At 37.4% G+C, this 144179-nt stretch overlaps 2 protein-coding genes across 7 annotated transcripts; one reads left to right on the top strand and one right to left on the bottom strand.

Annotated features, from left to right (window-relative positions):
- Window positions 1–24442: 24442 nt before the first annotated feature.
- PITRM1 (pitrilysin metallopeptidase 1) lies at window positions 24443–54759 on the top strand. 2 transcript variants are annotated; one of them, XM_074832092.1, is made up of 27 exons: window positions 24443–24566; window positions 24930–25032; window positions 25885–25991; window positions 26928–27079; window positions 27512–27626; window positions 27741–27837; window positions 28242–28402; window positions 29644–29770; window positions 30507–30595; window positions 31143–31271; window positions 32986–33099; window positions 33529–33625; window positions 40004–40138; window positions 42101–42239; window positions 43356–43472; window positions 44614–44746; window positions 45433–45553; window positions 46327–46403; window positions 46723–46888; window positions 47013–47113; window positions 48060–48180; window positions 48981–49052; window positions 49847–49959; window positions 50509–50634; window positions 51877–52022; window positions 53616–53718; window positions 54328–54759. In XM_074832092.1, exons 1-27 carry the CDS (start codon window positions 24520–24522, stop codon window positions 54419–54421), a joined length of 3102 nt encoding a protein of 1033 aa, XP_074688193.1. In that variant the 5' UTR covers window positions 24443–24519; the 3' UTR covers window positions 54422–54759. The 2 variants fall into 2 exon arrangements, 1 of the variants encoding a protein (XP_074688193.1); XR_012624119.1 differs by lacking the exon at window positions 51877–52022.
- A 621-nt stretch (window positions 54760–55380) lies between these two features.
- On the bottom strand, window positions 55381–104843 carry PFKP (phosphofructokinase, platelet). 5 transcript variants are annotated; one of them, XM_074832140.1, is made up of 23 exons: window positions 104423–104843; window positions 95562–95635; window positions 88612–88689; window positions 86156–86345; window positions 83478–83643; window positions 82690–82734; window positions 82481–82589; window positions 81954–82049; window positions 80436–80528; window positions 79956–80081; window positions 79307–79371; window positions 77072–77141; window positions 73452–73598; window positions 72511–72581; window positions 71972–72059; window positions 70891–71043; window positions 65051–65203; window positions 61175–61339; window positions 59962–60023; window positions 58834–58945; window positions 57253–57352; window positions 56494–56599; window positions 55381–55914 (listed from the first exon to the last, which is right to left on the bottom strand). In XM_074832140.1, exons 1-23 carry the CDS (start codon window positions 104505–104507, stop codon window positions 55761–55763), a joined length of 2508 nt encoding a protein of 835 aa, XP_074688241.1. In that variant the 5' UTR covers window positions 104508–104843; the 3' UTR covers window positions 55381–55760. The 5 variants fall into 5 exon arrangements, 4 of the variants coding, with proteins under 4 accessions (XP_074688241.1, XP_074688219.1, XP_074688208.1 ...); XM_074832118.1 differs by lacking the exon at window positions 70891–71043; XM_074832107.1 differs by lacking the exon at window positions 65051–65203 and having other exon boundaries at window positions 104423–104840.
- Window positions 104844–144179: the final 39336 nt, after the last annotated feature.

The raw sequence follows: 144179 nt of genomic DNA, 5'->3' as shown, positions 1-144179 counted from the left end.
CTCCCTCCTGACCGGGGCAGACAGATGACCATTAGAGATGAGAGCCTCCATGCCTATCCCACTCCTGGTCTCCGTCTGCTGACATTGCCAGAGGGTCGTTTTCAGATAGAGACAAGAGTGCGTCACAAATGCATAAACATGTCAAAACGAGACTGTTTAAAACTCTGTTTTATTACACTGGAGCTTGCAGCAGTGATCAGGAATGAGTGATGAGTCTGGGTTTCGGGTTTGAGGATGGCCAAGTTTTCATTAATTTACATCATTTTTGGCCTTGACCATTCACTGTTATGTTTTTTAACTTTTTTGCTGGCACAGTGCTGATTGATCCCCATCCAACTACCCATGGCAAAATAGGTTTACCTCATGCTTTTCAAGAGAGGTTTTATTAGCATTGTCTAGTGGTGAGAGGAAAGCTCAAAGAGCCCAGTTTAGCTTTTAGTCAGAAAATGCCATGCCACTGATGTATTAAAAACCACTGCAGTAAGTCAGTGGAACAAAAAGGAACGAAAATAAGAAATAATAGTGATAAAAATAAGAAATGAAAGGGGAGATTCTTCTGTAATTAATAGATTACAGAGATCTTTCAGGTACATCTGTGTTCTGGACCTTCTTATTTTGTGTATGTAACTGTTTTTCATTATGAGCTGTTCCACTGTGTCTTTATATAAATGCTTTCTGTCATAGACTCATCTTACTCTGTGCCCTATATGAAACACTTGCTCATTCTAGGTGCTGAATGGATAATGAAGGCATCCATTACAGGCTTCTGGTCTACTCTGTCATAGAGTTACTCAGTTTATTTAGCAGACAAGTGGCTCATGGACATAGACGTAACACTCTTGCAGACCTTCCAGTAGGAGATACAGTCCTGGCTGTCTACATTTTTGACGATAAACTGCACAAACCACGTTGCTGTGGGTGCCTCTCCACACTGCCTGCAGGCTGCTCTTGCCACCTGCCAGCTCAGGCAAAGAATTACTCAGGCACTCCAATAACCAGTCACCAATACAGAAACCTGTTTATTTCCCCAGGCTGGATGGCAGTGCTCCCCAGGTAGTTCAGAGTTGAGGGTCCTGTTCTGCCCATACTTTTGGAAGGTATTTTTCCAGAGTGCCATGCCCCTAAAGCTTTCCCCTGCTCCTTGACTGGATCCTATTTAAGCTAATAGCTGGAAATTTTGTTTTCTCACAGAGGAGAGTCAGTTACTCTCCAGAGTCCTTAAAAATTACATATTCTATGTTACAAAATCTAGATGGGAAGTCCAACTATGGAGGAAAATCAGAAAAAGACATTCCAAAAATCGTATAAAATACTGTCCCTTCTCTGGCAGATGCAGTTTAATGCTTGGGCATATCAAGAATGTCTATTTAGAAACTTCTTATTCTGTACGAAATCTTTACTATAATAATGGCCAAAAATTCAGATTTTAAAAAAAGGTTGAATTGCCAGAGCTTCCCAGAAGGAAGATCTAATTTTCATTTTGTTCTAATTTCAAAATTCACAAATAAATCTCAAGAGATTCCTATCTGTTATAAAAGTCTCCACAAAGTCTTACTAAAGGATGATGTATCATTGATTTTTAACTACTCACAAGAATTAAAAATAGCTGACAAATTCAAAGAGCTTCATAACAGAAACAGTTTCTATCACTGTAGGTTGAGAACATGATTGAAGAAAGCAAGTAAATGCATTTAGAATTTCAATTCATGTTCAGAAAAACACTTAAGTACGTGTTTAGCTTTCAGCCAAGCACGAGTGTTAAGTTAAATTTGGTTAATATGCTTTCCTGAACAGAGATAATTTTCTGCATCAGGTTGTTAATGAACAAATGGTAAGTGAGACTTTTTTTTTCCCCTACACGTACAAATGTATCATGGTAATTTCAGACCAGCAAGTAATAAAACTATGTTGTGAGGAATACCTTACTAAGAAAATCTACTATGAAATATTACATAAAAATAACAGATTGTTCTGCATTTGATTTCTCTAAATGATCTCATTTAAATGTAAATTTTAACTAAGTTATGCTTCCCTTGGTGGTATTACTGTTTAAACTAATTGCTGGCTGTTAGAACTCAAAACCATGTGTATGCAGCTGTGAATAATGAATTTCTATCGTCTCACTAAAGACCACAGGTTTTTCTCGATATCTCTTTGTCTTCATGGTATTATCAGAACTAGTTTTTACACCAAATGAAGTTCAAGAGAAGAAATCTTAAAAATAGATTTTGCAAGAGATTAGGTGGATCTCTTCTGAGGGAAACACCAGTCAACTTGCACAATTTGACGTAAAAGTCACTATAAGATCATGTACTTCTCTCAGCACAAAATGATCTCTTGTAAATCTTTGCTGCCTTGCTTTTAATTTCTGTATACCTTTTTCTTCTCTCATTGGAGCAGTTCATTTTTGGCAAAATTTACAATATGAGGAGTCAAATCAACTCTACAGATTATGGATAAATGGTATTACTATGCTACATCTCATGACTGTAATTTTTTTCTCACAGATTCCCTTCAATTTTTAGTTGGGAATGCTGCACGCTCATGGCCTTGTTCAGATCCCCAGACCTGTTTGTGCCTTACAGGTGTGACCGTGTGCAAAGACCAGGATTTGCTCCAGACAAATACACATGTAAGCACATTCCCTTCTGAGGCTTTGCAGAGATATGCATGTTCCACCTGTCCCCAGGGCTTAGCTTTCCCTCCCGAAGAACTATACAGCAATTCAGTGGCTACAGTTTATGACTCCTCTCTTCCTCCTTAGACATCAATATGGTCAGATGAGTGCGGCCTCAACCCAGCACCAGATTCACCTGCTCACTACATATCAATGCATGAGATTAACCGGATGCCTTGCGGGCTGCAGAAGGGGAAAGCAGGAATATACATGGTGCAGAATGTTTCCCCCAGGCAGTCTAAAAGAATCAGGCAGAGATGGCGCTAAACATGCTGGAGAAATTGGAGAATAGCACAGTGATTTGTTCGCAAAGGAGAACAGCATCTACTACCAGTATGTAGATTTGACAGAAGAGGGCGTATATTCATAACAGCAGTTTGGATCCACTCCTGGGATCCAAAGTACAGGTCTTCAGCCCATACTTACCCTCTATACACCAGAAGCACACTGCCATCTAGGCAGACCTTGGAAGCTCTGCTGAACATCTGGGCATGAAGTTGATTCCCCATTGTCTGCCTCCAGTCTTTTCATTTTTACAGTGCATCTGAAACCTGCCTTGATCTTCCACTCCTGTGAACTTAGAAAATTTGCCAGGAGTTTTCCTCGTTCTGGTATTTGGCTCTTCTGCCCTCTTCTTCTCTTTTCTGCTTATAAGTAAATAGAGCAGGAAAGAGAAGCTGTTGGTCCATCACTAATTTCTAAAAGGTTTTTAATGTTTCACAGGAGAAAGAAAAAAAGAATAATCACAATCAATAAATTATTTGATGCAGGAATGACATAGGCAGGGAGTGGCAGGTGATATAATCTCTTAGAAATTTATGTTTTCACAACATGTGTGACCTTGGAGAATTTTTATTCTGTATTGAAACAATATATTTGCAAAATTCTGGAAAAAAAAATGTAATAAGAGTGCTCAAAGTGTAAAATTAAATCTTTTGAGGTGTTCAGATAGTATGGTCACAAAAAAACGTAAAAACTGGTATAGATATGTAGACATAAAAAGCTTCAGTGAGAGTACAGGCAGAAGACAAAGTGTGAATTCTGGCTACTTCTGAGAAATAGGAGATTTTGCAAAAAATCTTGTCACTTGAAAAACCAGGTGAACTGACTGGAATGCAATGTACAGTTTACATGCATTATTTAAAAGCCAGACTACTTAAAAAGTCTTCCTTTATGAATTTCTTGCCAGGGAAGCTGAAATACTTTACTTTGTCCAGTTTCCATTTTTCTGCCAGCGCTACAAAATAAATTAATTCATTCATCCTGCTGCCACTTTGCTTTAAATTAAGTTTCCAAATATTCATTTAACTTAAAATACAAGCTGCTGATGATAAGTTTAGCCCAGAGGTGGGAGTTTTAATGATTTAGGAAACTAGCAACTGGGCAGAATCTTTCAAGTCTGATTACCGGTTAAAACCTAATCAAAGTGCAACCTCTCGCAGGCTGGTTATGAAATTCATTGACACCTTGCACCTCATTCCTTGAACAGGAAACCACTTTGTAACTGGCACCTACTGGCTGACTTGTTGGCAATCTAAGCAGAACAAGTTAAGATTTAAGAGGTTTGGAAATTGAATCTTTTCCAAGTGTCAAAGAGTGCAGAAGGTCCTTCTGCTGCTGTAGATGATGGGCTCAGTTCCCAAGCTGGAATCACTGGGAGCCCTTCCACTTCCCACATGGGCTTCAGTTCACAAGTTAAAGCTTAACTAACTTTTCTTGGCAGTTGTTAGCAACAATAGTGTAATTACTTTTCGCTGTAGTTCATTAGCTGGCAGTAGGCTCCTGTACATAGTGTTAGGAAAACACTAGCATGTAGTAAAGAAATGGATCCTCCCTCAAATGGTTTAAGCTTTATGGTTGCCAAATTTAACACACTGTAGATAGTCAAACTACACTGCAATAGTTACCAGGTCACCATATAGCAATAACAAACTTAAAGTACTGCAGTCTTTTTTATATAAGTTCATGATCCCCCCAAATTTAGAGAAAAAAAGGACAGCATTCTGCAGTAAAATTTGGAAAATGTTGATTTCTCATAGTTACCACTAGAACATAAACTGTGATCATTGCAATCAATAAAGTTACATTTTAGTTAAAGAATGTTTCTATACTCAAAATAAATGGGAACACTTCAATAACCATACATTTTGCTCTGTTTTCCAGTCTCCTAAAACAAATGAAAATTACATGAAAGTATATCACAAGGATATAATAAGAGTTTGTAAATTAATCAGGAAACATAAAACTATGGTTCTGACCACAGCCATTATATACTCCACATTGCATAATGTAGTTGCAACATAACTTACTCACTTGAAATCAGGGTTAAGGCAGATTAGATTGAAATTCTATTAATGTTAACTTAAAAGATACACACTGAATCCTGAATAGCTTGGGACAAACCTAAAAGATATTTTTCTTTTATTTGTTCTTTCGAAGTGAAAATACATAGTTCTGACAAAAAACATGGGCTTTGTCAAAAAAGATAGATAGCATTTGTCACTTTGCAATATCGTCCCCATTGAATCAGATTTATCAGGACAGTTAGTAATTGTTATATTAAAAAATTAGAAAAACAATGTAGAAAATCTCTTGAACAGCGTAAAGCAGGATCTATAGTAGGGAAACTGTAAACCTCAGACCTCCTTTTGGAGAGTCGCTTGAACATTCTCCACAAGTTCTAGTTGAATATCTTTTTATTTGCTTTCATGGACTGCCTATGCAACTATGGAACATTAGTTAAATTGAACCAATATAGATATATCATTTTGTACTATTGAAGGCAATTTTCTTTAATTAGCATAATAAGAGGAAAATTGCATATCTTAGTAAGGGCCACTTGTGTCATTTCCCTGTGTATGCAGGTCTTTACAGCTGATTGTTTTCAATCAACCTAGAAAGCACTGTGAACAAAGCTGTTGGAGTGTAGCAGTCTTACTTCCAACATTATTCATTTCATACATGACATATTTTCAAACATGCTTTCTGAGATCCAGACCACATGAAAAGATTTCTTTTGACTGTTTCAAAAAGTTTGTGGTCTATCTGTTCACTTACAGTCATCATGGAAAGACTTATTCAATGACTGTATGTTTTTAGTGGTTTGGATTTTTTTTTCCCTTTTCCATCTTGTGAGTGAAGATGAAAGAAGAATCTAATTACTCTAGGATTAAACTTCTTTATATGAAGGACATTTTGCTGTGACTTTGAACATTAATATCGCTAGAAAACACAGAGACAATAATTCTCATTTACCATGCAGGTTCAGATGATGCAATGCATTGAATGAAAGGATGTAAAACTATAATTATATACATATGGCTTGTCAGAAAGTAAAAGGAATGTTATAATAGCTGCTAATTAACTTTTACAGAATGAGCAAAGTTGGTTAGGTATTTAAAATTATGTGAAGGTAAAAAACCGTACTATTTCTGAACTGTGAAAAATAGTAATATGAGCACTTTTCCCCCAGAAAGATCATGGCATGTCAGTAATGATTAGTGATCATGTTCTTTGACGCACTGTAAAAGATTTGGTTGTCAAATAATACTGGGCAAGTAGCAGCTACAGAGGCATAGCTCTGAACTTCTAAAAATGTGTTGTCATATATGCACATTAAAAGTAAATCTAAGGATCTGTCACTGAAAATGTCTTTTGGCAGTATTGCTTTTCATTTATTATGGAGTTTTTTTCATTTTCAAGAGAAAACTTAATTTTTGTTGAACGTGAGAAAGGGAGCAATTTAAAGAAAATAAAATTTGTTTTTAAAAGATTCCAGAAATTATAAAATGTAAGTTTTTGTTGATATTTTATCATAAGACTATAAGAAAAACAAAGTGATTTTTTTTCATTTTCATAGTTCCTCTCTTCTTGTGTAGATGAAAATAAGTTACATTTCTCAAACAATTACAGTAGAAAATAAAGGAACTTCTGACTTATATATTTTTTATATACACCCACTGTCGAGCAGCCATGATTCACAAGCTTACGATAGTAGAAAACTAGGACACACACACTAGGACATATAGCTAAACTCTATCCTTGGCTAAATGTTCTCATGTAAATAAATCCTAATTACTTACCTAGAGCCAGCCTGATAAATTTATCTATAGTGAGCAACACCCAGCTTGTCCAGAAATCTTATGAAGACACTGGAGGAATGCTGACTGAAAATAAAAATATGAAAAACTGCCTTGCAATATGAATTCAATCATAATCTGTATGTACCACAGTCTGCATTCATTTTGAGGAATCTAAATTAGTAGAAAAATGAAAGAAAGTCCTATCCGTGTCACAAAGTATTGCCCAGTGCTTCTGAGCAAAATACTGATTTTTATTTTTAAAATGACCTTCCTATAAAAAGTCAGACTGTCATTTAAAAAAAAAAAATCACCCAGTGAAAATTCCATTTGCAGAGAATTTTTGCAGCTGAAGTTTTCTTCTATTCAAGCCAAATTTTCAAATCTCTCAAATCCTTTTCTGATTTTTTGATCCTTCCTGCCTTCACATGAAGGACATCACTCATTGACAGTGGGTTCATCTAATTTTTCACACTTCAAGCAAATCAGTTTTCTCCTTGGCATAAAAACATGCAGGATTATCACAGCTTTGCCCTGTACCAAAGCAGTCATGATGTAAAGCCCAGCATACCATGCGTCAACCATATTGCTTACATGCCTGTAATTCTGAGGTATGATGTTTACATTGCAGTTCACAAGCCTTTGAGCCAAACCTTTCTGTTATTCATAACCTGGCATTTCATTCTTCCCAGTACATGTGCAAGACTGTAGCATTTGAGGAGACATGTTATTTGCTTTTCATAATAACCGATATCAATATCCCCTTCAGGTTGCATCCTTCTCATTTAAGGGACTTATAAAGAACAAATAAATACCACTTTATGCTCCATTAATTAGCAATACTTTTGCAATGACCAAAGGCAAGGTCACAGGGAGCTGGAAGGAAGCTCTTTTTGTAAACCTGTGCAAATTCAGTGCCCATGCTTCTCTGAGCAAATCAAACTCAAACTGCTTTTTTCCTAGAATTTTTAAATGTGAATTACCCACAAAAAGCTTCTCCAGCTTTGATTCTCCATTTGGATTACCTGCAATTGCTTGGAAGTACTTAGATGCAAATAAGCACCATTTCCTTTCAAGATCAAAGATTTATTGGATGTCAGATTTTATCTCTGACAATCACAACACTATATGCATAAGCCTAATGCTGTATGTTCGTACATTCAGAGTCCCCTGTTCACTGTGTTAAACAGAAAGTAGGTCATTGCCACATAGTAAGTGAATGAGCATAACAGTATAAGAAATCTATAATTCTCTCTTGAGGGTTCAACAAGGGAAGTAGGGACAGAGATTGGATTAATTCTACTGAAACAGTGTGGTTGGTCATTATTCTTTATGTGGATCAATATGAATTGAGTCTGGGCTATTCTAAAACGTACTGTTACTTTCCAGAAGGCAGGGAGCTATTTTGGTGGTGTGCTCAAACCATAATAGTTACATTTGTCAGATTATCCATTACACCTCACATCTCCATAAAAATTCTCAGTGCTCCGACATGCTGTTGGAATCATCTTGGGTACTTTTACTTGGACGTGAGATAATATAGCTGGACCTATTTTGGGCAATTTTTTAATGAACAACCATTCTTAAAAAAAAAAAAAAACAAAACCAAAACTGAGGACAATTTGGTTGCAATTATGCCTAGCCATCTTGACTATTTTAAAAATTAATTACTGTCTAATCTGAGAACATCAGAATGTGACAGGATTAGACCTTCAAATATCAGATGCCAAATTATTAGTACTAACAAATTAGTTACTGCTCAGGTTTTTCTCCCTCTTAGAATTATGCAGCTTGCTTTCTTAGCACAGAATTCCTACAGATGCCCAAGATGTATGAAATGCCAGTTGTCCCTTGGGAATACGTTTCATGGTACTGTTGATGTCTGCTGATCTGATCCTCTAAAGGGCTGAACAACTTCTGGAATTGTTAAATTCTTTCTTCTAAGGACTAGTATTTTTGCTGGTGTAAACTGTTACTGAAATAAGGAGAAAGACTTCAACTGATCTATGACAATTTAAATCAACTAATATTTTGTCACCACTTTCATGATTTCAGAAGGAGTTGCAGCCTTTCAACACCACATTGCAGGATGGAGCCCTGAGGAATAAAAGTTAAAAATCCCCTTACAACCTCTATCGTAAGGACAATGTGCTCAGAATATATATTCAGGAAAGTGTTTAGAGCTGCATAATGTATGCTGTGCAAATGTCCTTCCTCCTTTTGACATTGACACAGATTGCCTCAACTCATCGCAGAATTCTTTCTGCTTATAGCTAACTTCTTTTTCATTTATTATCTTCACTGTACCTAATGATAGCGGCTGCAATGTGCAGTCATTTGGACCAAAGCAGTGTGCTTATATGCATTCCCAGTAAATGGGAATGAAACAAGGATGTCCAGAAGCAAAGAAGGACTGCAAGAAAGATATGGAGGGCACTGAAAAGTCAGCTTTTTGAAGGGAACGTGTAAGGAGATTATTGTAATCATCTTTATACTAAGATAAAGCACTTGACCTTTATCTTCACTGCAGCATTTAAAGGATGGGTGAAGTGTTTTGTTTTTTCATTCAAAAGACAAGAAATAAAATGTATAAAAAAGCACCTATTTTCAGTCTTAGCTATATCAAGAAAGTAAAACCTATGTTCTCATATAATGTTTAGTAGACACTGCTGCTCAGTAGATGTCAGTCAAAACAAGTGAAAAGAGTTGTGAACAGCGGCTAAAAATCCTTTTTTCTCTCATTTGTTCAGATTTCAGCCTCTTTTCTCTTGAGATGTCATAATTTCATTGTATCTCCTGTTACCATAGAGTCTTTCAGGATGGACAAGAGCTGAATGCATACAAAAGAAGAACAAATGACTAAGCGAATGAAAGAAACACACACCTCCCCCTTTTTTTTTGCTTTTTCAAGCTTACTATTAAATGAGATTTTTGTTCCTGAGAAAATAAATACAACGGGTTAAATTAAAGCAACGCTGGCATTGTGACAAGAAAATGCAAGGTCATTATTCATTTATTACACCCCACTGAGACAGAGAATTTAGAGAACGTGCACTATCTCACTACCTCACCTAAGCTCCTTGATCCTGCTAACATGCACTTTAAACGTGGAAGTAATTTCATGTGACTCTAATGGAAAAACTGGCATGCTTAAAGTTAAGAAGACACATAAACCTTTGTGGGATGGAAACCCAGATGCACAAGGCAGTGGGTCTTATAAACCCAAATTTCTGTATGCTAGCTATGGAGAAATAAATATTAGGTTTATTTCTGCTGGAAATGATACCTTAATTTTATCTTGTGGATATCATCACACAACAGGAATACAAGGAGATTAAAACAATATACTAAATTTGCAAACTGAAACCCATTAAAGTATAGAAATTCCAGTAATAATGTTGCCTAAAGGTAACATTACACACTTCCTCAACATATTTGCATTAAATCAACAGGGGGTGCAAACATGTAAAACCCCTATGAACCAGGTCAGTTAGGCAAAGTGACTGAATATGGATTTGGGACTAGGATTTACAAACAATTTAGATGACCCCTCTGCAACACTGTCTTCAAACATAAGTGACTAAATGTTTTAAATGCCTGAATGTTACTGTTCTTTCCTTTGATCTCCTGAAAAACCTAGCCTAGTATTGAAATCCAAGTCCCATTAAAATCAGTAACAAACCAGTCATTTGACTTCAACAATGTCATGATTTCACCTGGGATGCCTAACTTTACCCACTCCAGAACAAGCATTCTCTAGGAGCATGTTTCTTCACCCGCTAGAGCGAGCCATAGGAAATTAGTTTGACTTCAATCCAATTTAAGGTGAACGACCTTTAAGGAAAAAGACCATATGGTGACAATAAGGCATGAACAAAATAGCCCCAATAAAAATCACAAATTTCTGCAAGGAGGACACGGGGGGTTTATTATCCTTTCAATGGACAGAAGTCAGTACTGCTGATCTGTGCTGCCACCCTGTGTCATTCCACACTTTGCCTTGCGATTTCAGTTGCTCACACATGGGAGTATTTTCCGTGCAGCTCAAATTCCCTTATAATATTAGCGCCCTTTCCCTTTCCTTTGTATTGAACTTCGCCCACAGAAAACAGTCCACAACAGATTTTCTTCAGTTAGACGCATTTGATATCAGCTTGGTTCCAAACATGTGAGTGCCGCAACAGTTAAAAAATAAAAGCTTTCATCATACTAAAGTCAAACTGATATTTATTTACCACTAGGGACAGACATCACTGCATGTTAATTGTCAAATAGGTTATGCCCTGATTTAATTGGAAAACCACAATTGAAAATGATGGATAATGTTTTCATTATGTTTATTTCAAGGCATTGCTTAATCATACTTATAGTTCATGATGGGGAAATATTTTAATTGGATTTCACTCGGCCAGTCTGGGGACAAAGACTGTCCTTTCATTTTCATGTGAAGTCCTTCAGGCAAGATGATTTTGATCTTTAATCATGGCTTCTAAACACAACTACAATTAATAAATAGTTTACATACATTTATATATTTAGCTGTAGACTATAACTTTTAATTCTGTACAGATGTGCAAGAGCTTGAATAGACATGGGAAAACCTAGCTGGATGTTGCCCCATAGAACTAGTGTTTCCTTCTGTTGAAGGGTGCAAAGGGCAGAAACATTCATTCTTTTCAACCACAATGTTACAGTTCTTTAAGAAAATATTGTATATAGAGAATCCTACAATCTACTTGTTAAAGTTATCTGCCAGCTCAACCACATGGTGCCCTCTCATTTGGCAGACAGGAAGAGTTTTAATTAAAAAATTATTTTTTGCACTGGGCAGTATTCACTGATAGTGAGCACCCAAATTTTGTTTTCTTACAGCTGAAGTTGAGAGATCTCTGCTCTCTTCTGGTTTGTCATTCCCTTCAGATCTGTAAGAGCCAGGAAGCTTCACAGAGTCTCTTCACCCTTGGCTTTGACTCTTGAGGTTGTTTCTTCATAATTCAGTCATTTTCCTTCTGAATTACCTATTTCCCAGGCTGCCAAGAAGGGCATTTCTCATAGGTCCTGTCTCCTTTAGAGAAATACTCACTAGATACCCATCTTTGCATTATATTTCACAAAACTAAATGAAGATATTTTTAACTGGTATACAAAACCAAGCACACAGAAAATATGAGACTGAAGATAGTTAGCTAACTCTTAATTAATACTGTCTTTGATCACATACTATTTTTTCCACAGTGTTGTTTAGTGCCAAGAATGGATAATACGCAGTAAATGGTATTCCTAGTAATCTTCACGACACTCAACATTGTGATTTTATTTACTGTGTAACATTTAAAGCCATAAGTGTACATATGATGCTTCATCTCTTCATGGGCCTTTGCATGATATTATTCATAGTCATAGCTTAGTTTTTCACAAACATTCATTAACTCTAGGTATGTCCACATCAAACAGTGGAGTGCTGGACAGGCTAGTCACAAAACTAGAAGCATTATAAATACATCAGTGTCACACTGCATCTTGTTTTTGCCATCATAGGAGAATCACGCTATTTCTGTAACTCAGGCATGGGAATGCACTTTGCTGTTTAGCCACACCAAACTACTTGAAACTATCAGAGGAATCTGGAACACAGTGTTGTATCACACAAACATGGCCTTCTCTTCACTATGCTGTGAAAAAGTAGATATTGTTCTTCCTGTTTTAGGAAAAAGACTATCCATTTTTGTTCCTATCCTGAAATAGCTTCAGCTATTCAGATTTTTCAGAGCAGTCAGCGTTTTTATGGCATTTTAAAGTATAGTTCCTTTTGGCTCCATTTGCAAACCCACCAGATTTTGCTTTCAGTTTCAAGTTAAAATAATCTCATTTCGAAGCTCTGTCATGGCATGGCCAGTTTTGTAGAAAGGTAAACAATAAAAACCCAGTCTAGACCACATATTACAAATTTTGCATGATTTTAGTGGAAATCCACATCTCAACCCAGACTGTTTAAAAAGCAAATTATAAATTGCACATGCAATTATTGCACTCAATTTTCAGAGAAGATAGTGAATAGCGTTGGAGGAGTTTTATCATTTTTCTGCAGTGTCAGATTTTACCTTTAGAATATAATCCCAGCGATCTAATGAGCTCTAAGTGCACGGGCTTGTCCCAATGCCAACTGTGTCAACAGAAAGCTCCTTTGGCCAGCAGCACAATCAATATAAGGCGATCTGAGTAGTAAAAGGAAGGAAGCTAAAACCAGCAGTGTGACCAGCAAGAAAGCAAGGGTTAAGCTGAGGCTTTGCCATAAGAAAGGGTGATAACATCAGTTTTAAATGAGACAAGGGTAGAAGCAATACTGTAACACAGGACAAAATCCTGCTTCGAGGAGGTTTTAAGATACAACAGGGAGCACTCGCCCTCTAGAGCATTAGCGACCAACAGCCAGCTCTTGCTCTTTCAAAACCACAGATCCTTTACTGCAGCTCGTAAATGCTGTGAAACGGTTCAAGTTACCGAAATTCCCTCTGCAGCCCTTCCTCCTCCCTGGCATCAGCCCTGCTGTGCTCCCCGGGCTGTGGAGAAGCCAGAGAGGAGGTGGCTAAACACGATGCATTTTCCAAGAAGCTGTCATAGGAGAAACTACAATCAGTCTAAACACTAAAGCTATCTGGAAGATGATTCACACATTTCTGAAGCTATAAACTCACAGATTGTGACTTTCCTGGAACAAATCAGAGCAGGTGTCACTGTCCAATACCATTTCTTGAGCAACAACTCTGCCATGCTCCTCAATCTCACTTAAAACTGATGCTATCACCCTTCCCATCACATAGCCTCAGCTTACCTCTTCTCTTTTGCCCCTTCCCTGGCCAGCTTTAACTTCCTCATGGTGCCACAAGTCTCCACCTGCTTTCTGCTGCACCCTATGATTTTCCTGCTACCTTCTTCACAGTCTCAAAAACCCTGGAAGATGTCAGAGTTTTTTAATTTTTCACTAATCTAACACCTACCATCATGGTGACCTAAAATTCTCCACTGCCAATATTGGTTCCCTAAAAACTGAGCCATTAATACATGTGAAGAAAGCAAAATTTGCCATCCAAGGAATGCACTAAGTATAATAAAACCTAAGTCTGATCATGGAGGACAAAGCATTTTTTGATAGTTCCAAAGTCAGTAATCTAAAACAGTATTCCCAAGATCCTTTAAGCAAGGTTAAATGGATCGTTTAAGAGAAAACTCTTAAATATGCATGGCATGTAATGTCACTTTGGAAGCAGTTTGTATTTTTATTTTTGAAATATGTGTAAATTCGACCAGGGTTCCCTAAGGCCTAAATTTTAAGACTCAGCTGAATTTTAATTGCTTACTAACAACATTATGTAATTCTCAAATTAATCTTTTCTCAAAACAAGCTTACCCATGAGATATTATTCCAAAGCCTATTTGTGTAAAATTGTTGTTTTTGAAAATGAAAATATATTCAATTTCCTAGTTGGAGTTAATATCTTCTATTTTGAACAATGTGTTAAGCAGGGTCAGAAAATGTAGCTGTCCAATTCTGCAAATGCAGCCCTTTTTGTGATTTAATTACATCGTGTCCCTCTGAAAACTGTCAATGTACCAGAAGAAGGTTTGGGGACAACATTAGGACAGCAGAATCTATAATCTAGAACTGGATGTGTTCTTTGCATGTTTGGAATTTTATTTAAAATTGTTTGCACATGTATGATAAATCCATGGGTACTTGATACATTACACAGCACACAGGTAAATATTTTATCTTAGCCAAACACGGTTATCTGAAGGCGAAACGTGTGTTCAGTGAGCTCTATTATCAATAGGTAATCTATTGAAAGAAAGATATCTGTAAGCAGGCCAATGATTTTTACATGTACAGTGATTTTTCTAATGATTGATGTTGTATCTGACATACAGCGTACACATTATTCCATTTACTGAAAGCTTTGTTGGTTCTGTATTGAATGGCAAACTGCATATGCTTGAGTTATCACAATAGAAAAGCTTATCATAATAATGGCACACAAACTGCAAGATGGCAAAAGCTTTGGCCCATAGCAGTGCTTCTGTATGCCAAGGTTAGACATTGTCTCATCCAAATGAAGTTGCACCCTAAGTTATGTTTAAGAGTTGAATAAGTCAAAGTTATTATCATGTTCACTTTTATGCTCAGATGTTGCTCTAGGGATATAGTCTTCTGTCACTTACACGTTGCCTGGCTCTAGTTTTTGCATTAGGTATTCATTTTATAGAGTAAATTGGAAAATGATATTTGATGCTCCAGAAACAGAGTGCCCCTTTCAGACTTGCTAAGTACAGAAATGTGAAGTATATAGTATGGGTAAAATGAAAAATATTATACATATTTTATTGCCAGTAAGTGTTGAAGGCTTCAGGTATTCACTATTCATAGCTACACGTTTTCAATTAGACTCTTCCAATTTCTTCTTACTTCCCTTTTGTCATAGCCGCACAACTACATGGTGGATTTTTTCTATTTGTGACTATGTAGCCAATAGGCATAGTACAGTCCAGTTCTGGGTATCACTTCTCCTGATAAAATGAAAGGACAAGCCCACATACGAAACCTGGTTGTGCTGATCCTATTTGCAGAGTGGTCCTTGACTTGATCATCAATTTTCACATCCTCTTCATTCTCCACTTGTTTGTGGAAGACATGTGAAATGACCTTCCAAACAGCTAAAAAGCTGAGTGACACATACATTCCACATGTGTATGGATGAAAGCCATACTGAAATATTGCTTGTTTTTTAACAATGTAGGAGACTGAAGATATGATACCAATTTCATGAGTTCTTTTTACACTGGTTTTGCTATGATTTTGGTCAAAATGAGCAAAAGCAAGCTTTAGATAATTTGCTGGTCCTCTGAAAGATTCACCCCTGAACTAGCTTTCATGCTCCCAAGAAAACTACCTTCAAAAAAATTGTGTCAAAATGTGTATAACCGCCACAGATGTGACTGAAAAATCTCTGTTCAAACTAGATCAATTTGTTCAGAAAATCCATTTATGCAAAACAAATATTTCTGAAAATTACCTTGTTTTGAAATTCATAATGAAGGATTAAGATAAACACATTTGAATTTCAAATATATACAAATAAATTCTCATGTCTGTAAAAAGCGTGCCTATTCTACAGGAAATCCAGAGGAAGTTTCACCCATATATGTCAACAACTAGGTGCTATGTGATTCTGACAAAGAAATGAATATTGTTCCAGAGTCCCGTTGATCAATTAATGTAATTCTATTAGCTTATCTGTAAAATAGATAATAATAGCAATCTTAACTCATGATTTCCTTGAGAAACTGTGAAATTGAGAGACTTAATGACTGAAGTAGAGTTTATAGTGATACAGAAGTCACCTTAGCACGGGAAGGGTTTCTTTTTGTAAGTCAGTGGCAGAGCTAAAAGATTCCTGGAGTCGTGACATACAATCTTCAGATTTAATAACTACTAAAGCCATCAAAAACAATAACTCGATTCTTTTTCATATTATTGGTGCAGGCAGCTATCCAACACTAAGCTTCTGTAGTAGGTTGCCTTCAATTATTAAGCAGTAAAAGGTGGCAGGTCTTTATCAGGAACAGAGATGAAAGAGAATACTTTGCTTTAATACAAGAAGGGAGAGACATGTTGCTGAACATAATGAACTGTATACTATGTGGAATACATCATAATGGGCTCTTTATTTGGGTTACATGTGGAAGATGAAACAAATATGTTCATACATTCCAAAGACATCTTTTCAAAACTTCAAACCATCACATTTCATTCACTTTGGATAATATTTTACATCTGACAAAGCATGAGATCATTCAGCAGATTAGGTCACATTGCCTATTTGAAGACTTTATGGATTATTCAAAGGAGAGAGACTTACATGTCCTGAAAATTGTAAAAGTAAAATGTGGGTGATAAAAACCCTGGCTCAGTTCTGCAACCTGACTTAGTTAAATCTCCCAGTGATACATAGCAGAAAGCCACTGCTGCAGGAATGAGGGCTGCAAGTACCCAGGCCGAAATGCAAGGGTTGAAGAAGCTGCAGGTGTCCGCCAACAGGCATGCTTTGCCCTTCTGTGAGTGCAGAGTGGTGGTAACAGCACTTGTGCACCTCCCCTTCCAGACAGCTATCATTATAGCTGCAGATAAGTAGTCAGCGACATAAAGAACAAAAGCCATGGGACAATACTTCACTGGTGTTTACTTCATGAAATTCTATTTACTTCAGGATGACTGACTACACCATATGTAAGTTAGCAGAAATTGTTTGACCCATGAGACTTAAAGATTAACTGAAAACAAGGTTGTTGAGCAAACTAAAAAATTATGCACTGTCTTCAATATTTCTGAAGTGTTTTGACTCTGAATCTTCAGAACAATGACCTGCATTTTAAAGTTTAACTTCAATAGTACAAAATGAAGGCACGAAATACAGACATTTAACAAGACTTACAATTGTGTCTCATGTCTAGAATGTGATTATAAGAGTTGGCCAACTGCAGCACCATGCAGACATTAACAGTGGAAGATACAGATGGTTTCTGCTTAGCGTTTGTTTGTAATAATAAAGTGTAAGTCAAGTTGCATTTTGTGCTGCATTTTAAACAGCTGTGTAAGAGCCAGGACAAAATCTAAACCCAAGTACGACTTAAAACATAACACTGCTTTGCTTTTCTCAGAAACAGACAGTGAACTGGAGAATGTTTTGATTACTTTAACTTGATATCATTTGTACATCTTGGTTTTCTAAGAAAATTAGACTTGCAGCTCATGCTTTTCCTGTCTATCATTGTGTTCCCCTCTCCTCCACCAACTGACTAATTGCGACGGAACCTGACAAGAGCAGAAGTCCCAGGGATATTAAATTCCATGTTTTGTTAAAAGAGACAGATGAGCAGCAGAAAAACTTAAGTGCTCATATGAGGGAAAAGCAGGAAAAGCCCATCCATTATATGTTCAGTTTGCTGAGCAATCTGTCTGTGCATCACTTCAAATCAGCTACAGCATATGATTTTACACTGCTAGCATGGGCAATGCAAAATCACAGTATGGATGTGAGGCTCCTGAGGGCGCTGCAATAAGGGTCCAGATAATGGGGAATTGCTTTACTTCAATGTAACGGTGTAGCCAACAAGAAACAATAATTGGTTATACCTGCTGGTCATGGGACAGCTTGTCTGAACACCCACCTCTCCACATAACAAACTTCCAATACCTAAGGTAGTCACAGATGCAAATACGGCATTTTTACTGTTGCTACTACTTCAGCATGTCAGAATACATCCAGCTGAGTACGCTAAGCGTTCAAACAAGCATTCAAATAAGGAAAGTTGGAGATTAGTAAAGAATTGGTCCTCTGGCCACTGGAGTACAGACCCTGGCTACACCATCCCCTGATGGCTCAGATCACATAAACATTAATTCATCCTCAGGCTCTCTTTTGGAATGAATAACCTAGTCTTAAAACAAAGTCTGGTAAGATTATAGATATATTTGCTCAAAGACCTTTCTAAAAGGCAACTGGAACAAGACTTTACTGGGCTAGGCTGCCATCACCTTACACATCCAACTTAATCCTGGGGCTTTGCACTTCAGATTTCTTCAAGGCCCTTTTCCCACACACAGATGTGGGATGCTGCACAGTTTCATGTTATAAAATCACTGCCCCAGTAGGCTGTATTACAGCTCTCTCACTACTTCAGGTAACTTAAACTGAAATTCCCCTCCCCTCAGCTATGTCTTAGGGCCACATAGGGACCAGAGGAGACCAAGGGCAAAGTGTGGACCTTCATTTTTATGAACTTTCTCTGGATTTGCTGTTAGAAGATGCTTTTTATCATGGGGATGCCCTGTTACCTTGACACTTAAGTATGTAAAAAAATGCAAGAAATCTGAGGGTTAACTATTTTTCCTCTCCCTTCCTCCTCCCCCCAAAATGAAAGGTAAGAGATAACAAGAAAAAATCCTTTCCAGCATGCGGTAGCTGGAATGTAAACAGATGCAGAGCAATTTTCCAATTACCCCGGACAGCATCAGACATGGACTAGATCCCACCGCTTCTCAAAATGTGTTTCACTTGTACTAAATCAAGGGATACATTCCTAGTTTTTTCCATTACTACAGCTCCACAGGATCTAGCATGTGGTTTTGCAGATACGGGCAGCGAGCTCAGTTGAATTAAATCTTTAACTCTACATAAACTCTACAACTCCTTAATGCAGATGTTGTTCTTCCCACACACAGTGAGTACGCTTTGGCCTATATTGGTGGTATATGAGTATCTGCACTGTTAAGGACTTAATACAGGCTCTCTGTCAACAGGGTGACAGGAGCAAGACTGAGGTACCTTGTTAGAGCTACATGAGAGACCACATCTGCACAGCATTAATCTCTATTCTGGCTTGTCTCACTCTGGTGCAACAAAGAAGTTAAGAAATTAAATATAACCCAGCTAAGGCTAAAAGAAAATTCATAAAATGTGGATCACTCTGCAGTATCAAAGAACTTGTTTATCCTCTTCTTGGTGTTGTGGACTATAGTTTACGAATGAATCTGAAACAACAGTGGAACTCCTCAGCAGCAAGGCTTTTGTTTCTCTTCTATTGGCAAAAATGGACTCTGATGTAACTCATGATTACTTATGTTACAGCTATCTTCCTACAACAAGTAATATTACTAATGGTTAAAGTGGCGATATTCCCAGCGTTTGTAAAAGGATGAATGAAAAAACTGATAAGAATATGTAAGGTGCACAGCTGAATATTTCTGGGTATTATAAACCACCATCAAAGGAAGATTCTTCCAAACAGAATCACCTTAGAAAATAAGCAAGTTATAAATTTTAAAGCCATACTCTGTGGAATAAAATGCTGCCACTTTGCTAATTCACTGTTTTTGTTATCCCTGAGATTCATACTCCTTCTGCTGTCACCGTTAACAAGTGACTCGCAGAGAGTCTGAATATAGCATTAAATTGCAATTTGGAGGTAGCACACAAGTTGTGCATGAAGTTCTCCTTAACCCCTGAGAAACTGAGATGTCGAACAACTTTCCATTCCTGAATTTGTGATATTCTGTAGCAACACTTTTCAGTTAGTGGTAATCTTTTGTAATACCCTGTTTTGTACAAATGATATTGATGTGACTTTAGTTTTCCTCACTTTATGCGTATGCATAATATTACAGAAACATGTAATTTTTGTCAACCTTGACCCAACCTCTATCTCCCCTTTACCTTCCTCTCTTCTTCCTGTCACTGAATTCCTCACTGTCACAATATTTGTTAGCAGGGGAAGCAACCAAAACATTTAATAAAGATGCAGGAAAAGATGTGAAGGAGGGTAGTAAAATTATTTGAAATGTAAACTATTAAGCAAGGTTTTCATCTTGACTGTAACCAGGTATTCTGGTCTGCTTAAGACAATCCTAAAACACAGAAGCATTTCTGATACACTACAGCACCCCAGGCTTTCAGCAAGACATCAGATTTTCCTTTTTTCCTTCTCTCAAATCATTGTTTGGCATTGTAGCGATGGGAGGTATCCTGTTCTCTGACAGTACAATACAAAGCAGGGTCTGCACATGCCAGCCTGAGTCCTGCACGGGGTCACATAGCCTGGTGGAGAGCCTACTTCCACCTTGTGGGATCTCTTTGAGATAAATTGTCCAAAACTCACTACACTGAATATTGTGCTCGGTTCTCATTCCATTTTCTAGTGTAAAATCTTTGTGGGGAGCATTTCCCTCTCTTTCACACTACCATGTACTCATTTAATAATCTTCCAGCTGCCAGGGACAGAAGTCCTGATAATGGGCAGACAATCTCTGGGATACCCCCAAGTCCTAAGTTTGAGGCTAAACAGATGCTTGTGAAGGTAGGGAGCACCTTCTGTCTCTGCCTCTTACTTGCAATCTTGTCTGGAAGAAAACATGGACAGAGTAAATTAGGAGGTGTGCTGAGGCCTGGGAAACTTTTCTCTCCACGTGGCTTTGTAAAATGCTGATTTCAGTGCCCCACTTACACCCATGGTGCAAAACCCTTGGCTTGCTCGTGTTTTGCTATCAAAGAGATTATACTTTAAAATAGGAATGCACATAAATAATTTTAGAAACAAAACTGATACACAAGCAAAGGGTACTAATAGGGTTCAGTGATGTTCAAGATACAGTTGAGGCTGGGGTCGTGCTCACATCCTCTCAAAGACCTATTCTTACAGACCCTCTCTCAGGAAGATGATGGGTGGTGATTGCAGGGAACAGGGGAAGAGCATGGCTGGCATCTGGGATGTGAAAGTTCATTCTTCTCAATTCACCAGCTGCCACATCATTGTCATGAACTTCCTCCACAGAGTCTTTGCTCATGGCCTTCAGAAAAGGGTTGACAGGCAGATTATTTTGTTCACTGACAAAGCACAATTTCTGACATACCAACTGTAAATTTCTATCTTTCAGTAGACCTTAAGCATAGCCTTTTTTCCTTTAACTTTTGCTGACTTTCATAAGGAGTTTTATGTTGCTTCTGACAACATGTAGTATAGGGCTGTGCAGAAAATCACCGGTCTCTCCCCTGGGAGGGTGAAGCAGTCACAGAGGAAATAATTTTTATTAACTTTAGCCCTGAGAAAATCCTGGAAGAAAGGTGCAGGCATAGTCTATGCTCTGTGGAGGGAGAAATATTGAGATCCAAGCATACACCATAGAAAATATAGTTTTCCAGCTGTAACAAATATTTTTCAGAGATTTTAACATGGCAAAATTTGGACCTTATTGTCCATGAAGATATGCACTTGACAAGTGGGAGGGACCAGCCTCTGCTGCAGACGATAAAGAATGAAACTTCTTAAACACACATTTTGGTTTCTGAACAGTTTTAGTTGAATTTTTTGAAAGAAGCAGCTTGTGCAGGCATGGGACACTTTAGGCCAAATATTTACATTAGATAAACTTGTGCCAAAACCAAAATCTTTTGAAGGAAAATTACACTAAGTAAAGGTATGTCTCTAGTATAACACTGAGAATTAAATTGTCATCTTATTTTCACCAGTGGAAAAACTCTTTGAAGTAATTGCAGTTACATAGAATTTGTCGCTAAATAACTGAAAGCAAAATCTGGTCATGGTAATCCAAACAGTTTTATGTGATTTATGAAGACAAATTGGCAAAGATAACTTTATACCTGTTATGTTTTTACATGGCAGTGAGGTTTTTCTGAAGTATCTTTTTCTTAAGATGCAAAAGACATTTACAAAATTATATATATATATACACACGTATGCCTGTACATTCACAAAGAATATAATGTACTAGTGTAGCAGGAGAAAGAAAAGATATTTTAAAGTTGTCTAAGGGGTAGTATAAAAGACTTCCACTTTGTGATTAAATTTAAGTTTAGGAGTGATGTTTGACGTATTTTGAAACTCTGCCCACTCAGATTGGTTAAGTTTGTGAAAGGTTGCCTGTCAAACGCTATGTCAGTGATATGAAAAGAGACAGCCAGTAAATCATCCCTCAAATATAAACATCAACTAAAAATAAATAAATGTCTACAGCAGAATGCCGGACTGATGTTCCATTAAGATGAATGTTAGAAACCATGAAGCAAACTAAACATTGATGACAAGAAATATGTAAAAAAAAGACAGTAGCTTATGGTCAAATTAGGAAATTGTTAGTAAAACTAAGGAACTGAACAGTCAACAGAAAAAACAGTATAGCTTTTTAAAATAAAAATTGCTGTAAGTTAACCTTGTTGGGACAAATAATAAACCGCAAGCATATGAAAATACATAGAAATACTTGAAAATTGAACCATGCAGTGTAAACTCATGGTTCTATTTGAGTCTCAGAAGTACTTCTTTTCAACTGTTTATTCTTTTGAGACCATTGTTTATTATACATTTCTGTCATTGTTTGTTTTTAGCTTGAAAAAATGTAGAAGTTCCCATCAGGACTCGTCCTTCATAGTGTTAGAAACATATAGTTCCTGGAAACATACATTGAAGCACAGACTGAAAAGAAACATATACTGGAAGCAGCTCCTATCAAAGTGGCATGACTTGAATCTAATCTGAAACAAATACAGAAAAAAAGGCCAAAAAACACTGGAGGTGAAATGGTAGAAAACAGGGAGGAAATCAAGTATAATGAAAATAGGGAGCAAACAAATTGCATTCGCTAGTAAACAGCATCTAAGCTTTCCATGGAAGTTACTGGATCTTTTCACTAGCCTTAAAAAAAAAGAGAAATATAATTAAGATCGGTGACAGGTTATATAGGTTAATGCACAACATCCAGACTTTAACTACAGCAAGTTATTGGCTTTTTTATTTAATTCAAAAATTAATGAAATGGGGAAATTACATGGGACACACAAATGAGAAAAACAGAGGAAATGAATGGCGCTGGAGAGAACAGGAGCCATGCAGCTGGCGGGGAGATGGAGGACGTGCTTTAGGGCAGTGTGCTGGGCAGCAGGGGTGGGGAGGGCAGAAGGGCAGGGAAAGGGCTGAGTCAGGCACAGATGGTAAAATCCCTAACGAGACTGATCACAGGCGCAGCGGGAGGCAGACAACCACATGCCAGACAGCAAAGAGGAGGAAGAGGTCTGATATGGGAAGAGGTCAGAGATGGCACAGTCAAAAATTCCCAGGATACTTTAAATTCCAATTTTTCCAGGTAACATCATACCCAGAGAACTAAACACAAGTGGCTTGAGACATGCCAAGCACCTGTTATTCGCTCTGATTTTGTTTAAAATCCCACTCAGTCTCCTCTTTCAGCATCAGGCTTCTTATGTCTAAATAGATAACAGCACTCTTACGTTCAGAAACGAGGGACTGGCAATTTGGTGGCCGTACTTCACAGGTGATGGCCTTCTGGGAAACCTCATGAACACGCGATGTGCAACCAGTTACAAGGTACTATCTAAAAATCGTATTAGTTTGCAAAACGGAAGAGTAAAAGTCTAGGCATGTACCTGCACTTTCCTGTACAGGGTACAACGGCATCCTGTGAATCTTCACCAAGGTCCCTGCTACAGCACTACCTGGGAGAAGTACATCTACGTCCCTGCTAGCTTATCTAAACTGCGCCAGCCCCGTGTGAACCGCCTTGTGCAGCAGATAAAGGCTCTGCACGCACAGACAGAAGTGCAGGATCAAAGCCTGGTTTAGTTTCCGCCTTATTCCTGTTTACTATGTTAATTTTCCTCACAGAATCTTTGCATAAAAATATTATGATGCATTGGCAAGACATGAGCAAGGAGAGGTGCAGTCCTTGAAGCACATTTATCTCGGGTGTTGTGGGGTTTTTTTTAATTTGAAAAAGCAAACAATGGGCGCTACTCAAAGGTCGGTCCCTTCACCACCAACGCAGCTTTTCATTTTCCTGAGAACTTCCCGAACAGGTAAAGACACTTCCAAGACACTCACCCCACCCAACGTCAATCCTCCCCAAAATGTGTAATGTTTTGGAGCTGTGACTTCCCCTCCCCCCAAGGCCCTCTGTCCCGCTCTGCGACCCGTCGCCCGGGGCTCTGCGGCCCCCTGCTGGGAGGGCCCGGCCCGGCCCCGCTCCGCCGCCGCAGCGCCGCTCCCCGCCGGGCCGCCGCAGCGCGGGGCGGGCCTCCGGCAGGGCAGGCGGAGCCTCCCGCCGCCGCCAATGCGGGCGGGGGCCGCGGCGCCTGCGCCGGCCCGGCTCTGCGGCCCGTCCCGCTGCCGAGGCGCCGAGCCATGTGGAGCCGCTACCGGGCGGCCGGGGGGCTGCTGAGCCGCGGCCGGTGAGGGCGGGGAGGGAGCTGGGGGCAGCGGGCGGGGGTCCCGCCAGTCCGGCGCCGGCCCCTCTGCCGGCACTCCGCGCGGGAGGCGGCCCGCCTGCCGCCGCTGCCCCGGGCCCCGCGCTGCAGCCGGCCCGGCCGCGCTCAGCCGAAGGGCGGGGATCGTCGCTCCGTGCCCCGGGCGGGGACTGAGGGCCCCGAGCGGGCGGGGAGGCCCCGCGCCCCAGGGGCAGCTCCAGGCTGGAGGCCGGCGGGCCCCGGGGCGGGCGGCGTCCCTGGGCGCGGGGGTGAGGGGCCGTGTCTGGCTCGCTGCTGAGGCACTGGGGCGGGGGGTCGCGTTTGTTTCAAAGGGAGGTGTTGTTTCAGGTCTTTGAGTCAGACGTCGTGGAGGTGGAAGAGCGTTCCCGCCCCTGAGAGAGCGCTGCGGTACCGGGTGGGCGAGCAGGTCCACGGGTTCACTGTGAAGCAGGTGAGCATCGCCCTTCGCTGACGCTTCCCCTGTGTTTGTGTAGGTGCGTTTGCCCTTGGTTGGAAAGCGCCTAAGTGAGGCCGGGAGTCTACACACTGAATATTGGTATAGATGTTTTGGGTGGTCAGTTAAAAAATGATGCAGTAGTTCCTTGTAGTTATCTCCCTGCAACCGAATTCTGTAGGTAGCATTAACACATGTTCCTATAGGGAGTTAACTCTTCTGGAGTAAATAACGCACCACGGGAGTTCGTGTGACTGCTAGAGATGTTGAGTCTTCTAAAAGTCCTGACAGATAACTGAACTTCACCGGATACTGCATGCTGCTTTGTGAAATGCATTCAAGTAATATTTTACCTTCTAAGCTGCTTTTAATGCCTTTGTGAAGATCCTGCGATGGAAATAATATGTCGAATTTCTTTTCACTTTTTTAAAGAAAAAGGCAGAGGCAGAGTGAAGGTAATTTGCAAAAAGTGATTGCTAGTGACAGAGGTAGTGGTAGAACGGGGTTCCTTGATTTTTCTTTGCTGACCTAATCACTGGCATTTGAATATATGCATTTTCTTTGTATTTCTAATCGAATTGTTCTGGTCTTAATGTCTTAATGTACCAGAAGAGTATAGTTCTTTGGTCATAGTGTATTTTAATTGTTTCTTTAAACTTTATTTTCCATTTGCAGGCTACTCCCCCTTCGCCCCCCCCCCCCCCCCCCCCCCCATAGGACAAAGAACTGAAGTACTGCATATGGCAGTATTATATACAGGATCAACAAACTGATCATTGCTACATCATCCATGATTGATTTGGCCTAGTTGCAGTCACACTGTAGTACAGATGTTTTCTCCCAATGCAGGTGACAGCTGTTCCTGAGCTGTTCCTGACTGCAGTGAAGCTTAGTCATGACGGTACAGGAGCCAGGTATTTACATGTGGCTCGGGAGGACTCCAATAATCTGTTCAGGTAAAACATTAATATATGTATAACGCATTCCATCTCGGCATCACCTTGTGGTTTCTAACTTGTAGTTCAGCTTCTTAACTGGATATTTCTGTGATAACAAAGAGGATAGAATTTCCTTAGAGTTTTTCATGTTGGAACAGATGTCATGAGGTCTGTTGTTCAGTCTGCTGCTCAAAACAGGGTCAGGTGTGGTTCCTCAGACATTTATCCAGGTGGGCCTTAAAAACTTCCAAAGACAGAGATTATGCAACCTTTCTGGGCAACCTGTTCTGAATGTTTAATTGTCTATGTGGGGGGAGTTTTTTCTTTAATATGAAGTTGGAACCTCCTTTGCTTCAGTTTATGAACATTGTCTCTTACCCTTCCATCGTGTGTATCTGTACAAAGAACCCATCTTCATCATAACCTCCTTGTAGGGATCGGAAGGCAGCTGTTGAGTTTCCTGATGCCTTTCCTTCTCCAGGCTAAATGAGCACTATTTCCTCAGCCTCTTTTTGCAGGGCATGGCTCCAGCCATCTTTATGGCTCTCCGCTAAACTACTTCAAATTTATTATCATCTCTTGTGTATTGGTAAGCTGAAAACTGGACTTTCTGATAAACTGCCCTATAGTTGCAAGATGTAAACCAGTTCTTTTTTCCGTAACATTCCATGAAGTTTTTTCCTGAGCCTTTTAGGTAAAACAGAAATCTGTTTAATTATGTGCTGAAAACTTCTGTGCTACCTCCAAGATATAGAGGTGCTGAGTGTACACCCTCTGGAAGAGGTGGCTGAGCACTGAAGAGTCTTAAGAACTCAATAACTCTGCATCATGCTGTATGTCATGTTAATTACTAGACAGTGATAATGTTCCCATAAATCACAGCTGCAGACAGGAGGTGGGTGGACTTCTCGTCACAAATAAACTGCGTTCCTCTCTGTGCGCTCTGTCTTGCAGTGTACAGTTCCGAACCACTCCAATGGACAGCACGGGGGTCCCGCATATTCTCGAGCACACAGTGTTATGTGGTTCTCAAAAGTATCCTTGCAGAGATCCATTCTTTAAAATGTTGAACAGGTCTCTGTCCACTTTTATGAATGCATTCACAGGTGAGCCCAAAGTAAATAATAATCCTCAAAATGCATGTGGTTTTATTGCAGTAGAGCTGTCTGTTGGCTCTCCTTAATTTCCCTTTGGAAAGCCATTATTATTAAGTGTGAATGTTGTGAGTGGGATATTAAAAAACTAACAAGGCAAGGCATCAAAACAGATCTTGTTCATTTGGAGGTTACAAAGTCCCAATAGAGCTGGATCTTTATAGTATGCAACAATACATTTAATTATTTTTATATATATATATAGCAAAAAGCAAAGTTTTCATGGTAAAATAATTGTGGTGTTAAACTTCTGTGTATTCCTCAGCAAAAATATATCTCATTTAGTGAGTTTCTTCTCTTCCAGTTATACGGATGAGAAATTAAAAATAAAATGCATCTTAGACTTTCTAAATTTCTGATCTTTTTATGTTTATTTATATGCAGCTAGTGATTACACACTCTATCCATTTTCAACACAAAATCCCAAGGATTTTCAGAATCTCTTGTCAGTGTACTTGGATGCAGCTTTCTTTCCTTGTTTGCGGCAACTAGATTTCTGGTAAGATGTGGACAGCCTGAGATGTATGCAAACCTTAAATTAAAAAAAAAAAGCAAACCAAAATAAAACCAAAACCTTCAAACTCCCAATACTTCCTGTTATTAATTTTTTCAGGCAAGAAGGTTGGAGGTTAGAACATGAGAACCCAGCTGATCCTCAGACACCTCTGGTCTTCAAAGGAGTTGTTTTTAATGAAATGAAAGGGGCATTTGTAAGTTTTGTGATTGTTTGGTTTAAAATCTTATACACAGTGAAGTGGAAGGTTATCAGTGGCATTGTTGCAGTAGAGATTTCCATTCCTCCTTTGTGAAATTTAAATCCTCAGTAAAGTCAGCAATCTGTTACATGGTTATTCTTAAAGTTAGTCTGTCAAAAATTTGTTTACATATAAAAATCACCTTGTTAATGGATTTTATTATAGAATTTAAATAATCTTTTAAGTTGATGTGATAACGTAGCTAGTTTTACAAAAGTATGTGGCACTACAGAACAAAATGCTTATGTGAGGGGGTGTTCTTGTGTAAGTTAGATCTCTGAGGTCTTATTATTGAGCACATTTTATTTTTAAAATGTGTTTTGATGGCTTTTACTGAAATGTGTTGTTTTCCTCTTAAGACAGATAATGAGAGGATATTTGCACAGCACTTGCAGAATAAAATCCTTCCTGATCACACTTACGGTGTAGTATCTGGTGGAGATCCATTATGTATTCCTGATCTTACATGGGAGCAGCTTAAACAGTTCCATGCCACACATTATCATCCAAGCAATTCCAGGTATCTGAAATTTGCGACTAACTTTTCTAGCTTATATAGTGTGTTAGCACTCTGTTCATATTTTTGTGAGGGGAGAACCAGCGTTTCCATTCACACGACTAGCAACTTAGATAACCTATGCCCTACAGCAGCTAGGACAGCATTGAAGCAAGGAATTTGCTCTAGGAAGCGCAGTGAAGGGTGAATTGGAGGCAGGAAAGAGAGATGATTGATTTTCTATCTGCTTGATTGTGAGGATTTGTTTTGGGGATTTTTGTTTACCAATGTTTACCTTGAACTCATATGGGTGGGTGGGGGGGAAATGAAACATACTATGAGTATTTGGCAATAACGGTAGGGAGTTAAGATACAAGTAGTGTAGATGAGTCTAGGGGTTCCTGTCCTCCTTGAAGTCAACACAGATTAAAATATAAAAAGAAGTTACAAATGAATGGCTGATCATTTGCTCCTGGATCACACATTACTGTATCAGGTTCTAAATAATGGATATTCAAGTCAGGTACTAATTCTGTTGGCACTAATAAGATATTTAAGCTAAAAGTCAATTTGAAAGTGATGTGGAGGGAAATCTATAGTATCATCGTTTCTTCTGTACCAATTTTGTGGTCAATCTGTTAGTTTGATTAATTCACTTATGGAACATCAGCTTGTGTCATGATAATGGATTTACCATCCTTTGTTTTTCTTATCAAGTATCTGTACCTGTGTTTAGGTTTTAATTGGGGAATAAGATTTATCTGAGACATACCTCGCGCTCATATTTAATCCAGCGGAAGTCAGCAGTGTTTCTTGTAGGTATAGGAATGTGCTTGGTAGACTGACCTGCAGAACTCGGCTGTGATCAGTTGGGACATGGATCATCATATTTTATACGTTATGTGTTAGGACCGTAAGAATTCTGTCTTCTGAAACTTTAGAGCATTGGGATTCTGGCTTCAATTACTAGTAGTATTTTCTCTGCAGTATTGTATATTGCTGCAACTAAACAAATTCTAGCTTTTTGTGGCCCCTGAAGCATGAAACAGAAGTTGAAAAATGTGGAATTTTACCAGGAGATCTGTGAGGTTTATGTATGTGGCAAACTGTTGAGTCTTTAACCTAGGGGCCTTAAAAAGCATGTTCCATTTTAGATGTAACTGAATCAGTGGAAAACACATGAAATTCAGAATATAATAAAAGCTGTTACTGTAAATTTCATGTAAAATCTGATGCTTAATCCCAATCTTTCATTTGAAATGCAGATTTTTCACTTATGGTAATTTTCCACTGGAGCAACATTTGAAACAAATACATGAGGAAGCATTGATAAAATTTGAGAGAATTGAATCAAATACTGACATCCCGAAACAGAAGCTCTGGGAAAAGCCTGTAAGTAAAAAAAAAAAAAAAAAAAAATATTAAAAGGAAACAAACAAAAAGAAACAGTGCATGTCCAATCTTGGAATTGCAGAAACTGAACAGGTTAGTATTTTAGCCCACCCTTCTGGAGTTACTTTTTTGTTTAGTTGTGTGTTTGTGTGTAAATGAGCTGAACTATTTTTATTTTTTGCTACAGTGGGGAAAAACGACATTTACTTTTGAGTTTCAGTAATGTAATGATTGTGTGCAGTTGTTTATTTTTCTTATTTCCAGTTTTCAAGTCCCTCATCATTTGAAGCACTAAAGCATTTATTAATGGAAACCATTTTGTGCTACAGATAGAAAGGTGGATACTAAATGTCAGGAAATATGCCCTCTAATGGTGCCTAAACTTCCAAACATTGGTGTCAAAAGTAATTTTTTCCATTCTGTCCCTCTCCCCTCCCCCTTTTCCTCCCTGGCTTGTCCAGAAGCGTAAGCATTTCTTTGAAACCCAGCTCAGAGTGTTATTATGGCCAGATTTTCTTGATCCTTTCCTCTGTTCTCCACTTGTAAAAATTCAGATAGCACTCATTTTTCAAGATATCCTGTGTTTATGTATTTACTCGTGAATATTGAGTATCTGTAAAATTATTTGAAATCTTTGGAAGGAAGATGCTATGAAGATACATTTTTTTTTAATTATTTATTTGTAACTTCTGCTCTAACTTTAGTCTGCATCAGATGTATTTATTATACTTTACAGAGAGAACACAGTGTAACATGTGGCTTAGACTCATTTGCTGCTGATCCCTCCAAGCAGACAACTGTCAGCGTCAGCTACTTATTGACAGAGTAAGTATATCAATCAAAGGCTCATTTTGGAACTGTAAGCAAGATGCAGGCATATTGCATGTCCCCCAGTCCCTCTTCATAAATGTAATCTTTAAGGTAAATAATGCCATGGGAAAGCTAGACAAATCCTGCTTTAGTAAATGAAAGTTTAATTGCTAAGCAAAATTTTTCCTGTCTTTTTCTTTAGCAGATAGACATAAGGAAAATCAGCTGTTATCTTAAAGAGCTCTTCAGTGAATTAGACTTTTGGGAACACTGGCTTCCTGTCTTTCAGTTTCCTGCCATGTGCAAGCTTTTCTGTATGACCCTACTACTAACTTTATTGCAGCCTAATTTAACTTGCTTTGCTGCTAGTTGTAACAAGTGTAAGGTGCAGAACCCTCTTAGTTCCCTAAGGTTTGATGCAGTGTTCATAACTGACAATTATTTCTCCCTTGCTCCCTCTACATTGTTTTGTGGAAGTAATTATTCTGAAATTAACTCAGTGATGCTGGGTGTCACATATTTGTAGCTTGATGGTTTTTAAGATCTATTAATTTTTCTTCAGTATTACAGACACTTTTGAAACGTTCACACTAAGCCTGTTGTCTTCACTGTTGGTTGATGGGCCGAATTCTCCTTTCTACAAAGCCTTAATTGAGTCTGGTGTTGGTACAGATTTTTCTCCTGATGTTGGGTAAGTGTTGCAACTTATATTTCATCACTATAACCAATATTAGAAAAGTTACAATCTGCTATTAAGTTGGGAGAAGTCATCTCTCATACAGGCAATTTACAGAATAATCCTATTTCACTATTAAAACATCTTAAGAGTTTCTACTGATAAACTGTAAAGCATTCTCAACTGTAATTTTTGGCTCGTCAAAATAATTTGGTAGAAGCTGTTTTAGTTTAAACAGTGTTGTACTGTTTAAAGCTTATGAACAAGAAAAATGGGTAGATAAAAATATGGTATGGCTTCAGTGCCCTAATTTACTTGGAGTTTTCATCTTGGCCATTTAGTATTATTCAGAAAAGTTTGCTAGCTCTTCTCTGTACTGTGTTACCTTTGCTTTTTTTGCTTTAAATCTGTGATTTAGTAGTAGGTAGGTTTCACACAAATGTGCTTTTGGGCAATTCGGTGCCATTAACTTGCCATCACCTCAGTACCAAAAGGGCTTACTCAAACTGTAGCTCTTGCAGCCAGTTTTCTGAGTCTACTCTGTCCTGCAGACTAAGGGTGGGTGGACTGGCTTCACCTAACTACAGGCTCAGCTGCTCATCATAATTTGCCTTTATTGTCGGAAAGAAAGAAGCGCTCTCAGGGCATGATTCATCTGACTGATTTTTAGACTTGACGATGACAAAAATCATGCCTTTGTCTCCACTGACTGTCTCAGATGTTTGAGTGGGAAACCTTAATATACTAATCTATGATTTTAATGTCTTAGAGTATTCTGCCTGGCTTGAACTGTCTCTACAGTCATGGGCTTCCTGTGAGTCCTCTGTCATGCATGCCAGTGCCATGCAGACATCTTAATATCCGTCTTTAGACACTGAAGTAGTGATTTGGTTGTATGTTTTGTCAGCTGAGCTTTTTCCAGGTTGACTATATTAGCATGGTGTTGAACCATAGAGTGGGTTGGCTTTAATTTGCTTAGTGACTGTGCTGATGAATCAGTCTAGATGAGTGAGTTTGAGTTCAGAGATCAGTATTCCGGAATTCAACACCTGAGTCTGCCATTGAATTTCTTCTATGGTTTTTAGACATGGAATAGTGGATGTTTGGAGGCAATGAGCACCTACTGGTTTTTGTTTGTTGGGTTTGGTTCAAACTGCTAGGTGTTCTGTATTTCTGCAAGTGTCCATTTGTCTCTCTAAAGATGGGTTCTTATGATTAACCCTGACTGACAGCTTGGGCAAAATTATCTTTTTTTTTGAAGTGCTAATGAAAATAATTGCAACAAACATGGAACACTTCACTAGTTACTTTACAAATACTGCTTTAAAAGTACAAATTTAAAAGTAGCATTCCATTCACCTGCTTAAGTAGAATGTATGTTTGGTGTTACAAACAGCTAAAATGTTCACCTTAAAAAAGAAGGTACTTAGAGGTGAATGGGAAGATGAACAGAAAAGGCCAGCTTTTCTTCTGCAATTGTTTTTCTTTCTCTAATATCATACGCCATATGTTTTCTTATCAGTGGCTACTACTACTGAAATTGAACAAAAAAATGCTTTTAAGTTCCATTTCTTGCCTCTTTGGTAATTATTTTTCTTTCTGTGTAGTTTTTAAAATCCCCTGTGTGTGTATGTGAAAATGCTGGGTGTTTTTACCCTTCTGCCTTTGCTGGCAGGTTTAATGCTTAAGTTCTAGTACTTGTCACTGAGTTGAATATGTTTTATTCTAGGTTTAATGGCTCAACAAGAGAAGCTTATTTCAGTGTTGGTCTACAGGGTATTGCTGAAAGAGACATTGATACTGTGAAACAGATAATTGCTAGAACAGTTGATGAAGTTATTGTGTGAGTAATGCTAAACTTTTGAGAGTACTGTTCTTTCATAGTCTTTTACAATTAGATATTAATAACATAATACATAGGCATGTAATAATACAGGTATATGTATAATAGCACGCCTTAAAAAATCAGTTAGATTAAAATAAATGCACCAAAGAAGCAGTAATACTGTTCAATACTCTTAAAACTTGTATCTGCTACTTCCTCTATTGCAGCATATTCATCAGCATAACCTTCAGCAATTTAATGATATTAATGCAGTTTCACTAAATGACACAGCATGATAAGATTGTTTCATATCAATTTTTATTCAGTGTGGAAGACGTTATGTTGTAATGCTTCCTTTATCAATGTTATAATTCATTTTCATAACTTCACTTAAAGTGATTAGTGTTAATGGATATGATTTCCTTCTCTCATCACCCCTTCCCAAAGGAAAGGATTTGAGGAAGATAGGATTGAAGCTCTACTTCACAAAATTGAAATCCAGCTGAAGCATCAGTCTACAAGTTTTGGACTTGCACTGACATCTGTAAGTCTCTATGTGTGCCTGTGTGTGCTGTTTTTTTAGGAATGGGTAAGAAATTTACTGTTTACATGTTTATGAAATTTGTGGTCACTTTGCAGGCTCTTGATACATAAAACTTTTCATTTAAGGGCTTTTCCTTTGTCATCTTCTGTACATCTTTCTTCTTTCTTTCCAGTAGGCTTCAAACTACTGCTGGACTCCACACTGTATGACCTAATCAGGCAGTGAGACTGTTGTCTTTGCCTGAATAGTAGCTTTGATTGCAGTAGCACTGATTACTTCTGTAAGAGAGGCATGCTGTACTGGCTCTTGGAACTGTATGTTTTGGCTAGATGCCTATGTATTTTTAAAAATCAAATAGACGGACTGTGCTTTTTTGTGGAATTTAGGGTTGTACTGTTGTAATTTAATTTGAAGATTCACAAGTGAAAATATACACTAATTCTATCTTTGGCCTCAAATTTTGATACCAAAGCCATATCAAAATTCTGATACAAAGCTGTTATGGAAAATATGTTTCACAGCAGAATGTGGTGTCTTTGAGAAGTCTGCAAGTTGTCGTAAATTTGGGAATGAGTTAGCTGCAGTATTTGCAGTCAGTTTGGAAATCAGGGCCTCCTGCTGCCACTTTCTCTAGTATCCTGGTTTTTTCTACTCTGCTAAGCAGCTGAAGTTGCTGCAGCTCTTTTGTGATCTGTCTCTCAAGTGTTGTATCTTTAGCATGAACAGGAGTTTATTCCTTAGGCATACAAAGGAAGCAGAGCCCTGGATTGATGAGCCTTGTAAACGGGAGAGCACAACCAAGAGCTGTTTTAAATCAGATTGCTATACAGTGAAACAGAAAAATTGTGGATATCTAATTGCCTGTCATGTTTCATAGCATGATCTGGCAAAATGTGCCTGACTTTGACAGCCAGTACTTTCTAGCATGTTTTCAGATTGTGTGAGTAATTCTGTCTGATGAAATATTTACACATGTACTTTATCTTTCACCATTTTTAGGCCTTGAAGTTGATTGAACTGCTAGGACTTAATTCTAGAACAATTCCTAAACAATTCTTGCTTTTAAAGACCAGTCATGCAGCATTTAGTGTTAATACTCCCGTAGAGGAGGGTGATATTTCAGTTCTTTTCCCTGAGGTCATGTTTTAGAAGTTGATCTTGAAGAGGGCCTGAAAGGGACCCTAGTTATAACTGAAGTAATCGTAGAATGGTTTGGACTGGAAGGGACCTTAAAGATCATCTAGTTTCAAACCCCCTGTCATGGGCAGGGCCATCTTTCACTGGATCAAATTGCTTAAAGCCCTGTCCAACCTGGCCTTGAACATTTCCAGGGAGTGGGCATCCACAACCTCTCTGGGCAACCTGTGCCAGTGTCTCATCACCATTACTGTAAAGAATTTCTTTCTTATGTCCAATCTAAATCTGTCCTCTTTCATTTTAAAACTGTTGTCCCTTGTCCTGTCAGTAAGGCCATGGTAGAAAGTCTCTCTCTTCATATATTGAAAGGCCTTCATATATTGAAAGGCCACAATAAGGTCTCCCCGGAGCCTTGTCTTCTCCCGGCTGAACAACCCCAACTCTCTCAGACTTTCTTCACAGGGGAGGTGTTCCAGCCCTCTGATCACTGTTATGGCTTTCCTCTGGGTCTGCTCTAACAGGTCAATGTCTGTCTTGTACTGTGGGCCCCAGAGCTGGATGCAGTGCTTCAGGTGGGGTTTCATGAGAGTGGAGTAGAGGAGGAGAATAGCCTCTCTCAATGTGCTGACCATGCTTCTTTTTATGCAGCCCAGGATTTGATTAGCTTTCTAGACTGCAAGATCAGATTGCGGCCTCACACCCAATTTTTCATCTACCAATATGCCCAAGCGCTTCTCTGCAGGGCTCCTTTCAAACCATTCATCACCCAGACATTGCTGATTACTTGTCATTGCCGCAGGCCAGGTGCAGGACCTTGCACTTGGCCTTGTTGAACTTGATAAGGTTCACATGGGCCCACTTCTCAAGCCTGTCATGATCCCTCTGGATGGCATCCCTTCCTTCAAGTGTATCAGCTGCACCACCACAACAGGTGTCATCTGCAAACTTGCTGAGCGTGCACTCGATCCCACTATCTGTGTCATTAATAAAGGTATTGAACAGTATCAGTCCCAATGTGGACCCCTGAGGGACAGATGCCACTTGTGACTGATCCCTGTTTGGATGTTGAGCCATTGAATACAACCGTTTGCATGCAGCTGTCCAGCCAATTCCTTATCCACTGAATAGTCCATCCATCAAACCTGTATCTCTCCAATTTACTGACAAGGTTTTTGTGTGGGACTGTGTCAAAAGTCTTACAGAAGTCAAGATAGGTGACATCAGTTTCTCTTCCCTTATCTACCAGCGCAGTCACTCCATTGTAGAATGCCAGCAGATTAGTCAGGCACGATTTGCCTTTTGTGAAGCCATGTTGGCTATCGCAGATGACAGCCTGTGTAATCTTAAATGTCACGTCGTAAGAATTCTTTGGCTTCCATGCTGTATTCCAGTGCTGTGCTAGATTTACAATTAGAAGGACTTTCTTCTGTGTGATGTATTTACTGAAAACACGTGACAATAGGTGAACCACTGGCTGAAGAGTGGGGCTTAAAGAGTTTTAGTAAATGGGTTAACATCTGACTGGTGGCCAGTCACAAGTGGTGTTCCCCAGGGCTCAATTGTAGGGCCAATTCTCTTGAATGTTTTTATCAGTGACCTGAACACAGAAGTTGAGTACACAGTAAGTACGTTTGCTGATGATACCGAATTAGGAGTTATTGTTGATTCCCTCGAGGGTAAAGAGGCCTTATAGAGACATCTTGATAGATTTAAGTTCTGGGTGACCTCATTGCTGTCTACAACTCCCTCGTGGTGGAGAGCAGAGCAGGAGGTACTGATCTCTTGTCTCTCATGTCTGGTAAGAGGACACAAGGAAGTGGCTTTGAGCTGTGTCAGGGAAGTATAGATTGGATATTAGAAAAAAGATCTTCACAGAGAGGGTGGTCAAGCACTGGGACAGGGTCCCCAAGTGTATTGGTTTTGGCTGGGATAGAGTTAAATCTCTTCACAGTAGCTGGTATGGGTCTATGTTGTGGATTTGTGCTGAAAACAGCATTGATAGCACAGGGCTGTTGTAGTTACTGCTGAGCAGTGCTTACACAGGGTCAAGGCCTTTTCTGCTTCTGACCCACCCCATCAGTGAGGAGGCTGGGGGTGCACGGGGAGTTGGGAGGGGACACAGCCGGGACAGCTGACCCCAGCTGACCAAAGGGATATCCTGTATTGTACGGTGTCGTGCTCAGTGTATAAAGTTGAGGGAAGAAGAAGGAAGGGGGGGACGATATGAGTGATGGCGTTTGTCTTCCCAAGTAACTGTTACGCATGATGGAGCCCTGCTTTCCTGGAGATGGCTGAACACCTGCCTGCCCATGGGAAGCCGTGAATGAATTCCTTGTTTTGCTCTGCTTGCGTGCATGGCTTCTGCTTTACCTATTAAACTGTCTTTATCTCAACACAGGCTTCTCACTTCTACTCTTCTGATTTCCACTCCCCGCCCCCCCCCCCCCCCCCGGCTCCCCCCCGCCCAGCCCTGTGTCCCACTGTGAGGAGACTGAGAGAGCGGCTGGGTGAGGCTGAGCTGCCGGCCAGGGTTAAACCATGACACCAAGGAAGTGGTCATGCCCCAAGCCTGTCAGTGTTTAATAGCAAGACTAGCTGTATTGAGGGAATCCGGCCTCCTCAGCCAGAAGACAGAGACTGGGAGAACGACCCCCCGGCATTTCAGGAGGAGACAGTCAGTGACCTGCTGCATCACATAGACACACACAAGTCTATGGGACCAGATGGGATACACCCAAAGGTGCTGAAGGAGCTGGCTGGGGTGCTCGCCAAGCCGCTATCCATCATTTACCAGCAGTCCTGGCTGACTGGGGAGGTCCCGACAGATTGGAAATTGGCCGATGTGATGCCCATCTGTAAGAAGGGTCGGAAGGATGATCTGGGGAATTACAGGCCTGTCAGCTTGACATCGGTGCCCGGGAAGCTGATAGAGCAGCTCATCCTGAGTATCATCATACAGCACATGCGGGACAACCAGATGATCAGGCCCAGTCAGCATGGGTTTATGAAAGGCAGATCCTGCTTGACAAACCTGATCTCCTTCTACGACAGGGCGACCTGCTTATTGGAGGAGGGAAAGGCTGTGGATGTTGTTTACCTTGACTTCAGTAAGGCCTTTGACACTCTTTCCCACAGCATTCTCTGGCGAAACTGGCTGCTCATGGCTTGGATGGGCACACGCTTTGCTGGGTAAAATCTGTCTGGATGGCCGGGCCCAGAGTTGTGGTGAACGGAGTTAAATCCAGTTGGTGGCCGGTCACGAGTGGTGTCCCCCAGGGCTTGGTTTTGGGGCCACTCCTGTTTAACATCTTTATTGATGATCTAGACGAGGGGATCGAGTGCACCCTCACTAAGTTTGCAGATGACACCAAGTTGGGTGGGAGTGTTGATCTGCTCGAGGGTAGGGAGGCTCTGCAGAGAGACCTGGACAGGCTGGAGCGATGGGCTAAGGCCAACTGTAGGAGTTTCAATAAGGCCAAATGCCAGGTGCTGCACTTGGGCCACAACAACCCCCAGCAGCACTACAGGCTTGGGGAGGAGTGGCTGGAGAGCTGCCAGTCAGAGAGGGACCTGGGCCCCTTGATTGACAGCTGGCTGAACATGAGCCAGCAGTGTGCCCAGGTGGCCAAGAAGGCCACTGGTGTCATGACTTGCATCAGAAATAACATGGCCAGCAGGGACAGGGAAGTGATCTTGCCCCTGTACTCGGCACTGGTGAGGCCGCACCTCGATTACTGTGTTCAGTTTTGGGCCCCTCACTACAAAAAGGACATTGAATTACTCGAGCGTGTCCAGAGAAGGGCAACGAAGCTGGTGAAGGGTCTGGAGCACGTGTCGTACGAGGAGTGGCTGAGGGAACTGGGGGTGTTTAGTCTGGAGAAGAGGAGGCTGAGGGGAGACCTCATCATCCTCTACAACTACCTGAAAGGAGGTTGCAGAGAGTTGGGGATGAGTCTCTTTAACGAAGTAACAAGTGACAGAACAAGAGGGAATGTCCTCAAGTTGCACCAGGGAAGGTTTAGACTGGATATTAGGAAGTATTTCTTTACAGAACGGGTTGTTAGGTGTTGGAATGGGCTGCCCAGGGAGGTGGTGGAGTCCCCATCCCTGGAGGTGTTTAAGAGTAGAGTCGACATAGCACTTAGGGATATGGTGTAGTTGGGAACTGTTAATGTTGGGTTGATGGTTGGACTAGATGATCTTCAAGGTCTTTTCCAACCTAGACAATTCTGTAATACTGTGTTGAAGAAGCGTTTGGACAGTGCTCTTGGATATATGGCTAAAGTTTTAGGTTGCTTACTGAGAACCAGCACTGAGTTGTAATGACCCCACGAAAGCCTCAAATAAGGAATGACTGCCTTTATTTCAAAAGAATTACTTGAGCATATTCTAAACAATACTATTCTTTAAAACACTTTAGGGAATTTCCACAGAATAGATCATAATATATATTACTGAAAAAGTCTGGAAGGCTTATGATACCTGCTAGTAATTGAAGAGGTAAGAAAAGAGAAGGTGGTTTTGACAGTTGCAATGTGTTTATTTTGTATATGCTTTTTCTTTCATATTTACTTTGTTTCATTTTTTTCCCCATTCACACAGGTTACAAATGGAGAAAGTTTTGATATCTTGCCCTGTGGTGTATTTGAAGAACTTTTAATAACAATTTGAGTAGACTTAGACTCAAATTAGAGAATAAAACTAGAATAAAAATCCTTCCAAAAGAAATATCCTGGGGATATTTATGCTTATTTAGTATTTTCTTTGTCCAAAGTTCCATCTATGGTAAATGTTTGAGTTACCTTATTATCAATCCTTTCATCTGACTGATACAACAGATGGGTAGACTATAATATTTATGTACTATTTTTCTCTACAGTCTGTTTCTTTTTTCCTTCTTTCTTGGGCTGAAAAGGAATTTATTTTAAACGGGAGGGAGGAAAGTATATTACAACAGATTTCCAGAATGCAGATATACATGCCTGTGCAAAAAAAAAAAGGTGGTTTGGTATGATAAAATTAGAGGAGAGAACAGAGACAACAGAGGACAGATGATGACTGAATAGTCTTACTCTGAACAAATATTTCAGCTTTTTTTTTTCCCTCCAAATATATTAGAACTACTCATTATATGTCTGCTATTCAAATATAAATGATAAAGTGGTTTTGGAGCACAGATGCTGTCAGTTATAGAAATGCAGATGGATTGTCCTCCTTACCTGATTATTCTTTCCCATTCAGTATATAGCCTCCTGCTGGAATCAAGATGGGGATCCAGTGGAGCTTCTGAAGATTGCAGATAAGGTCTCTCGGTTTAGGCAGTGCCTTAAAGAAAATCCTACATTTCTTCAGGAAAAAGTTAAAACATATTTTAAGGTAGGCAAACTTATAGAAAAATATCTTCGGTATTAATTTTTAAATTTAAATTTAAACTGAAGGCTAATTTTTTTTTATAACCATACTGCCTATTTTTAGGTGTAGATGAACAGCAGCACTTTTGACTGAAGCATGTTAATTTTAAATGGTTGAAGTGAAAACTTTTCAAAATCGAAAAAATTGGTTGGACATTTGGAAACACACATATTAGAACATTGATAAAACACTAATGTTTTACTGAATTGTGATGCCTGATGGTATAGAAGGGCACATGGGTGTTTCCTAACAAGAAGCTCAGATGTGAACAGAGAATTATAGAGCTAATTATGTGTTCCTTAGTGTTGGCATAGCAAGATGTATCTCTTTTTCCTTGAAAAGACTTTGGTTATAAGTAAGATCATTCTGGTGCTCCTCATGTTTACTGAACTGGTGTCTGAATTTTGCTGTCAGTGCCAGTTGCTCTCTGCTCTTTTTATTTTTTCCTCTTCATGTGTTCTACTGGAGTTCTTGAAGAAATAAAAGCAGTAAAGGCATTATAACATTAAGTAGTTCTGAAACCCTGAATTAGCTAATGCCGGAAAGAAAAAAAATCTGGTGACAGCAGTGCAAAAGTGGGTTTGGATTTTTGGTTTTTTTGTGGTGGGTGTTTTGTTGGAGGATTTTTGGTTTTTTTCCAGTCAAATTGTTCAAGTTGTTTTGAAGGGCAGATCTATTACAGGTGACTGTCAACCTGATTTAATAGTGAGTAAATGCTGGTTTTCATGTACTCAAAGGCAACAAGAGACAGCAGCATCAGTTGAAATCTGTTTTCCTAAAGGCGTTTTTAGTGTTTGGAACTCGTAGGGAGCTGTTAAGGTTTTGGCTTTTGTAGGGAAGAAACACAGGTGCAGTATTTTTGAGAATGTTCTTTACTATGCAGTTCTGCTGAGGGGGCTAAAGCAAAAACATGACTCAGTAGGAAGTAATGAGAATAGTAGGATGTTCTTATATCAGAAGATTGTGCACTGTTATACACTGTGCCTGGAGGCTAATAAAGCAGGAAGGCCAGGAGCAAGGGAGAGAATGCTGTTCATCCTGTCCATTTTACTATGCTTGGTTAATTTTGCATTTCCCTCTTCCACTCTGTAGTCAGTCAGGTTTCCATAGTCTTTCCACATAAGCACAGAGGAGATAAACTCATAAAACAGAATCTGATTTACATTGTCCCAAATTATTGGCAGTGTCTGTCAGTGACAGATGTTGCTGTTTGACTCCTGCTTTGAAACAGTCAATTTTTGAGGTCACTGTCTTTTGACTGGCCTCCCAGTATTATATAAAATGGAAGCTGCTTGAGTAATTTTATTATTAAAATTCCACAGTCTGGTATAAACAAAGAGCAGTCGTGACACAACAGCGCAGTTGTGTCACAACAGCAGTTGTGACACTTGTGTAATGCATGGAGTTCTCTGGCAGCAAGGCTGATATAAAGCATTTCTGAGCAGGATAAGGCATGCACATTTTACATCATATGTGATCTCTGTGCATTCAAGCTTGGGCAGGTTGAAAGAGGTGTTTAATGAAACCCTCCTGCATTTAACCAGTTTCCCTACCTTAGAACATTCTTCAGATAAAACTTGTGGCATGCAGCTCTATAGTGTTATGTACAGTTGTTTAACCTTGATTTAATTAGACTAATGACTACTGTGTGCTGTTGAGGGATTCTGACTCTACACTAAAATTTCACAGAAGGTTGTTCATGCTTGTTCTTGTGGGAAGCTGCTTTTCTTCCCCACCCTTGTATCAGACTGTTCTGTATGAAATGAAGAGTTCAGATTGCGTGTTTGTGATACTTTTGATAATATGCAAGCCAAATGATGCACAGACTGTTTTTATCTCCTGCTGATGAAGCAATAATCTGAGGCAAACTAGGAGGAAGTTGCTCTCAAAATTAATAATGCTTTGTTTTGGTATATATTTCTGCAGGATAATCCACATAGATTGACTCTGTCAATGAGTCCAGAGGAAGACTACCATGATAAACAAGCAAAAATGGAAGCAGAAAAGCTGGGAAAAAAGGTCAATGCTCTTTCTGAAGAAGAAAAAACCCAAATCTTTGAAAAAGGTTAACGTGTTTTTTCATATTTTTATTTGAGTAACTGCTTAAAAACACAGCCAGTTTTTTAGATGGTGTTCTGTAGAATATCATAAATTCTCAGGCACTCTCCAGTGTTTGCTCTGAAAGGGATGATTTTTTTGTTGGAAGTGCATGTGTATGTGTTATGGGGCAATGCAGTATAGTGTCTACACTACAATGTATGAGTTGTATACTGCATTAGTTTTAACACTCAAAAACAGAATGATCAGTGTCTCCAGTAGGGCAGATGAAAGGAAATTGTTTTAAAATATTGCTTTGTCTTTCCCATGTTAACTTGCACCAAGTACAAGATGAATTCCACCATTTACCTTCAAGCAGTTTATTTTGAGCATGTGAGGTCTTCTCCATGCTCCTATAAAATTTACATTTTGTAATTTTATTTCTTATCTTTTCTACTTAAAAAGCCAACTATAAAAATAATGTTGGGTTTAACTTACTCTGGGCGATAACTTGGAAATTTGGAAACCCTTGTCAGTTTTGTAATTTTGTGAAAACAGTGATCTAGTCACAGAAATCCGCCAAAAAAGTGGCGTTAATCTTCTGAAGCTTTGGTACTAGGCAGGGAATAGTGGAGCGAAAAATCAGATGAGACTTTGTACTTACAAAGATAAATTGGAGAGTACTTAGAGGTGACCAGCTAGAATCTGAAAGGCAGAAATGTAAACACAACAGTTTAGCTGCATCTGTGTACTGACAGAGCACTTCAGTAAGAACTGGGGGGAATATGTTGGAAAGAAGCTTCTTACCTGCAGGGTCTGGGTTGCCTGAGTTGGTGTTCGCAGAGCTGGGTGACAGGACAGGCTGGCAGATGTCACTTCTTCGTGCTTTGAATTGCATGTTACTGTAAACAGGATGTGAAGGGGGGATTGGAAGGAGAATTCGCAAATATGGAGTGTTTGGTTTGCTGTTGCAATGTGATAATCTGCAGAATTTGTTTCAGTAAAATATTTGAAAGAATTGTTGATAGAAAATTCTAAACTTCAAACTCTTGAGTTTTTCTAATCTGCATCACCTCAGTAGGTTTTGACAGCACTTTCCCTAAAAGCTGAAAATGACAAACTGGTATTCTGTTCTCCTTACTAGGTTTGGAATTAATGGCTCTTCAGAGCAAACCTCAGGATACCTCTTGTCTCCCAGCTCTACAGGTGTCCGACATTGAGCCCAAAATCCCATTCACTGTGCTGGAGACAACACTCGCAGGTTAGTGTAACCACTATTTCATCCTCACAAAAGCAGCACTGTTGGAGTGTTACCTAGCTGCTGGCACACCTGTTGCTCCTTTTTGCTCTTTGCAAAGCATACATGCTCACTCCTTGTTGCCCATAGTTACAGTCCTTTTCCTCTGCTCCACCACCTCTTCAGTAGATGGTTTGCAGTGGATCTGCAGATATTTCTTGCCATTGCCTCTGAGGGGCGATGTGGGACTGTTCTCAGCTCAAACCAGCCTCCCGCCCTTCCCAGGAGTCTGGCAGTAGGGCTACTGAGGCGAGTTTCCCTGTCACCTGCCTACTCTCTGCCTGCCCAGCCCTGCAGCCAGCATGCTCCGCTGCTCTTGAGCAATCTCCCCACTTGCCAAAGACTTAGCCAGTGTGCAGCACTACTGGCAGCTTATGCAGCAAGCCTTCCTTACTACTCTCCCTCCCTACCCATTTTTTACAGAATATAACATACAGGAGTCATGGGGAAAAAAAAAATTGTCACTCTTCATAACTTCAGTGCAAGTTTCTCCCTGCTTTGCCAGTGGCAACCCCATGGATTGATAGAAAACAAGGAATTGTAGATATCAGTTTTGTTACAGTTCTGTCAAAATCTTGCAGGTAATACGGCTCTGTAGTATATTTCTGATAGACACTTTCCTGCAAAAATTGCCAGCAGCTGTCGAGTACTGTAGAATTTTGATGCTAAAATGACCTGATTTTTGTGAAAATTCTAATGTGTACCTTCTAATGCCTGATCTTAGAGAGACTGTACAGTGCAGGAATGTGCTTTCCTCAACTTTTGAGATGATGAAGGCAAAAAATAAGGGAGAAAAACTTCTTGGCTTGTTCCTGAACAGCAGATAACCATTCATTTATTTAAATGTTAACTCTAAAATATGACCTCTGTCAACAGAATTCTCTCTTAAAATTCTCCAGGTATCCATTACCTTACCATGGACAGAAACAATAAAACCCCTTCAGTTCAGCATTTACTGCAATGTGCAAAGTTTAAACAAGAAGTGGCTCAAGTGCCAACAGAAAATAACTCTTAATGGGAAGATCTTCTAAGAAATTATTTTGTTTCTATGTGTTGTAGTAGGAAGCTGTTGGTTGTTCTTTGCTTTTGTTTTTTTTATCCCTAGCTGATGAAATTCCTGTCCAGTACTGTGCTCAGCCAACCAATGGGGTGGTTTATTTCAGAGCTGTTTCCAGCTTGAACACGCTTCCCGAGGAGCTCAAACCATATGTGCCGCTTTTCTGCAACGTCATTACAAAGTGAGAGGTTTACTTTCTTAGAAGCTGAAGCAACAGGCTGTAATACAGCTTACTGAAATAATACTGCTTTTAATAATTTCAGCATCTGTTCTTAATATAGAAGGGAAATGCTGGTAAGTCGGTGTCCTGCAGAAACAATGGTCTTCCCTCTTCCCCACAGAGCTGCCAACTCCTTTCCTCTTCTTCATCAGTCTCTGCCTTGTTCCCCAGCATCAGCACAAGCATTCCCTGAACAGATTGAAAAATAGCCTAGCAGAAATTAAAGTTTTCACTTGGGTAGATTTTTGGTCTAATTTCACCGTGTGGTCACAGAAACATTGACCTCTTCATAGGGGAAGGAGTGGCACAGAGCAGAACAAGTGACCTGGGCTGGGAGGAATCTATTCTTTTTATTGGTGATAAGAGCTTATGTGATGTTATTAATGTAGTTCCACATATGAATGTTGGCAGCAAGCCTGTACATAAAGCAGACTTTTTAACGCACCATTTTGGATTAACAGGATCCTTTAATTGAAAAGCTTGGTGTGAAGCTTTTGTAAGGTGTGAAGTATTATGTCTGCTTGATAATGCCCCAGATTGTTTAGCTGCTAAATTAGTATGGCCTAAACAGTCTACTTTGCAAATGCCATATGGATCTTGGGTTTGGCGTATACTGAAAATGGAAATAAATATCTTGTTTTTTGCAGGATGGGATGTGGAGCGCTTGATTACAGGGAACAAGCCCAGAAAATGGAACTAAAAACAGGTGGGATGTCTGTCAGCCCACATATCATTCCAGACGATTCACACTTGGATGTGTATGAGCAGGTAAATTAATCATAAACTTCAAGATGTTACGCTTGCAGTAACAGCTCTGTAGTTAAGGGTCAGTCAGGGCTTCCAGGTCAGCTAATGTGCATTGAAAACAGCATATAAAAGGACTTGTGTCTTTTTGTGTAAGATATAAATTTGAAAATTACAGTAACTTAGTATTTTGTCTTAGGGGAAGTGCTTGATGTGGTTATCCATTTTAAGACAGTGCTTCACTAGCATCTGTCACCATATTTTTTGAGTGCTACAAAAAAATTTGGATACAGAGGACAGAATGGTGTAGTGTTATATATAGAAATTGCTGTTAACGTGTGTGTCACTGTTAATGTGGTTCAGAAACATGGAATGTTTGCAAGATCATTAGATCTTAGTATCGGGCATAACAGTCCTAGCAATATTTCTTAAGACTTTTTTAGACTTGCTGGGGTCTTGGAGTTCAAATAGAGGAACTCCTCTGCAGAAAGGTGCATTGCCAGGACAGTTTTATTTGTACTTTATATGAAACATAAGAAATTCTGTTTCTGAACTGCTACTTACTGTTGAGAAGGAGGAATTGACAGGCTTGCTTTGTGTAAAGAACAATCACATTTCACGTCTGCTCTGATTTTAGTAGCACAGCCTGCATTAAAGTGGTTTTGTGATGTGTAGCATTAGGTTGGCATCATTGCATCTCTTTCATAAAAAGTTATTGTGCATTTCTCAGGCCATTGCTTTGGCTGTCTTGTGTGAAGCGGGTTTTTTTGTGTTTTGTTTTTATTTTTTTCCTTCAGGGTGTGCTCTTTTCATCTCTATGCTTGGATAGAAATCTGCAAGACATGATGCATTTATGGAGTGAAATATTTAACAAGTACAGTACATTGGGTTTCATTCGTTTGTAGTTTTTGCGTGTGTGTTGGGGTTCTCTTTTTTTTTTTCCCCTCTTCCCCCAACTATTCTCCCTCCTCTTCTTAGTGATCCTACTTTGGCATTTCTTTTCATAACTATAGTAGCTCTCTGTTTCTAAACCTATGTATTTCATAATTTGGATGACTATATAATGGATTAAATGGCGAACCAGCAGTTAAAAAGCTCTTTGTTGAACTTGGGATGATGAATGATTCAGTATTATATATTCCATTGGTGTGCTTTTGTGTGAGACCTAGAGACCTACTTCTCCTCTTCTTCAGCCCCCGATTTGAGGAGGAAGAACATTTCAGAGTGCTGGTTAAGAAGACTGCCCAGGAGCTGTCAAATGGGATTCCGGATTGTGGGCATTTATATGCCTCTATTAGAGCCAGCAAAAACCTTACACCTTCTGGAGAACTGCAGGAAATGTTCAGTGGCATGGATCAGGTGAAAAGTTAATGGCATCCTTTAGCAAGGCCCAAATCCTTGACTTTGCAATTGCAGTGCTCATTTTTGCTAATTCTTTCTGTAGGCTTAACCTGTAGTCCTTCTGCCTTCTCTTCCCACACAGGTGAAGCTGATGAAGAGAATAGCAGAAATGTCTGATATTAAACCAATACTGCGCAAACTACCACGCATTAAGAAGTATTTATTAAATAGTGACAACATCAGGTGAGTTCCAGCTAAAAGGAAAAGGGGCATTTTAGTTAAAGAGAGGCCATGGCCTGTGAATGTGCATTTCTCAGTGTGCCTCATAGAGTACTGGGGTTTTGTGAAACAGGAGGTATGTGGAAAAACTACAAAAATGTTATTAGTTTAAATTCTCCTTGTTTACAGAGTGGTAGCTATGGCTTATTTTGTTCAATTTTTAACAGAGAGAAGAAACTTAGAGCAAATTTAGTATGTAACTGTTGTACCAAAAGTGTGTAAATGGCCTGTGAGATTATACAGAAAGACTCAAAATTCTACCTTAAAGGTGCCCATTGGACAAATACTGTTATATTGTATTGTAACAGTAGAATACAGTTTGATTTGGATTTTTTTTTTTCTCCTAAAAGGAGAGTAGTGACATTCTGAAATCTGCTTTATGCATATATTGGAAAAAGTAACAGGGCACTTTAAGGTGTTTAGTGTCAGATGCATTAGTTCCAAAAATAGGTCCATGTGAAGTGACATAAGTTGCAAAGTTTTGTTTTGAAAAGCATGAAAAGATGAATGAAATCATGGAAATATCTATACTGTTCAAAACCATGGTAGGTCTGCCTGTAAAGAGAGAATACAGAGAGCATTAGTTTCTTTCTGAGACATATATATTTTGTAAAACTGATGTAGTCCTGTCCTGGGCACAGAAATGGTTTGACAGCCACTGCTAAAGTTTAGGTCTGAAGGTGTTTTTGGGCAAGGAAAAGAAAAGCAATTGGACTGTGACTTTTTTTTTTTTTCACATCAAATGCTGGTTTATGATTTGCTTTTTTCTGTGATAATGATTATCAGTGACTGCAGATGTAACGTTCTGATGATTTTATAGAAAATGTTTAGGAAGACAAAGTGATGCAAATTATAAAGAATTGTCTGAAAACAAAAACATATTCAAAAACTTGATATGTATTTTTAACAGATGTTCAGTGAATGCAGCACCTCAACAGATAACAGAAGCAACTAAAGAAGTAGAGAAATTTATAAAGGGCATAGCTAGAAGTAAAAAAGAGAGAAAACCTGTTCGTCCTCATGTGATTGAGGTAAGAAATCACTTAATTTGTGACTAGGGCATCAAATACAGTTGACTTGATCTTGTGTAAAGACCACTGTGCAATCAGGAGAAGATTGTTTGAACTCATATATGTGTCCATACAAAGATGTCTGGAGAAATTTGCAAGAGTCAGCTCTGTGATAAGCTGTCACATGTTTTGCCACAGAGACTGTCTTCACCTCAATAAAATAGACAATAGTAATCCTGTAGATCAGCTGTCAAGCATTACCCTGAGGTTACTGCTTTTGCATAGGATGTGGAAAAAGAAATTCTTCCTTTCTGTTGCATAAAACTGTAATTTCTTTTTTAGCTAGCTTTACTTGAAATGTTGGCCAAAAAGAAATAGGGCATGACGTGCAGTTCCTCAGTTGCATAGGAATTTGGTTCATTATCTGGGTGTTCAGGACATTTGGCACAAAATGTGCTTGATTCACTAGAGTTGACAAAGGGTCTGCTCTGTCAATATGCAGATCTGTCTTGATTTCTGTCGAGACTGGAATAAGCTCCCAGTTTCCTACCCATGAGGGAAATGATAGTCTGAAGCTTTCTGGGCCTCATTTAATCTCTGTCTTGATGTCTTTCAGTGCCAAATTACTCTTGAAAGGAAATTTATTTGGCATTTGCTTAGGAATTCAAATATAATGAAGTTACCGAGTAGCTTGCTTATGTTTGTGAAGACATGGTCTGATGATAGTTTCAAAGAGGTTTGAGTGGTAGGGGTTGCATTTGTCGTATTCTTGCTCTAAAATTTTAAATCCTTTTTTAATATGAGGGCTGGGTCTCTTGTAGAAATCTTCAGAAGTCAAACCTGTGGGAAGTGAAGTACTTACTGGTTTGCAGATCACAAGAAAACTAGTTAATGTAAGTACATTATTGGTTGGGGACATGGGTATCACAGGGCTATTACTGATACTAATGGTCCATCTTAAGCTGTTACAGATTCTTTCACTGTTTAGGGAGCATGCCACTGAAACATAATGTGCCCTTCAGTTCCACCCTCTGATTGGATTCTTTCCTTAAACTAGCCTTCAAACTTTTTAATTCCTCTGAGTCACCCTTTTTGTTATCTTCCCTTTGGTTCTGGCCTGAAGATCATTTAGGTAACTCCACATCCATGTGTGCAGGCAAAAAAAAAGTTTTGAAGTGGGGCTGTAGGGAAGGGTTGAGTTTATTGCAGGGGATGTTTGAGCAGAATTTCATATAGCTGCAGCTCTTCATAAATACTTTGCATTTTTTGTGGTTTTCAGTTTCTGAATCTGTTTTCAATATCTAAAATAGAGTAGATGGATTGAAATAAGATGTGGTGACCATGTACTAATGTGGACATAAGTAAAGACATGGCAGGGGAAGCATTCCAATCAAAACTCTCTGGTAATAATAGAAGATCTGCACAACTGAGAAGCTAGTGTGCAGGGGTGGGTGGCTGAGGTACAGTGTCCATGTACTGTAGTTTCCCAAGGCCATTCTGTGTACTGGATTGCTAATATGGGCACAAGCAAAATGTCACTGGTTGCAGTGTAGGTCAGGTGGCAGCTTTAGCATTTGTATGTCTGTATGTTTGGCAGAATTTGATCATTCTCAAAAAAGCCAGAGTTCTCAAATGGATAAATTGTCTCATCTCTGCTAACTGTGACAATAATGCATTTTTCTCTTAGGATCCTACTTTCAAACCATGCCAGATGAAGACCCATTTCGTACTTCCCTTCCCAGTGAACTATGTTGGAGAATGCATTCGAACAGTTCCCTACACGGCTGCAGACTATGCAAGGTGGGATGCAGAACCAGCAGGGAGCTTCTATATATGTTGCATAGCACAAAACAAAATGGAAAGCGTTAGACTGACCACAGAAAATGGAGTGTCGATAGAAAATGCTTTGCAGTGCGTTTGCCACAAAGTCTTTACAGAGCAACCTTTGCATGGCTAGGTTCAGAAATGCCCTGTTTTAGTAAATGCTGAGGTTAAGTAATGAGGGGCTACTATCCTCTAACTTGCAAATAAACAGCCCTGCATACGTGGGTGTGTCTGAGTTGACAATCCTCTTGCACATAACAAAGTTTTTCATTAAAGTGAAATAAATGGAAATAGTCAAGGAATGTTCCAAAGCAGTGCCACTCTTACGATGTTACCACATTATTCTGCTAGTGTTAAATAGAGTATTGTTACTGTTGTAGATTACATTGCAATTACATTACAGTTACTGCCGTAGATTACAGTGCATTGCAAATGGGGATCTTTGTGAACTTTAGAGGAAGCTGAGAATATTACTGTTGTCCAATTCATTTAACATCTTTGCTGTTGATATTTCTCTCATCACAGCCTTCGAATTCTTGCACGGTTGATGACAGCTAAATTCCTACATAGAGAAATCAGAGAGAAAGGAGGGGCTTATGGTGGAGGTGCTAAGCTTAGTCACAACGGCATATTCACTTTCTACTCCTACAGGTAACAGTAGGTTCCTTCTTTCCTGTTCATGTCTGAGGGGACCACTGACTGCATTTGCATGTTTCTTATTTTTGACTTAGTTGTAGCCCTCTTTCAAGATTAAGTGAAACAAAAAGAATGAAATAACAGGAAAGTGACTTGGTGCTGATGATGTTGAGATTAATTACTTAAGGTATATAATAAACTCCTCCTTGCTTTCTCTGGTTTCTCTCCTTGGGAAAGCCTAATTTATCTTTGCTGGTAGCAACCATTGTTGTGTCTCTGTGCTTACAAGTTTACTGTCTTGGTACCAGATTTAAGTAAAATTGGCTTTCACTTGTTTCTTCCTGGATTGAGGGGACCCTAAAAAAGGGAATTCAAGACTATTCTAAATTTTAGAATGTTGTTGTTCCCTAAGGTCCTGAGACTGGAAGTATGCAGCTTCCTTTGGTGACTGGCTGGAATCATCAGAGATTCAGCAGAAAGCACTGCTGGTGATGAGCTAGAACTGCTTTCTCCTTTTCTTTTCCGCTTTTTCAGCAGTCCAGAACAGTTACCTTGCATTGGTCTTACCAAAGCGCTTTTGAGTGAAATTTGAATGGGAGGTATTAAAGACTAGTTATAATCCCCACTAAAAATGTCACGTGGAGTCCTGGCTTAAATCATTTTGCTAGACCAAAGGCAGCCTAGCACAGTACTTGGTCAGGATTCCTAGCTAAAATGTGAGCAGCCTTGCCTCTCTATGAAGCTTCAGCATGGTAGGACTTGTCCTGGTTAGTATTTCAGTAATTGTTAACCTGTTGCACCTGTTTTACAGAGAGCAAAAGCATGTGTAGCAGGAAAAGCGACTTAGAGAAGATATGGCGTATCATAAGTATTACTGTTGTTGATATTAATGACAGTTATGCATACTAAGCTGTTGCAGCAGATGGATAGCTCATTGTAAACAGTTTTTTCTAATACAAGTTCTCTGCACACTGTCTTGGAACTACTTTTAGGCAACTGAACTTGCTGCACCTGTGTATCTAAAATTCAAACTTATTCCTGGCTTATAACACTTCTTCTGAAAAAAAAAAACAAACCAACCAAACCCTAAACCTCTTTTTGTACATAAAAAGGAAGTTTATCATTTAGTTTAATCCCTATGTATGTATGTTTGTGTGATGCATAGTAAACTATGAATGGAATGAGAACAAAGCAATTAGTTTTTCATTTTGTAAGACCGAAATAATTAATTTTACTTTTTTTTTTTCTTCTTCTAAGAGACCCAAATTCATTAGCCACCTTGAAAACATTTGAAAAAGCAGTTGAATGGGCCAAATCTGGAGAATTCACACAACAAGATATCAATGAAGCTAAGCTAGCAGTATTTGCTGCTGTAGATGCACCCATAGCTCCTTCAGATAAAGGTATATTATTACCAGCCTCACAGCACTGCCAATATTTATTTTTAATTCAGTTTAAAGGGAAGAAAATAGTTTGCTCAACTGTATCATGTGATAAAATTAATACTTGGCAGATGTAAGACAATTGTGGTTTCAATGAAACAGTCAGTTCCAGTTGCTCCCTTTCATAAATACCACATGCATTCAGTCTCTTTACTGAAGTTTTCATATTCATACTGCTCCTTGATGTCAGGTGAATACAGCTAGGAAATGGAGGCACATTAAAGAAACTTTAGGCTTGGAAAGGGCATTAAATGCAAGCAAATAAAAATAAATACTGGTCTGATTCAAAAAAAGCTGAAGGATTATCTTCCAGACATAAGTATGCATATTGACTAACCTTTTGTATATACTTTTTCTGAAGAAGTTAAAGCATAAAAGTCTGTCTGCTACGGAGGAGGGTGTTATCTTCTTTACATATCTGCATACCTACGATGGCTTGGTAGTATCTTCCCATCTTTTCAGTTGCTCACATGTTGTTTTACTTTCCTTGCTTTTCCCTCCCTCCCTCCTTCTCAGCTTAATTTCAGTGCAAAACTTCCTGAGTTAAGATACGTTCCTTCCTATATACATAAAGGAATTACAAGGTTAAAATTAGCATTATTTTAATAGGTATTTGTATTAACATTAACTTATGAAACAAGAAAAACTTAAAAGGAAGCTGACAGAACTTGGTTTTGGTCTGGGCAACTAAAAAAAGGTAATCAGTTCTAGGTGCGTATGAGTGAAGTGCATGCTTATTGAATGTTGGTGTTTGTGAGAGTAATGATTTACGTTCTGTGGTATTTGAACAGGCATCTTAACAGAGCTCTGGCAAATTTAGTGAAACACTGAGTAGAAGAACATTGTTCAGTAGGCCTGGAAGGTGCTGCAGAGAGAAATACCTATCCCTTCATACTACTGTTAATTTGATCATTGGGCCCTACAGGAGGACTTGAACAACCTTACCTAACTTGGAAGTCGGCCCTGCTTTGGGCAGGAGGTTGGACTAGTTGACAGATGCCCTCCCAAGCTACTGTTTTTTCCCCATGATTATTTGCATGACAAAAAGCTTTTCTATGATTATTTTGGAGTTCTCTTGTCGTTCACAGACCTGTAATATTAATTTTAATATTAAGATACTGTAGGCAAGTATTCCAACAAAAATATTAAAGCTTTTGTATGCAGATGTCTGTGTAGCACAAAAAGGTGATCAAACTTTTGTGTTGCAAGTGTATTACAACCGATTGCAAATTTTAAGTTTGTTGTTATAACCCACAATAAAAATAGAAGCTTCATGAAATGCAGTTTGGCTAAAATGTTGTTAGAAAGTCCTGAGACTCTTTAGAGTGAATCCTGTTTAGGTCTGCTGGACCACTATCACATTTAGATTTCTGACAAACTAAATCACTTGCCAGAATAGAATATGATTTTTTTTTTTCCCTAAATAGGAAACTTACTACCTCAGAAAATTAATTTACCCAGTTCTAATCTTTGAGAGTCGGTTAACAGTTAGATACTGTCTCAGAACAATGGCCTGATGGTAGTCTCTATTCTCATTTTGGTTTTTTTCCCTAGGTATGGATCACTTCTTATATGGGATTTCAGATGAAATGAAGCAGTCCCACAGAGAACAACTTTTTGCTGTCAACAGTGATAACCTGGTTGATGTATCAAACAAGTAAGTCTGTGCTCAATTTAAGAAAGTATTTACTGGAAAAATAGAACAAAAACTGAATTTGAAGAAGAAAACAGTTTGTGAAAGTTATCATAATAAACATATTGGATTTCTTGCCTTGGCCTTTTGTTGTGCTTTCACTATTTGCTTTTGTAACCTAGAAAGAAATGTTAATTACATCCTGCTTGTTGCATTTTAGCAGGTGTAACTCCCTCCTACATCCTGAATTTGTGGGAGATGATTGTTTTACTTTTGAAGGGCCCAGAAAATGTCTGGAGAGAGAGTGCACTCAGACATCCAGCTCTTGACTGTATGAGCTGGTTCTTCTAGACTCATAACACTTCGTGCTTCTTTAGATTTCTGAATTCCACTTGAGATTTAAGAATTCCACTACTAAAGAATACAAGGTTAAGGAGAGAGCTAGCTAGGGCCATGCCTTAGGAGGCTGTTATATTGTGATGACTGGGGAAAAAACATAAATCCAAAAGATGCTGTAAACACAAACAAGGGCTAGGTATCAAACAGTACTTTTTCCTGAGATGGGAATGTTTTTAACTTCAGTTATGGATAACTGAATGCAGCAGCTTCTCATTTGCTTCTGTTTTCTTGCAGGTATCTTGCGGTTGGGAAGAGCACTCGTGGTCAAGCTGTACTTGGCCCAGAAAACGCAGATATCACCAAAGATCCCTCATGGGTCAAACGATGAATTGCTGCTGAACATCCAAACTAATAAAACAAGCCAAATCTGTGTGACTACATAATTAGGCTTTTTAAGTAACTTTTAACAGTGCTATGGTCCAACTTAAGTGTTCATTGCTGCTTTTAACAATGCCCAGCAAACCAGTTAAAAGCTGTCCTTCTTGAAATAACTATGTGAAAAATTTTAACCATGCAGTATTTGGAGCAAGAATTACATGTTCTTTATGGCAGACAGACCGTAATATTTTACTGAAGACTCACTCTCCAATCACATATGAATACTATATAAATTAAATATTTTTGTATATGTAAAACTCTAGAGTATTAAATTGTGTTTGTTTGAAATCATGTCTGCTGTTGGATATATAAAGAACTGTCTCTCTCATACTGACAGATTTCATCCTTTGGTGTGGTAATTCCAGCTTCCTTTGCGTAAGCCACCGACAGGTAGAGGAGCTTTGTGTCAGTACGTTCCACCTCCCATCAAGCCAAGTTTGTAATGAATTGCAGGGCAGTGGGCAAATCACTAATGAATCAGGATACAGGGTATTTTAAGTTCAACTTACCTTGCCACTTTGGGCACCATTCAGTCATATTTTGATAGGACACAGTCTAGTTTTTAACTGTTTGTCAAGGTTTAGTTAGATAAGCTGGCACGAGGAAATGTGTTTGTCAGCCTAATTTCAAAAATCAGTTTTATCCTTTTTCATCATTATGGGTTTTTTTTTTAAGTCTTGAAGAAACTGAGAGAAAGGAAACATGAAGCAAGGACCAGATTACACCCTTCTGAATCTCAAGTTCTTAAAGCTCCCCCTGTCCAAAAATAGTTTTATCATCCCTGTACAAGGAGAAAGTTTCCTGACTTCGAGCCTAATCCTGAAGAAGCAACAACAACCAGTTTGCCCTTGCCCTGCTGTGACTTCTCCAACTGTTTAAAAGCAGGTGAATACAATTTCTGACAACTCATGATGTTTGCAACAGTATTTTATTTCACTTCAGATACATTAAGCACATCCTGTAACTTAACACAAAGCTAGCCATCTACACTTATTTTTTGGGTGTAAGTACTCTGAAACAAAGTGCAGTAATGAGTAACTTACAGAGTGCATAGAACGGTGTTGCACTTAACTGTTAAAGGGTTGTATCAGTAAATGGTGCTTATCTATTAGATGCTAGGGTTTGTTTCAAATGTAACAAATACAGGACAAAACCTGTGACATCTGAATGTCTTGTTTCACATAAAGTGCTGGTACAATAATTTAAATGTTACAAAACAAAGCTGTAACGATTCTAAAGCATTGTTACTCACAATGTGCATCTATTACTGTAACCTAAAAGTGATGTCTTTAGATGGCTCCAGTTTCTGCTTCCTTGGGGCTGTGCATAGCAACGTGCTCCAGCTGGCCTGAATCTGAAACATCGTAACTAGTCTTGTACTTGGCCAGGATTTTCATTAGAGGTCGCAGCTTCAGCCACCACTGCTCCTTGGGAATCCTGTGTCTGTACCAGGTGTGGTGGGAAAAAAAAAAATAAGGTGGTTTACTCAGTGGCAGAGACAAACACATGTGACAATACTAACAGTAAATGACCTTCCTTATAAATAGGGTCAGATACTGATATTTATGGTGGGATGTAAACATTGACCCAAAATGGGGAGAAATAAGGACAGAATACCAAAGGAATCAATAGATTTTAGTGGAAGATGTGCTTTATAGGTAAGCATAATACCAAATTTAGCATAAAAGTGCTATCCCACTACTCGGTACCAGAAGTAAAGTAATTCTCTAAGCATTAGAGCAAAGACAATTATGAGAAAGTTATTTAAAAGAACAGTGGAGTCCCAGAATTCATAATGAGAGATTTCCAAGTACAAGGAGGGTGAAGAGAAAGCATGAAGGGTGTTGTTAGAAAAGACAAATGAACAATCAAAGTGAATCACTGGCTGAATGTAGGCCAAAGAAAAGTGAAGTAAAATGGTTGGCAAACGCTGTGTGTCAGCACTGGGGAGAAGTTGTTCGTTTGATGTGGTGAAAGGAAGCCTGTGTTGAGATGTTTAAAATGTAAGCAGCGTATACGTACACAAAGTCTGTTTCAGTCTTAAGCTCAGCCACAGGTTGAAAAACAAGGTTGCGTCTACGCATTCCCAGCAAACAAACTGAGTCATCGGTGTTGGCAAATATTTTTCCTAAAAAGAATTAAATAATTCAGGATCTTTCTTACTCACACTTGTAAAGGCAAATACCCTTTTTCTGTAATTAAACTGAATAGGAAGCTTACAGTAGCTTAATTCCAGTTACTGAATATTCAGTGCAATAATAAAACATCAATTAGTACTTTAATAGGGTTAAGAGATCTTCACTTTTTTAGTTTAGCTTTGGTGATTAGCATTTAAGATACAGTGTAATTAAGCAACAATAAGACTGAATTTTAACATCCAGTTTTAAATTAGATTTTAGTAAATAATGCTTTACAAAAATTCCCAAAGAAGACATATTACCTTCTTCTGTCTCCCATGTAGCCACCATGAAACAAAAAGGAAGAACAGATGTAACTATATAACCATCATTTCCTTCATGCATGAAAAACTGCAATCACACTAGCATTTTTTTAAAGAAAGATATGAAAACAGCTATCTGATTTATTGACCTCATTTGAGGGGATATCTTCTTACAGCAGGAAGCACAGCAAGGCACTACTGAATAATAAAAACATAAATGAGGGGAAGAAAGATGTTGACTAACAAACTAATATACATTCATATGTTTGCATAGTAGAGTAGTCATATATCGATAGCTAATCAAAGACAGTAACAAGAGGGAGCACCAAATATTTCTGCACCTTTTCGGTAGGTTTCTTTCAGTTTTTTGGAGATCCACTGCATAGCTTTTGCAGAAATTTTTGTCCCGAAGTTTCTATCAAATGGTGAAGGTGCACCACCCTGTGTGAAAATTTAAGTGTGGGTTAATTTAGTTATCCAACTAGTATTTGTATCTTTTTATTTCATCAGTCATCTCTGTTAATGGCCTGCTCTACCTCTTATTTCCATTTCCCCCACTCAGAAAAACAAATAAACAAACCAAAAACCCCACCACACAAATCAAGCTAAAACACTTAAAATTTGTGTTAAGCACCTGTAGAATTCTTATTGAATCAATAATACTTTTGATAAATGGAGGGCACTGCTTTCCCTTCTTCCACTTCCCTTTAGTGCTGATCATTAAGCACTGCCCAGCTATCACACTGCCACAGGGCAACCTGGTTTCAACATAATATAAACCAAGAAACTGTTGACAGAGGGGTGTCAGAAGGAGCCTAAGAAACCTCAGTGCTGACTCTAATCTGGGAAGCACAGCTCTCCATTGCAGCTACAACATGGAAGGCCACAATGCTGTGGATGTGATACTAGGATGAAAAAAACTGCATTAGAGGACTTCCTAGACTAGGAATTGCTTTTTGGTTTGGTGTTTGGGTTTGATTTTTTTTTTTTTGGGGGGGGGGGGGGGAGGCTGCTTTCATTCAACATATTACAGCAGCTTTTATAAAGTTCTGGGAACATAAGTGTCATTTTGGGTTTTTTTAAACCCTCTGTCTATACTATATAAAGTCTGACTTTTCGGTCCATCTTCAATGCAGCAGATGGGACTGAGATAATATGTGAAGTAGTTCCAAATAGATCCAAACAGATTGTTTGACTAATGCTGCTCTTGACCTTCAAAATAAACTTTGCTAAATTTTATGGAGGAAGTGCCAACCTTGGCATTGAATAATCTATATGAGTAAGGGGAATATACATACAACTTGAAATGACTTAAAAGGAGAGGGAGTCATTTCACTACTAGTACTCAAGAAATTTAGATCTACATGTATTTTTTACTCTACCTCAGCCTTGGTGATTAGTGTAGCCAAATTAGAAACTTACTGTTTGTCCACTAACAAGCAGTATAGTGAGATAAAGAGATGCAAGGTACAAAGACCACAAGGAGTAGCTCACTACTGTCTTTTCTACAAGAACAATCCATCTGCACATACTTTCTTAATGAAATCTCGTATCTTCCAGGGTTTAGAAACCAGATTCATTACAGACGGGCAGATAAGTGTGTTCTAAGGACGTCTTACAATAATAATAAGATAGCTGTGTTATGTATTTTAAAAAGTATAATTGTTCATTAATATAGACAGAAGAGGAATAAAAATGAAAATCATTAAGAACCTAATGCATTTTTTCCCTAGATTTTTAGGAAGGAATTGCAATAAAATATAATACTAGAAAAACTTTAGAGTTACCTACAAACAAAAATCTACACTTTTTTTTTTTTAAATCCCAAATCTGACTTGCTTGAAATGCTTGAAATGCTTGAAAATGTATGCTCTTTGTTCATACAAAGTTAAGCTTGTCTGTAATTTTAAGGTCATTTTTACCTGCTGCATGTGGCCCAATACATTTTTTCGACAGTCAAACACTCCTTTTCCTTCTTCAGAATACAGCTGATAAATGAAGTCAGTTGTGTAGTTCTCATTGCAATTCTCATTTCTGTAACAAAGAAGGCCAGATACAGTTAGGAAATTTACTATTAAGTAGTGGATGTCTTTACAGCTACTGAATGACAAATGTTTTCCCATTTTCTTGATACCAGTAATCCTGGCTTGGATATTTTCAACTAATCACAAATGTTCACTTCCATGTAACATGGTCATGATTTTGAAGTCTGCATTACTTTTACTACACTGACATCACTGGGAGGTCACTTGAAATCCATTGTTGAATAAGTTAGTAAAAAATATAATTTTAGGTCTGACAAGTTTATTATGCAGAGGAAAAACTGCATTAAAACAAGAAGTCATCAACACTCAATGTCATCATTTTGCCCTTTATAAAAGCACAGATAATGAATAGTACCTGAGGCTCTTCCTTACCAATATTGTAATCGTAGGATATTTTTTCACCCTAGTCATATAATTAGTAGAACCTGAACAAATATAATGGTATCCTCATACGTCTTATTGTAGTATTCCTTTTCAGCCCTTTGCTATTTGACAGACTGAAAATAAATGCTCAAGAAAGAGAAGCTACAGCCTGATTCAGTCTGCCTAATAAGGTATAATTTTAAAACATGCTGATCAACATATTTAAAATGTTTTGATTTTTGAAACGTATTTTATTTTGTGTTATCTCCTAAAATCTAAGCAAGGCTTTTCTAGTAAAGGCCATACTATATGTGTACACATGTATGCTAGTTTTCAAACTATCTTTAGTAAGAAAGAATCTACAATAAAAGACAAAGCCAATAAGAAAATAGGCTGAAGATAGGATAAAATATTAAATTATAGAGCAAATATATTTACATAGGAAGAAGGAAGTTCAGAACTTGAGCTTCCAGACAGCTCTCAGAATTGCCTTCTGGAGCAACAGCTTTACTAAAAATCTCATGCTAAAGGAATAATCAAGGAACACAGACTTAAGAGTGTTTTTGCAAGTGGCCAAACAACCTATGTGGCTGGAAGTGCTCAGCATCACTGATACCTTCTATTAAAACTACTGTTGCTTACCTCAGCACTAGACCACGCTGGATACTGGTTTTCATTTTTTCAGTCAAGTGTTCCACATTAGCCTAGAAACAACAGAAGTATTTTTAACAAGACATATGGAACTCTAATACAACTTTAATGAGCCTGCATATCCTGAGAACTTCTGTAAAGTATTCCACATAAAGTATTGCATGCAAATTCAAATAATCAACAGGTTTTTGGAGATCCAGGATAATACACTGTGTACGGCTATTCCCCTTCAGTTAAAACTAACTTCTTCCTCTACACCACAAATAACTGATTTTAATAGCAACATGAAGTTGTTTTTTGTATGCTATACTGGTAGAGCACCAAGCTGGATAACACCGATATACATAAAAATATAGAAATTACCACAAAAGAGCACAGCTTGCCCTTACTCCCAGTCCTTGCAAGAGTCCTGTTATGGATACAGTGATGTACTGCTGTGCTGGTACTCCCATATATGACATGAAGAGTACAAGCCACTGAGAAATGAGTGGGGAGGAATTATGATTCGTTTCACATCTGTTTTCCTTTCAGGAAAAATTTCTATCTTTTTAGCTTTGTATTTGTCCATGACCACAGCCAGCACCAGCTACTGCAGAAGTGTAAAATCCTCATAGTAGAGAAGTTCCATATCAGCTTACACTCTAATCTGTAATCCTTAAATCCTGAGATCTTTATTTTAGTAACACCTCCAAACATGCTCTGAATAGCTCTGGTATCAAAGTCAGTATCTAATACACCTTACATACTGTTCAGTTCCTGACCTGAATAGCCTTCTAAAACAATGAGCTGAGGCAGTATCATAATGGAAAAAGTATTCCCTTTTTTTTTTTTTTTTCCCTATTTTTGTTTTTCTTTTAAAACTGCCCAGGTCTGTTCATTTACATATAATTTGAATTTCAGTCAGAAGAATAAAAATGAAACAATTCATCTAGCAATATTTAATGGCCAATACAATAATTTTGTCATTTAACTGAACTTGATGCCAAGAATAACTGGGTATATGTTCCTTTATATAATATGGCATAAGAACTTGAACTATATCAAAGGGCTACTGACAAGTGCAGCTTTTAGATACAATCTAAACTGGGTTTTTTGATTTTGTTACATGAGACATCTACTTCAAATACACACATTATGCTATATATATGTACAACAATTTTAGGATCTACCTAAAAATGAGGAAAACATTTCTAATGATGTATACCTGGAGCTCTCGAATATCAAACTGTTCTTCAAAGATATACGCAGCATCAGCTCCTGCCGCAAGGGCCCCCATATTAGCCAGATAACCACAATAACCTCCCATGGTCTCAATGATGAATACACGACGCTTGGTACCACTGGCTGACTGTTTGATGCGATCACATGTCTAGTCAAAGACAAGATATTGCAAGTTTCAATAAAAAAAGTCTGAATTTTTATGTTTTTATATGTCATGCAACTTTGTGTTGGTAAAAGGATTTAAAGATTTTTATAAAAAATACATCTTTAAAAATTCCAAAATTCGACCCATTCGACTATAATAATCAAATAAAGTAATTCTTATAAATCATACATTGAACACCACAGTCAAAATAAAATGGTTTGCTACTATCAACTCTTATTTATTTGCTTCCTGCAAATACTAAAACAAGAATTAATTTTGGTTTGTGCATGAAATTACAAGTTGTGATAGCTTTCTAACAGATACAAATAGATATAATGGAGCTTTTTAATCAGATCTGGTATGAGTAAGTTTCTCTGCTTTAACTCTGTTCATTACTGAAGAGTTTATTTCTTCTTAATACTGATTTTAAAATTCACTGAACTGCCAACCACACTTAACAGTTACAATTTCTTAAAGTCCTGAGCACGTACCGCCCTATTGTTTACTTTACAATAATCATATCCACATAGATATAATTCTTTCAAGCACTACTGGAGCATTTTTGTTAATGTTTTGGGTTTTCTATGAATAGATACATACTTAATATAAAAAGACTGCAATCTCCACTTGCATTTTACACTGACCACCATCACAAATGTCCTCTGCAAAGAGATCTGTTGCTTACATGCCACCAATTAACACCAATATTTATTAGAGCTGCCTAAGAGACTTGGGGAACAACAGAGAAAATCTTCAATGTGGTAGGACCTAGGAAATTTAGGAAAAGGTAGAAATCTAGGAACTAGGTTACTATGTATCTACAGATTTTAATAATACTCAGAAAGCTATTCGATAAATTCACTTCCTAGAATGAATTTTTTTACCATTCAGTTATTTTAAAGTAATCAGATAACGTATTTTCCTTTCAGAAAGCAAATAAGAAATAAAAAGATACTATTTCCTTCTTTGTCTTAAAAATAAATAGATCAGTTATACCACACTTGGTGACAAGAACTTTATGAAGCTGATGTACTGTTCCTACACCAGTTGTTTAGTAAAAAAGAGAAATAAAAGTACCTGGGAAGTTTGTCATCTTGAAACCTGAATTATGATACCGTTAAAAAATCCCCATGCCTTACTGATTTTTTTCTGAATGAGTAACTGCAGATGCTGTAATATTTGAGGTATTTCTGTTTCACGGATATTTACAACTAGAACCTTAATTCAGCTAACTGAAAATAATACTTCATGCTGAAATTAAGACTGTGACCAATAGGGTCTTTAAAAATACACCTAAGAGACCACAGAACAAATAATGAATTGATACATCAGAAAACGCAAAACAATAAAAAACTAGAACTTCTAACATAACGTTTAATGAATTGAAGGACTAAAACCAGTGTATGCATTTATTTAGGTCCAGCTACCAAAAGACAAACGTAGTTTCATTTATACGTATTTCATGTATATATTTGCATATGTGCATGTTATGTGTATACATACACACACATGTACACACACAAGTGCAGAATTCAAATTTATTCAGAATATGGATTGACATTCTGTTATCCTAAGCAGAAAGCACATCCATAACAAACTACATCACAAAAGCTTATCTTGAACTTCAATCATTTTTTCCAAATGATGCTTTCTTTTACCTGCCTTGGATTTTACAATGTCCTCAAGCACTTTATTTTCCCCTTCCAAATATGGTTTCATAAGAATTTTTGCAAAATACTGGCTTCTGGCATATAGTAAACAGTAATAAAGTTATAAAAATCCCCATTACTTTTAATAGTGGCAGGTGCAGAAGCACTTACAAGACGTTTTAAAAAAGCTGCCTGGAACTGGATGGATACTACGTGTTTAGCTTACGTTATAAAAAAAAATCTTGGCTTTAGACACTGAAGAATGCAAAGATTTCCTTCATTTTGAGAGACCTAAAACATTTGTAAACTCCAAGCTTTCTAAAAAACATTTTCCAGCTGCTGGTAGTAGAATGAAATTTTCTGCCTTTTGAGAAGCTCCAGGTTTTAAGCAAGGATGTAAATCATTAGTTGCTTTGGGGATTGCCCACTTCAGATTTATTCAGAAGGATTTCTATCCTTGACTATACAAGAGACACAGTAGAAACTTTCTACTATTCTTGCTCTCTCAGAATGACTGAGACAGAAATACCCAAATACAAAAATTACATAGATGTTTTTTAAAGAATCATTAATTCATATGCTACTCCATAGGCTGGAAAGGCCAAAGCTCAAACACCTGATGCAAGTTTCAGAAGTTTTAAACATGAAGGCATGGTGATGGTTTTGGGTACTCTTCAGAATTCCACTGGTATTTGAGCTTTCATATGAACTGAGCCAGCTTCATGAAAAATCTGATATTCAGAACTTTACCAAATCAAAGTGTTCTATTTTTAACATAAACTAAGCATTCTAACCATAATGAAATTCAATAGATACAAACACTTTTCTTTTTTACTGAATTACTGAAAGTTGTACAAATTGCAATTAAAATTAATAGTAAAGAGAGGATGCAGCAATATATGTGATCATTTTTTTCTCCATTGTATTTTCATGTTCTCACTTTTACAGGTGCCTATTAGAAGTGCTATCAGTCCTAATCAGCAGACTTAGCCTGACATTTATAGAAGTAGGTAAGGGGGTAGCAGCTCATGGAGTGGTAAAAGTACCTGTTTCCTGCCTATGAACGTATTGCTACAATTTACTCACACTACATCTCAGGTCATCTTCACCCCAGGGATGCTGTACTGCATCTCCTGAAGACCAGGCCATAGTGTATTCTGACACAGCTCTTTCAGTTATCTGCTGGAGCTTTTTCACTCTATATAAATAAATAATGCTGTATCAGAGCAGGAAAACAAACCTGCGTTTCTCAAAGCCCTGGATCTCTATTTTGACTTTCTTGGCCAACTACTTCATAATTAGGTGGATCGATAATGAGGAGTTTGATAAAACCCAGAGCTGTTCAGAGGTTTACTCATTTGTTTGCACTAGACCTCAACTCAATTCCCTTTAGTGTGGCTACAACAGACTCAGTAGGACAGTAAAGAACTTGAAGAGTTCATATAGCAGTTGTACCCAAGGGAAAAAGCTATGGCAGACTAAAACTAGAAAAGTGACTGTTCTGACTAAAATGGAAAATTCACTCACAGTAAGTTCTGGCCTCATTTTGTTTAGTTAGCAACAGTGACAGACAACTGCTTATACTACGCATGCATTTATAGGCACTTAATATATGTTAAGCCTAATACAGTCTATGGGATTATTCATGTATTTAGTGTTAACCATGTACTTAAAATGCTCTACTGCATTGAGCTCAGTCATCAGCCCATGCAATAAATGTGGCATTTATTTATAAAACATGTGCTTTCTTCTTTCACCTAAGTAATGATGAGGAGCTACATAAGATAAAAAACAAGATCAAACCAAGCAAAATATTTTATTCTCAGTAAAAGCAAATGCCCTAAGCACTAATGCAGCAGTCTTAGATAACAAAACAGAATCCCCAGAAGTTAAACATACAATGAAATTAATTTTTATAAGGTCAATCTTTAATCAGTCTTGGAAAACTTTTTAGCTATAAAACATAAGAAAAATACAGTAACTGAATTATTTAGTAACTATGTCTTTAGGTATCCTCATCTTATGCATTTTATTGTCTTAACTTTCAAAAGATATGCAGTCTTACCTCCACAATAGCATTCAAGGCAGTGTCGGCACCAATGCTAAAGTCTGTGCCTGGCACATTGTTGCTAATAGTAGCAGGCAACACACAGATAGGTACGCAAAACTCCTCAAAGCAGGAACGTGCCTCGTATAGCTGCAGACAACTTTCATAGGCCTGAAGCAGTGGTACAAGTATGAGTGATACATTCCTTGTCTTTGGATTGCTCTGCTTATGACTCCTTGCATGTGATGGTAAATTTGACTGTCCATTGGCCCAAGTAAATACAATTGGTGAGATTATTTGCGGGGGGATATCCTGTACATACCACAACAGTGCACTGGGGTTGCATTGGCATAATGCTCTTTGAAGAAATGCAGAAGATTAGTGCAAGTTAATACAGAATGAATGTGAAGTATGCACAGCGCAGAGGTCTGAAGCAGCTGGGCAGAAAAAGACAGCATAAAGGTAGACTGGAAATCATTCCACAAGAAACCACTTAAAGAACAAAGTTCGATACATGTTAAGGAGTTTAGAAAGTTAACTAGTAAAACACCTACAACTTGAAGAAAATTATTAAAGCTGCTTTTTTTAAAAACTATGTTATCCTATAAAGTAAAGACACACATCTATTTCCACCAAGAAAAAGGAAAAAAAGTTTTGCCTATGTCTCCCAAGATTCTATCAACATCACACATCTGCTTCTATGCACATAGACTGGACCTAGGCCCAGAAAAAATCCAGGAACATGTGCACTGCCAGTTAATAAAGTTTGCAAGTATAGTTCAAGGATTCTCTGAAAAGTAGGTCCTTGGTAAGATTCCAAACACTACAAAACAAATCATCATGTGAAAAGGATCAGGTGTCCCTAATAGATGTCAAAATAATACTTAAATATTAAGATTTTGCAGCTGGTTTAAGTCAGTAAACATATTTTTTAGTTACATTATTCCAATTCTTTCTAATTAAAACTAATCAGCATCTCTCATGATGTGTGGCAATTCTTCAAACTGCCTATGTAATGACTCTCCACAAGAAAGCCTGATTACATAGTATGTTGTTTTTCTTAATCTCTTTCTCCCAGAAAGGACTGATGTTCACAGAAGTCTCATCTTTTCAATTTCTCAAATCAGTCCAGAGAAGCATAGTATTGCAGATCAAAATTAGACAGCTATCAAGCTATCTCCACAAATATCTATACAGTGACTGATATAAGCACTAATGTAGGAGAAAATGATGGAAAAAAATTCACCTGTGAGAGTTCTGCTCTTTAGGTTTTTGTCTCTTAGTTCAGTGAGAGGACAGACATATGGCAGTAGGTGCGTAACTTCAAACTGACTATTCAAAGTCTAAGTGTAACTTTGAATTAAGCTCCGTGTTAGGATGCATTTCCAGTTTAAGTCTGAAACGCAGCCTGAAAGACCGAACTTTCAGATCTGTAGCTCTGAGAAGCAGTATAGCCAGGAGAGCAACAAATTGATCTTTTTTCTTTTGAGTGGACGAGATTTCACTGAGAAAATTTCAGTAACTGCCTAGCCCAACTCAGCTCAGTCAGGCTGCCTTGAATTTTGTACACTGAGTCACAGTGGTTTGGTAAAACCACATGGCTTCCTAGAGATCTGCAAAACCTGAGTTTGTCTACAAAGTTTTATATTGAGACTTCTGGGAAACCAAGTTGAAGGGAGATTTAGAGCAATAACTAACACAATTGGTTAGTCTGCATTTATGATACGTTAAGATGCAGTTAAGATATGTTTTACTTGCATTAAATACTGCCCTTTTATTTGATGCAAGGGATTTCAGCAAACATATCCAAAGACTGTGTACCTTCACCAAGCATGAGCATTAGATGATTATATGCAACATCTTCACATTACTGCAGTAAAATACAAAAATGCTTTCAATAAAGGGCCACTTTATTATAAAGGGTAACAAAGTGATCAGTGCTTTTAATAATTGCTTTACAACTATTTTTTAAAAATAAGTACTACAGTAAGATCATAGAGGCATACTTACTGTGTCAACAAAATGGTTTAATCATTTCACACCCTTTTATTGTATTTGTGTTATTAGAAAGGGTATTGCCATAACCAAGGATGCTTTATAAAAATACATGCAGTCAAGCGAAGACTGTGGTTTGTTGACTTTATGTTGATCTAAATGCCAATGGCCATTGAAAGGGATGGATTTACTGCCCAAGCTCCATATCCAGCTGTTGCTAGGACTGAAGTGGATGAAAATTCAATTGGTTAGCTAGCTTGGCCAGGCTAATTTTCAGCTTCCTAGTTCAGATTAATGTGGAGCCACATATGCTAGTACCACCACTTGGAGGGTATAGGACTCTGTGTTTTTCCAAGGGAAATGCACGGAGACTGCATTAAGGCAATCTAACTGAAGCTTTTTTTGCTCCTCAGTGGCTGTTTGCTCCTCTTTTTCTCACAAAACCAATTGATCAACCTGTACACCCTTCCCTTTGATGAAAGGAAAATGCAGCTTGTCAAAGAAACACATTAGCGAGTTTTAGCTTCTTCCTTTTTCAGGTTCTATTTTTCTCCATCTCTAGTTGACACCTTTTTCTTTTCATTTCCCCATTTACTTCTACATCTCCTAAACCAAATGAATGTTCTTCCATACCTTGTTCTGGTTTACTCCTCTTTCCATCAGTAGGCTTTGTTTTCAAATTAAATTTTCATCCTTTCATGATCTTTTCATGTTCTGTAGCTGAAAGCGTCTAACTTTTTATTCATTCTGCTTAACTACAGAGTAGGTTTCTGCTTTTTACTTCCACCTGCAAAGTGTGTTGATAGTGTCTCTTTTTGATCAATATTATGTAATCCAACTTTCATTTAAAAAAGAAATTTCTATCCTTCATAGTTATATAAGAAAAAAACCTAACACTTCTTTGCTGTCACATTCCAGAGGTCTGCTAATCAAAATAATCTATTCATTTCACTAAATTAGCAACATGAAGTTGAGAATATAGGTATTTTTATTATGGCAGTTGTTTTACTGATGCTTCTTTACACAGAAAACTCAAAAGTTCATGTTCTTATTGTGCAGTCCTAAAGAATTTATTTTGTATTATCTCTATATACAAGCCTTAGGCATACCCTTTTCAGGTACAGAAACATCCAGCTTTCCCCAGGTATTCTATATTGGAGAACAACTGACAATTGTTCTCACTAATATTCTAAAAACTGAAGTGAAAAATACAGCATGTCACAAATTTAAAACACTATTCAAAAGACAAACCTAATTCTATTATTCAAATGTTTACAAACCTTTATTTTAAAACAATAATGGAAAAAATAGAACATTTCAAGAGGGTCACAGAATTTGTCATAGAATCTGAATTTTAACTATTGAGAAATGTACCACCCTATCTATGACCTAGGGGAAAGCACACTCTTGCTAACCATTCAGAAGTCACATATCTGTTGGTCTGGTTTTTATTGTTTTTCTTTTTAAATGCAGCATCTTAACACATTTTATCTGCAAATGTCTCAAGGTACCATTTACATGCCTTGACAAGTTTCAAACAACCTAACACTGACAAGTGGCTAGTAATACCAAACACTATCAAGGCCTCATTACCCAGCAGAAATGTACTTACCTTACTAAAAGTTGCTAAGAACATATAAGTAAGAACAGTACCACAGAAAAACTAAGTGTGATGACATTTTGGCATTCATAAGAGGTACTAATCTGAGAGCACTGAAAAGTATGATAAATTTATTGACCTAAGAGTGGCAGTAGGAATAAAAATGCTATAAACTAGATATAATGGACATTCATGTCCATCTGCTACTTTTGTTTACCACAGTCAATTGTATGACTTGTATTGAGCCTGTCGGTCACATTTAACAGGGGGCAACATCACTATTGAACCTGATCTGAACATATGACACAGGAATGAAAGGATACATTTTTCATTATCAGTTTTAGTGAATCATGTTCCAATAACCAGAGCAGAAAACTGAAAAGATACCAAGCAGAAATGTTTCCCCAACACAAAAGTCTGCTTCTTCCCCAAAAGAGCACAAAATTTGATTTTTCCATTGATTGAATCTAAATCTTGAAAAGCCATTAGATTTCATATTTATTTCAGAGAAAAAAATCTAGGCAAAATAAAATGCAAAAACAAGATGGAAGCTATTAGTAAAAAAAATATCATTTTGAGAAGTTTTCAACTACGGCATTGAAAATACGGACATAGTGACATTTTCTTATCTAATGAAGGTAAATGATATCTAGAAACCTAAGTATAAAGCAAAACACAGCGACAAGGAGAGAGAGGCTGACTATGATATATCCCCTCTACATGAAGTAACCTATAAAAAGAAGTCAGGTTAACAAAGCTTATGAAGAACAGAAAAGAAGAAAAGTAGGTGTTATGCACAATCATTTTACCCACCTTAATGTGTGATCAATCATTTTGGAGGGATATTTTTATTTACCAGAACTGGAAACAACATCAACATTTATAACCTAAGTTGTCTATAAAGAATATGTTCAAGATAAATTTTAGTTACCTTATGGTCTTGCCCAAGGCAATAGTTAGGGAAAATGAAATTTCCTAACTGAAGGGTTTATTTTGCTGAAGATAAAAATATTTATGTTGGCATAGTAAAGAAAACCAAAACCAAAACAGGTGAAAACTATGTTAGTGCTTTTGAAGTTGATAGCATTTGAGGAATCCTTCAAATTTCTGAATAATTTGAAGATCTTCAATTTAAAATCTTCAAATACATCTAAGTGATACAAGAACTGACATTCAATTTTCAAAAGCAACTTGAAATTTTTTCCCTCTTTACATGAGCACTATGCTCATAATTTTTCATTTTTTAAAAAGTAGCTCAATATGGACAATTAGTGAAAAATTCTACATTGTGAGACCAACATGGCTGAAGACAAAAATCAGAAAGTGGAACCTGTAATATAATATGGTAATTCACTGCAATTCACTAAGTTATGAAATAATTCTGTTTCTTCTTTATAAGCGAAAATGTAAATTCAATTTTGAAGATAAATGCTTTATTAGGTCTTTGCTGTGTTTTAAACTCTGGACACTCTGCAACTGTATTTGCAATATGTATGCGCCTGCAAATTATGCTGAAAAGAAAAATACTGAAGGAAGTGTAATATTACTGCTATTATTTCAGAGACAAAATGATGTGAGAATATATAGAAACAGAACTGCTTTTAGAAGAAGTGTGATGGATTAATGCTTAAATGACTCAGATGAACTGTAAATGTGCATGCCTGAATTTAATTTGTGTGCTGTTTGACAATGCCTTCTGTCCAACTGAGTTTAGTATTAATCAATCCATTTTTAATTTATATTGTATTACTGGATTTGATTTTTTAAAAAAACCTTCATAATATGTCTCAACTCTTTTTGTTAAATCTATTATTAGTAGCATATATGTAATTCTTATTATTAAAGAAATATGGATCTTACATTCTCTATTAGAGGAATAAAGTTGTAACATAAATAAGGATCTCATTCTGAACAGAACAACATTCACTCAGTTTGTTACAGCTAGATATATTCATACTCTACATATAATCTACAGTGCACCAAATGATCATTAAGTCTTAGCTTTAGGTTTCTTTCTTCCATATACAATAGATATATGCCATCTTCATTGTAGTTTCAGAGGAAACGTAATGGAAGCATTTGGGATCCTAAACCTTCTCCTTTTTAAAGAGGTATCATGAATGTGGGTATATCAAGTAACTGTATCATTTTCCAGATTACATTTCCAAAGTTCTGGTCTATAAAAATATCCAGTTCTAGCCAATTTAGTCAGTTTTAACCAGAACTGCTTTGTTAGTAAGCGCACACACCAGAATAGACTTACATCAGTTATAGTGTTCAGAGCAGTATCTGCACCAATGCTGAAATCTGAACCCGGTACATTGTTGGATACAGTTGCAGGAACCATAACCATTGGAACACAGAATTCGTCATATTTCTCTCGGGCAGCTGACAATTCCAGAAGTCCGAGGTACGCCTGTTGGGCACAGGCATTGGGTGAAAAATTAGGATGAATAAATATGGACAAAGTTGGAGTGATAAAATGGAAAGGGCCACAGGGGGAGCCATTTCTACCACAGCACACTTCAGCAAGTCAAAGCGTTAAGGAACCACTAAAATCTAACACACACACAAAAAAGAAAGCATTAAAAACAGGTATACATTTGAAAACAAACAGTAAATAGAACATTCATTTTCAAGGAAATATATAACAAAGTGCTTTGTACAACACAAACATACTGCAAACTAGTTCCCAATCTTCAGGTACTGTTATTCCTTATTTAAAATCTTAGTATTCCTGAACTAGCGCCATTCCTAAAAGGTTGGAAAAAACGGATGAATCATTCCTTATGAAGAAGCAATAAGCATGTTGTTCTCTGGGAAGAGAAGTTGGCAAAATACTTTCCTGAATCAAGATTTCAAAAATTTTTTAATTTTGGTAAAATGAAATGAAATATGAAATATGAAAAAAAAAAAAACCAAAACAAAACTTCTCTAGATCAATCACAGATTTTGAAATGCACTTAAGAATCACAATGCAGTTGCTACTAAAGGTCATGAAGTTCTGAAAGTATGTTCTAAGTATTGATACAGTATAGACTGGAATTTGCATTACTGAAGTCATTAATTATTTTTTGTTTAATACAAAAATACTATCATGCTATCTCAACTTATTTATCCATTTAGCACATCCTGGTTTTCAGTTACTAGTCACTGTCTTGAATGTCAACTTTCCACAGAATCAGTGATTGACAATACTTCTGATCCTAAACCCTATTTGTGCTGTATATCAAATATAGTTATAACCAAAAGCATTACATGAAGATTGGGTGAAAATTAAAATGGTCTATTCCTTTTGTTAGGAATTCTACTCTACTTAGACATAATTATACATTTCAGTGTACCTCAAATCCACCAATAACCATAAGGGCATTAATGTTGTTAGTGCGCATCTGGTCAGCAATCTTCTCCAAATATTTTGCAGGAAGAGTACTAAAAATTATTAAACCAAAAGAAAAATAAAAACAATTTACAGACTCTGCAGCAATAAGAGCTAATTACTAATCTGAAACAGTAAACTGAGCAGGCAATGCAATATTTTTCATTTTACATATATATCCATATAAATAATTCTTCCTGACAGCCAGTAAGGAATCATGTCAGCTGTAAAGAAACTGTAAAGAAGGTTTGCAATCCTTTTAAGTGTAAGGACCCCAGAAAATTTTTAAATTCAGGTCTTGACTCCCATTTTAATTCTCTCTTCAGAGCAGGTACAGTACTATAAAGATACCCAAGTTGGACTGTAACAATTTAAAATAAAAAATAAAAAACAAAAAAATTGAGGACTTAAAACATTCTCTGGAAGGAAAAGAGCATGGAATCATACACTGGTTATATAAAATACTAGAATTCATCATATCAATTGGTAAAATATTGATGTTACCGTTTTGTACCAAGAATTGATCCTCCTTGACCAGTCCAGCCTCCAACATCTCCCCAGCTGATTTCCTTTATCTTTGAATAAAAGTAAAAAAGGAGATTCTGTTAAGTAATTATCCAATTACTTCTCTTGACATGCAGCAAACACCAGGTACTACTTAACGTAAAGTTGTTGGAACAAGTTGTTGGGCAAAGCACCAAAAATGAACTTGGTAAAGAAGGAAAACAGCATCAAGAGGTTAACTTCATTTCTCTTAAATTCTTACCAATCCCTTTCCATTCTATTTATTCTTTCTTCCTCCAAACCATGATGAACCCTGCCTCCTTATTTCATGATCCTATTTTCACATCCTCTCCTACTGAATATGAAACACAAAAATCTAGAACTATGTCTCTGAAGTTAATTTTGGGACCTATGGCTCCAGCTAGGCATAGAAATCCTAAATTTTGTATTCATTTCCTCCTCAGTATACCAACTGATGCTTAACATTTAAAATAGGGGAACAGAAAAATCTAACTCACCTGGAGAAAAAAAAAAAAAAAAAAAAAAAATCTTCCTCCATCAACAAGCACCACTGCAAAGTTTCTTATAGCAAAGGAACACAGATACAAGAGCTCATCGCACAGAATCAGCAATTCTGTTATTCTGTGGAAAACCTACCATGTGCTAAACATTGACCAAATCTGAAGGTAGGATTCATCTGAACTAATTTTGTAGTTCTGCAGCATGTAATTAGCAATACTTAAGATAAATGAATCTATAAACTTGAATAGTTGAGAAATACAGTTACAATTTGGGTTTTATATATCTTTATGAAATAAAAGAACTTATGAAATCAGTTCCCACAACAGTTATGACAGAACATACCTTCTAAGAACATAAACAAAGGTGGTGGTGTGGGATGGGGTACATACTACTATGTATTGCACACACATAATACTGACCTTCCCTCTAGCAAAACCTTCAAATCCATCAATGACAGCAAACATTTTATGGCCCTCAGTTATGCCAACTCTCACTGCAGCTCTCACTGCAGCATTCATTCCAGCTGCAGGGGCACCAACATTTAAAACTGCCACATTAAAATTAGTCTGCAAGAGAAAAATAATATTTAATAAGCACATTAATTTCTACATCATGGTCAATTTGTCCATAGCACACAGTTGCTAAATATTGGAATGTAGAAAAGGAAATTTCAAAGGTCCTAAAACCATCTAAAATTTAAAAGTTAACTAGAAGATACATATACATATTTCCCCATTTGCAGAATATCGCACAGAAACAAACAGTTTAAAAAAAGAAAGTTTTTAATTAAGACTTTACCACATTTCCTTTCGTTTGCAGGATAATTTACTCAGGTTTTTATATTCTAGCTCAGCTAGGTTCAAGAAACATAAAATACTCTGCGTTATCCAACCAGTTACATGTTATCAAAGCAATAGTTTTTTGAAAAAACACCCAGAAGAGCCAAGAACAGAGTAGGAACTGATTGTAGCACCACAGCAGTTAGGTGTATATCATTAGTACCATGAAAAGTGGCACAGATGACAACTTTTACATTAAAGTATTGGCCAGGTAGTGAAGTATGGACCATAGTCGTAGCAAACAGGAGCACTAAGCATCTTTCACAATACCATACATTTTCAGATTACGGCAGGTTTTAAAGCATTTCCTAACGACTCAAAGCAACTGTGCTTATATACAGTGTCTCCCAAAATTTAATGAGTATCCCAGGTAAGTGGTTAATCTATTCAGATGGAAAAGTCCGAGATATCAAATATGTATTTGTAATTTAAACCACAGACAAGGTAGGAAAAAAGGTTCTATGTAAAACATAACATGAAATGATATATAATGTATATTCCATACCTATGCATATAGTCCCCATTTATATTGTTTTATTATCACTTGTACTCTAGATAAAAAGCTACCTCTAAATGGATGTAAGCATTACAGACTGAACAACACAAGTGGCCAAAATCACACAATCTACCTACAAAATACTATTAAAAACTTCTGTCTTGTTACAACACACCCAACTCTAAACCACAACAGTTTTCAAATTAGGAACACTTTCTTCAATGGAATTACTACTTTATACTGATAAATCAATATCATTTAGATCATGGATTCCTTCCCAGAGGAAAAAAACTTCAATACTTGCATCAAGAAGAAAAATATAACAGAAAAATTATTCATAAATGTGCACTGTAAGGGTAAACAAAGAATGTTACTGCATGTAAAATGCTAGTAAGCATTTTTGTATAATATTTTAACTGCAAAACACAAAACATGAAGTGCACATCTTCTGTACATGAAGTATTCCTTGGAAAGGAAGGCTTATTTCCATATAAATCACAGGCCCCTGTCTGATTAAGAAACAGTTAGCTAGTATAAATCAATACAGTTTCACTGATATCAGTAAGTGTTGATTTACAACAGATTAAAATATAATCCACTACCAAAAAATGAAGGCGGCACTGCAATTTATTAATTTTGTTTTTTACAGCTTTGAAATTAATACTGAGAGCAAAATGTAAGTCAAGAATAAAAATTTACATGCCTGACCTTTGGGAAAGTTTAACCACCCTGTATGTAGTTAGCAAACAGAATTTAAATGCTAGCAAACTATGTAAGCAAAATGCAAGAAAACTTGACAGCCTGAGCTTGTACACTAAAATTCATCATGCTTTAGGTCAGGTGGATGACCTTAAATTGTTTATAAGCATTGACATGACAGAATTGTAACAATCTGGTACTTGGGAGAGCTAGAAGTTATTAGCTTTATCCTGGAAGATGGGAAAATACAAAACAGAAAAAAAGAACAGTTGTTATGTAATGATCATGGAATCTCTTCTAATTAATAAAAAAAAAAAAGACGACAAAAAAGGAGACCAAAACCAGAACATGTGTGGTTTCATTTTTAGCTTGGCACAATCAACCGATTGTAGAAAAACACAAGGGAAACACAAGCAGCAAAATATCTGTGTGCAGCAACACTGCTGAAGCAGAGCATTCAGTAAGGTCTAGTGATCTGATCAGCTTAGCCTTTTCCTCAGTTCCTGTGACATGCACATTTCATCTACTTTTTAATTCCCATCCAACCTCTTTTATTAAAGCACACCGATTTGGCTAATGTGGTCAAATCCAAGTAGTTAATAATTACAAGCAGCCAACATTTCTTTCTAATGCCATCCATCACAAAAAGATATAGCAAAACTATTTTAAAACAAAATAGGAAAGCCCAATGCTAACAGCCCTAAATTTGCATTGGTTTATAAAAAAACCCAAACAAACACCTGATCTGGCAAAGTAAATGTTGACTATATCCATCAAAAAAATCCTGAATATTTTGATCTCTTCAAGGTCAAACTTAGGTCCTTATTGTTTGAAATCAAACAAACAAACAAACAAAAAACCCCCTCTCTTCTATGTACTTACTTTTACTTACATTTAGGCAAAAGTAAAAGAATAATTTAAACTAGAGTTATTTAATCGTAGTGTCCTTGAAAGCTTTTACTATGACTTTTCATTTGTAACCAAGTTTCCTTTACTGTGTGAAGTTTTCCGTGACATTACAGTAATTTTTGTCAAATAAAAAGGCTAGTTGTGATTATGTTACTTGCTATCCGTAGAATTTCTGAACAAATGTCAGCTATTCAAATGAACCTTCCTGTTTTCAATGCAATTTTTCTCCTTAATAATATTGAGAAGTTACTCTTAATCATTACTCAAATATTTAATTGGAAAAAAAAGAAGAAAAAACATAACAGTAACATAATCATGCAAATAAGGTATCAAATCATCACAAACTACAGTTAGAAAAGGAATTAACCAGTGAGGTGACATGTCAACAACGATGGTCAAAACCAGGATTATTCAGTAAACCATTAATGAAAACAAAAATATCCTGTCTGAAATTTATTTACACACAACATTTAGTGTCTACTTCCTAATAAATCCAAATTCCCTCTTACACACAACTTACAAACTACAAAGAAAAGAAGAACTAAATGTCCACTGCTGTATTATGCACAGTGACTTATTAGATCAGGTAAATGTGATGCATCTGTCTTCACTATTCCATCCCATGAATTCCTGGACTTATCCCTGTTTTAAGCAGTTTTATTTACCCTTCAAAAGGAAGGGCTACAATTCTTTTACATTGAATTATCCTTCTTTATCCCAAGATTTTTAGACTCTTAATCACTTTTCCTTCTCTCCATGTTAAGGAACAGAGGGCATAACTGCAACTGTAAGGACCAGACACTATAGCAATTGAGACCAGACATATATCCAAGACACAAAGAAATTGCCTAGCAGGAAATTTTCTAGTTAGAATGGCATTTCACTTTTTAAAAAAGTTAGCTATTATTATAATAAAGTTGTGTGTTGCAAGTATCTTTCTACCATTATAATATTTAACTAATTTTATAAAATATCCTATGGCATAGGTTTGAAGAGAGTATTAAGGTGGGATGAGGTGGAGAGAAGAAGAACACTTATTTAAAGTTAAGACACCCCAAAAGTAGACATGCATTGCACACTCAAAAAACCTCCTTACCATTGGAAGCTCAGCATCTGGTTTTTTGTGTGACAGTAATTTGTAGGTGTTAAGGTTGTTTTCAAAGCTCCTAAATAAATGAGTAAATAAGATAAATAAAACAGTAACTTTTTCAACTCATCTTTTTTTAAAAAACACTTGAATTTTTCAGAAACTTTTAAAAACAAGTACTATTAGCACCAGTTATTACAAATGCAAAACATGATAAAAACTGGAAATGAGAGAATACTGGAAAATACTTAATCCTGTAAGATAATAGTGATAAAGTAACTACATAGCTGGCAAGTTAGTTTTATAGTTTGGGGGTAAAGCATTTTATTATCATAGCATCATAGAACGGTTTGGGTTTTAAGGAACTTGAAAGACCATCTAGTTCCAACCCCCCTGTCATGTGCAGGGACACCTTCCACTAGACCAGGTTGCTCAAAGCCCCGTCCAACCTGGCCTTGAACACTTCCAAGGAGGAGGCAGCCACAACTTCTCTGGGCAACCTGTGCCAGTGTCTCACCACCCTCACAATGAAGAATTTCTTCCTTATATCTAATCTAAATCTATCCTCTTTCAGTTTAAAACCATTACCCCTCATCCTATCACTACACTCCCTGACAAAGAGTCCCTCCCCAGCTTTCCTATAGCCCCCTTTAAGTACTAGAAGGCTGCTACAAGTTCTCCCTGGAGCCTTCTCTTCTCCCGGCTGAACAACCCCAACTCTCTCAGCTTGTCTTCATAGGGGAGGTGTTCCAGCCCCCTGATCATCTTCATGGCCTCCTCTGGATCCGCTCAAGCAGGTCCATGTCCTTGTTATGCCGTGGACCCCAGACCTGGACACAGTCCTCCAGGTGGGGTCTCACGAGAGCAGAGCAGAGGGGGAGAACCACCTCCCTCGACCTGCTGGTCACACTTCTCTTGGTACAGCCCAGGATACAGTTGGTTTTCTGGTCTGTGAGCGCATATTGCTGGCTCATAGTCAGTTTGCCATCCACTGATACTCCCAAGTCCTTCTTTGCAGGACTGCTCTCATCACCCAGCCTGTATTTGTGCTTGGGATTGCCCCAACCCACGTGCAGGACCTTGCACGTGGCCTTGTTGAACCCCATGAGGTTTACACAGGCCCAACTCTCAAGGCTGTCAAGGTCCCTCTGGACGGTATTCCTTCCCTCCAGTCTGTTGACTGCACCACACAGCTTGGTGTCATCAGCAAACTTTCTGAGGGTGCGCTCAGTCCCACTGTCCATGTCGCCAACAAAGATGTTAAACAGCGCCAGTCCCAACACCGTCCCCTGAGGAACACCACTCGTCACTGCTTTCCACTTAGACATCGAGCTGTTGACTGCAACTCTTTGAGTGCGACCATCCAGTCATTTCCTTATCCACCGAGTGATCCATCCATCAAATCCATGTCTCTCTAATTTAGAGACAAGGGCGTCGTGTGGGACAGTGTCGAATGCTTTGCACAAGACCAGGTAGATGACATCAGTTGCTCTTCCCTTATCCACCAACACTGTAACCCCGTCGTAGACAACAAATTTGTCATGCACTATTTTCCCTTAGTGAAGCCATGTTGGCTGTCATCAATCACCTCCTTATTTTCCATGTGCCCCAGCATAGTTTCCAGGAGGATCCACTCCATGATCTGCTGGGCACAGAGGTGAGACTGACTCGCCTGTAGCTCCCCAAATCTTCTTTTTAACCTTTTTAAAAATGGGGGTTATGTTTCCCCTTTCCCAGTCAGCAGGAACATCACTGGACTGCCACAACTTCTCAAATATGATGGATAGCAGCTTAACCACTTCATTATCAAATGACTTGAAACAGAAAATGCTCTGTTGACACGTAAGAGTGCAGAATGTCTCCTTCCAACATTACTCTTGGAAAACTCCCAGATACTTACATGCTCATGGGATTGGCCTCAAAATTTTGAATAAACAAACATATGGTTGCTACCAGTCAGCTCATACAACACACCAGCTCTTATCTTTGTGACCAGTTAGCATAGCATCAGTCACTAACTAGTCTGACAGTACTGAACAACAGTTTTGTTTTGCATGTTTTTTAAGAATATTAAAATTTCAATTATTCTATAAGCAATTATTCTTCTGTACCCTTTATTACTCCCAAACACATAAAAACATATATATGTTATATTATCAAAAATAAAATGTCAAGTGCCAGCAGAAGAGCAAAGCAATTCAGCTTTTCTAGAGTAAATAAATTGATACAAGTTATTGGCCATACCTTCCACGAAGCTTCACAGCCTCAACAAATCTTCCCTCATCCATGGCTTTCTGAACTTCTTGAGTCTTGAAAAAACAAGTTGATTACTCAGTAAGTTTAAAAAACACAGAAAGATGATTATTTAACATATTCCAGTAAATAGATCATTCTGAAATAACTTTCCAAAGTGAAAAAATACTGACATTTCATTAATAATGAGCTACCTCTTATCATAGCATAAATTACAGTGGATGGAAGAAGAACAAAGTAGAAGCGGATACCTAAAGACTCCCTAGGACAAAAAAACCCAATATATCTGTTTTGTGTTTTCTTTTTTCAGTTTAAGCTGAATAGTTTTAGTGCAGAAACCTGACTGTTGTGTATAACGCGTAAATGAATGCAAGCATCTGAAGAATTTTTTATAGCAATAAAAAGAGAAGATCTGAGATGAAACTTGAAAACAAATTAAAAAAATATCTATTTCTTGTTTATTAGTAGTTTGCAAATAAGCAACAAGACATAAGAGAACACACATGAAGTTCATTATTCCCAAATGTGGGAAAGTGCAGCACACACTCCCATCAGCATTTAATGACAACAGACAATTATTATACAGTGGTCTGTCGTAGTTAATTAATAACTATAAATTGGCTTTTTGCCAGAAACTCACCATCTGCACACACTCCATCAAAGGCAAGCGGACAGCCTGGTTGCCAGAGAGGGACACAACACAGGCAGGGGTAGCCGGAGTAGCTTCTAAAAGGGCAAGTACAGCTTCCACACCCATACGACTTGCCTGAAAATAGATATTGTTTGAGTGTTCAAGCAAGCATTTAAAAGCACAAGGCTTCTAATCACAGAAATGGTCATGACTTCTCTGTAAATAAAGCTGAAACCAATTTTTCCTTGGTGAAAACATTGCAGGCTGTTTAATACCCTGAAGTATGGACAATTGTTCTTGCAGCTTTGCTTTTTAATCCTAATATATGTTCCTTTACAGTAAGTGCTTCACTATCCTGAATTTGAGGTATTCAGACTGTTAATATGAGATAATAATTGGATTTGTCCAGTTAATCAGGTAGAAGCACCCCATCCACAAATAAATAATCAAATATGTGGTGCCATTAGTAATTATTTTAGGTTCACTCACCAAAATTCTGTCAAAAGCTGAAGGGGTTCCACCTCTTTGCACATGACCCAAGATAGTTACTCGGGTGTCAAAACCAAGCCGCTGAACCACAAGCTGCAAAGAATTTTGAAATATAGTGGGTTTATTATCATCATTATTTCATATATGCATGTGTTAGCATTACTCTGCTTTAAGTGCTATTGGAATAATAAAATTCTACATATACATTAGTATGTCAACAGTAATGAATATACTACAAAAGTTTAGCCAGTCTTTACTTTATTCCTGACCTAGAGCTAAACTCCAGATTCCTAATCTAATGGAACATTTTATTTAGTAATGGCAAACAGTAGCTTAGATTGCAACGCTTTAACTACAGTTACAATGGCTTCATTATGCACAGTCCTCAGCCTTATAAAAACAGGTCTAAATATCACAATTAGAATATTTGAAAGAAGTTCAATTACAGTTTTATTTGCTCCATGTTTCATCAATGTGCAAGATTATACATCCCAAAAGACTCTGAGTACAACTTCAGTGAAGATGATTTTTAACCTTAATTGATGAAGCTTTTAAAACTTGCTGTAAAAATTATAATAATAAAACTATTTCATTCAGTCAGACTTCCTTTCCATTTCGTCTGTTACATTATCAAACCTAAAGTCACAAAAAGACATGTTTTATTAATACATCTTCAGTGAGCATGTAAGGTTAGGAATAAGTAATGGATACCATAAAGCAGAAAAAAAAATAATTAGAAATTATTTACAAAATCTTCTATCCCTGATATTTATAGTTTTTGAATGTTTTAACTGGCTGAAATTTGTAACAAGCAAGTAATGTTTCTTCCATAAATGCATAACAGCTATCTGCTGTAAGTACATTTAACACCACTTGGTGCTAAATTTTACTTTATAAAACTGCAATTCTGAATTAAGAGTCAAAGATTACTCTCAAACTGACAGCTGTGGAAAACAAAACTTCATGGTCACAGGACAGATAAACCCCAGGTCAAGTCAAAGTGTCATAGAACCTTCCTGCCAATGACTATTTTTTTAACTTCTTTTCCTAAGGGATCTTTTCCAAGAAAAGCAGAATAATTTCAGCTCAAAAGTTTTTCATCTTGAACATTGATGAAATTTTTGGCAAAGCAACACTTCAGAAAAAAGTCCAAAGTAGACAATATTATTTCACTGTGAGAGTATTAAAGTTTTTCAAGAAATATAAAGTAAAATAGGATTATAATTACTGATTTGAGCTGATTTCAGACTCTATCAATAAAGGTCCCGATGAAGTAGGTGTTTTGGGCTGTTGTCTTTATGTTACAAGGAAAAAATGTTCTAAGCAGCCACTGAAATAATTTCCCCTTAAGTGGAGTATGGATTCACATAATAAAGCACAAATATAAAATACAACCAGCAAACTGTGTGATAAGCTACTTTACAGGAACAGACTTACTTTACAGAAATGTTATTGGTAGAAACAAGCCCCATCTTAAGAACAAAACAGGAAGTGTATCATAGGGATGTTGACACTTACATCCTTAACCTTCTCTGATGTTATAGGTTTGTTGTGGCAATCAATAGCCCCTTCAGCTACAATAATAATATTCAGCCTTTTCTTTCGTGCACGATTCTATAACAAAAATAAAACCACACCCATGTAATGAAAAAACTGAAAGATATTTACAGCACAATTTAATAATCAATTGCTATACATTAAGAAATATTTCCTCAAATCCTAGCAGCTTATACTTGATCACTTCAGACTTCTCATACATTTTATCTTCATATAGGTCTTTTCACTGATGAAGTGAAATATATCAAATTAATGAGGAAAGATACACACACTGCTTATAGAGGAACAGTTTTATGTAATCTCTAGAGCAGGTTATATCACTCTTCAAGACAATTGCAGAATGGAGGAAAAGAACTGTTTAAGACCAAATAGCACTATCTGTGACACCAGAAGCAAAGACTTGCTGAAAGTCCTGATCACATTCTTAAATCACTGTTTTCAAACATCTGCAAAGACATCACATAATCTCAAACACAGTAATAAATTACCTCTGAAAGCTTAACACACATGGAATCTTCCCATCCTTCTTCTGGTGGGTATTCAGGAATAAATACCCAATCTGCACCACAGGCTAAGGCACTAACAAGAGCTAGATACCTAATAAACATAACAAATGATTAGACATTTATGGTTCAGATTTCTTTATCTTTCATAATTATATCTGTATGAGACACAAACTGCTTAAGACAATACATACCCACAGTGTCTCCCCATAACCTCCAGTACAAACGTCCTCTGATGGCTGTAAAAATAAGAAAACAAATTTAACTGTAATATTGCAGCTCAAAAATCCAGCCCAAATTCTTGAAATCAGAACCTGGTATCAGGAAAGAGCCCATGTTTACCATGCTGACCAAACACAGAATTCACTAGCAAAACAGAAGGCCATATTAAACAATTTATCTAAAATTACATATCTTCCAATGCATAATTCATCTTCACGATTACTTTCTTCTAAAACATGTAAGGGCAGTTAGGAGAGAAGCAGTGAACATTTAGTAGGAATGTAAATGATGCAGACCCATATTAAGAACTGTAATGATATAGCTGTATTAAAATAAAAATTAAATCATTCAAATGCTTAAATTTTACCTAGAGAAAGCTTATATACAAACAGATGCTACTTTGTACTATTCAAGGTGTGTCTGGATCTCCTCTAGAAGAGTATGTCTGAAAGACTGAAAACATACTAAAAAAAGACAGCCTGCCCCTAAAGCTGATGCAGCCTCTACAATCAGATGCCTGAAGTGCTGCCACAACAGGAATGATGGAAAAGCAGTTCATAAGAAAAAAAGACACTGAGACACTTAAAAGATGCAGCCAAAAAGAGCTTTTATTCCCACTCTAGAAATGTTACAAATACCAGTTACCTAACTTTTATTTAAAATTAACTTATATCCTCCACTATTGTATAGCAATAGGAAACTTAAGATTTGAAGCATGAACAACTGTATGTTACAGTTTTCTATAATATGCACAGTTTACCTTTGAGCAGTGGTCATGATGGCATCCACAACTTCAATGATTCTGTGCAAGGCTGAGTCAGTACCTATGGTCATATCAGTGCCACAGAAGTCATTGTCTATGGATCCAACCATTCCCACAATGTTAAGGTAAGCATATTTCTTAACAGCCTCTTCATCAATCTGTCCTGTAAAGAAGTAGCCAGAGAAAGAGCTGTAAGATTATTTTTTAAAATAAAAAACATTTTAAACATATTGCTTGGGTGCTCTACTTTTGTAAATTAAACATATCCAAACATTAAATTATGTTTAGATATTTTAGGTAACAAGGTTAGTCAAAACTACAAACAAAAGCCAATCAAACAACCAAACAAAAGAATCCTGCATAGAACTTCTTACATTAAGGAAGGAAACAAGAGCTTTTCAGTCCATTTCAAAGTGTCAAGAGATTATTAAGTTTTGTAACCAACCTTAAAATTGATGGTTTGGACTTAAAACAATAGCGTTCAAATTGTAGTCTCAGTGTATGACATGGAATGAAGAAGTAAAAGGATGCAAACTGGATGTGATTACGGGCATATGTGAACAATCAAAAGCCAGCATTAAACTTTTGAAGACTTATCTTCTGCAACACTGAAAGGCTCTGATTTCATGATTAATAAGCAAATAGAATAGAAAAGCTCCTATTCTAAGTCTTAGTCTGTATCTCCCAAGACATTAGTGAAAATACTGAATCATCCAAGAGTTCTAAAGGATCTCAAGGATGAAATACCTTAGCTGCTTAAGTGCTTAAAATTACCTTAATATCTGTGGATGGGATGGTAGTAAATAAAATGCCAAATTTTTAATATTGGATTCAAGAACTATGTATCAGGGTGTTTAATGTCTATACTAGAGAAAACAGTAGAAACCATAATGAAAAATATAACTAATGTTCATAAAGATAAATACAGCATTCTGAAGAAGAATCAAAATGTTTTCTATGAACGTATACCATGCATTACAAACCTTTTCTAGAGTTCCAAAGGTGACTTAATAATCACATGAATAAGGGATATCTGGTTGACATATTCTACTTAGATTTCCAAAAAGTCATCGACAAGGTCTGTCGCCAAAGGATTTTGAGGAAACTAAGTAGGCACAGCATAAGAGAGAAGTCTTTTGCATAGAATAAATAATGTGAAACAGAGAGTAAAAAATAAGAAACAAAGGGCAGTAGTAAATGCAAGTTCTTGTATCTGAGAAAGGTAACCAATGAAGTTCTACAGGGATCTGTGCTGTTCAACATACTCAGCAGTAACCTAGAAAAGGGAATAAGCAGTAAGGTGCCAAAATTTACTGACCAAACTGAATTATTTGGGTTCTAAAGGTATGGAGAAGAAATGAAGACGACTAGCAAGACACAGTGAGCAGTAAAGTATCAGATGGAATTCATTGTAGATAAATGTCAACTAATACACATGAAAAATGTACCCTAACATCACAAACAAAATAATGCTATTTTCAGCATAATAATATAATAATGCTGTTTTCATTAATAAATCAGCTTCAATGCTCAATAGCAGTCAAAAAAAATCAAAATATTAGAAAATATTAGGAAAAGAATAGAGAACAAAACAAAGATCATTATACTACTGTGTAGATCCATGGTTTGCCCTCATCTTGAATACTGGGTGCAGTTGTGGTCTTCCCCACCTCAAAAAGGACATGGTAGAACTGGAAAAGGTTCAGAGAAGCGCAACAAAGATGATCAAAGGTATAGAACTTACATATAAGGAACAACTAAGCAAACTAGGACTCTTCCATCTAGAAAAAGAGATGATGAAGGGAAAATAAGACAGCTGTAAAATCTCAAGTGGCATGCAGAGAAGAAGCAGGATTGATTATTCACTGTTTGTTCTAACACAAAAATTATAGGACATCAAATGATACTAGAAGGCAGCAGGATCAAAATAAACAGAAGATTCTTCACAGTCTTCATTCAGTGAAGCTGTAGAACTCCTTGCTACACCATGTTTTCAGCAAAAAATCTGTATACTTTCAAGGAGACTGTATACACTCATGGAAGAGAAATTAATTAAGAACTGCTAACAGCATCTGGTTCAGCAAGTCCTGAAGACAGAAATGGATGGAACCTATCAGTATTTACGTTTTATGAATAACATATAGCATCAACACAGCATTATTTAGGGTTGTTCTGTTCTTTTACTCTTCCCTGTACATTCTCTTGGATGCTATCAAAGACACCTACTGGGCTAGATGCACTTTTAGCAACAGCCACTTAATGTTTTGATCTTAAACAAATTGTGACATATATGCAGGAAAGCATCATAATATAATAACAACGAAGTGTGTAGCTTGTTGTAGGAGAGGAATTATGGATATGAGGGCAAAGGGCTTTTCAAGCAGAAGGTTCAAAGCTCAGACCCTGAAAATGACTCATAATGGGGGGAAAAAAGCCACATAGACTGTTGCCCAGTAAGTATTTGGCCTTTTTGAACTTTTATGTTATATAAGAGAGGATGTACAGAAATGAAAAACTATTACTTTGTGAAGAACCGTGTACTCTCCTAGAATATATACATTTGATTTTTAAACTTAAGAAATATCCTCTGGATATAGTTTGTGTATGTATAGTTAGGGTACATAACTTGCCTGGAGACTGGACTAGAAGTCTAGAGGGTCTAAACGCAAACTTACCTTTCTGTGCCAGTTCTTCTAGAAGTCCACTCCATTCTTCACGGAACAGATTGGCGCCAGTTAAGCTGCCATCTCCTCCAATCACGCAAAGATTAGTGATTCCTCTCTGAACCAAGTTGTAGGCTGCCTGCAGGCGGCCCCCCCGGGTACGAAAGGATTTGCAGCGTGCGCTACCAATAACTGTACCTCCCTAGAAAAAGTGCAACAGTTTTAATTTATAATCCAGTATTTTACTACATATTTTTTTAATGGATTAATGAATGGTTATTTTGTAGCATAACCTCCATCTTTAATTTTACAGTAAGTAAAAACTAATGAAAACCAAAGAATTATCAAACGTGGGAAATTATGTTCTCAAAAGCGGATACACACACCAGGGAAAAAGGAAAAAACACTCAAAATGACTGATAAAGAGCTACTCTTCAAGGAAAATGTTAAATGATTTGTGATTAATTTCAGTAGCAATCCAATAAATTATGTGGTTGCTACTTATATGTGATGACAGTAGTAAAAGTGATACTACTACTAAGTAGTTAAGTATTTAGATGAATTTGCTTCAAAGCACGTCATTTTTTTCTGCTAATATCATGAAATATATAAACAATAACAGAAAAGCTCAAAATTATCATTTATTGTCATTCCACAGAATTATGGAAAGAATTGCATCCACATCTAGTGCCTTAAGATCAAACTAATGCACAATTTTGTTTTATTAATCACCTGCTGCATTTATTAATATGATTTAAAGAACTTCCTCCAGAAATCAAAGTAATTATTTTCAAAAAAGACTGAAGCACCCTGTCACTGAAAATTGCTGGCCATCTTGCTGAAAACAAGTTATTTACACACCTTCTGTATTTATGTTGTTCAGTCACTCAAGAAAAGTCTAATTTTTGCCTTATTTATTATCACAGTAAAAAGTAATTAAGACTGCAAAAACATTTTTTTCCTGCAAACAAATCCCGAGGTGATTACCTCACTTTTGCATAAATGTTTCCTTCACTTTAACTTATAAGTCAGTCGTGCCAACCTAAATTTGAGCTTCAAATCTGTAGAGGCTGTACTTTGCCTTATCAATAGGTGTGTCAGCTCTCAAGCCAGTCCTAGGCACTATTTTACCATCTACGCTGCAATACACAACAGTTGCTAGTGGAAGAAAAAAAAAAAGTGGAGTAGAAACAGTTCAGCTTTCTCCACAGACAAAAAAGTAGAAGCGTACACATGGAGATGTTCTGAAAAGAACAATTGGGACTAAAACCCATATCTAAACTAGATATTTTCATACTTCAAAAAGCATAGTTGTAAGTGGAAAAGAGACTATGTATTTGAAACAATGTACTACCACTTGTTCTGATTAAACAGAAGTATACATTAGGCTGAAAAAACTGTTATCAAAACAACTAAATGTACTCTTTAAGATGCATCCTCTAGCCATCAAGCTCAGAAAGGTGTTTTTCTTATAGTATGTATGCCTACATCCTGCTCCTGCATATGCTCATGTGGTTTGGCCATGACATTTCAAATTTTCTCTTAATCATAAGATGTGTCTGGATGATGATCTTAGTCATATGGTGTAGTTTTAGGTAGCCCTGCGAGGAGCAGGGAGTTGGACTCAATCCTTACGGGACCCTTCCAACTGGAGATACTCTATGATTACAGATTCTATGAGATAGACAGGGGATTAAAAAAACAACCAAAAAATGAAACGTATGTGGACAAAAAAATCTCACTGTATTCCAGGGTGTTTAAAAAAAAAAAAAAAAAAATCTATTTTTCTCTCTGCTAACTGCTTTATGTTTATTATATTAGCTTTACAGAAAGCTCCAAAGAAACCCACGCTTCACCTGGAGGTAGTTTTCAGAAAGCTTGGCAAGCAGTAAGGCCTCTTCGCCAAACATAGCATCTGCTCTGGAAGAGGTAACAACATTACCATGCTGAGGAAAAGTGCAAGGAGATCCAAATGGCCATCTTGCAGAACGTAACATAAATGTACAGACAAAGTTACTGGTATTATCTGAGCTCTGGAGAACTATACTGTAATTACACGCATTACTATAATTCTAAATCCACTTACACAGAAAGCCAACAGGGTTTCGTAAGATAACACTTGCCTTACAAAACACAGCTGTTTCATATTTTGGCCCCATAATGAATTTTTTATTAAATATAGGTTTGTCAATATGGCTTTAGGAGGCTAATGCATGTAATGTTGAAAATCTAGGACAAATGTTTTCAAGATTATTTCTGTGCACCAAGTACAAGACCACACAAAGATCTTTAGACAGTGTCAAACATCCATACTGTACAAATCAGGTTCTGCTAACAGTGGTATGTACTGGACACTCAGTCATCACATAATTCAAATCCATAATTACAGTGGTTGCGTGGATCTAGAATTTTGGCTCTTTGTTTAAAGAAAGAGGGTTTGGGTCCCACTCCCACCCCCTAACACTTACCACTTGCAGGATACTTGAAACGCTTTCCCATGAAACTTCTACAATATTATCACCTCCATCAACCATTCCCTGGTAACCCTGAAAGAAAAAAAGTATTTCAGAAGTCTGATTTGAAAAATTATGCAACACTTCCACTGCAGTAATACTCACCTTTTTTATTTTAATGCAACTTTAAGTAATTAAAAACACTCAATAAAAAAATCCTCAATTTAAATGAAACAACATTCAAGCAGCTATCACATTAGGGGGAAAAAAAGTAAAACAAACCCTATTCCTAAAAGATCAGTTCCAAATACAACTTCAAGATAGAGTAATACTTTACACATATTACACAGCTCAAACTAAAATGGGAATGTATTTCTCCTTTCTTAGGAATAAATATTCAGTTATTTTTGAAAAACTATAAAAACAGAAGAACTTTGAAAAGCATTATAAAATGTGCTTCCTTAAAACAAAATCTCAGCCTGAGGTCATGATCTTAGAAAAAAAATCTACCTTTGTAACACTTTGTACACTTTTTCCCCGAAGGTAGGCATAACAAAATAAATAGCAACAACCAAAAATTTTTCATAAACAAGGAAGAAATCAGGTTACATAACCTTCATTCTTTTTTGGAGGCAGTTACAAAATAAATAGATGAAAGAAATTTAGTAGAAAAAAATACAATTTTTAGTGATGCATTTAAGAAATCCTTAATACCTTAACTCAAATGGTCTTCAGAAACCAATGCATGCTTTAATAGGGAAAGAATTATACTCAGCTGAAAGAATGAAAACTATCTAGTCAGCACATGAAGGGTTTTGTTATGCCTGGTGCTATTAACTGAATAAATATTAGCAGAAAGATAGTGACAATTACAGATTCTTTTCCATTAGGTGATACTGTGAACACTGATTTAAAAAAAAAAAAAAAATACAGCAAAGTTCTAACCTGGAAAACCTAACTGATACAGACACCAGAATAAAACCGGAGTTACCATTCAAATTTTGACGTTGGTATAAATCTAAATGGAAAAAAACCCACTATGGGTTAAAGAACATAAACAAAAAAACACTAAACAAAAATAAACATGACAATGTTTATGTCTCCATTTTTAGATTATGTGCAGATATGGATAATTATGCTGAGGAACAATTAATTAACCTTTCTTCTGTATGCAGTTCTTGCAAGACTGTACATATTTAGTCTTAGGGTTCTCTATAACAAATCAAGTGGAACTGGAAATAGAAGGGAGTTTAGAAGACAGCAGAACTGACATTATAAACTGGAGACACTTACTTTGTCACAATCCAGAGTGTATGGAGATTTTTATCCAATAAGCAGTAACTTGGAAATGTACTAAGCCTACACTGGCATAAAAAGCCATATATATTATATGAATACTATATTATACTTGGAGTCCCTCACTAGCATGATAGAATAAGAATATAAAGAGAACATGGACTCAGCAAAAGTACAAGTTACCCAAATTAAGCTTTCTAGGATTCTAGTACAGATTCCAATGGGAAAACATAAAAGCTTCTGCTCAGTGAGACTTGACTAACAAATTTACATATAAGATGATCGAGTGATAGTAAAGAAACAGATAGATGGAAAACAACCTATGTCTCTAATTTTTGTCATTCAACAGATCTTTTCAATGTTTTGTACATTCTCAAGATGACTTTGATATGTAACTAATATATACACATGTTGTCTTGTATACTAATGTATACACATAATGACTTGAAGCTAAGACATTATTTGCACGATTCCTTCAAAATTAGAGCAAGTTGGAAAAGAAATAATGCTTAATCTACATATCTTTAAAAGATCTACATATCAACTAAAAAAATCTACATATAAACTAAATCTGCATATCTAACAAAAACCTAACAAAAAATTCTAAAATCTACAAATTTACACATCAACTTAAAAAAAAAAATAATTCTTTCTCAGATGAAGTGCAAAGATCTTCAGACAGAAACATTCCAGTGGATCCAACTGAGGTTGATGAAGGCTAATAAATTACTAAGTTAATTTATCACACATTTGCTGGTTTGTTGTTTTTTTTGTTTTTTTTTTTTTTAAAACCAAAGAATCTGATATTCCTTATATCACTCAGTAATAGACTGAAAGCTTTTTCTAACAGTGTTCATATCAGCAACTACAACAGCACAAAGATTCATAAGCAATAAATCCTGAAATAATAGCGTGATGTTACATCTTTACTCAGTTTGTAACACTGACTATAGTAAGCTGCACTACAAGCTGACAAAAAAATATACACATGTATTTGCTCCAATCATTCACCTTCCATTTTTACTTGAGAGGAAAAATAAAGTGCATCCAAGTAAGTATTACATACAGTAAATATATACATAATTCTATACACATCATGAGAGTCATGGATGAAAATTCCCAATTTTATTAACAAATCTAAAACACAGGAAAAAGCAAATGGATAAACTACTATTTGAAACTGTCTCTGTGAAATCTGAAACAACTTATAGCTAAGGATGAGCTATGACTGACTCCTGCACCACCCATCTTTAAAGCAGAAAGAACTCATGCATTCTGCTCAGGAGTCCACATCGGTTCTACATTCTCTGTGTAGACAAGTGAGAACGGGGGCCATATTAACAATTCCTCCCACTACAAGGTAAGGACAAGGAGCTTTTGGAACAGGCCTGATCCATTTTAACTGTCACACCTTCTCCTAACTCAGTTCTGCTTGCAAGTAGTGTACATAAGCTAGCTCTGAACAATGTAGCCAGAATTTCCATGCTGTTCTTCCACACCATTAAGCGATACAAAAAGCATAGCATTAAAACAGCTTTCTAGAAAAGCTATAGGGAAAAAAAAAAAATATTACTAGTTATAATTGAAGCATTAATAATGATCATGATTTCTATTTATCATTTTAGTTATTTAAACACTGATGCTAACTTGGGGACTGGACAATCCATTGTGAAGGTGGAATTTAACTTGAAATATTTTACCAAATAGTTCCAACACTGTTACAATTGTCTGGTTACTGAAAATTACTGGCAGATGTGAATATAGACCTTAATAAAAGGAGGGTGGGAACCTGTCAATTTACTGGTTGTTTTTTGGGTTTTGTTTTGTTTTTTTTTTTAATCTTGGATTCTAAAAATAGCTTGGGTACTAAGATACCAAAACTATGGGGCAAGAATGGAAAAAAGTAAACTGTCAAAAATACAGCAAGCACTGTACTTGAAGATCAAGCCTATTTTATGCTTATTCCTTCCTCTACCCAAAATCTGAATATTCAACGATGAACAAGAGGAAATCTCTGTGTGTCATATGTTCACAGGGTACATACATATACACTGTAACTCCTGGAGAGACTGGCAAAGACAGCAAACCTTGCTTCCAGCCTTAATTCTATAAACAAAAGCTTTTGAAAAAGAACAAGCCATCTTCTGATATGTTACATGTGAGACATTTGGGGCTTTAACAGTTAAAGTTTACTTACTGAATTTTTTTAGCTATTGCTTGACAACGTAAAATACTAGCATCACTGAGTGCACAAACCACCACATAAAAGACATGAAGTTTTCCTCACAGAAATCCGTGACTGCCGTACCATTGCATTTCCAATGCTGGCCTCTTGAGAAAAAGACTCTTAATCAAGATGAAGAATCTAAAAGTTCCATAGCTTAGTAGTAAGAGCACGCATCCACTGGGAACTATGTGCTTCAATCCTGGAAAAAGGGCAGGTTATTTGTATAAATATTTAAGACCTCAGTTTCTAAAATGAATTGCCATAAATGAGAGGCATCACTTTTTCTTCTCAATTAAAAAGAAAAGAAAAAAAAAAACCAAAACAAAATCAACTTAAATCACTTCTGATTAGTGAAAAAATTTAAACTAGCCTCCTAGAGCAGTCTGGTACTTTTACATGTACTTCCATCTCCTAGATTTTCAACAGCATGAGTGAAATAAGTCCACGGGTATTCAAATTTTAATTCAGATGGGGTAGATTTGAGGAATAACATGATGTTAATAATGTGATGACTACAAACTGTTTATATACTAAAATGAAATACCGGAAGATGTTAACATGAATAAAATATGAAACTAGGGCAACTGTATAGTGTAAGCATTGTTTCCATGAATTAATAGCAAAATTTTCAAATGTGCTAATTTCAATGAATTAAGATACAAGAGGTTTTAAAAATTTTTTAGCTATAAAACTATAGGTTTTATATAAACTATATAAATTATATATAAATATAATAAATTATAGGGTTTTATAAAAATTATTTTATAGTTTTAATTTTTACATGAGGTGTTTGGGTTTTTTTTCCTTTTGGGAGTCCAAGTAGGTCCAAACAGCCCATGAACTCAAACATCTGTTTCTTTCTTTGGGCTTTGGTAAACTCAACTTAAAAAAGGCTAAAAAATTACTTATATCTAGTTCATTGTCAATTTTTATTTATTTATCTTGGTAATCACTCTCTCATCACAAAATGAAGCAAAATGGAGTTAGGAAACAAAAGGAAAGTAAAGTTATTGTTTTACTTATAATATGGAGCTAGTTTTGGCCACAACTGTACAAGACATAGTTTTACAGTGCAAAAAAATCTCTTATGACAGAGAAAGTTACAGGAGAAAAATAGTGTACGACAACTAGAGCAAAGTAGGCTTGAAAAGGCTGAAACCTTTACCTCCATTTTTGATTCCAAATAAGAAAATATTTTTCACCTTTTGGATTTGCCACTTCAGGTTGTTTCTTCACTTTTTCAGAGCAGCTTCAGTACAAGTATCACTTTACCTTGACATACGTGTGTCTATGTAAGATGCCTACTCAAAATGTAGGCTAAAAACATACTATTCTCATTGCTTAACACACTTCAGTCTGCATTTGATAAACTGTAATTGAGAAGGGCCTTATTAAAAGTATTAAATAACTTCAAGTATATACAAAAATACATCTCCTCTGTATACACCATGCAAAGGCTTACAATAGGGATTATTAGTGACAAGTCCTACCCTAAGATTTTTATCTTCCACTACACTTGTCACCTGAATCTGTTTCCTATTTCAAAGTGTTGAAATTGAATAGTTGTTTAATTTCAAAGCTTGCAACAGTGTTTCTCTGAAGTACTTTTATATTCATTGTGAAAGAAAACTGACTTCATATTTTAATTAACACGGAGTCAGAGAGGAAAAAAAGCTCATCATTCAGTACTTCCTGAAACATAGAAATGAATGGACTAATCTAGAAGAAAATATCTCTTTCAGAGATATTACCCATACTTACAGTGAAATGTGTATTTTTCTCCCAGACTATGCTGTTACAGTGAAAACAGAATGACAGTGTATAATGGAAACTCGAATATTAACTTGATATTTACGATTGGTTTTCATTCAGAAATATTTGTGACTTCACATTGGCAAGCTCTGGCAATTATCTGAGGAACATAAATACGGCAATTTTGCTAAATTCAGAAAAACAGAAATATCCAAATTTCTCTGGAAATTTATCATTGAATACACTCTGTGATACAAAATAGTTTTTAAAAGGTGACAGAAGTAAACACACTGTAAGATGAACTACAAAGATGGTAATTCTTAAGTTAAACAGAACTAAAAAAAAAAAAAAAAAAAATCAATCCAAGTTCTGGCTTTTAAAGACAGCCAAAAAAACCTCCTGATTTCCACAAAAGTATCTGACCCATTTCAGCAAGCCGGCAAAACAGCTGAACACTGAAGGAATTCTAGAGATTGGCCATGTAATTAGCACACACTAAGTATTCAGAGCTACTTGCTATAATGCTGTAGTATAAAAGAATTCTGGAGCACAGTGCTCTGCTTATTTGCATTTCAATATGCTTTGCAACTCTTTAGTAAATGAATTATAGGAAAGAAAATGGATAAATAGCTACCTTTTAAAGCTAAGTTGTATATTTTACATGCGCAAAACTAAAACCAAAGTACTTTCCTAGCACTTCTATGAATTCTAGTACTCCGTATTTTTATATTAAACACTAAAATTAGATTTTGCTAGGAATATTGCTGACTAAATTTTGCCCCATATCAAATGTTTATTATGATTTGTAATCACCTCAAACATCTAAGGAGTTGTACAGGAATTCCAGTGTGAACAGAATGACTTCTTGCTAAATATATTTACTGTATTCTTTTTTAAACTGCAAATTTTATAAAAACTGAAAGTGTCCTTCAGATGGAAGTCTAACTATAGCTTAGTCTTCCAGTAATTTGCATTAAACTTGTCTCATCATTTTTTCATATCAAATAATTGTTACAGAAGTTAAAACTGTTAAAAGTTAAAATCTCCATGCACATGCAGTCATAAGCTTCAACCACAAAATTCTGATGTCTGGACACGCTAGTGATGGTGCAGGATTTTTAGTGGAGTCTTTTTTATTTGTTGGTTGGAACTTTTTCGGTCACAGTTTTCTACTTAGAAGACAGGAACAATGGCACCCGCCTGACAGCATTCTTGACCAAAAACAAGTTGTGTAATCTGTGAAATGAGGGTGATACCACATCCTTATCATACCCTAGGAAAAGGGAATGGGGGAAAGTCAAAGGGTTAATAATTAGTAGTTTAACTAGGTTTAGGAAAGTATTTATAAAGTACAATATTTGGGGCCAAACATGTAACAAGAAGTACAAAAATACAGAGCTCACAGCTGGGTGACAACCCTCTCTGGTTTTCTCAGTATTTTCAAGCTTCTGATGGCTAGTGGCACATGAAAAATTCCATATATTTAAAAAAATACTTTTAAATTAAATAGTTTTAGCATATACCTTGTAAAAAATACTTTTTACATACACAAAAAAAAAAAGTTGATATGATGAAAAGGAATGACATCTACAACATTTTTTAATTTATACTATTCACTCTCCATGAGGTTTCCACAAAAACTCAAGTATAGTTAGAAGACAAATACAGAATGAATAAAACAAAAACTAACCTCATAAACAAAATACACTTTGGCTTTTACATAGATTCCCATGCGTACTACTGCGCGCACAGCAGCATTCATACCTGGGAAGAAAAAGCAAAGTCACTTGTTATAGGTTATCCAATATTTTTTTGTATACTACAAAAAAAAGAAACATTAATTCATTCCTAAAAAACCCCCAGTGATCATATCTATTAAAATCGAAATTTGCTTAATGACAGCGCAATCAGCCCATGAATATGAAGGGTGCGAAACTATTTGCTTTGTTCCAGTAATTATGTGGATGCCAGTATGTGCATTAATCAGAGATTAAATTGCTGCTGATTGTAAAACAGTGTTGTAAAAGAAACAGCTACTAAACCAGAAACAGAAAGTAAATTCATTTCATAATAATTAGTTCTCTATCTGAAATGTAAAACATTCAGCCAGTTAAATTTTACTGTCTTCAAAGGAGAAATTATATTGTAACAGTTCTTTTTCCTGAGCTTTCCAAAGTAACACAGGTGTATACACAGTATTTTGTGGGGACCACAACCACAGCTCCTGGCATTTGACAGATTCCCACTTAAAAAGATAGAAGTAGCAGTAAATTAACACAAAAAATCCTGCATGGACTCATTTGACAGAGAAATGCCTAAATGCCACTTTGTTTCCCAGAATTGCAAGCTCACATTGGAATTCTCTGCTCACAGACATCTTACAAATTATACTAATGTAAAATCTTCCATTTAAATCCAATGGTCAAATACTTAACCTCGCGAGCAACAGAGAGACTTCCACTGGTCCCCTCACATGGGTCAAATGAATTTCTGTCATAACCCATCCCTTCAGATACTGTATTATCTTACTCATTATTCAGTAAGTTCCCAAAAGTAATAAGCTAATTGCTTCCATGCCGCTTAAACAGACACAAGAGATTATGCAAAGCATGAAGACAGAAGAAGTAGTTAGGCTACACTGAAAGAAACAGCCTCCGCATATCAGTTGAAAAGGATGCCAGCAACGTGACAATCCAAAATATTGGGCACCAATTCTCCAAATCTGTTGCACTTAACATCAAAACAGCAAAGTAGTAGGTCAGCTCTGCTGTTTTACATAGGGGTTAAGTGTTCACCTGTCGGGAGATATAAGAAGTCGGTAACTAGACTGTATAAACTTACAACATACTAAACTATAAAGATCTATTCCTACTATATATATATTTATATATATATTTGAAAAAAATACTGAGCTATAAAAGCTCACCTGTCTGAATAAAGAATGAGACTGGGGTTTTCTCAAAGATTTATTACTTAGGAACATATCAGAAAGTCCCTGAAGTTGCCCAATGCAAAACAAAAAATTAAGTTTGCCAAAAATCAAAAGTTGCTTTGTTGTTTGTATAGATGTCACTTAGCCTCAAGATTAAAATAAGAGTAATAGTGTTTTCACATCAATGCTGTATTAGGAAATAACAGCAAGAATTCTCTCAGCCAGAGTCAGCCTTGTGGCAGAGCTGGAAAAAGTTCTCAAATGCCAAGACAGCTAAAAGCACAGCTTTGGACGATGAACTGGGTGTTGCCAAAGAAAAGCAGAGAATCTCAATTGACAGGCTTTACTGAAAAGAAAGTTAGCATGCTAAGTCTCAGACTAAAACAGATCTGCTACACAGAACAAAGTTATCTCCTCAGTGAAACAGTTTTCAGAACAAAATTAACATCCCCACCACTCTCACACACAATGTCCCCTGGAAAGCAAAGACAAAGACCTTTAACTTTATAAAACTGATGGTTCTTCACAGCACTGCCATTTCCCTCAAATCGGGAAGACATAAGCACAAACTACTTCTTTCAAAGTCTACATCTTGCTTCTATTATGCACAACACACGTTGTGTGGGGGGGCTTTTTTTGTTGTTGGTTGGTAGGAACGTTTTTCAGTAGTTTGGGTTTTGGGTTTTTGTGTGGGGTTTTTTTTTGGGGGGGGGGAGGGGGGAGTGGTGGTGTCACTGTTTTTTCAGGTTTGTTTGTGGAAGGTCTTTTATAGAGAGAAAACCAACTTTTTCTGTTATCCATTTGGCTGCAGAATTCTAGAAGAGCAGCTAAAAGGTTCATTTCCTGAAGTGAAAAAGTTCATCCTCATCAGGTGAGGACTAGTCAGAACTGCCCTTTTAAGAACCTTCTGTTCTTGAAGTTCAACTTTGTCACCTCTCCTGTTTGGCACCTGAGAAGGAACACTAAGACCGCTTCAGGTATCTAATATATGTTCAGTTGTAAAGACTCTGGTGTCTCATTCAGCAGTAGTCTCTGTATTCCAAGTACCTAATTAAAATAAAGAAAAAGCATCTGTGATCCAATCAGGCTAAAGCAGAATTTTGTCATCAAAAATAAATATTTAATAAAATAGGAAGACATTAAATATAAACATTCACATGTCTACCAAAGATACATGCTTGTCTTTTATCTGTTTCTTGCTCACATTTCTGCTTTACTGGTCATGTATCCTAGCTTTTTATCTTTAGCTTGCACCTCTCTTAATCAGTGTATTTTAAACGAGGGTAGTTACCCTGTTCTCACTACAAATTCTCCAGATCTGCCATGCCTTTGTTACATATAAATTAGCCTACTAATGTTGATTTGGCTTAACGTTCACACTTCCTCTAAAACAGAGTAAGATAGAAACATTTATTTCTCAAAGTGACATATCCATTAATTCTTTCCACGTGAATGTATTCATAATATAGCCATATACTTTCTTAGTGAACACTTTCCAGTTTCCATGGGTCTTACATGAAAAATTAGTAAAATTCATAATTTACCTGCTGAAAGAAAGGGCAAAAGCCCAGGAAAAAACTCCACAAATTACAGACAGAAAATATCTTCTCAGTACCACCACTGTAACTTTGTAAGTTTATACAATATAGATTTTATTATTATTTGGTGATGTGTATTTTATCTCTTTACACAGAAAAAGGACTTGGGTGTCTATTAGCAAGCTCCTGAAGAAGTGGCTTACATTTCAGAAGGACTGAAGGACTGAGGACTGAAGGATATTATAATTTGATATCTACAAAAAGACAGTTAAAACATTGAAGCTTCAGACTTTTACATGTTGGCTATCTAAATCTGAATACACTGCTTGCAGTGATTCAAGTATGTAAATACAGAGAATTTCATGGAGTCTCTGTAGAACTTGTCTAACAAAATGTTGCTGTATTTGATTATTTGTGGAGTCTTACAATAGTATTTGTGAATTACCATAATAACTATGAAATGTAATTATATGCTTATTACTGAAAGAGAGATTTACCGGGTTAACCATGGATTTAGTCCTGAATAATAAATATAGCCTGATAAACATACAGGATTAGAATAGCAGCTTCAAAAGAAAGCCATGAGTAAATAAAACCAGTATTTTTTTTTCATAACATAAGAATTATTTAAAATCTTTCTGAATTACCACTTGCTTTTGCATTAAAGCCTTTGACAGAGAAAAAGATTTCTTTTGCTCTTTTGGGCTCAGCAGAGATTAAGTAATCTGCAACTACTTACATGGCTTTACATAATGTCTGAGATTAATTTAAGAATCAATAATTTACTATCCTTCTTGATACTGTCTATTCAATTGTCTTTGAAAGCAATAGTTTTCATAGCCGGGTTACAAACAGTACTATGGAAATTTTTAAATTATTTTAAAGACACTTCCTTCCCCCAAAAGAGTATTCCTCTACCGTGCCTATGTCCTGTTCCACATACATATGCACTACTGCAACAGAGGATGTTCTACACTATTTTGTGTTTAAGCCAAGTTTTCCTCACTTCAGTCAGCTACATGGGCCTTTAAATAAACAACCATAATACTAATCATATAAAAGCCAAATCAAAACTATGCAGCCTGGACAAGCATCAAGAAATATTTAAGTACCACCAATGTCAAAGATAAATATTGGCTTTCATGCACACTTAATGACTTAGCACACATGTTTAAGTGCGACCCTGAATAAAGATCCAGACTTAAAAAGACTATATAGCAAAACACACAAACTAAGGAAAATGTCTAAACATTACCAAACAAAGACTTTGTTCAAGTATGTAAATGGACACATCAGTAACTCCATAAGAGCCTATAATCATCAGAAAGAAAGATGAGAAGCAGTCAAATACAAGAACTTGAACAAATCATTAAGAAAATTAATTGGGGTTTGTTCTATTTACTTTTAATTACACAACAGATTTTACTGCATATAATCACAATAACAATTCTCAATACCTGAAGAAAATACTATACAATTTTTCTAAACAGTAACACTGTATTGGGTCAGAACATTCTACTGCACAAATATATACAATAGCATAACACCTAGACTACACACATATCTCCTTCAAAATTTAAAAAACATCTTGAGGCTAGTTGTAATCACAGAATCCACTAATTATAGAAGCAGTTCCTCCAAAATATTAGATGCACTGAAATAGCTACACACAGCAATTAATAACTACATTCCTTAATTTTACTTGCAAATTATATTTATAATATTATCTATATGAACACATATACGTATTTTATATACGTGTCTATACACACACACACTTATTTGCTGGAAAAGTGTTTTTTGGGGGGGTTAGAATTCAAAAGTTCCTTCTGACTATCTTCAAATTACATCAAGTGCTAACAAATAAACTCTGTCATTTGGATGACATAAAAATTGAATGTGGGTTGTTCTGGCTTGGGGTTTGGGGTTTTGGGGGGGCAGGGCAGGGGTTAAGTTTATTTTATTTGTCCAGTGGCAAAATTTATTTTTCCATCATACCAGGACAAGATCAGTACATCTGCACTACCATATTAAATATGTCTTGTGATGTTCCTCGGAAGCCTGTAACGCTTCAAGAGCAGAAATACGTAGATCTTTGCTTCCACAGTCATGGTCTGTGGTATTCCAAAACTCTGGAATCCATGAGACTACAGGGTTCTTTTTAGCTGTTTCTAAGCTCAATATTTGCTGAAGGAGTTGGAGCTTTTTTTATTTGTTCAGTGGCAAGATTTCTTCTTCGAATGTCAGTTACCACGACAAGAGCAGTACATGTACACTACTATATTAAATATGCTTTGAAACACTGGGAAGCCTGTAATGCTTCAAATGTGGAGAGACGTAGATCTTTACTTCAGCAGTCATGGTCTATGACATTCCAGAGCATTACCACGTAATCTGTAAGTCTCTTCCTTATGCTGTCTTCCACAACACTAAATCTTTGAGTTTATCTCAGAAATAACATGGTCACATTCAAACACAATAATCTTGAGCCAGTGAATTGGGCAGCAGCTCAAAGTAGCCACAAACACATCATTCCCTAGTAATGCACAAACACCTTCTGTCAGAAGCTTTCAGGTGACACTGTTCCTGCTGCTGAGCCGTACCTATCACAGTCCTAGAATAAGCAGTCTGGTTGGAGGTTGTATGAACATAAGTGACCTACGGCAGCCAAAATTGTCTGTGGCAGCCACTGGCAACCTGCATAAAATACAACCAGTGTTCATGACCCGAAGCAGACCATGGCTAGAGTCCCACAAAGCGAAGACAAAAGCGTGACTTAAAACCCTGAGGTCCACCTTCCTGAGCTGCAACCACTACAATTTAGAAATAGTCCAGAAACCGAACTAAGCCATAAATCTCGAGAATCAATTGTCAAAACTTCTTTTGCCTCTCAAGGTGCTTGTGATTATGGTGGAAAGTACTTGTTTTAGTTCACAATTTAACAGCTGGCTATCTAAAGTGATGGACTGCCAAGTTTAGTACTTACATACATTAAGTGTACGAAATAGTGATCTTTTCCCTGTGAAGTAAATCACTGATAAATTCTTTAACTCCACCACAAAAAAATAATAAACCTGTGTTTAAAATATAGTGACTAAACCATAATAGTTCCAATATGACATATACACATTCTGTAGTCTTTAATATTCCACAGGCAGTAAAAAGGAAAAACAAAAAAAGTCCTTGCAAGGAAATACCACAAATGTGGGGAAGTAATTTAAAACTTAACATATCCTATAAAGGCTTGTGTGATTTACATAATGCTACTTCTAAATTATTAAACAGTACAAAACCAGTAAAGGCATTAACTTCTATTTTAAAATCATTTCAAGCATATTTTGTTCTAGGATAAAATTTACAGCCCAATCTAAATCACAGCACCTATTGATATGAAGTTTATGTGTTTACCACATCACTAATGGGTGTTCTTTCCACTCAATTTCCTGCGAGTTTAGAAATCTCCAGAATATCTGTAATCCAAACTAGTGTCTAACAAATCTAAAAAACCCCACCAGAACAGAAGACTGGAACTCTTTTTTTATATTAGTACTTTTTTGCCTACTTCAGAGTTAGCAGTTTTGCCTCACCTACAGTTTGCTTGAACATATATTTTCAAACAGCTCTGCAGTAATAGCAGCATATTTCCTTCTGCTTATACTTCACAACTTCATTTCTCTCACACATTTGCCATACAGAGGGCAAATGACCTTGACAGGGCATGACTCATTCTGTCCCTTGTTTAACTCCTAACCTAGCATGCAAACTTGAGGTTGCATATTTTACACATCATCTACCAAGATAGTAAGGGTTATGAACCTCAACTGTGTTGTGTGATTCAGTTGAAACTCAGAAGTTCTAAATTATTTTTTTTCCTTGTTCTTCTAAGTTAGGACAACAATGCTGCCTACAAAACAACTTGGACGGCATCCCGTTTACTTTGTTTGGTCTTTGTGACAATCTCACTCCTCAGACAGCAACTTTTACAGGCTGTTACTTTTTATCCCTCCATGTAAATATGCCACAGTTGCAATCTGCCAGATAATAAAGTCTAGATGTCACCCATGGATTCTGCAAGTCCTTTAAATGCTTTAATTCACATTAAAGTGCAGATTAATACTTTATAAAAAGAGATACATCTGCTGCTGCATTATATAATCTCCAGCCACGCGGAAGCAAGTAGCAGGGCTCAGCCTCTTGCCGAACACGCTACTGCTGCTTGAGGCAATGCCCTGTCACACTTTAAAATTAAAATGGCGATTTGGCGAGCAGACCTTTAAAACAGAGACGCCTTGATTCACAGTCCCTTCTAGAATCATTTAGCAGTGGAATCGATGACACTGAGACCAAACTGTGGATAAAACTTGAACAAGTGTAACCCCACCGAGGGGCAAAAGAGAAGCCGTTTAAAGGCATCAATTTGCTTTTTCTCCGGAACTGCAACATTTTCCTCTCCGACTGGTACCAAATCCCCTCCACCCGTGATTAGAGTTTCAGATAATCCCAGGTAAACCCGGGGGCTCCCCGTTATTCCTGCGGGCGGAGGGAGGGAGGGAGGATGCTTCTCCCAGCCCGGATGACGCAAAGAGGCGGAATCTGCAGCGACTCGCAGCGGATCACGTACACACCGGCGGCGGGGAGGGAGCGCGGAGACACTGGTCCACGCAGGCTACCACCTCGTGGGCGCGCTGGGAGTGCGCGGGGAGGGGAGGGGAGGGGAAGAAAAAGGAAGGGAGGCGGCTGCCTGCACCCCCGGGTGCATCGGCCAGAACGCCGCAGCCGCGGGCTGCCTCCCCGCGTAAAAAGCTTCAGACTGTCGAGCCCCCACAGAAAGGAAAGAGGCGCTTTCCCCCACCTCTCTGTTCTCTTCACAAACGCGAGTAGGAGTGCCGTTTCTTCTTTAAGTGAAAGTACTTTCGAGACACTCCCGGCAAAAAAAAATAATCATAATTTAAGGGAAGGAGCGAAAGGCAATCATCACTGAGCCACTCTCCTGGGAAAAGCAGAGCAGGAGTCCTCTCACATAGCATGGAGTATTGCACATTTGAAATCTTAACTAACTGAAACTTCAAACTGTTAATATAGACGAGATTTTCTGGTAGAAAAGGGGAAACAAAAATGGAGGAAAACATGACTTCGTGACCAAGTATATTGCGATCAAGCCTCTTTTCTTTCACTTCCCTCTTCATGTCTCCAGGTCTTTTGTTCGCCCTGACTAGGACTCCCTCTACACTTAGGAGCTTTAAGGCGGTGGAACACGTTTCCAGCATACTCCTACGGGGCTAGAGAGTAAACTACCATCTAAGCGCTCTAAATCACGAACAGGAACATAAACGTGTTCCTGGTGCCAAACTGAAGTGAAAAGCAGATGAGGCGAGGGCTGGCAGAGCCCCAGCACGCAGCCAGCCTCCCACCCGCCCTGCGAGGCAGCACGACCTCCTCCCCCGCTCGCATCAGCCACCCGCTCGCCCTCCTCACTCCCCTCTCCCCACCATCTCCCGGGGGTTGAAGACATTTCGGTGGCAAAAGTTACTGGAGCGTTTTTACTCTCCTCCCTGCCAAGGCAGGCTCTGAGGAAATGCGATGAGAAAGGGAGGGGGGAGGAAGGATGAGGGCATGTTTGCAGCTCAGGCGCCCAGGCCCCGCAAAATAGAGTTATCTTTTCAGTGATCTTACTAAGAGAGGCAGCTCAAAGGCCAGCGGGGAAAGAGCGACCCGAGAACCACAGCAATCTCGTGCTCCCCACTCGCGGGGCCCCTCTCTCTCCACCGCCTCCATGTGCCGCGGCCGGCGCGGCCTCCCGTAACCGCCCCTCGGGCGGCCCGTGCTTCCTACTCCCGTCTCGCAGGCGCTGCTACACCCACCGGCTCCTTCCCCAGCCGCCCGCATGGGCGCCCTGCCTGCCTGCCTGCCTGCCGGGGAGGCCCTTCGCCCTCCCGCCTCCCTCATACCATCCCCGAAGGGGTCCCCCCCCCCTTTCTACCGCCCCCGTTCCTCAGCGTGCCCGCAGCTCCCCCCCACCCCCCGCCGCCTCTCCCTCATCGTCTGCCTCTCCCGCTCCCCTCCTCCTCCCCGCGTAGCTACCTTGGGCATCGCCGCCGCTGGTCAGCACCCCGATGGCCTTCCCGGTGCCCGAGAGGTTCTCGAAGAACTTCGGCTGGTGATCCATGGCGCTGTGCGGGCGGCACCGGCGGGCGAGACGGAGCGAGGTCGCTGAGGGAGCCCCTGGCCGCGGGGCTCTGCCCGAGGTGTGCGCTCCGCCGGGTCTAACGTCCGGCCTCTGCGGAAAAAGAACCCGAAGAACCCCGGTGTAGGGGCCTATTTACAGGCAGATGTATTTCTTTAGAAAAAAGAAAAACAAACAAACACGAAGGAAGGAGGCGGCTGTATGGAAAAAGCCCGGGAAAAGAAAAAAAAAAAGTGGAGAGAGCGGAGGAGAGATGCAGCGCTCACATCGCCACCAACCAGCCGCCCGCCCGCCCGCTGACAGCCGTAAGCCGCGCGGCCCGGCGCCGCCCCCCAACGCCCCGCCAGCACCGGCGGCGGCTGACGGGCAGGCCAGGCGTCCAATGAGAAGGCGAGCTGCCGCCTCGAGCGGCCGCCGCTGCGGCGGGCGGGGCGGTGCAGTTACGGTCGGAGGGAGCGGGGGGAGGGGTAGTGGCGGGAGCGGGCGGCGGCGAGGGCGGGGCTCCAGGTGGGGGCGGGAGTGCCGGCGGCGCCCTTCCCCCGGCGGCGCCGGCGGTGGGGGCGATGCGGGGAACATGGCTGGCGCCGCGGCTGGGGCTCGCTCATCTTCCCCGCGGCAGCGGCGAGGTCCCCGTCGCCCGTGTGGAGCCGCTGGATCCCGCGCAGCCCCTTCCCCGCCCGCTCTGGGGCGGCCGCCAGGGTCCCGCGCTGTGGGGCTCAGCTCTGCGGGGCGAGTCCGGGCGCGCCCTGTCCCGCGGGGGCCCTGCTGCCGGCCCCGCGGCGGGGCGTGCTCCGGTGGGAGCGCCCACGCGTGTCTGCCGGCGGCCCGAGGGGCAGCCTGCCCGCAGCGTGCCGGGCGCGCGCTGCCCGAGCCTGGTGCGGCGGCTCGGCCGGCCCGCTCGGGCGCGGGGAGACTCGCTCCGGGGAGCGAAGGACAAAGCGCCGGCCGCGGAGGCAGGGCGGGCGGAGACCTGCTGCTGCTGCTGCCGCCGCCGCCCGGCAGGGTCTGTGCCGCAGGGTCTGTCAGGCAGGGAAGCCCAAAGGCCTGTTCGTTGCCCTTTGGCCCCTCTCATGCCCGCTCAGGTGTGTCTTGCTGCTGTGGCATCCGGAAGCCGGAGCAGATGTTCAGGTGCATGTAGGAAAAGGAGGTTACATCCCGTAAGTATTTACAGCTTAGGGACAAAGGCTGAGTCCGGGGGAGCAACAGCAGTAAAGCAGTTGGGAGAAATGACTGGGTAAGAACGCCAGTCTCTCTGCCCTCCCTTCTGTTCTGTTGCGCACCGATGCGTTTTCCTGGGGAATGCCGAGTACTGGTACAGAAGCGCTCCCTTAAACTCGCCGTATTATAACGCCGCGTTGGAGTACAACAGAATCGTTCTGCTGATCATCATAATGTGCGTAGTCACAGAAACAGCTTCCGACCTCGATTTTGTTAATTTAAGCAAAAAAAGCTGTATTATCCTGTATATAGTTTTTTTGTGGTATTTAGCATAAGTGAAAGTATTTGCAGAATCAAGGGCTAAGTTACTTGCCCAAAGTTATAAAGCAAGTCAGGGAGAGTCAGGAATAGCAGCAAAATGCTGACTCAAGTTTTATATTTTAATTGCTGTAATAATTATTGTTTTTGTTCAACATTTTCATCATATCTTAGACTTAACTCACATTGTAAAAATACACGGGCTCATCCTGTTAACTTTCACACATACACAGAACTACAGTCATCTGAGTAGTTCAGTCAAAATTACTCATAGATAAATGTTTGAAGAAAACATACCTGAAAATAGATGCCTATACCTAGCATGAGGTCAGCTCACGTTTGTGGATCTACTCAGAGGCTAAAATGAGCGTGTGATTTGACAACGGAGAAGACACATTTCCAAATTGTTTGCATACCATGAACAATAGTGATTCTACTGGGAATTTGCTGTATTCTTTCCTGAATCTGAAGAGAGCTCTGAGTCACAGATTATAATAAAGGTGAACTTTTATTCTAGAAATATATAAACCCCCATAAAGTCACACTCTGTTCAAAGGGTTCTGGTTTGAATTGGAATCATATTACTTTCTCAGAGAGTAGCTCTGCAAAAGATAAATTAAGGTCTTTGAGTGATCCGGGGCTTCATCCAAGCATGTAAAATCAGTAGGAAGGGCTTTGGCTAATATGAACTATTATGACTACTTTATGATCATGGAGCAATGATAGTTTGTCATCTGAGCAACAATTTGAGGAAGCTTTGCATTGGTTCTGTTTGATTTGGTGCAGATACTTAGCTATCCTTTAGAACTGCCTTACTTTTTTTTTTATTCAGTATAGCTAAATCATTCACACTTTGGAAGTAGACTTGTCCCTCTTGCTTCCAAATACAGCCTTGAAGCTAAGGAGCTATTATTTGCTGAAAGTATTTTCTCTCCAATTGCCTTAAGGTACATAATGAACTTAGAAGTGATGTATTTTTTTCACCCTTGTCTAACTAGGAAGCTGCCTATGATTTCACTGTTTTCATCATTTATTATAGCTACTTATTGTTCTTCAGCAGAGCTCTCAGGAAAGAATTGTATTTTGTCTGTGTCAAGTCATTAAAGTAGAGGTGGGAGGACAGGAAAGGAATGAGGAACTGTTTGTTCCTGAGGCTGTCTCCATGTGCTTAAATATCTTCCAGCAATACAATTGCCTATAATCTTAAAACAAGTGAATTCTTGGCTTAAGTATTGAAGATTGTTGGGGGAAACAGTCTTATTTAACCTTGTGGGATATAGTTGCAATGCAGTTAGGTACACGTATAAATCATACTGGCACTAAAAGAATAGGCTCTTCTGAGATATGCAAACTGATAATAAAGAAACTGTATCTCTGAATAAAACCTCAGTAGGTAATTTGCACGCTACATTAGGCACTCGTTCTCTTACTATAATACTAAATAGAATCAGTTTACATGGGATAGGGAGAGGACGGGTGTGTTTTGGCTCTTTCCTGATACTGACCATTGCAGATGCTCTGCTGCAGCCTTTTCCCATTGCCTGTTTGTTCCCTGTGCCACCTAGATCAAGCCTATCTGCCCATTTTTAGATCTTATCACTACCTAAGAAATCCTCATTGACCCTTGAGAAATACTTTGGATTGCTACCCACCTCAACTCACTGTGCCAGTACCGTTACACGTCCTGCCTTTGAACTATAAAACGGGTCATACCATGGAGGAAATATCACCAGTGTGTCCAGTACTTCATTTAGCACATCATCCTCCATTGAAATTAAGTTAAACTAGGAAGAACAAGTCATGTCCAAAAAGAACAAGATTATTGCAAGAGTAACAGAGCTGAATGAATGGATTTCCAGCCAACTGAAACTATTTTCTACAGCTAGACCTTTCTTTCATATGTGGGTTCTCTGGCATCTAGTGGTACGTGAGCCCACGCTTCAAGTTTGTCTGAGGCGCTTATAGGAGTTGTCTCTTCTGCCCAGCTGTCATTTTTTCATGAGACTTATGAATCATAAAGACAATTAACTTTTGCATATTCAAAGTTTTAATATTATTAAAAAACAGGCAGAGAACAGAGAATTAAATGGAATGATTTACAGAAACCCCAGCATTTTAAAATGAAACAGGCTTAGTCATGGCATGCACTCATTAGCATGAAAAGAAGGAAAGAAGAAGTCACTGAGATATCAGTTCTGGTCAGATGGTGACAGTGACTTTTTTAAGAGAACTGACTGCTTTCTTCCATTAGTACTACAATATTCACTGGCCCTACATGTTGCATATAAACTCTTGTACTACTTAGTCTCTTTCCTATTTGTTTTCACCTTCAATTGTGTCGTTCTAACAGTATAAATTTTGTAGTACAGGGCTGGATTCTGTGGGGTTTTTTTCATTTCTCTCTTGCATAATGACAGTCCTAGTGACACTAACGTACACAAGGGTTTCTTTATGCTAGATGTGTAAATGAGAGGAAATCTAAAACTAGTATGAGATGAGGTACAGGAAAATCTCCAAGAGATCTGAGGAAGGGACTTGCTGTTACAGTTGGATGAGGAAGGAAGGGCAATGGAAAGCTAACACAGACTTGAGAAGGGGACATGACTGTATCCAGAATAGGTAAAGTCTTTTACTAAATGTTCAAATGAGATTTTCTAATGTATTTTGCTTCTTTTCCTCTCTAGTTGGTACTGATTTTGTTAGGGAGAGAACAGCAATTAGCACAGTCTTGGAGAGGAATTTACTTAAAACTCTGACCAATACAGACATTATGGAAAAGGTAATCAAAATATTAATCTGTTGCTTCCCAGTAGTCATATAAAATACATTAAAATAATTTTCACTATAAAAATGGATAGCATCCTCAGTCACTGTAATATGAGAGAGAGTTGTATCTGGTTTATGAATATGCACATTTTACACAGAAGCAAAAATGCTTAGTAACATACTGTAGCAAGTGTAAGCTATTTAAACTGCCCAAGCCAGCATGAGAAGTGGGAAAGGGAAGATATGTCAACTGTAAAGGATGTTTTATTATTTTTGGTGAGGGATGATAATGTAAAATGTCACCATGTTCATCATGAAAGAAGATCAGCTACAACTTTTTTTTGAATGTCAGATGGCTGTTGCTTCGAATTTCCCGTACCTGACTTTTCAATTGAGAGTTTAGGTACTAACCTAAGGCATTAATGAAATTCCAACTAAAATAAAATGGCAAGATTTTTTAATGGTTCTTGAATCAGGCCATGTATAAAAGAAAAGCACTTAACTATAACTGTTCTTTATTAAAAAAAAAAAAGGACAATGATTGAGCAGTATTTTTCTAGAAGTTACTTCCTCCACAATGTTTTTGTTTATCTCAGAATCTAAATGTAAATCATGATTAAGCATAGCACATCAATTATTTGCAAAAAATATTTTGACTGGGAATGTTATGTAGCTTCAAAACTAAGAAATATTGTTCAACTCTTCCTAACTTTGAAGCCTCCACGTTTTTACAGAAAATGTTCTGTAAATAGTTTTGTGGAAAATGTGTCAGCATGGTCTTTAGGCTTGATAGTTATTTCTTCCATGGTAAATTCATGTATCTTTTCTTAAATGACGCATACTAAAATTTCTAATTTGTGCTCAGCAGGTTCATTATGTGGTGTTATATTTTCTTTCTCCTGCTGCCAGCTGCTAAATTCACTGTTCACTGCTACCATCAAACAAATATTATTAACATGCCATGTATTTCTAGGTTATCTAACTTTCAAACTTTGATTCTTGAAAAAATCAATTTCTAAGACTCTAAAAATGCATCTTTCTATGGTTTGACATGGCCTGGAGTGCACTTCTTAATTTCAAAGTATATTTTTCTTGTTTTATTGGGTAGGAAGATTCATGACTGAGCTAAGCACCACCTGAAAATATTGCAGATCAAAGAGGATTTGTGTTGTTGTGAAAGATATGTTGTGTCGGATATACTGGGTTTGGAATAATTAAGCCATGCTAGTCATACATGTATCATAATTGCTCAGAGGTTTAAAAAACTCAGAAACAGAAAAAACTGCCTAAGACACTTCATTAAAAGGAAACATTGTGCTAATTAAATGGTTACTGAATCATACAATTGACTAAGTTATTTCTCCTGGTTTGGGGGAGAAGAATACGTAAGCCTTTCTTTCTCACCTAGAAAACTTCCACAGTGAGCCATCATTTGGCGCCACAGGATAATTTGTAAGCTTGCCATACTATGAGCCACAAAAGGTATACGTATGGTTGGGATATGGGTAGGGCCATGTATACATGTTCATAGTCTGCATTAAAAGGATATAGACTAATCATGGTATTCTCAGAGTGTGGCACTTCTGTAGCTTTCTCTTAAGAAGTGCAAATGATCTTAAGATATTGAGAATACTTACTATTTATGTGATGTGAATGATGTTTTTTTTACTTTTATGCTCAATATAAAAATATGAACAATAACCTTAGAACATTGTCTAGAATGCAGAACTTCTTTTTTATAGATGAGTACCCTAACTACTTGATGGTGTTATCCTTTCTACAGTACTTCTGGATTAGTGAATCCTTGTAACAACTCCAGCAGGAGTGTTGGACTGTCCTCATCCAGAAAAATGCCCTCCTGACGATAGGGTAGATTGCAGAGGAGGGCTTCAATGTACTTGGGCAAAACTGATCTCAGGAGCGTCACTTTCTGGTCATATGCTGCAATTGTTAGGCTATATTATATAAAAGGTGAGCACTGTGGAATTTTACATGGAGGTCACTTCTGTTGAAGAGTGAATGATATTAAGGAGTTCTCTGAAGATTTATTATATTGTATTCCTCAACAGAGATTGGCTGGAATAATGCTTAGTCATTTGTTTCCGAAAAGGCACGAATGCAGGATGCATCAAATAAGTGCTTATGTGGATTGGAGCCAAATGGACAATTTGGCCTGACACTGTCTCTGATTTCTTCCCTCAGCAGAACTGATGGAAATAACTGCAAAGGAGAAAATTCTAGAAGAACTAGGAGAGATAAAGAAGAATTTACATGATTTGTGTAACTTAAGGCTGCTTAAGAAAAGAGTAACGTCTTCCCCTATTCTATGACCTTGGGGATCATTTTTATTTGGAAAAGAAGAACAACCAAAGAGCACAGAAATGTTTTTGTACTTAAAATTGTGTGCCCTTAATTATACTTCAAGAAATGGTACCATTAGTAATGATCTAATCTAATCTAATCTAATTCAATTGGTTTCGTAAGTTCATTTCTAAACGTAAGCTCTGATGTTCTACAAACATCACAGTGGTGGTTCCCTTCCACAAAGACTTCAATTTTATAATCCAGAATTAACATGACAGTATAATTAAAGTAATATAAATGTAGTTACACAGTTACTGATATGACAAATTAAAAATGCAATCTCCACAAATATTTGTATATGCAGCAATTCCCCCAAATATGCAGCAGTTCCCATGATACTGGAGAATTTTAGTTTATCTAAAATTAAACTAATTGAAACTGTAGTTTATGATTTGCAAGCTTTATGTGTTTTATAATACATGAGTTAAACAAGTGAACTTGGTCTCCATTACATTGTAAAGACTCAACTTCCATTTACTGTATGTTTTTGCACAAGTTATAGTATTTATATTAGTTTTATTAGTACTTATGCTGGTTTTAGCTGGGATAGAGTTAATTTTCTTCATGGTAGCTAGTAGGGGGCTATGTTGTGGATTTGTGCTGGAAACAGCATTGATAACACAGGGATGTTGTAGTTACTGCTGAGCAGTGCTTACACAGAGTCAAGGCCTTTTCTGCTTCTCCCCCCACCCCACCAGTGAGGAGGCTGGGGGTGCACAAGGGGTTGGGAGGGGACACAGCCGGGACAGCTGACCCCAGCTGACCAAAGGGATATCCCATATTGTATGGTGTCATGCTCAGTGTATAAAGCTGTGGGAAGAAGAAGGAAGGGTGGGACATTCAGTGTGATGGCGTTTGTCTTCCCAAGTAACCGTTATGTGTGATGGAGCCCTGCTTTCCTGGAGATGGCTGAACACCTGCCTGCTGATGGGAAGCAGTGAATTAATTCCTTGTTTTGCCCTGCTTGCATGCAGCTTTTGCTTTATCTAATAAACTGTCTTTATCTAAACCTAGGAGTTTTCTCACTTTTACCCTTCCAATTCTCTCCCCCATCCCACGGGGGCAGGCGCGGGGTTACACCACAACAGTACTGATAAACAATGGATTTGATATATATTTCTGATGGGATTCTTTTCCCTTTGAGGATAGATTTCACTCTTTACAATAGAGGTTATGCATAATTTCTTTGCAGTTTTGTGGCTTGCCTGAAAATGGAAGCAATGCTTAAAATAATCTAGGTGGTTGTGCAGACTTTGGGTAGCCATTAGTGATAGATTGCTCAGATAGATAGATAGAATGATGTATGACTGGACCTTTTATTGTAGCTACTATGACCCTAGACCTTCAAAGGCTCTTGTTCAATGTGGTGTCTTACTATTGGATTGAAAGAGGATTCAGTATTCAAAATGCCTGAACCTAATGGAAACATTAATTTTGGGGACTGTGAGATGGGGGAAGACCATAAGTGGTCAAAATGGAAGGTATTCCAGAGTGTACAAGCTGTTATTGTCTCCTCCACAAACTCTCTGGAGAGTACAGTGCCACAAAGTTGTCTTTCTGCAGGACTGAGGAAGACTAGAAAAGCAATTTCGGTGGTAAAACAGATAGTGAGGCCATCATTAGAGCTTGTGTGTTAGCAGCCAGCAGTTTCTGGGAGAGATTACAAGTACTTAGAGAAAGCAATAAAGTTAGGTATTTGGTCTGAATAATTTGCACTTCAAGAAGCAGTCTTTACCTTTGACTTTTTTGTTGTTTTATTCTGTTATGGTGTCATGAATAATACATAACAGCAAAGATTGTTTCTTCAAGAGGACATACTTATTCTTACTTATACTGTTTCCTGGTCAGTGAATACCTCTTATTTCCTAGCATGCACTTTCTCTCTCACTCAATCTCCTCCAAAGTCCAGTCTCTTTTCTTCCTTTCATTTATTTTTCTACCATGTATTTTCTTTTGCTCCTCCTTGCTTTCACTACTTGCAACTTCCTTCCCATCTCTTTCTTCCTTTCTTAACGCTGAAGATAAGAAGAATGTCAGGAGTTTTTTCACTCCTGTTGATAGTTTTAGTATAGTAGTTAACTGGTACAAATTTCATATTCTTGCTTCTAAATATTTTTTATGACATTGATTTGAGATCATAACTGATGATGAAAAATATGGAATGTTTCCATTTGTAGAATTAAAAAAAATAGTCTTCAATGACTAGCAGAGTTATTTTCATTTTCAAGAAGCCAGTCTGGATGCCTTATGCAATGCAGTCTGTTTCTTACTGTGAAGGGAATTAATAACATCTCATTTCTTCCGGTCTGTGAAATTTAAATAGTTAACAGAGATGTATTTAATATTGATTTCTTGTAAAAATACATCTGTATGTATCCTTTGCTCAGAGTGACACCAGAAAAAGTCTTATCTCACGTTCTGTAGCACAAAAAACCCTGCCAAACTCAGACAAAAAACATATTGCATATCCTAGAACCTACAGTTTAGAAATACTTTGACAGGCATAGCTGAGAAGTTAAGTGACGTGTTTAAACTGTGGAAGAGAGCTGAGGAAAAAAAACCATTGTTTTTGCTTTTATTTACAGAGTTAATAATGTTGTAAGCTTATATGGAGTGTAGTATTTAAGAGTATGTGCTAGTGCTACGAACATATTAAATATCTGGCTTCTTACATAATGGTTGGTTTTTGGTTTTTTTTTTTTTTACTTGCATTATAATTCCTCGGAATTCCTTAGAATTCTAATAAAAAATATTTTTTTTTTATTGTTATGCAAGTGTCCAAGGTCCTTCTATGATATGTTTGAGTAATACCATTAGGATCATTATGTGAAAATAGTATATTGTGAATAAATTGAATGGTAATTGTTGTGATCAGGCATAGATGGAGCATGTTTAATGTTTACATTCAATTGTCTTAGGCTCATCATTTCCCTTCCAGAAAGGCGGTGTTTCTTTGATGTTGAATGCCTATATTTGCTGCTGAGACTGAATGCCTCACACAATACTTGTCTTTAAAATATGAATGTTGTGTATTAAATACTTGCTTTAAAAAAACAATGCTGAAGGAACAGGTGCAACAACATCACCTCACTGGAGAAATTAAAAGGAAAATCCTTCTTACCACAAGGGAAAACAAATTCTACATAGATGAAAAATTAAGTCATTAATTAACTTGATATAAGAGATATATGTCATGGTATTTACTCTTCATTATTGCTTTTGTGAGTTTAGAACTTGATGAAATTAGATTTTACTATCAAAACCAAAAAGGCAAGTTAGCTCGCAGCAGCAGCAAGCTCAGTTCTGTGGCATGCTGGAATGGATTCTAAAGAAGTAGAGAGGAGTAGGAGAGGTCATTGGGCATGTGGAAAATAATGTGTGGTGGGCTAGAAGGGAATCAACTGAATTCCAGGGCAGGATGAGCCCCACAAAGAGTTAGTAGTATTTTAGCTACTTCTGGGAATCTGTGGTCTAGATCTTCCAGTCTTCCTCCCTGATACACTTGTCCATAGCCAGTCTCATTTCTCCATGAGGTCAAGATCTGCTCCTGTGAAGCTTCATTCCAATTTAGTGACACAAGGTGATACTCACCAAACCCAAAACAGACACCTGTGGCAAAGTGCTTCCATTTTGCTAGGTAACTGAGAGGGATGGGAATTCCCATCCCTGAAACAATTCTGCTGCAATGCCCTTGTCCTTATCTTGGGATCCACAAGTCCTAGACAATCACATGTGTACCATATAAATAAAGCTTTAGGAAACCCTGATACTTTCCAGTATGTAAGGCCAGACTAGGGTGGATTACCGAAAGTTAAATAAGCAAATGTAGGACAAAATTAATCATGTAAGGGTAAGGAAGACAGGAATAGAGACAGCAGAAATAATGTGTGCTAGGAAAAACATTTTAAAGCCTTCTTAACCTTCATATTGCCACCAATAAAAATAATTTATCAAGAATCACAGAAGAATGTGAACTGCTGTGAAAGAATACTCACTTTTCTTACAACTTTTACCTTGGAAGTTTTCAAGACCTGACTGGAGAAAGCCCAGAATTCAGCGTTGACCCTGCTTTAAGCAAGAAGTTGAATTTAGGTCTTGCAAGGTCCCTTTCGATCTAAATTATTCTATAATTCTATAATTCTAAATTATACTCAATTTTGTAAATTGCTAAGAGGATGAATGTGGGTGATACCTTCTTAGTTGTATGGATTAAAAGGCAAGTATTCATATACAGATCACAGAATGGTTTGGATTGGAAGGGACCTTAAAGACCATCTAGTTCCAACCCCCCTGCCATGGGCAGGGACACCTTCCACTAGACCAGGTTGCTCAAAGCCCCGTCCAACCTGGCCTTGAACACTCTCAGGGAGGGGGCAGCCACAACTTCTCTGGGCAACCTGTGCCAGTGCCTCATCACCCTTACAGTGAAGAACTACTTCCTTATATCTTTAAGTGCATTTACAAATAATAGGAAAGATAGAAGCTTTGGTTACTAAAAGTATTCAGAAACTATTGTTTTCTTCTTGTTTCCAGAGTTTATTTTATCCAAGTGCTAGTATGAAGAAGTAGCTGTAAAAAATAGAAGTGCAGAAAATTCTTTCCAAGACAACCAGAAAACTACTGCTCATAGTCACATTCTTTATGCTTCTTGTCATTTGTACTTTCCTTCTGAAAATAGTTTTATTATTATTTTACTGGACTTTGGTCTGTCACTGGACTCAGTGCTTTCACAGAAAAATTTTAATAGAAATTTATTGTCCGAAGCAAATAAATAAAATCCCCAGTCCTATACACAAGATAATTAAGTACTGCTTTTTGTCTGTAAAAGCTGGAAACATGGTTGTGGTAGCTTTTCTCAACAGTAATGTCCAGTGCCGCGGATCAGGTCCTGTGCCGCAACCTCGTAGCATAGTGAAACCTCCTCTAGGCCAACACAGAAAGAGGTTGCTCCCCTACCCTCACAGATTTGGGGTAGTGAAACTCTGATTTCTTTTTTACTTTTTTTGATGAGGGAAGGTTGGCACAGGTCTTACCACATAACTTTCACAAGTAATATAATACAAGCATCTTCAACTTATTTTCCCAGGGAATTTGAAGGCCCATGTGACTGGCACCTTCCCTGTGTCCCAGTGTAGGATGTGACAGTACTTGGGGGTATGGTATACCGTCTTGCATGAAAGGAAGAGTATTAACTACAGGCTAAAAACACCTGAAGAAGTTTATACATATGGTTAGACTGCCAGCCGAGTTACAGCTGCTCTGAAAATATTTTTTAAGAAAGAACCAGTGTAGTTTTAGAAACTTGGGATCCTGAGAGGAAACTCCTACTGTGCAGCTGACAGGGTGAGTAGCATGAGCCAGTGCAAGATTGTGATTAATGAGCGAACAGGAAGCACTTCATAGTTTGAAGAGTCAAACGCAGGGGGGTACCTAGATGTCTGGGGTAAAGAATTGTTAGAAGCATGAAGAAACCAAAATAACTGAAATTGCAGTACTTTTCTTTGCAATTGTTAGGGCCAGAATTTTACTGAAAGCCATGCACGCTGGCAAGAGGCCACCATCAGTGCTGCTGTAGATGACGTGATCAATCACTAAGATGTTGCTATAGAGTCAGGGCAGCAGTGAAAATGAAACTGAAGATACCTTGTAGAGTAGGTCTGATAATAGGCATCCAAGTCTGGAGTGGCAGTGCCTTACATGGTACCCTTGAGCAGCCAGCAGCTGGCAAACAGTTGGACAAAGTGTAATAACTGTCCTTAATAGAAAAGATGTAATACAGGTGTTGGATAGGGAGACAGCTGAGCCCATGCCCAGCACAAGGATCCCATTAAGAGGGCATATGGGGGGACATGTGTACTCTGTTCCTTTATAATGGAGCTATTGCAGTTTTACAACCATTCCAGCCTTGTAATGAGTTGTAATGAGCATGGTCATGTTTGCAGTGCAGGCTCTACTCTGGTGTGGGTTAGGAGTTCAAGTTAAACTTCATTTCCATGAGATAACAGACAGTTACCTGGATGTTGTCAGATACTTATTTCCTTTTTCCCTATGGCACTCACAATGGAAGTACAGTTTAATAAGATCATGGAAGTCTGAGGTACAAATGATTGGCTAGGCCACCTATATGATACCCCAATACAAAATTATTTTCCATACATTATTTTCTAGTAACTTAGTATTTTATTAGCAAGAATAACTGTTAAAACTGACTGATAGAAATCTTTCATCCCCCACAGTTACTGTTAGTTTGAGATGTGTGTGAACAGTAATAGTATTTTTACCAGTGCTAAATTAGGGATACTGGGAGCTTTTTTTTTTTTTTTTTTTAAAAGAAAAGCTGTTTGTATCAGTGACTTGAATATGTAAATTTGGGTTCTGTGTTACTGATACTTATTTCTTCTTGAATCTAAAGCTATAAAATAATTTATATTCATGTAAAAGATTTAGCTTTCTTACTCTTCATTCTTCTTTCACTGAAGACTACTTAAACATTTTAAGCACTATTTCTAGTACACTTGGCCACCACTGTTCTATAAGCTTTTTGTCAGTAACCTCAGTCACCATCCATGTTCCTGACCCTGTGGAATCTCTCCAAGATAGGTTCGTTTTCAAGTCACTTTGTTCATTTGTAGTGCTGATTGTATATGAAATGTGACAAGAAGTACACTACTTCCTTTATAAGATACAAGTGTAAACATGGAAATAGGATAATAGTATCATATTGTCAAGCTTTATTTGCTTTGCATCTTGTGTTCTAATTGCAACTGCACTTTCCAATAATAATCCGTGACATGCACATACATGTTCTAAAATTTCTGTGTTCCACAGCTTTATAGTTTTACAGACAGCTTGAAATATTTTACAAATTAACTTTAAATAATTTTGCCATGTAGATATTGTACTTAAAAATAAAAGTTACATTTGGTTTCCTCTTTCAAGGACTTGAGAGTTTAGGAAGGAAATTTCTTTGACCAGAAATCACGAATTCAGATGTGAGAAGGTACCATATGAATGTTCAGTAAAAATTAAAGTGGTACAGTGTTTTGTTTTTATGAATAGTTCACATTTTGGAGCTAAGTTTGCTTATTCAAAAAATGAACACATTGAACACAATCGAACTTCTCCTCTTCACATTCACAGGGCTATATTTGAATTTTAATCCTCTAGAAATTTAGAGCAAGCTGCTGCCTATGTTAAGAGTGTAAATAATTAGTATCTCCATTATTTATCTGTAATGCATAATATTCACTAGCAATTCTACCTGGATTATCTATATTGTTTCTTAAGAGGCAGCAGTGATCCACTAAACAAGTGGTTAAATATCAGGAGGAGTAATATTTTCATTCTAGCCAACAACTTTGACAGGTCCATCACAAAAGAGGAAATTCTTATACTTGCAGTTTTAGCAGTATAGATATTGAGAGCCATATATCCTATTACCATGACAGTTTCAAGGCTGAGTCTAGAAAGAATCTGGAATCTGCTGTGCTGTACAAAGGCTAAAAGTGGTCTTCTGTTAAACCCCCTATTCTGGAGGGGAAATCTGGGGTTCTAGGTAAACTCAGTATTTCTGGTGAGCCTGTGTTTTGAACTCAGATCACTGATGATAGAATTTTTTCAAGATTCTGTGCTCAGAGAAAAGCCATACTTGGAGAAGGATTTGGTATCTAAACTAGACTTTTCTAGGTTTTCCTGATATGCAGTTGTGGTATACACAGGGAAAACGTATGTGAAGAAGGAAGAAAGATGGGGTGTGAATATGAAAACACAGCCAGACAGGAAAGAGCTTTTACCATAAAGTACAGACTCTTTATTGCAGAATTGCTGTTCAGTTTGTCAGAAATAGTGTTGTCTATGAACAGTTTCGACTAGAAAGAAACACTTGGATATTCCGAAGTTGCTACAGACAATGGGACTATTAACTGGTACTGAACTTGAGTTGTGTTTCAAGTGGAAATTTAGTAATGTTGTAGTATCATGGTGAGTGAAGTCGTAAAAGTAAATTGGAAGGAGCAACATTCTTGTTATAAAATCCTTAAGATCTTTTTCTCTAAATCTTTTAGAATTATCTAAAAATAAACTAGACACTTTGTTTTAGGATGATTATAGCAATAAGGTTGTCACATGAAGAGTGTATTGTTAACAAAGTCCAATAAAACAATAAAAAATTATCCCTTCATCAAAGCATCATAAAGTACTAGAGTTTTGATATGCAGTGTGGAATCTGACACACAAGCTTAAACTCCTTAAGCTAAATGGCAAGCTCTCTGTTATGATCAGGGAAGAAGGAGGGTTCTCTGGGTTGTAATTCAGAGCAGCTAGTTTTTTCTTATTGGCTTCAGATAGCTTCTCTAGTTTGTGACAGTCCTTGCTATGCCAATTTTTTTCTTTTTTCTTGTCAGTATGTCTCAGCATGGAAATCACGTACAATGGGAATGCAGGGCTTCTTTCTTCTGGTGCTGTGGTTAGCTCAGGATGCCCATAGCACCATGTAAGTCTTCAAACTGAAAGCCATGCATTGTCATTGAATAATAGAAATTGGTGTATGATGCTCATTTCTCCTTGTTTTCAGCTGTAAGTTCATGTTAAAAAGCTGTCACACTACTGTTTTCCTAATGTCACCTAAACAGCTCAGTTGCTGTAGCTGAATAAAATCACCAGTAGGAAAAAATCTGCCATTCATGACTTGGCCTCATACTGTTCTTCTGCATCTTGTATTTATCAAGACTACACACATCTTCAGTACACACATCTTGCATTTATCAAGGCTGCTACATAGGAATGAGATTTTACATAGATGCTTTTAAGATGAAAATTTGAGTGTGAATACTCAACTGGTGCAAGAAACTATTCTTAAATATTTTTAAGTGTGGGCATACTATTGACTTCAAATGGAGGAAAAAATAAATCTTGTCTATTCCAAAAGTGCTGTTTCATAGTGTATTCAGTCTGCTTGCTTTATTTATATTCTGAAATACTTTCATGTGAAACACTTTGTAAAAATATGCTAAATAAGACAATGTATATTTAATCCTGTATCTACAGCTTTCTGGGGCAATGTATAGGCCATTTAACATAATTCTTTCATATTTTTATTCCTTATTGTTTTAAAAATCTTTTGCTTCCTACCTCCCCCTTTTTTTCTCAGTACAAGATTAGTGTTTTAGAAGATGCTGAATAATTTTTGTCTTTTTCCAAAGTGGAATAACCTTTAGCAATTCTAATGCTGTTTTTCAGGAAAAAAATTAAAATAAACTACTCATGATAGTGAGTGCATTGGTATTTTTTGACTCATGTTGCATTTTTGCTATATAAAATCAGGATTGCTGATTATGCTGATTGTTAATCTGCTCTTCACTGCCTAAGTGAAGAACTGATACTATTATGTCTAGCCTGAGTTTTTACCATGTTATGCCCAAATATTTTAAAGCTAACTCAGTATTTTTGTACTGCCATGTGCTGTAGAGACATGTCCTTAGAATGGTCCTTAATGGAGGCCTTATACCTGTTAGTCCAAACTTTTTGTCACTATCTGTCATACACAGTGTATTGTGACCATGGTTTGTGATTATTTTCCTCCAGATAGAAGATAGAGACTTCTTAGTTTTATATATTGCTTTAACTTGCCCACATATCTGCGAATACACAGAAAAAATGTGTTCCTATGAAGAGAACGCAGGTTGTTTTGTTCATCGAGTATCTAAGAAGGTTAGAATTTGCCAACTTTTCCAGCAGGAATTGAAGTCTCTGTCTTTGGCTCCTACTTGATGTGTACAGTATCACTGCTAGATGCCTAAAGATTTCCTAATCCTAATATAACTTCCTCTATAGTAGGAGATTGGGATAGATATTGTAAAAATGGTGCATTCATCAAATGATTCATTAGCTGAGACTTTAAATCCCAGTGCATCTCTTTGCTCCTTTATTTTTGCAAAGTTGCTTTTGTGTGCTTATATTTTCTGCACTGAATACTTTAAATAATTGGTGTCCTTTCTAATCTGATTAAAAATAGGTTATGGTTGTTGTTAAAATAAATACTCAGACAGATGTATTAGCATAATAATCCTACCCTAAGTCAATTCACAAATGTCTACATGTTAAGGAATAAACCAATATATATATATTGATATATGTTTAATTATATTAATGGAAACACGTTGGAAAGGTCAGGGTAAGACAATTTTCAATTTTTCTTTTATTTTTCATTTTAGGTATTTAATGCCATCAGTATATATAATGTGCTTACACTGACAGTGTACCTTTTATGATGGAAAGGCTGGATCCACATCCAAACTACTGTAATATATATCAATATCTCCCTTAGAATGTGGTGGATGCAAAAGCACTTCCTCAGATCAAAGATGTGGGAATTTTGTTCATTATTTTAATTTATTGTTTGTCTTAGTTGAATTTATTCATTCAAGAAGTTTGATTCTTGTATTGATTACTGTGTGACTTAAAGGGTTTTTTTTCTGCTGGAACGCTGTCTGCACTGTCTTTGCACACTGATCTCTGACACAGGTCTCAGCTAAGTGATCAGATTCTGATTCAGATGATACATAACTAAGGCAGTGTAATGAATATGCCATGAAAGGTGATCAAACCATCAGAACTGTGTTTGTTCTTAAACTTGATGACAAAGCAGTAGATCTAAAAGGGTTAATATTGACTACCTGGTTAGTCTCATTTTTCTTTGTAAAAGATAAGCTTTTTTTCCCAAGCCATTTATGAAAGGAGAGCTGAGGAGATCTTGAGGATTTGGGAAAGTCATACTGAAGTGAGGTGCTAGGCTGCCTGTGAAGACTTGAACCAGATTTAAACAACAAAAAAAAGAAAAGTTCAAGCATGGACTGAAAATACCATACCAGACAGGGTGTTACAAATATTTTTACTCTTTTCAGCCTTGTGCAATCTTAATTAAATACAAATACTAGAATCTTTTGCAAAGTCTCCTGATTTGTTTTAATATTCCTATAAAGAGGCAGGTTGAAAACCAGTGCCTAGAAATCTGGAACCACAGGAATAAGGCTTATCTCACTGCCAAAAGATGTTATGAAACACTGTTCATTCAAAGTACCCCTCCTTTCTCTTCTTCAAAACTGTCAGTTTCATAGATGTTATCTTCTTTTACAGGCTTTCAAATAATCAGTGAGCTGTTTGGAAAAATGTGCCAGTATGCAGTGCTGCCAGTGCCTATTAGATACCATGTGAGCATTTAAAGGTGTTTCATTATTTAGGGTCTCGTCTGTATAAAGGAATGCAGAGGTTTTTGTTTGGTTGGTTTGTTGTTGTTTTTTTATATATATATAATTTACATCTGGATGATAAAAGTGAAATCTCAGAATTCTTCGTGAATGTTTCTGGAAGCCTGGCAGCATGGTATTGTGGAAACAGGCATATCTCTTCACACATGAATGGCTAGATAGCCTTGTAACTGCAGTGGTAAAAATGCAGCAGTGCAAATGTGTGCTATGAGATGTGCATTGGAAAAGCATTAGGCTATCATAGGTTCATATTCCTCTAACTCGATGAACGTACCGTGAAATCAAATAGTGTAACCTTTTAGCCTGACCACAAGATTTGGAGGGCCATATCTATGATATCTATTTTATGAAAAATGTCCGCCTTTTTTTGGTAAAACAAAAAAGTATAAACATATTTACATGCTCTTTTACATCCTTTTTATTAAGGCTAAAGTTATTACAGTAGTTTAGAAAAAATATCTTCACAAAAATAAGTTAAGCAATTTCTAGTTTTACATAGAAACTATGTGTATACTACTTCCTTTAATTTTTAGAAAAATAGGATACTTTATCTTGACATGATAGTAGATCCTCAATGTATTTGGTGGAAATTGACTTTGCTAATGTGTTGCTCTTCTCTTGAAAGAGTAGTTTTCAATTCTTTGAAGCATCTCTCTGGATTGTGCATGGATCTCTTGCCAAGTGCAGTGATCATTTGACTGTGAAGAGAAGATTATTAAGAAGGGTTTATTAGCTGTTTTTGTAAATAATTGCATCCAATATTATGGTAAGCAAAATGTGAATTGAGAACAGGCATGTAATAATTTATTCAAAAGAAATTTAACAAAAAAATTAAGAATAGTTTTAGGAAGTCTAGTTAAGAATCAAATGTTCTTTGGTATATAAAAAGATAATTGTTTTTCCAGGTGAAATAGATATCAAATGCATGGGTAATCCTGACCCATGTGATGTAAAGTGTTTCTAAAAAGGCACAGACTGCTATGGATTTTGATGCTGAATTAAAATTAAATGTTTTTTTAAAAGCCTGTGATGTGACCTTGAAATGGATGTGGGCCAAAAGATTTTGTGTGAATGAAAATCCATAGTGGTTGGTAATGTGGCACAATCCCACAGATTCGTACAGCTTTGATCAGCAGTGGGACTGCTTGTATAAGAAGCTCTTCTGTATCTTTACAGTTCCTTTAGGTGAGCTGAAAGTAAAGAAACGGCCTACTTACCTTGGCCACAAATTTATCCATTTTTTTGAAGCAGTCTTTCACTATGGATTCATGGATAATGTTGAGTCTGGACTTCAGCTATTATTTTAATGGAAAAGGAAAAAACCTGTTAGTTTGAACAGTGACAAATAAATAGAAGTTGAGCATGACTCAGTAAAACAGTAACCTATAATATAGATGGTCATGACTGAGAGCGTTGCAATGCTTCTGTTACATGCAAGCCTGATGAATGTGTTAATGTTAAAGGTAGTGTAGCACACGCTATGTCTACAAAGAGATCAGGAAATTAATATATCAATGTTCAAAGCAAGGTAAGGGGTCTATGGATTTTTTTTTTGTTCTGTGATAAACTGGTTTTGTTTATGTATACTGTCTTTGAAGGAAACTGATTTCAGAATAATTGGTGGTCATTTGAAATATGATGTTATGGATGTACCTATGTGATTGTGTTCATTTTTTTAAAAAAAGGGATTAAGTAAGTACTACTTATTATCTTTTGTTGTACACATCATGTCCTGGGGTCTGGCCTGATTAGAAGCAGCAGTGTGGTTTTGGAGCTCAGTGTTTATATGCTACTGCTCAGGTATATGTCTAGTCATGGAAACTTCTCTCTCCTGCAGAAAATTGCAGTGGGTTCCCTTCATGGCAGCACAGAAGGGTGTATTAGGGTGTACATTTGTATGCCTAGGTTTGTTCTCCTGCAGGTTTGTTAGCAAATCTGGTGCCTGGCATAGGCATTAGTTGCAAGGCAAGCTATAGTAAATCTGAGGCTTTGTCCTCTGTAAATAGTTCTTAAACTGACCCCAACTGAATGAACTATTTGTGCATGTTTAAGTAGTTTACTCAGCTAAATAGACTGAATGCAGATCTAAATATTTTCCTGAAGTGTTTTGCGTACAATTTGCATGTAATTCTTTACTTAGCTTGTGTTGACAGAAGCTATAATTAGTTGAAGAAAAGCACTTGAAATTGATACTTAGTGAGAATAGTAAGTACTTCTGTGTAGAACTAGTGCAGTCTTTAAGGGGAAGCAAGTTAAATACTGACAGCCACATTTTTAGACATCACATCTCAGAATAAGCCCACAAATATGTATGTGTAAATTTGAAACTGCCTGTATCATACAGGTCAATAAAAAAGCTGAAAGATGCCTGTCATTAGTTGCATACAGATGTTTTCAGTGCCATTATTTGAAAATGTAGTCTTTGAAGTTTTCTACTGCATTTTCAGCATACATATTATCAGTTTTATTCACTATGAATATCTGACTTGAATACCATGCAGTGTAATAAAAAAAAGGTACTTACACAAGTCTTGAGCTGAGCATGAGCTTCATACATTCCTCTTAGAAAAACATTCTTATTTTGAAAAGGAGTGTCTACTTTCTTGAAAAACTCAGCAATTTCATACACTATATGAGCAATGGCTGCATTATCATATTTAACCTGTGATGACAAAAACCAAACATAGACAAATGTGTTTTCTGAAGTTTGCACTTAAGTTTCAGTTAATGGTACATTTTTCCACTGCCTGATTCTGGTTATCATAAACTCTTAAATGATTTTCACCAGTTTCTTGTGCTCTTCTAAATTTTTAGTACAAAAATTATAGAATCACAGAATCACAGAATCATTCAGGTTGGAAAAGACCCTTGGGATCATCGAGTCCAACCATCAGCCCTACTCTGCAAAGTTCTCCCCTACACTATATCCCCCAACATCTCATCTAAACGACCCTTAAACACATCCAGGGAAGGTGACTCCACCACCTCCCTGGGCAGCCTATTCCACTGTCTGACCACTCTTTCTGTGAAAAATTTTTTCCTAATGTCCAGTCTAAACCTCCCCTGTTGGAGTTTAAAGCCATTCCCCCTTGTTCTGTCATAATCACCCGTGAGAAGAGACCAGCACCAACCTCTCTACCATATCCTTTCAGGTAGTTGTAGAGAGTGATGAGGTCTCCCCTTAGCCTTCTCTTCCTCAAACTGAACAGTCCCAGCTCCCTCAATCTCTCCTCACAGAATTTGTTCTCCAGGCCCTTCACCAGCTTCGTTGCCTTCCTCTGCACTCACTCCAGCACCTCAATATCTCTCTCGTATTGAGGTGCCCAAAACTGGACACAATACTCAAGGTGTGGCCTCACCAGTGCAGAGTACAGGGGGACTATCACCTCCCTGCTTCTGCTGGTAAAGAAAGTAATATGCATTGAAAAAATAGTATTATTTGAAAATTTGGAATTGTATGTGCAGCTGCAATTTTTGCTTTCATAAGACAGACTGTTATTTTGTAATGTAAATATATCTTGCATTTTTGGACTGCATTGATATTATTGGATATATACAATGTACAAGGAATAGTCAGTAAGAGGCCAAGAGTCAAAAGCAGATCTTTAGAATTAAGACCCAAGACAACAGACGAAAAGTGTACAGCTCTTTCTTCACAAGCACAGCACATATCTGATGAAGGGGAGCTCCCTCTGTCTCAGAGAAGATGGAAATACAAGAGAGTCTGATAATGCTGTCTGTCCCTTTTGTTCCCTGCTTGTGTTTTAGAAGCTCCATTGAAGAGATGAACTGGAAGTGGGCTGAATTAATTGCTTTGGTGCAGTAGCACGCTCTCAACCCAGTACCACCTTATTTTATGGCATTGCAGACCTGGACTGAAAGTGAACTGTGAACATGAAGTTCATGCATGTGCTGAGTAGTACATAAAATTACCCCTGCACTACTTTCATGGGGTCTGCTTCTGACTGAAACTGAAGTTGGCATTCTGGTAGTTTCCAGGCTACCAGATTGATTCCAACTAATTTTCCACTTTAAACAGCAGGACTAACAAGAAAACATCTAACCCTTTTCTTGTAAAAGTGACATTGTAACTGAAATAATAGGAAAAGCAAGAAAATGACAATCTCCATAAGTAACCTCTCAGGGAAAAGAATTTGGACTGAAAAGACAACAGTCAGATTTATCATTTAAACTTGTAATTTAGTATGTCATAATGCTAATGTAAAAGTATCGTAGCAAGGTGCATAGGCTGTGTCATACAGAGCTGCTAACAATGAGATAATGTCAAGTACATATCTTTTTCTACTTACTGCTTTTAGCATCTGCTCAGGGAAACACAAATCTTCGTTGCTCACTTCCTCACACTCCAAAGAAAAGCCTCTTTTATTCTTAAAGAAAACATCAGTATAGAAATTTTAAGCATGAACAAAGCCAGGTTTATTATGGAAACAATTCGTAAAAGAGTTCATTTGTCAGATGCTCTCTTAATTATGAAGTGTATGGATGACTACATCAATAGCGGACACTATATATCTCATAATGTTGTGTGAAGGTTCATTTGCTTACATGTTCCCAAGACTATCTAAAAGAAGAAATAGCTGTTTGTTTTCTCAACTATTCCAGGGATCTCAGTCTGTATGGTGTTGAGAAAAGAGCAGGCCACAACAGAAGTCAAATTGGGAAAGGAAGCATGCTTTCCATATAGCTGATTTCCAAAAACACCTTCGGAAAGTATTTGTACTAAAAACTTTGTCACTGTGAATGCCCTTTTCTTTGGGCGGGATTATGTCATGGTAAAGTAAATTATGGTGTTATGGTTTCAGTTGATGCCAGTTAGCAGGAATCCCATATGACTGTAAAATATGTGACTTCTGTGTGGAGGATGTGGAGCTCCTTTTGGGAAGACAGACAAATGTCATATATTCAACAGGTTAATAATGTAAAAAAATTGCAATCGGGCAATTCCTACACATTTGAGAATTCATTACACCTAAACTGAAAAAAAGATTGAAAATGACATCTATAGATTGTGACAATATTTTACACATTGACTTACCAGTTTCTCAATCTCCTTTAAAAGCTCACTCCACTGCACACTTTCAAAGCACTGATGACTGCTGCTTTGGTGATTACCAAGGGATGTAGCAATGAGGCAAACAGTTGAGAGGAAGAAGAAGCTCCCTGGGCAATACATTGTCTAGTTCTGGAACAATGATAATAAGAAGACAGAAGGCTTAATAGAATCAGGATGGATTTACAGTTTTGTAAAGTCACACAAGTGCTGTTGATCATTTGCTGCTGCTTGTTCTGTATTTACTGATGTGCTATGATAGGCCTAATGAGTTCAGATTTTATGGTGGAATGTTTGAAAGTTAAATATGTTTATCCAATGTATAAAGAAAAAAAATATATAAGAAAACCTTTTTTATACTATTTATATAATATGTAAATGGTTGTATAGGTTTTTAAAAATCCTATTCTAATTTCCTGAAATAATTATTTTCCCAGTGTTTCTACATGGATAAACAAATACATTATCTAGAAAACTGGCATTATTTGCTATAGTAAATTTGACTACATGTAAACTATTGTCTACTAAATAACGACTTAAAAGATACATTTTTTTCCCCAGCAGTTTGCTGAGTAGTAATACTTGTAACCTTGTCACTTGTAACTCATAACATGATTTAAAGTGATTGCTTCTAAATGTAAAGTTATATTTTAGTAAGATTTTGTTTTCATACTGGCATTACAGTAGTAAATTAGAAAAGAAAAATGAAATAAGTAAATTAATCTCATCTAGAAAAATCAGCAATAAAATCAAAGAAGCCTACCTTGTGGATGATATTCAGCTCCTGATTATGCACTTCTGTAGGGCTCCTGGGGTACCATTCTGTCAGCTATCTCAGTCCCTTTTAAATGCTCTTCACGCACTTTTACAAATCTCTGACCACCTCCTCTCAGCAGATGATGCAAAGTGAAACTTCCTTCTTTCAGTATTCCATCTCTTCAGGTATGTTGATTTCCAGGCAATAGAGAGGCTATATGTGGGTGGCATAGAGGCCACATTTTAAAGTTTTTATTTAAACAGATAAAAACTAGATGTCTGAAGTCTGTAGAACAAAATGTTAATCTTACTTGATTTTACAACAACATTATAGTTAACAGCTTGTAAATATTCACATACAGGTGATAAAATATAGAACCCACTGTTCTTCAATATGAACAAATATTGCCTTCTGTATTTACATTATGTAGAATTTCATATAACTTACTCCTTGTGATTTATACTTGTATAAGTAGTATTGAACATAACAGTTAAAAAGTATAACTGTACTCATTCTATGTGAACATCTAACTTCATAGTTCTGTAACTATTATATTTACTTTCAAATGTAAAATACAAACTCATATGTGCACACATATACATACAGGTCATACACATACACATATGTTACTTCCCCAAGTTACACCAAGTACTATGAAGTAATCAGTGTAGTACTATGAAGTAATCAGTGTAAGTTTTTCATTGACTGTAGATTGGCGGTACGGAAGAGAGTTAACTTCCAAGAGAGCTAATCCCTATGAAATCAGAAAATGTCTTAATATTAATAATATTATATTTTCGTTAAATTTTCTCTCTGGGGCTTTTCAATCCCATTAAAACCAAAAGCAACTCTAACATCCAAATGTACTGGTCCTGTTACTTCATACCTGTCTGAGCCCCTTCATCTTACTGCCTAAAGTTTCTCTGTGATAGTTTGTCCAAATGTTAAGCACTGCATTACTTGCAGACAGAAAGGATTTTGCACCAGGTTTTTAAAGGTTTTTTTCAGATGGCTTGGTTTGTAGTTTTAAAAGTCCTTAGACAGCTAACATCCAACTTCTGGAAAGCTCATTAAGATTGTACTTGTCTCTTTCATCTGTAACATTTTGTCAATTTGTCCCTTTAGGGAATACCTCCTCATCTTTAATAATTTTACTAATGCTAGTGGATATCTATTCTCTATGTGCCATTCATAACTCTTCAGGAATTGTAGTAAGAAACCTAACATCTGGAATTATGGGTAATTTTTGCCACTTTTCTGAGAATAAGTAGCTAGATGGGTCTGGTAAGTCAGACCTCATTTTATCTTGTCTTGGAGATGTTTCATGAACATCTTTTCAGCAGTAGAGTCTGGATACAGGATGTAAATAATTACCTTAAGATACATGCAGCCACTAAGGAAGGGTAAAATTCAGGGTACTGCTGTCTTAGCATAATGCCATGTCAAGACTGAATTGAGAGCAGTGGTAATAGGGCAAAGAGGACATCAGGAACAGTGTAGTGCTGGAAGCTGGAACATTTTTGGACTTGATGGCCCATTTCAGTGTGATCACACCTTTCAGTGTGAGCTACTTGGATACCTAACTTGATGCTACAGATGTGGACCTAAATCTGAGGGATTCATTGATATTGAGATGTGTAGACTTTTCAATGCTTAACAAAAAATAAGAAAGGTGATAATTTACTGATTACTAATTTAGATTTCAAGAATGAAATTTCAGACCACTGAAGTTGTGTGCAAACCTCTGTGTGTTTCTTAACATTCAGAGCAGAAAATTGCTTACTAGATGGATACTCAGTTTCAATGAACAACCATATAAAGGAACAGTTCTGAAATTCTAAAATTCAGGATCCTGTTTGTAAGATTGAATATATTGTTTTCTCTTTGAACTGAGTAACTTTGTAAAATGTTTTAAATAGACTGCATGATGATAAATATATATTATTCCATGTTTAACCATGCTGCTTAAGTTTCAGGTTGTAACATGTGTGTTATGTACGTTAATGTAAATATCTCTAAACAGCGGTACCCTAAATTTTTCATGTGATGTTTAGTCTCAGGTTTGCTTTTGATTCAACAACAGTAAGAAATGGAAAATATAAGTTATATAGTACACCTTCAATGGACTTTCCATACAAAAAATTTAGAGAAGCATTTTGGGAGAGGAGGAGAATTGCATGAAAATTGCATACACTCCTTATCTTTGTCTTTTCATTTCTTCTTTTTCCAATTGTGGCTTCTTGAGAGATCAAGGCTACCAAATAGAAGACGCACAATTGCTGTGTAGTATCTTATGACCAAATCATAACTATTCTTGCTATAATTTTATTGTACCTACAATAAAATTCAGTTGGACCACTTTGGAGAGAATATTCAAGGAAGCACAAGTCAGCTTTCAAAAGATATTTCTCTATGTTATGTTTGCTAATAGAGGTGCTTTCTCAGAAGACTGATGAAATAACCATGTTGTGAGCCTGCAATTCATCTCTGTGAATGTTTGTAATAATTTGTCTGACATAGGAATTCAAATATGTTCTTCTGAAGAAAAAAAAAAAAGCAAGAAAAGCAAGAGAGGAAATGATACATTCTTTCTAGCTGTGTAAATAACCTTATTTGAACTTACAAATCTTTCAATATCAGATTTAAAAAAAAAATTATTTCTCTTTAAAATTAGAATATCTTAGTGAGAAAAACATAGATACTACTTGTTTGTTGTTAGAGTGATAGACTTTTCTTGGTCTGAAAGATGACTGCCAGATGTCTGTGTTTGAAAATTTGCCACTTCATTTTTTCCACCCTGCTTAGCTTTCAACATTAGGCTTCACACTTGAGGATAACATTGTCATTTCCTTTTGTGCACTGGAACTCCATGAGTGACCGGGGCTAGGCATCTGAAATGCTTTAGCTTTTTTCCTTTAATGTTTTCTCCCTCTATTGTGGTTTTCCTTTTACAAGATGCTCAGCAGTGATGTGGTTAAACTTTTGCTCTGCTATGTTTCTAATTAAAACATTTGCAAACAAACAAACAAACAAACAATCTGTAAAAGAATTAAGTAAAGAAAAATAGTTCATAGAATATTTATTGAACATAAGAACCATAGTCATTGTTGTGTTTTGGCCCCTTTCTGCTGGTTTGCCAGAGGAAATAGCAGCTCGTTTTCTCAAAGTGAGGTAATTGAATACTGTCAGTATCGCTATGTAACTATAAAAATTTATTGTGCTAGAAGATCCCATTCTGTTTGGGATGGATGAGTGTGGGAGAGGTGTTTCCGCTCCACCCCGCCCCTTTTTTTTTTCAGTATGGGTGTGAACTAGTTTTTTTGAAAAGGCATACCTTACTGTATAAAGTGTATCTGCAGAAAGTGAAAGCCACATCTGAAAGTCATTTCCTGCTGATCAGGAGAAGTAAACCCAGAAGTCTGGGAATTAAACATCTAACCTTACTGCTTAGAATTTCAAACTGAGTCCTGTAAATGAAATAATACCATCATAGCTCTCAAAAAAAATTTACTTGCACTAGTTCAAGAAGGTGGATAGTGAGGAAATGTTAACCTTTGTTAGGCCTGGTATAAATCATCTTTAAGGCACCAAAATGGAACTTGGAAGATCTGGACATCCAGACTTTTTATTTCGGTGACCTTTGTGCAATCACTTTTTTCTGTAGTACTTTAATTCTTATCTCTAGAAGAGTGTCCATAGGGAAATTTAGGCTTGTTTTGACTTGGAAGAGTTTAACAGAAGGCTTGATGTCAACAGAAAGTGACCTTAATATTGTTACAGAGTAAAGCAGAAAAACCTAGGTGAGAGCTTATATTAGTAGCATAGCCAGGAACAGCAAGCTCTCTGGAGACTCAGCAATGTGAACATGGATAGACTCTTTCCGACTGCAATTTAACCATTTGTACCATTCCTAATGGAGGCAGCTGCAGCGTGATGTAAACCATGGACATGTTTACACAATATACATTTTTCTTTTTATGTTTCCACAAGGTGGTTTGTCCCACAGATTCATCATAGCTTGGAATGATAAATCCTAAAACTAAAATATTTACCAGGAATGGGAGAGAATACTGGTATTCTGTGACAGCTATAGGTACCTGATGCTTCATGGGTAATAAATTCAGGTTGTTTAAAAAAGCTATTAAGTCGTCTCACTGTTTAACTTAAATGAAATTTTGTAAACAGGCTGTAATATTTTTGGTGACTATTAGGACATTAGATCTACAAGAATACAGAGGGTGAATGGAGAAGACCAATGGTGATTTAATAACCTGCCATTAACATTATGGGGTTTTAATTCTATTTTATTTAGCCATCAGTATTGTCTTGATTCAACATGCTACATGTTAGTATAGAAGAAAAGGCAAATGTGATTAAATTTTAATTGCATACCAATGTTTCATTTTTTTTGAAAGCAAGGTAATGTTTGAATACTGAAGTTCTGAGTATTTGGCATCACTAGGTGGCAGGGGTAGGATATGGAAAGTTATGGACATGACCTGAAGACATTACTCCCTAGATCTCAGGTCAGGTGCCTTCATATTTGTAGGAAGCTGAAGGAACCTCCTTGTATTTAGAGAAATATCACAGCGAAATATCACCGATGGCTTCCTGATTTCATTAAGGCCATGTCTTCCAGGGTACTTAGCACAGCTGTTTTGAGAGATACTCCACTATAGAGGGACCATTTTAAACATACCAGTATTTAATTGTCATTCTGAAAGTTCCCAACCTCTGGAGCTCTTGGATTGTGGAACAATTTTCTAATTGGAGTAGTGATAAAATATATTTTGTATTAACATGCAAACTTTATAAATTGATGAAAAGTATAATGTAATCCAATGTGTGCCAGAGCTGGAGGCTGGATTTTGTGATTTTAGAAGTTTCTTCATATTTTTTTAATAAGGTGTGGGCTAGAGTAAACATCCTTCAGAATGTTTTAACTCAGCCAGATTAAATTGTGATCGAAAAGCCAGAAAATGGTAGTAAAATAAAAGCTGCCTCTTTTTCTTTCAACCACATCATTCCCTAATTAAAATAATTGTATAGAGTATTGGATTAGTTAGACATTCTTGTTGGACCTGAACCTTGTTTGAGAATGGTTAATCCTTACCACTTTTGGTATCATTTCCTTCCATAGTTTAATACTCACTGCTTTCTATTCCTGAAGTTTATGCATCTGTTTTAGAATTCTCACTCATTTCTTTCTGTGTACAATTTTCCATGCAATGACTGAGCTCTATGTGCCAGATATTCCTGAGTTCATGTTTGGAAGAAGTTCGTGGTTTATGTAATCTCTTTACCAATATTGTAATATGAAGCGTTTTAGTTGTCATTTTTTTGGCATCCAGACTGACGCACTACCAAAAGGCCTGGCTTCCTGGAAGTGCTGATCACCCAGTGTCTGAAAATCATGCTTTTAATAATTAAAATTTTAAAAATAATCAATTATTTAAAAAATCATGGCCATGTCTAACCTTGCACTTTTTCTTAAAACTTACTTTGAACTCACCCTGTTTCTATGAAAATGTGCATGAATATAAGCCCTGCTAGCACTTAATTTTTGGAAAATCTGTTAATTAGCTGTACAGTTCAGCTGTTCAGTAGAGTGTGACAGTCCATCATTCAAAATTTAAAATTAAGATCCTGATCAATTAACTGTTTAATTCCCATCAAATTCTGTAGGATTTCTCACTTATTTAAAGGTAAATGCAGTTAAAACATGGATTTAGCTATGTACTTCAGTGTTGAAAATGTAAATGACTAATGTTTATGAGAAGATACATGAAAAACCTATACTGCCATACAGGAGTATAAAAATGGTGGAAAACCACTAAATTCTCATCAGAAAACCTAATGAATTCTGATCAGAAGACCTAATGTTTTGTGACTGGCAGATGAAATTCCTGCTTTGGGAAAGAATTCATAAAAGAGCAGAAAGGCCAATAAAATATGGAAACAGAAGTAAAACAAGGAGAAAAGCTATTAATAGGAAAGCTCTACCAGTTTTCAAATCTTCACAAACTTCTTAAGCCTCATCATATTCTTTGTCTTTACATGATTTCTAATGTGAAGTCTGGGCTCTTGAGCTCTGCACAAAGGTTCCAGAAATGATACCTGGAAAAATCAGCTGCTTTAAAACAGATCTGAAACACTAGGTACACTGAGAGACTAATCTAAAAAGGAAATCTGTGCATTCTTCCTTGAGATGGGTAGTACCTGCTACTTACTGAGCTGTGCTTTTACTCCTGCAGCTGGAGGACAGCAGTTGCTTGCATGGGCAGCTAGATTCACAGACACACAGCAAGTTCTGTTGCTTTCCATTGAATAAATAAATAAATAGTTTAATATAAGTTGAAGAGGCAGTTTTTAAAATCCATGTGAAAGATTGTGAAGTCTTGGTAGATGGGGGCGGGGGAGCAGCAATCTTGTCTACTTTAGTAAGGCTTTCAGCATTGACTCCCATAATATCCTCATAGAGAAGTTGTTGATGTATGGGCTGGACGAGCAGCCAGTGAGGTGGATTGAAAGCTGGCTGAATGGCCGGGCCCAGAGACAGTGATCAGTGGTGCACAGTCTTGTTGGAGGCCAGTAACTAGCAGAGTACTCCAGGGGTCAATACTGGCTCAACATGTTCATTAATCATCTGGATGATGGGACAAGAGTGTACTCTCAGCAAGTTTGAAGATGACACCAACCTGGGAGGAGCACTGATATGCCAGAGGGACGTGCTGCCATCTGAAGGCACCTCAGCAAGCTGCAGAAATGGGCCAACAGGAACCTTGTGAAGTTCAGCAAAGGGAAATACAAAGTCCTGCACCTGGGGACGAACAACCCCATGCACCAGGATATGCTGATGGCCACCCAGCTGAAAAGCAGCTCTGCAGAAAAGGACCTGGGGGTCCTGGTGGACACCAAGATGAACATGAGCCAGCATGGTGCTCTTGCAGCAAGTCCTGGGCTGCATTAGGAGCATTACTGCCAGCAGGTCAAGGGAGGTGAACCTTCCCGTCTAGTCAGCACTGGTGAGGCACATCCAACACCTGTGATGGTTAGACAGTAGGGACGCTCAGAGGACTTGAACTGGAGTAAACTGTTGGAGATGCTATAACAGAACTTCACCCTCATCCAACTAGGAATGTTAGCCATTATTTTAAAGTGATATCTCTATTCCAAAGAAATATATGTGTACAAAGGAACAGCCAGAAACGTGTGTGATGTCCCTCAGTTTAGAATAAACTATAACCCAGTGATTAAGGAAGTCTGTACCAGCTAGGGGTGAACATAATAACCATCTAACTTGTGTTAACTGTTAAGTTTAGGTAAGTCTTTTGCCTGCCCCAACTGCTTATTAAGGCAGTTACAAGTAATGTGAGAGATGCATAGCCTTCCAATTCAAGAATAAGTGTTTCATTTATTATCATAAAAAGGGGAAGAGGCACTACTGTTCTTCCCCAGATATGCTTTAAAAGCAAACGTCATTGACTTCTGTAGAAAACCAACTGATTTTATCTTTGTAAAGTAGAGCTGATCCATTTTGTCTTCCCAAAGTATTAGACTGGCTCCCTTGAGGGTTTCAGACACTGGATCCATGCCATGCTTAAACATGAGATAAATGCTCGTGCAGGTATGCTTAAATTAAGGAGCAATGCACACAGGGCAAGTACATTAGTATAATAAAACAGATTTTTCACAATGTGATAAGTGAACCAAGGTAGTTTGGGAACTGTTAATACAGGATTTTGGACTACCTCCACCCATTGATTGTATGACAAGACTGAATTAAATTAATGATATTTTCATAAACATTAATATTTTTAGTCATTTGCAGATGGCAAAATTATAGAAGATTATTTTTAAATAGCTATATATATTAAGCACTCTGCAATTTCTGTTTCCTTGAAATTATTGTACTTTAGAAAAGCTTAACTTCAGCGCAAAATGAATGGGAAGAGGAGGTAGAAAATGTGGAGAGAATAAAGGCAGTTTATTTTCAGTTCCCAGAAATGGACATTTAGAAGATATGTATAGTTAATCTTCTAAATTGTCAGTAATTAGGAGCTCTGTCTTGACTTGCAGTAACAATCACAAGTTTGATTGTATTTTCATTTTTTTTTTTTTAAGCAGGGTACTTGTGGGAAAATGCACCATCATTACAAAGGCATTTTACAAAGTCTGGCCTTAGAAATCTATACTGGACTTTTCACACAACCTAGGAACTTAAAAGTATGAAACATTTATTTCTGAATAGAAAGTATATAACAAATGTACTTCCAGTGAGTTTAAATTTTTGGCACAAAGTTGTTAATGTTTTTTAGAAGATGTATTTGAAATAGCATTTAATTATTAGGTATTTTAAAAGCTTTATGATTTTCATACTTAACTACAAATACAATTTTCCTCAAATCCCAGAATCTTTCAAAGCAGCATAAAATGACAGATTTACCCATCTCTTAATCAAAGATAAAATGATATATGTTTATTTTCATTCTTGCTGATACCAGAATTCAGGAAGATATTTTAAATGGTGAATATACAATTGCAAGATAAGCAGATATGTATGTATATAAATATTTGCACATACATAAAAATAGTTGCACTGTTGATTTACTATACAGAACAAATAAGTAATTTGTAAGAAGATTTGAGAATGGCATTTATTATAATTTTTTAAACCAAACTTTTATAGTGATTGGTTTTTTTGAACTACAGAGGAAAATGAGATCTTAAAAATTGTTAAGTCACAACTTGTTGATAAATACAGCCTGAAGCCGGAAAGCAAACCAATAAATAAGGTTGAAAAAGCAACCAATTTTTTTTAAAAAAAGCCCTTAATTCTGAGTAGAAAAACTTATGTCTGTGTCATAAATGTTTAGTCAGCTTTACCGTGGGTTTTAAAAGCAGTGTCATCAGTGTGACATGGATAGTTGTATGCAATCTTCCTATATATACATAGCTAAAACATTTTATATAGCAAACTTTCTAATTTCTTATGCTTTAGGTTGTTCCAGTTGCCTAATGGACTTTATTTTTCACTGTGCAAAATCATAACGTTTAATTCCTAGCTTTCATTTTTCTTGTTCAGAGTAACACTGAATGGTTTCACTTTACTCTAACCAGTGGCTGGAAAATACTCTCCACCCTTCCTACAAATTAGACACCTCAGTTTACAATTATTGCAAAAGCTTTTTAATGCCCAACTCAGTTTTTGTTTTGTTTTATAGTTCCATTTCATGAAATGGACTTACTGTTTTTACACTGCATTCCTGCCAATTCCAGATTGGGTTGACTTTTTTTTTTTAATCCACCGAATTCCATTAGTAAGTTTCCTGTCAATAAGTAGAACTTCTCTGACTGTCACTTAACAGGGAGACTTGGGAAATTTCACAGCCACCCCACGCTTCATGACTCTACATTGAGATAAAGTCTGACACATTTACTTTCCTTTTCTTCTAGCATACTTCTGGCCATTTTCTTGCTATATGCTAAATTCAATAGGTTGGATTGGGCTTCGTAGCCTGAAAGAAAGCCTTGTAACCCTTAGGCCAGCTGCCTAATTTGGTCTGTGAGGGATTCAAGGCCCCAGAGAATATCTTTTGAATAGTGGCAAGGTATGGCATTACAAGGTACTCATAGTTTCTACTGATCATCACAAACTTGGTTTCAAGACTTCATTCCAAAACACTATCTTTCATGTAGGACTGATGTGTTTGTCACTTGTTGTACCTGGGGGATCTTGTAAATTGCAATTAATGGCTATTCTTCATATTCCTAGTATATAACTGAGTTGAAAATGTAAGTCACTCAGGTTTTACTGTACTAAGACACAGGACTTTGCATAGTCTTCTCAATGGCCTATGTAGTCTGACAGAAAAACTCTTACAATGTCTAGCACCATTGCTGTGTATACTTTCCCCTGGATACTAAAAATAACAAAAAATACATTTTAAAATTATGTCATGCCAGGTTAAAATGATAATGTCACCTGACAAAGCTTAGTACATCTTTATTAAGTGGAGTTGTTTTGTTTTATTATACAAATTTATGATACAGTGAAGGTAAAAAGAACACCAGAACTTGAATAAACCTTGACAAAATTAAGCAAACTATAACAAAAATATAAGCAATAATTTAAATACAAACATACAGCAAAGCCGTAAGGAAATTAATTATTAAATCCATCACCAGTGAGTTCTGTCCCCATCTGTTCCCTGTGATCCACCAGTGAGATTTCCAGTAGGTAAAATTATTTTGATTCAATCATTTAATCTGGATTGGATGCCAGGAGTTTGTGACTTTTGAAACTGTTTCAAGTCTGGTAGACCTGATTGACTAGTTTTCCCTGAAGTGAAGCTTAATCACCTGTTTAATAGTTCATTAGAATTATTATGCCTACAAGACAGGATTTCACTGGAGAACGTGGGGAGCTAGAGAAGATCACAGTCTTTTGCGTTGCCTGTCATGGGAAAATTACTTTGTTTTCAAATTCCCTGTAAAGCGGCAGACAGGACAACTAAGAACTCTTGAGAGGAAAAATGAAAAAGTACTCCTTCCCCAAGGGTCTTCTGGGAAGCAACTGTTTCTTAAAGCTCATGTGTAAATATCATATTAATGATATTCTTGGGGACCTTCCAAATGTCAGTAGAAGGCATCTGTACATCCCATAATATTTACAGATAAAACCGTTTATGTCAATGTTTTTTAAGTCAATAAATGAAGACAAATTCTAAATCACAAAACTGATGAAGAGCTTCACTGACATCTGATTCTGAAAACTAGAAGGTAAGCTGTACCCTCATAGTGAAATAAAGGAGTAGTCTTAAACATGAATGAATTGTTAGTGGCTGGATTCCTAAAATGATATTAGTCTCTGTTAAACATATTGGTCTAAAACACAGTCATGGTCTATACCTTCATTAGAAAATTATGCAAGCAATAGGAATGAATCTGTAGAACCAAAACAATTGATTCTGAGGAGTGGAGATCTACACTAGGCAAGTTTTGGAGGGGTTATTCCTGATTAACTTTAGTGTCATTCTGTCAAATAACGAGCAAAGACGTATTCAGCTGTGATCCTGGAATGCATTTTCTGGTTTACTTTCTTCTTAGAGGAATTCAGTTCCCATGCTGCAAGATGACTCTGTGATGCAGATGAAAGCATTGTCCCCACTTACGATCAGGAGATTTGTTTTAGAAACACATTCCTGACCCAGAACACTAATATGCCCTCAGTTAGTCATCTGAGGTTTCTTTAACAATCAATGAAGGTAAATAGGGAACACCAGAATGTGATTTATTGGCACTTAGATGCTCTCTCAGGATTGATATCTTGAAATGTTTATTTATTTATTGATATAAAAGGAATCTACAATGAGTAGCTCAGGCTTAGACATCTTACCAGCTAAAATTGTAGTTTTGGGCTAGGATCCAGCCTCACTAATATATAAATGATATCAGTCTGCTTAAAACATCTTATTTAGTTGCTTCAAAAAAAGATCACCTTAACAGTTGAAATAAATCCATTATTCTCAAATTGATCAATACAATCTTGTTTGATCAATCTCACCTGTCAAGTGTTTGAGATTTTTAGCCAAAGACATCTCCTAATGGATCTATTCAGAAGCTTAAGTGTCTAAAGACACTTAGTGAGACCATTGTTGAGTGGTTCTGTAACACATTTAAAATTTATGATATATGGACTGAGGAGTGTAACTTGTGATTTTCATTAGCCTATGGATTTATATATCTAAAATAAATTTTGTATATAAGTATATTTTTATAGAATTATTGCTACTTCATTTTCTTAATCTTCATACTTCTCATCTAAGGATTAGGTTGTTTGGTTGGGGTTTTTTGGGTTGTTTTTTTTTTTTTTTTTTTTCCCAGGATTTCTCTTTTAAGTTCATAGATTCTTCTGGGCATTAAATAACTAACAAACTAATTGTGTAGGGTTTTTTTATGACCAGTTTCCTGGATGAGGAATACTAAAATATCAATTTATTTTGTGTAATATTTACCACCTACAAGTTAGCAGTTACATAAGCAGTTTTCTATGCTGCTTCTCTAGGCAATGAAGAGAGAGGGCCTTAGGGTAAGTCATCTCATCCTACATCTCGTCCTATCACTCTGCACCTCTAAGAGGAGTCTGACTCTATCTTCTCTATACCCTCTCTTTAAGCAGTTGTAGATCTTTAGATTTCTTTCAGGCTTACAAACACAGTTCTCTCAGCTTCTGCTCATGTATCTTGTGCTTCAGCCCCCTAATCATCTTGGTGACCCTTTTGCTGAACTTGCTCCAGTATGGCAATATCTTTTTTTGTGCTGGAAGCTCAAAACTGGATACAGTACTCCAGGTGAGTTCTCACACATGCTTAATAGAAGAGAATAATCATTTCCCTGGACCTGCTTGCCAAATCTTACTAATAGAGGCCAGTATGGCTTTTTCACTGGAAGGATGCAATGTTAACTCATTTTCATGCCTGCCATGACCGCAGGTCCATTTTCAAAGCTGCTTTCTAGCTGGTAGCACTCAGCGTGTGCAGCTAAGTGTGGTTATTCCATCCAAAGTATGGGACTTTCCATTTGCCTTTGTTGAACTTGAGATCAGTCCATATCTCTAGTCTGTTGAAAATCCTCTAAATGAAATTCCTCCACCCTCCAGAGTACTGACCTCTTCTCTCCAGTTTGATATTCTCTACAAACCTGCTAGGAGTATATTCACTTCCATTTTTCAGGTAATTAAAAAAGACACTGAAAGTACTGGCCCCAGCACAGACTCCCAAGAAACACTGCTAGGAACTCACTGTCAGTTGCCCTTTATGCTGTTGATTGCAACCATTTGAGTCTGCCCAGCCAATTTTCCACTCATCTTATAGCTCCTGTATCAAAACTGTATTTCACCAATTTGCCTAAAGGCTACCTTGGAACACCATGTTAAAAGTCTTGCTAAGATATTAAAATGAGTTGAATGAGTTACAAAACTGTGGAGAAACAGTTTTTAGTCAAAGGCTTGGCAATCTGCAAGCCCAACAGTGTAATCAGAGACAGCCACAGAATACGAGGTCAAATATTTAACTCTGAATGCAACTAGCCAGAGTCTGAAACTATCACATGGTCATTGTGCTTTTTGCCATTTGAGTGCTCTAGATAAATGGGAATACAACTACAAAGGCTCAACAAAACATTCCTGATGATTCATCTTCATACTTGTCTCATCTTGCCGCTCCCAATATTTACTCTGAGTGTTACACTCTTTTGCATAACAGCTGTTTTCCCGTCTCTGAATATGTTAAAGGTGGAATATACTTTCATGGCGAGTGCACTGTAGTTTCAGTCAGGAAATAATTTTCTTTTATATTTGGATCTAGTGAATTAGGGCTTAAATCTCACCATGCTGGGATATTCTTATATTTAATTAATTAAAAAGATGACAATGTACCATGTGGTTTAGTAAAGGTCCTCAGATTATCTAAGAGTACAAGACTGAATTTACAAGCAAAAGCTGTAGTATTTACAAAGCTTATTCTATATTTCAGGTGGATAAATTTTCCATGGAACTTGTGCTCTTTTTTTCTGTTAGGCTGTGTTCAGACACCTCAGAGCAATTATTTGCTATTACCTCTTAGTGCATGCCCTAACCATGTTGGAACAAGAAATGAATCTGCTGGGATGAGGCAACACCATTTCCCTTCCTGTTTCTGTCCTGTTGTTCCCATTTGAAGAAAATGCATTCACAGAAGCCAAAACAGTATTAAAGGTCAGCGGAGGATCCAGCATGCCTTAAAACTGCATTCATTTGCCCTATTGGTGCAGTGACATTATCAGACCCCATGTGAGTGATTGTTTATTGTGGTAGAGCATGTCTCCTGCTCTTGACATTTTTAACCCTAGAAGGCCAAGATCTGAAAATTTTCTTTCTCTTCCTAGGAAGACATACCAACCCTGTCCTACATAGCTGTAAATTCGCATATGTAACCACTAACCTATAAGATCAAATATATTTTTCCCTACAGTGGTACCGAAAGCTTAATTTTCCCTATCTTTCAGGGGTTTGTTTAGTTGGTTTTGGTTTTTTGTTGTTTGGTTAGTTTTTTTTAAAATAACTTTAGGAATATAAGGAATTTCTTAGTAAGGAATACAGAAATTTTCAAGGCCAGGTTGGACGGGGCTTTGAGCAACTTGATCTAGTGGAAGGTGTCCCTGCCCATGGCAGGGGAGTTGGAACTAGCTGATTTTTAAGGTCCCTTCCAACCCAAACCATTCTATGACTCTATGATAATATTTCTGAATAGGTCTAGTAAAGAATATATTTTGTCTAAAAAGCTGGACTGTAATAGGTCTTTCTGAATATTGCAAAACTCATTTTATACATATGTGGGAAAAGAAGTAACTTGCAGTAAACCTCAGTAGGTACACTGGTAACAGTCCAAACAAGAACTGCCCAGCAAACAGCCAAGACTGTTTCTGCAGTAGGTTCCTTTTGACATTTTGTGAAATACTTCAGGAAATAAGGCTTCTTATTCTCTAAACTAGTCCTGTATGTACACACAGTATGTACTGACCTAAAGACTTCTCCAAGCTATTTTTTTACTACAAAGAATCCAACTTAAATACAAATCTTTTCTCTAGCTGTCCTAGACTGAAAAGGAAAAGGGAATAGAGGACATTTTCTTGCTGAATAGGAACCAGGCAAAATGCTTTTTTAAAACAGGCTGTGCTTAAATGGCATTTTCTCAAGGACTTTGTCACCAGTGGCAGAGTAGACCTATTCCTGTCACATGCACTGTGACTCCTAGAAACAAACATCTGTTGGTAACAGGTTGATGTGAAGTTAACAACTCCAAAAAAAGACATCAAAGTGGTACTGAAGTATGATGTTAAGTCCAGATCTTAAGTGAGGGCTTTTCACTTGCATCCAGCAGGTTTTCTGTTTGTCTTTCTTTCCACTTTGTTTCTCTTGCATAAATTGTGCAAGCTGAAATGAATAAAACATTCAACATCCACAGGAAATGAGACCTTGTAAGATATTTCATCATGCTTTAGATCAGTAGGTTTTTGTGGAGATGCACTTCAGGAACTATCACTATCTGGAAGAACTCAGATATACACAGAACAGTTTAAAGAATTCCTCTTGATTCTTTGCTTCAAATGTGTACTTTTAAATTTTTTTATTCAATGTATACTTTCAGGTACTTGTCACTGCTAGCAATGGACCCTTGCTACAGGGATTCAGTCGATTCTGTGCTGTACCTGTTACTCTTAGACATTGGACAGCATATGCTATAGCAGTTGGACACCTCTCAGTCTTTCTAGATCTGTTGCTAGCGTATTCCTGACCATTACCAGAAACTACAAGATACCTCTGCCTTCAGGTGTCTGAAGTCCATAGTTTGACTAATTCCATGAACTAATTTATTATTTGTAAATAATCTTATTTACTTGACTACTTTTGCTTATTATTTCTATTATGTCTTCTTGCCTCCCATCATGATACAATTCTAGCAGAATTGCTCTATTTGATACCATTATGGGCAGGATATCTCTCTGTTTCTATTTTCAATCCTGTGTGTAGCACTATGCCAGGAGAATCTATTTTACAATTCTGCTTAGAAAATAATTTTGACACAGATTGTCTTTACCCATGTTATCTTATTTTGTTTATTTATATTTTTTTCTGAAGATTGCTTGTTCTTACACATCTGTGTTCCAGTTATGATTGCTATTTGACCATTTCATACTTTCCTAAGTTTCTTCCATTTTATTGTCAGAACTGTTTGATTTAGCATCGTAATGTTGAAATTCCATCTGCATTAATATTTTGAGTAGCTTGAAAGGAAACTTTGCAGCCTGTTTTTCTTTATGGGCTTTTATAACACTCTGAAAAACTGAATACTAAATATCTGACTGGAATATCTTCAGTGCTCAGCTAGCATAGACTCCTTGAAAATGGTGGCTTA

Source organism: Strix aluco, chromosome 1 (genome assembly GCF_031877795.1).
Source record: "Strix aluco isolate bStrAlu1 chromosome 1, bStrAlu1.hap1, whole genome shotgun sequence".
In the NCBI taxonomy this organism is placed as follows: domain Eukaryota; kingdom Metazoa; phylum Chordata; class Aves; order Strigiformes; family Strigidae; genus Strix; species Strix aluco.
Note: the sequence above shows the minus strand (reverse complement) of the source record. Positions and strands in the feature narration are given on the sequence as shown.

Bases quoted from the DNA above. Each gene is read 5' to 3' on its own strand.
- PITRM1 (XM_074832092.1), top strand. From the start codon at position 24,520: ATGTGGAGCCGCTACCGGGCGGCCGGGGGGCTGCTGAGCCGCGGCCG. The intron at 31,272-32,985 runs GTAAGTGTTGCA...GTTTTATTCTAG, and splicing joins GATTTTTCTCCTGATGTTGG to GTTTAATGGCTCAACAAGAG. The intron at 46,404-46,722 runs GTACAGTACATT...CCTCTTCTTCAG, and splicing joins TGGAGTGAAATATTTAACAA to CCCCCGATTTGAGGAGGAAG.
- PFKP (XM_074832140.1), bottom strand. From the start codon at position 104,507: ATGGATCACCAGCCGAAGTTCTTCGAGAACCTCTCGGGCACCGGGAAG. The intron at 82,050-82,480 runs GTAATTTATTAC...TTTTTGTTATAG, and splicing joins TGTGTGTTAAGCTTTCAGAG to AATCGTGCACGAAAGAAAAG. The intron at 77,142-79,306 runs GTATGGCCAATA...TCATTTATTTAG, and splicing joins GCTGTGAAGCTTCGTGGAAG to GAGCTTTGAAAACAACCTTA.